Source organism: Aedes aegypti, chromosome 3 (assembly GCF_002204515.2).
Source record: "Aedes aegypti strain LVP_AGWG chromosome 3, AaegL5.0 Primary Assembly, whole genome shotgun sequence".
Classification (NCBI taxonomy): Eukaryota; Metazoa; Arthropoda; class Insecta; order Diptera; family Culicidae; genus Aedes; species Aedes aegypti.
In genome coordinates, this window is record NC_035109.1 from 178359124 (window position 1) to 178481019 (window position 121896).

Consider the following 121896-nt stretch of genomic DNA (forward strand, 5'->3'; position numbering starts at 1 on the left):
CGAAATACTATCCATTTTTTGCCAAATTTACTGTACCACAAACAGTTGTAGAATTGTTAACCTATTATGCCTTAATTAATCTGATAATGTTTGTTTAATCATTCATTTACGGTGTGTAATGGGTTTTTCACCCTATATTGTATTGTGCTGTTGTGTTTGTACATAATGAGATGAGTATTTTAAAACATATGTCTTCATGGAAAAATAATAAAACGCAATTTTACAATTGTATGTTTATTATTTTCATTTCACAGTCTTATGCAATTGTCAAATCCAAAATATTACTTTTTCTTCAACGGCCACGTCGTTTTACCCCAGACATCCTTTTCCTTTGAATCTTTGGAAGATTCATCTACTTTCGGGAAAGGGGTCATGCACAAATTACGTCACGCTCCAAGGGGGGGGAGGGGTCAAGCCAAACGTGACAAACCTTACAAAATTTTCGGAGGACTCATATAAAAAGTGTGACAAAGGGGGGGAGGGGGTCGAAAAAGTTGAAATTTAGCGTGACATAATTTGTGTACCATCCCAAAGGTGATAGGTTCTGCAGAAGAAAAAGAAACACAATTAGAGTACGTGAATATCGTATACCTAGTAAAAACACTTACAAATCTGGTCACGGCCACATCAGCGGTAATCCACTTGGTCATCTCATGTGGGTTTGATATTGGAACCGGACACAGCTGCTTCGGGAGCCAATCGGTGGAGTTGGGTTGTTGTTGCTTGCTGCCGTGCACACCGACGGAACCTTTATTTTTCTCGTTTACTCACCGTCGGTGATTTTCCATCAGCTCGATCAGATTTCACTGATATCTGAATATCTTCCGGCGAATCCCAGCGGACAGATTCAAGGAACACTACCGGAATAACTACTGGAATGGACTACGCTTGGTTTCTGTCCAACGTGTCCATCGAATACAGAACGGGAACGAGAAATTTTCGGACTGTTTTTTTTTTACTTTTTTTCGCTAACAAAAACACAACGCTTGAAAAATTCAACACACCGTGAGGTCAATTATTGCAATTTAAAATTAGAAATTGCAATGATTGTAATTTTATAAAACTTATAACAAATGCTTGTGATTTTTTATGTTTGCAATTCAAAAGGTAATGGAAGCTATAAACTGTTAAAGCCTACACGGAGAAAATGAAGTACTCAAAAGTGAGTTCATTCCACTCAATTCCGGGGGTTTGTGCGTTAACCTAATTTTGAGTAGATGGGGTAGAAGTTGTTTTCATTTGCAGCCATGCGAAAAAATACCTACTGGCTAAGTTCTTTTCACTCAATCGGCAGATCAAATAACTCAACTTCCAGTACTGTGCCACTTACTCAAATTTGAGGTAACGCACTAAGGTTCAGTTTTTGGGTTGTTTTGCTCTTCGCTCTCTGACAACAATAGAAGGAGCGAATGAAATAGGGAGAAAAAAATAACTCAAAAATGAGTTAAAAAATACTTAAATATGGGTTTTCCGTTTTCTCCGTGTAGTATCCACATCCTAAGTAGAGCGGTCAAGTACAATTTGTTGCTAATTACCAAAGTAATTTTGACAGCTGATCCAGAATGAGCGAAGTGTCACTTTTACTTGCGGAATAATTGAGCGGCACATTTTTCCGTACGGAATAGTGACAGCTCCATTTGATTTGTACGGCAGGCGTTACCAATGTTACAAAATCAGCTCTACTTGTCAACTGGATACAGCTCAAGTAATTTGGACAACTGAAGTATTTCTTGGCCATTACTTGTCCTATCCTTCTGCACAGTACTTACGAAGTGGATACTACCCATAAAAAATAACGAACCTTCAATCGCGTTGCGCGACTTCCACAGGCTCTGTATTGTATATTTTGTGCGTGTTCAATTAGTTACCTACTATTTATTGAATGGTAGCTTTATGTTTTAACTATTTATCAGAAATCTCTATCTTTAAAACGTTTCACTATGTCCGCACGGTTTAATATTTTGTAACTGCTTGATGTAGATTACTCATACAATTTTTTATTGTCTTAATCTGTTGACCTCATATTGTTCTACGTTTAGAAAACTGTTTGTGGAACGTTAACCCTACCCGCTGTGGGAAATATACTGTTTGAAATGTATGACAAAGTATAGATTTCTATGCGGGATGTTGCTTGAGGCAAAAAATTACAAAAAATCCCCAAAGAGTGAACACCGCATCGTAACCTGATGATTGTTAAACCGCGCATAACACATGTACCGACGAATGAATTAATTGAACAAGTTAGCATTGCTTTTTCTTTCCGAATGATGATTGTTTTGATCGCATTTCATTGACGATTCAGAACGATTTGAAAACAATCATCATCATCGACTGAGAAAAAGCAGTGCTAACGTGTTCGTTTTTTACATTCTTCAAAGCTCGCGGTGGTTCTCTTGGCTCACCCACAGTAGATTTACAAATGTGCTACCCAATTTCTCATGTTACAAATTATTATCAGAAGATAAATTGTAAATTTTGACGGGATTGAGTTTTAGATATGTATAATAAACATGTTCTGGAAATTGAAAATCCCAAATTTTCATACACGTATGTTTTTCTGAAAGAATACTCTTAAAATATGATGATTTTCAAGAACCTCGAAGCACAAACCACAGCCAAATTATGTTAAAACTTGCTCCAATCATAAAACTGTGTTCGACAAAAGTTCGTAGAACTGAAACAACTACTATGTAGAGGTATTTTCGATAATTTTTGTTGTTCCGTTAGGTAGTTATAAATTTTTAAATCTTAAAATTAGCCCAAAAACACATGATTGATTTGAATCAAATCTAAGTTTTCTCCAAATTGACTGAAATTTTGACCAGAAGATCATTTTGGCATGAAATATCAAAATTTGGTTGACTGGGAAATTTACAGATACTTTTTTAAATATGAATAGGTCTAATCTACAGTCTTCACCTCCCATACTACCATCCTAGAAACGCTTTTGCCATTAAGATCGCCATCCCAAAACGCACAAACCTAAGTAGTAACAACAAACGCCATAGCTACACCACCACCACCAGTTTTAAGACCGGCGCAACCACCCTCAAAGTCTCAACAACGACGATGGATGTGACGTGAGGAAGCGAGGATACTTCTTCCTTTCCCATCATCATCATTGCCATTCCATCAGGAACACGCGGACGGAGGGCAAATATGTGTGGGTGGGTGGCCAGAAGGTGCCGCATATATGCTCGACCATCCTTGCATGCACATATGTGAGCACTGAGCATCACCGTTTATGTACAGTACCATACCTCCACACGGCGCTCCGTGACAGTGACCTGCCGACGAAAGTGAGAGTAAAGTGGATTGAAATTTTCGGAAAACCGAAAAAAATTGAAAGTGAATCATGTACTCGCAGCTCATTGCTCGCCCACCCTTTCTTCGGCTTCCGATCCGACAATTACTCATCGGGAGCAACCACCCGACGACGAAACCGTGCTCGACACGAGTGATTCCAACGAGGCGGGAGAGCAGTTCCCTTTTAATGCTCGCACCGAGGTTCGCCTGTCGAAAATCTATAGACTTAGTTATAACTACACTGAGGAAAGCAAACGTAAGACTGTCATAAGATTTGCTTATGGAATTACGACACAAGAATTATCTTTGAAATTCATAAGACCATCGTATGGTTTTCGGCAGATGTTGTTTCCATAATACACCTCGAAGGAATTTCGTAAGATGATCTTATGAACCAGCATTGACTTGATAACAAAATCCATAGATAGTCTTATGAATTACGTTCTGATCCATTCTTGGTTCCATAAGACTGTCTTGTGTAATTTGAGCTTTAGATTATAAATTTCAATGAATGAATAATACTAATCCGCGTTGAAAAATAGGTTGACCAACTAGGGAAAATCAAATTTTCATCCATTTTGTCATGTCGCAATTCGATTAAAGCACTTTACTGTAAGCATTAGAATCGATTTGCGATACGACAAAATGGATGAAAATTCGATTTTCTCTAGTTGGCTAACCTATTTTGAACGCGAAGAAGTATATTATAGCAGCGAAACATTATTGAGAAAAGTTGTGAAGAACGCCTGAATTGGTGCAGGTTTACGTCAGGGGCGGAATGATGGATGAGGGGGTTTGTGATTTCTTACGCGTCATGCAAATTGTTTTGAATTTTCATTCACAAATCTTATTCTTTGGATCCAATTCCTTAATCTGATCGAAAGAAAGTGTTATTTACAGCGGAATTGATGATAAATAGAAAATATTTACCCTTTGATGCAACAGAAACGGAGTCAGCCAGCGACAAATCAGCAAAAACGTCCATTTCGGAAGCCATATTGAATTTCTGATAGTGAAATGGCTGTACCGAGAAAATTTGCCTCACGTGGTTCTTCACAATGATGAGCAATGGGGTTCATAAGCGTTCTTATGACATTGACAATTGGTTGTTATGAAAAAATCACACTTGTCTTATGAATCTCAATCTCGTCGAATGAAATACGCAAGTGTCTTATGAACCAACAAAAAAATAATGAAAAACGCGTTCATTAGTGTGATCTTATGAAAATCATGCGAGATTTTTGCCTCAGTGTATGGCACCAGTGCAGGGGGCTGGATTTTTTTTAGTTTAGAAGGAACTTTAGGAACACCTAACAGGGCCAGCTGGATTGCTCGTTCTTTGAGTGGTAAAGATTTCTAACAGCTTATAACATACATATAGCAGTTATTACTGAAATTTATTTGAAACTAGGATCCAAACTATTTTGTTTATCGTAATGATCGACTTGATGGGGCATGTCGGGGAGTTGCAATCATCATTCATAGGCGTATAAAACATCAACTGTTTTCGTCATTTGAAACTAAAGTTTTTGAAACTTTAGGCACAGACAAACAGACGTAACACTGAAGAAATTTCCATCGACCACTCATTTAACGATCATTTCAAATTCGCTATGTTACAAACCTCACAACCAGAGGCGCGCACATCGTTTTTCTTCGCGTTTGACGTTTCACACTACCGCCATCTGCCGGTCTTGTTGCACGAAACACCTTTCCGTGCAACATACTCACCAGATGATGATGGTGTAAACTGGGCGATGGATTTTGAAGAAATTTGTTCTAAGTGTTACGTCTGTTTGTCTGTGCTTTAGGTGTTTCTGTTGAAACGCAGCTTGGTAAATATACTTTCATAGCTGCATATTTGCCTTTCCAATGCTCTGGACAGCAAGTTAATTTGCTACAAACTGACTTGCGAAAATTGACTCGCAATAAGTCAAAATTTTTTGTCATTGGTGGCTTTAATGCCAAACACCGGCAGAATTTTATTTGATGAGTGCTCTTCAGGATAATTCTCAATTCAATACCCTACATGTTTTTCCTCTTCTAGAAATCCATCTACAGTAACCCCACGCAGTTGAATCACCCACAATTTATGAATCAGCTGATTTAAGAAGACAAAATTATTATCAAACTTATCACAAAAACTCACAGAATCATTTTTACTGATAAGCAACACATAGTGTTCAGTTATTTCAAGCCTTTTTATCTCAGTTTAAAAGCTCTTGATCGTGGTATGAACCAACAATGTTACTAAATTATTTTTGTAGCTATTTGGACTATATTTTTTGCCAGATTCAATAAACACAGTTTTGAGAGATAAATGCGTATTTAAACGCATTTGGCTAAGATTTTTGAGTAAAATACTTGATCCATAAATTGTGGGAAATATACACACCAGTCACAGTTTATAAATCAGTGTTCAAACTACTAGTGCTTAGTATTTTTAAAACTGATTCTTAGTTTCAAGTTATTTCCAATGTATAATTTTGTTACGGGAGAGAAAAGGTGGTTTGGGACCGTTCATAAACTACGGAAATTTTTTGTGGAAAAGGAATCTGAACATACAAAAGAATTTTCATGATTTTGGAAAAAAAACGAATTCTTATGGAAAAAGTTATTTTGGGGGTTAAAAGTCTTATATGGCTATAAAAATTGAAGATTATTATGTTGAATATATTTTGGATAAAAAAAAATCTCAAATTTGTGAGGAACAAAAACAAACAGTATAGATGCAAAAAATGTAAAGATTTTTTTTTAATTACCCCTGAAAGCTTCGGGAACTTATGTGGAAAAAATTTGGAATCCCTGTAATCGGTTGATGCATCAATCCATGAACCAAAACAAAGGAATTTAATGTGTAACACACACGATGTTTGCAAGAAAATCACAGCAATTCGATATGGACGTTCATGAATCGATCCATAATTTTAAATTAACAAATCGAACGTGTGAATTTTTATCCACTGCAGTAAAGGTAGTCAAAAGTTCAAGCATTTACGAGTTCTGCAATCTAGATCAAATGATTGTCTAATTACACTACCTGCCATCATCCTCCAAATAAACATGCCCCAGAAGCATATAAATCCACAAATTCAATGTTCAGTAGTTCAGCCCGCTCAGTAGCAACATTAAAAATCATGCATTGTCATGCAGATTCTTGAAATACTTGATTCCGGTTCACCTCCGGATATAATGAATGTTGTCCGAGGCAGTGTTCTAATAAACATATGAACTATATAGCATTTAATTGCAAAATAATTGAAAGTAAACAACTGATTCATAAATCGTGTTCACATTGATTCATATTTGTGGTCAACTTTTTTGCCGATTCATAAATTGTGGTTTAAAACAATGTTCAAATAAGTGAATATTTCAAATGTTTTCAACAAATTTAATTACAACATTGTGCATGAACTGCAGGTAGTGGGGTATAACTTTACCGTTTGGCATTGATTTCATAAAAAAAATTTTTTGTTTATTTTGCTTTCTATAATTAACCTTCCGTCAGTCGCTCAAAAAAAAGTTACACGAGCGGTCGCATCGTGTACTGAGTACACGCGGAGCAATTTTGATTGTACATCCAAAGCTAGGCAAGATAGAACATGGATGTCTTCGACAAATTTCTTCAGTCCAACGGTACCAATTGGTCAGTGGACAGAAAACACTTTGGAAACATCCTCATCTTCCTGTGGCCATGATTGTGCCCTGGGGGAACCGATGTAGTGGGCATTTCGCAATGCAACATCTCGTACACAAATATCTCAGGATCTAGATTTTTTAGCAAGATGGTGTCTTCGGCAAAGTTGTTCAGTAGGTCAAGGGCTAACATTTGATAGGCTGCTTGTTTTGAAATTCTGCCACCAGATGGAGCTAGTGAGCATTTAATTTTTCAAACACCGATATCTCAATATCCTGATTACCTAGAAAAACAAAGTTGTTTAGTAGGTCAAGGACTAACATATGATAAGCTACCTAACAAGAAAAACTGCCACAAGATGGCGCTAGTGAGCATGCAATATTTTAATCACGGTTATCTCAGGATCCCGATTTTTTAGAAAGATGGTGTTTTTAGCAAAGTTGTTCAGTAGTTCAAGGGCTACCATGTGATGATCTTCTTGATTTGGAATTCTTTCAATAGATGGCGCTAGTGAGCATGATATTTTGCGAACACAGATATCTCAGGATCCACGTTACCTATAAAGTTGACGCCTTCGACAAAAGTGTTGAATAGGTCAAGGTCTAGTTTGTAATAAGCCACCCAACTTGAAATTCTACCACCATATGGCACTAGTGATCATGCTGTATTTTGATCGCCAATATCTTAAGATAATGATATTTTAGCAAGATGGTGTTTTCAGCAAAGTTTTTTAGTAGATCAAGGACTAAACATGTGATATGCAGTTTGATTCGGAATTCTTCCACAAAACGAAATTTTCGAATTGAATTATTTCAGGATCCTGATTAGGAAAATAAAATTAGATTACAAAGATGGTGTCTTTGATGAAGTTGTTCTGTATGTCATGGACCAACGTGTTAAGTGTAAAATATACCTACTCAAAATTCTTCCACATTCAATTCAAAATGCAATGGGCTGCTAGATTTCAAATACTTCCATCAGGCTAGAGATAGAGCTCCTGGTATAATTTTTTTCAAATACTGAATCTCAAGTTCCCGATTATTTTAAAACTTGACGTCTTCATCAAATTTATTAGGTAAGGAAAGTGCTCACATGTTATTGGAAATTATATTTTGAATTATATAACCCTGCACCAGTGAGCATTTAATTTTCTGAACATCTGATCGTTTGGGCTCATCAATACACGTTTTGTCATATGTTAAAACATTTCGCTACAAGTAAATTAATAGATAAGCACAAAATAAAATTAAACATATAGGGTTCATTCTACTTCAAACTCTAGATTCAAGTTGAACAATATTATTTTTATATTTAGTAGAAAAGTAGGACGCAAACTTCTCGTTGCTGGTGATAATCTAAATTCGTTGCTGCACATCTCGTGAGAGCACACTCTCGCAGTACTGGCCGGGTTTGATATTATGGCACGTCTTTTTCCTCCGAAAAATTAGCTTGAGAGATAGGCTTATGATTATTGCCGTGACCGATAATTTCACTTACTGGTTGTTTACAAATAAATTCAAAGTGCTCTTTGTGCTAGTATAATCATAATATGGTAATACTACCACAAAGAGCACTTTGAATGGATTTGTAAACAACACAGGCAATGACCATCACATTCGAGGTGATTCGAACAATGTTGTAGTGTACGTGCCATCTCGTGAGTCGCCATGAGAAACCGAGTTTCTCATATCACTTTGCACTAACACACATCCATCTTTGTTTTTGTGTAACAGCTTTCTGACACTCATGAGCCTCTGTACGTGCCATAAGTTCTTTTGTTCTTTTAACTTTTACTGTGCGCCGTATATTGGAGCTGTCTCGCTCTCTCTCACGGGCAACTCGAAAACAGCGCGCACAGAAAGAGTCAAACGTTTTATAGCATGCATAAGCTCATTAGATATTTGATAGGCCTTTTCATTTTTTTTTTCAAATGGAAGTAGAAATGAAAAGCCACGTGTACTAAGTCTAGCACCAGTTTTAAGACTTTTATTCGCTTTATTTAAACCAATCAATGTGCTTTAAATATACTGTTTTAAAGCAGAAAAATACTACGTTTACTGCAGTATGCTATTGACAACTGTATCAGAAAATTCAGTTGAATTCACAGAATAGATGTTTTCTAGAAAACCTTTTACGCCTTCATAATATTTGATCATTATTTTGTATAATTGTTTACCTTTTAGAACCACCGACACGTTCGGCATTTGCATAGAAGCAGAGGCGCGTCCACATTCTAATGCATGGGTAGGACAAACGTTGACAAATATTTTGTGCACAGTGATGCAAAAAAAAAACCTGTGGAATCCTAGGCTAGAAATTGAAAGCTATTACAGTCATCTCTCCCTTACTCGATATTGAAGGGACCATCGAGTTAGGGAGATATCGAGTTACAGAACACAAAACCAATGCAACTGCGATCCAAGGGACCATCGAGTTAGCCATGAAAACCAACTTTTACTATGGTTCTCTAACTCGATATCGAGATACGGAATATCGAGTAAGGGAGAGTTAACTGTATATTTAAGTGGCTCAAATCCAAAAAAGTGCTAGTTTCTACGTGGTTGGTAGCGACTGAGGACTTTAAAAAGAGGAAAAGAACTCTTGCCTAAAAAACTAAAAGTAATCAAAAAAAAAACCAAACAAAAACCAAGAAAACAAAACAAAAACTAATAACAGTCAGGAGATAAGCGTTTGATTCTTCATACCACAGTACATCAGATATTTCTCTAAGATCTAAGACTTTTTTTTTTTAATTCCTCGTTACATTACGACAAGTATTACTGCTCGTATTGAGTATGTGTTTTTTTATGATCTACTTTAGGAATTTAATCAGGAATTATTTCAGTCATGTTCAGATATTACTCCGGAAATTTCTAAATGAGTACACTTAGTAATTATTTCCAAAGGAATTTCTCCACAAATCTTCATAGGAAATTTCGTATTAAAGAACTCAACCTGGATATTTCCAAGGAGAACTACAGAAAAGGATTTTTCTCAAGATTATTTCAGAAATCATCGAAATTCTGCCAAATATTTAAGAATTAAAAAAAGTCCTAACTCCTGTAAGATTTTATCCAGTGATTCGTCCATCGATTTCCCTGGGACATTCTCCAAGATTCCTGGGCAAAACATCTCTTGAAATTCAATCAATAACTTCTCCAGAAATGCCTCTTTAGATTTCTAGGGATTTCTCATAATTTTAGCTAAAAATTTGTTTTGGAGATACTTTCAACAATTGCTCTAGAGATTTCTACGGAAATTGCTCCATTAAGTTGTTTGTCTCCAGGAATTCATCCAGAAATGTCTCCAGGGAAATGCAAAGGGAATGTAGGGAATTTCTAAGGAAAATGCTAAAGTAACCTCTGATAAAACCTGTGTAAGTTTTGAAATTACCCATAATGAACAAGAATCTCTGAAAGAACTCTTGGACTTTCGAAGAAGTATTAGAAGGTTTCATATATACAATCCGTCAATCTTTCATAAATAAAATAAATCGAATCTATGGATAGTACCGCAGGATTTTCTAAAAAAAAATCTGGAAAAACATTGTGTAGAAAAAAAAACTATGCAGGAATGATCGGAGGATTTATTGGAAAAATTTCTGTAGTGTTAACTGCAGTATAAGAACTTAAATAAACTTTTGAATATTGTATGGACATTTTTTGAGAAACTTTTGAAGAAATGTTTGGAAGAACTGGTATACTTGGATAAAATGCTGGAAAAATTCCCAGACAAAAATAGATTTGTTCGAAGAATTCCTCAAGAACTTTTCGATTTCTGGGAAGAAACGTTGAAAAACCTTGAGTATTTTTTTTTTCAAAAACTCGGTAATAAACCTTTGTGGATTTTCTGGGGTGAAATTCAGTACAAATCGTTGGAAGATCTCTTAAAATAACAACTGGAGAATTCGGTTGAAGAAGAGGTAGTAGATTTGGACTTTTTATGGATTTCCTGGAGAAACTTCTGGATAAATTCCATTAAGCATCCTTTGAAAAATCGCTGGAAGTATTTCTGGGAGAATTGGTAGAGGAATCTCTAGAAGAATTTCTAGGGAAGAATTTCTCTAGGAGACTTAAGAGTATTCTGAATAAAATAACTATGATAATTCAAAAGCTTCGGGGAATCTGAGACGAAATTCTTGAAGAGGCTGTTGAATCTATAATAGTCTTTGGAGCCTGTACAATTTTGCATCAGGATTAAATCCAAGCATAATAAGGAACAAGAAGACTTAAAAAATAGCCCCTTTCCAAACAATTTATTATACAAATTCGACAAAAAAATACCAAACTACTAGGCTTTAAAACCAGTTGGATTCTTCTAATTTCCTCATATATTTTTAGATAACAAACGAATCAGCCAAGAACTTCTTGATACTCTGGGAGTACTAAAAGAGTTGCTCTAAAAATCGTCAAGAGATTCAGCAATTTTTTGATAGATTATATCAAGAGTGATAGCACGTTCAGAAGACGCTTGCAGCATCACACTCGTACTGTGTATAAAATTATGCAATTGGGTCCTAAAATTTTTAATGAAATCTTGTTTTTATTCAATAACACGAAAGAGCATTTTACTGCAACTACTTTAGCAATATTTCATCCATTGGTTGATTTAAAAATGCCACAGAGGATTGCTCCATTTGTTTTTTTTTAACGTTTAAACTAGTTTCTTGTAACAATTCTTACAGTTAGTTTCCTAACATTTTCACTATATTCTCAAACGTTATTCACACGAGTCAGAACTTTTTGGGGACATAGACAAATTATGTCACGCTTCACAAGGCATAAGACAACAATGGAAAACTATATCGTGTCTTCCATTCTTCATACATTGGATTCTGGAACAGATGATTAATCAGCTTTCTGCTGATCTTGTTTTTTTTTTTTCGTTGAATCATGGGTAGGACAATCTATTGACTGTCCTACCCAGGTGTTTTTGTGCGTAGTACATGTCCTACCTGTCCTACCCACTTCCCGCGCCACTGCATAGAAGTATTGTCACAGACCTTCCGAACCAGCTGATTTGAGACGTCTCGTGAAAAAGCCTATTGCTCAATAGGGCGATATTCAAAACTTAAAAGGCAATAGATGGCTCTTTTTCAATGGTAGTAAAAACGAAATCCTGAAGCAAAGAAAGCACCACGGAAGATGAACTAAACACAAAAAGTTATGTATTCACTTTACACTTGATTTCTAATCACAATTTTTTTGATGAAGTTTGCTAATTGCAAGTAATTTACGATTTTCATTATTTTTCATACGTTTTGACAGTTCTCCGACTACCATTCTTCCGTGCGCTTGTGTTGAAAGTTTGAGAAATTTGAGAATCCAGCGTAGCGCGATTCGTGATCAAACGTCAACATCCCACCGCAAAATCGCTAGTGTTTAGAGGTGATGTTAACCTCCAAAATGCGAAATCATCACCTCCAACTTAGTTCTAATACCCACCATTATATGAATTATGGTGGCGCGTCGATCGTCGCAAGTTTATCGTTAAACAGTCAATCAGTGGGTGACATACAAACAACAGTGTCGTCGTTCGGCGGCCGGTAAGAGAAACTGAATGTTCGAAAGGTTGTTGTCTGTAATTTTTGCTGCTGGCGCCAACTGTTAGCGTTTGAGAACAAAATAAACAGTCATTACCCTATTGTAAACACCATGGACAGTTCTTTGATTTCAGCACAGAAAAAAAAGCGTCACATTCTCATAGGTGTTCATCGATCATTTTTTTAACGGCCGATTCGTATATTTGCGACCAACTGCAGGCTGCAATGATTTTGATCGTCATATTTTTAAATATAGTCAAACCTGTATTAGTCAATGTTCCATAGTTCGATATCGACTCATGAAACCATACTTAAAACAAAAAAATAATAATTACTATAATGCTCCCTTTTATCAGCTTTCTAAAGAATATCTGTTCCATGAGTCGATGATCTTTTGAGTATCGACTGGAAATTTGACTGTCCTTGAAATTCTGAAGTATATTCTGATGGGATTTTCATGCTGAAGAGCACCATTTTCGAATCAACGGTTTATTACATGTTAAACATGCTTCAGTCTTGGACAGAATAAACTACTTAGTTGAAGACGTCATTTTCATGATTAGGCAATCACGATCCTAGATATTTGGGTTGAAAATTAAGCATACTCAGTGGCACCATCTAGTGGAAGAATTCTCAAACAAGTGTGGCCCATCACAAGTTTGTACTTGACTTAATTGAGATATTCACAATCAAAATACGCCATCTGTTGGTAGAATTTCAAGTTGGGTGGCTTATTATATGCTAGACCTTGACCTATCCAACACTTTTGTCGAAGACATCAACTTTATGGGTAACGTGGATACTGAGATATCTGTGTTCGCAAAATATCATGCTCACTAGCGCCATCTATTGAAATTCCGAATCAATTTATTTATTAATTTATTAAATTTATCAACAGGCTTCGTAGCCCCAATGATATTGTTAAAACTAAGGACAGCAATACAAATTAAAAAAAAAACTCAATCACGAACATAATCTTGGTCACAGTCTCAAACATAATCATAAACTTTGTCAGGCAATTAAAAAAAAAACATTTAACATATAATCGTTGTCGTTATCCGCTTCTACCAGCAAAAAACTCCGAAAATCTTCGACGAAGCGATTCACGGGCGAGGTGGAAGTCAAATAGTAGGGCAATCCTGTTGAAGACGCGCTGGATACCGATGATCGCCCCATGCATTCCGTAGTTAGTTCTTCGTAATGGCAAGCGTAGCATAACATTGTTCCGGAGTGATCGTGACTGGGCGTGTAAATCAATTTTTCCAGGATGAAGGCACAATCTATCCGTCCTTGTAGCGTGTCTGCAACCGTAAGAGCTCTGCAGACGTCCCTTCTGGTGCGAAGTAGCTCTAGATCAATCAGCTGGCATCGACTCTCGTAGCTTGGCAGTTGGAACGGGTTTCTCCATGGCAGTTTCCGAAGTGCAAACCGAAGAAAGCGGTGTTGTACGGACTCAATCCTTTCGGAGCCGTTGTCGTAAGCGGGGCTCCAGACCGCAGAACAGTATTCCAAAGTGGAACGCACGAGCGAGCAATATAGGGACTTTAAGCAGTAGACGTCTGTGAAGTTCTTTGCAATCCTGAAGATGAATCCCAATGTTCTGGATGCCTTGTCGACAATGTACGAAACATGCGGCTTGAATGTCAGCTTTGAATCCAGAATCACCCCGAGATCCTTTACTTGGTTCACACGATCGATTGTAGTTCCCAGCAGGCAGTAGTCAAATATTATCGGCTGTCTTTTCCTTGTAAACGTTATAATGGAACACTTCTTTGGGTTAACTACCATATGGTTCAGGAAACACCAATCGGCAAAGTGATCAAGCTGTTGTTGCAAAAACCCACAGTCGGCAATAGCGTGGATCCTAAGAAACATTTTGAGATCATCGGCATATGATAGCCGAGGACTTCTGATGGCCGAATGAACGTCATTAAAATAGATTAAGAAGATCAATGGCCCCAGGTGACTACCTTGGGGTATGCCAGACGTAGCATAAAAGCTGCCAGATCTGCAGTCTCCTATCGCCACTTTCAACAGGCGACCGGTTAAATAAGTTTTGAACCAACTAGAGAGACTGCCACAGACGCCGAGCCTTTCAAGCTTAGCGATCGCAATAGTATGGTTCAGCTTGTCAAATGCGGCGGACAGATCGGTGTAAATAACATCCGTTTGTGATCGTTCTACCATGCTGTCGGTTATAAACGATGTCAAACAGAGCAAATTGGTGGCGGTGGAACGACCGGCAGCAAACCCGTGTTGATCAGGACAAAGATGTTGCTTGCAGTGCGACAGAAGAGGTTTCATGATAACGAGTTCGAAAAGCTTCGACACGGCACATAGCGACGTAATCCCTCTGTAATTGTCAACGTTGCGCTTGCTTCCTTTTTTGTGCACCGGAAACATGTGTGCAATCTTCCAGTTGGAAGGAAATATGCCGCTCGAAAGTGACGAACGAAATAAAAAAAGAAGGGGGCTCAGCAAGCCGCCGATGTGTTTCTTCAAGAAGATCATCACATGGAAGCCCTTGAACTACTGAACAACTTTGCCGAAAACACCATCTTTCTAAAAAATCGGGATCCTGAGATATCCGTGATTAAAATATTGCATGCTCACTGGTGCCATCTTGTGGCAGTTTTTTTTGCTAGGTAGCTTATCATATGATAGTCCTTGACCTACTGAACAACTTTGTCCAAGATATCATCTTTCTAGATAATCAGGATATTGAGATATCGGTGTTTGAAAAATTAAATGCTCACTAGCTCCATCTGGTGGCAGAATTTCGAAACAAGCAGCCTATCACATGTAAGCCCTTGACCTACTGAACAACTTTGCCGAAGACACCATCTTGCTTAAAAAATCTAGATCCTGAGATATTTGTGTTCGAGATGTTGCATTGCGAAATGCCAACTACATCGGTTCCCCCAGGGCACAATCCGATGGCCACAGGAACATGAGGATGTTTCCAAAGTGTTTTCTGTCCACTGACCAATTGGTACCGTTGGACTGAAGAAATTTGTCGAAGACATCCATATTCTATCTTGCCTAGCTTTGGATGTACAATCAAAATTGCTCCGCGTGTACTCAGTACACGATGCGACCGCTCGTGTGACGGGCCCGGTAAAAAAAGTTACACGAGCGGTCGCACTGGTGTACTGAGTACACGCCTAAAAACTTAGGTTAAAAACACGATGTTTTCGAATACTTTTCTTCGATTTTTTCGAAAAATTTCTTCTCTACAAGCAAGAAGAAGAGTAGATCTTGGAATAGGACCAACACCCGGATCAATTTGAAGGGATTTTCAACGTGTTTTTCGACTTTTCGCAAAGTGCGTGTACTCAGTACACTAGGGCGACCGACGGTGGGTTAATCAAATTTAAGCTGAGGTCCCATAACCCCATGATTCATAACTGTGGGCCCAGTGTACGATTGATTTGGTCTTAACCGACTTTAGTCATCTTTGAGCCAATTAGTTACTCATGCTGATTTTGATTCTGATCATGTCCCTGTTACATTTCAAATATCCCATGAAGCGATTCTCAATCCTATCAGCTCAACTTTTAATTGGGTCCTAAAGACCTGTCCCAATTTTAGTGCCAAACGCTTAAGTTTAGGCCAAAACACATGTTTACTCAATTTTCTAATGTTTTCCGTTGGTTTGAGCCCAACAATTTTTTTATTAGATTTTGTCACATCCTTTGGCTTAAACTCAAATTTTGGGTGTATTTTATTTTCCGTGTCCCTTACGAAATGTCAGATAGAAACAACCCCAGTGGTCGAACTAAACTCCCTGTGGTGTTTTTGTCGACTAAGCGAACGTCAAACATGATCAAAAGTGTCAAGGTTCATTTATGGACCAAATTTTTAAATTAAAGTTTAAACATGATATAACCATTATTTGAGCGGGAAAAAATGCTAAAGTAATTACAGTAACATGCTTTTTCGTGTTATTAAATAAGAACAAGATTTCATTACAAATTTTAGGACCCAATTATTTTCGAGCCAACTGGAATATATATGAAACATATATTGACTCTAATCTTGATGTTAACATTTCTTTACAAACAAAACTTGATAATGATAATGCTCTTGAAACTTTAACAAATTCCATTGTTGAAGGCAGGAGCATTGCAATTCCAAAATGAGAAGTAAAATTTGAATCCGTGATTATAGACGATGATCTTAAACTCTTGATGCGCCTTAAAAACATGAGAAGGCTATTTCAACGCACTCGCGATCCTTTGCAGAAAGAATTCAAGAAACGTTTTGCACAATTAAGAAACACAAATTTTGAAAATAAGATTTCTCAATTGGACCCTGGCTCTAAGCCCTTTTGGAAATTATCTAAAATGTTGAAAAAAAACTTAAAAAGACAATAACGGCATTGAAAGAGGAACACGAATTATTACTAAGTAATTGCGAAAAAGCCCAAAAACTTGCTATGCAGTATGAAAACGCGCACAATTTTAATTTAGGACTTAATCAAGTTAATCAGGACTTCGAAAATATTCTCAATCAAGAGAACGTTTTCGAAAATGCCTGGGAGACTGATTTGGAAGAAGTGGGAACTATTATTAAAAAAATCAAAAATATGAAAGCTCCTGGCGATGATGGAATTTTCTACATCCTCATCAAGAAACTTCCAGAAAGTAGCTTATCATTTTTAGTTGATATATTTAACAAATGTTTTCAATTAGCATATTTTCCTGATAAATGGAAAAATGCTAACGTTGTACCAATTTTAAAACCAGACAAAAATCCTGCAGAAGCTTCTAGCTATCCTCCATCAGTAAACTTTTTGAAAAGGTCATTTTGAACAGAATGATGGCCCACATCAACGAAAATTCAATTTTTGCCAATGAACAGTTCGGACTCCGCCATGGACATTAGCCTGGGACACGGTTATATAAAAAATTTAGATTCTCGCTCCAGTCCACTTTTTAGATTGCATTCAGGTCCCATAAAACTCTGCAAAATTTCAGCTCGATTGATGATACTATATTTATGCGCCCGGCGTTCGAAGTTTGTATGGGATTTACTATGGGAAAACATATTTTTACAAAGAAAAATCGCTAGAGGTCGCCCATTGATCTCCATAAAAACACTGAATACAGACGTCGATAGGTATTTCTACAATGAACAACATTGTCAAAGACCGCAAAGCAATCCGATGCTTGTGAAAAAAGTTTTTAAGCAAATACTATTCGGAAGTTTTGCCCAATTTTGTTATTATTGTTATTCCTTTACGTGTTAATCAACGTCGCCTTGCCAACAGGTTTTCATTGAATAACTTTTTTCACAAGTGTCGAATTGTTTCGCGGTCTTCAGCAATATTCTTCATCGTAGAAATACCTATCGACGTCTGTGTTCATAGATTTTATAGAGGTCAATGAGCGACCTCTGGCGATTTTTCTTTGCAAAAGTAAGTTTCTCCATAGTAAATCCCATGCAAACTTTGGACGGCTGGCGCGTAAATATAGTTTCGATCGAGCTGAAATTTTGCATAGTTGTTATGGGACCTAAATGCAATCCGAAAAGTGGACTGGAGCGAGAATCTAAATTGTGGCCCACACTAATGGACATTCGACCACTCATCAACTTTTACGTGTAACAAATTTGATCCGTTCCAACAAATCTGAAAGCTATTCTACTGGTCTTGCTCTTCTAGACATAGAAAAAGCATTCGACAGTGTTTGGCATGAAGGTTTGATCGTAAAATTAAAAAAAAAAAACTTTAATTTCCCAACATATATTGTTAGAATAATTCAAAGTTATCTGTCAAATCGTACAGTTCAGGTTAATTATCAGAACTCCAGGTCTGAAAGACTTCCTGTAAGAGCTGGTGTTCCCCAAGGCAGCATTTTGGGACCAATATTATACAATATTTTCACATCTGGCTTACCTGAGTTACCTCAGCGATGTCAAAAATCCTTGTTTGCGGATGACACAGACCTCTCCGCCAAAGGACGAAGTCTGCGTGTCATCTGTAGTCGATTGCAAAAAAATTTGGATATTTTTTCTTCATACTTGCAGAAATGGAAGATTTCTCCTAATGCTTCCAAAACTCAACTAATAATATTCCCACATAAACCAAAAGCTCTTTATTCGAAACCTTCACGTAGACATCTTGTCACGATGAGAGGGGTTCCAATAAATTGGTCAGAAAAAGTTAAGTATTTAGGGCTCATGTTAGATAAGAATTTAACTTTCAAAAATCACATTGAGGGCATTCAAGCCAAATGTTACAAATATGTAAAATGTCTCTATTTCCTTATTAATAGAAAATCAAAACTTTGTCTTAAGAACAAGCTTTTGATATTCAAACAAATTTTCAGGCCAGCCATGTTGTATGCTGTACCAATATGGACTAGCTGTTGTAATACCAGGAAGAAAGCTCTGCAGAGAATTCAAAATAAAATTTTGAAAATGATTCTGAGGCTTCCTCCTTGGTATACTACCAATGAGTTTCGTCAATGAACAGAACTTTTACGTGTAACAAATTTTATTCGTTCCAACAAATCACACCTAGTTAATGATAAAAAAATTTTATGTATTAATGATATCGAAATCGATTTTCTGAACATCCTTCAAACACTTTCATACGATGTTATGAAAATATAAAATCCAAAACAAGGCTTCTGGTTGAAAAAATACAAAAGTTTTCTTCATAGACCACCAAAAAAAGCTTTTATACAAAGTTGTACAGATTCTACCCCATTACCCCGAATGCCATTAACCTGAACGCCATTACCCCGAATTCCAAAACCCCGAACGTCCCATCACCCCGAATGACATTACCCCGAATGCCATTAACCTGAACGCCATTACCCCGAATTCCAAAACCCCGAACGTCCCATCACCCCGAATGACATTACCCCGAATTCCAATATCGCGGGGAAATGTCATCAATATCATCATGTCATGATAATTGTAAATTCGGGGAAATTGCATTCGGGGTGATGGAATTCGGGGTAATGGTACATTCGGGGTAATGGAATTCGGGGTGATGGCAATCGGGGAAATGGCATTCGGGGTAATGGGGTAGAATCGTTGTACACTATTTGGAATATCCATTTTTGAAGCAATGAAGCAAATGTGTAATGAAATTATCAATAATTGCAAACAAAAATCGTTGCAATTTTCATTTGACACAATACGTGATTCATATCTATTCAATTCACATATATTAATATTAATTTGATTGAGTTTTATCAAATTATGATGATATTGATGCTTAACACAGAATAGCTAGATAAAAAAATTAAAAGCTATGTTTGAAATGATACTAAGATTCCAATAATATTCTTCAGTGGAAAACGTTTTTTTTTTTGCTCTATCTTGAACTTGTTCCTGTGTTCCACTACACCCAGGGTGGTGGATGGATGGCCCGAAAAATACATTTCAATTTTTCCCGTTGAATTTGGAGAAAGTCGGGGGCACACATATCCTCCATGATAAACGTCTTACTTCGTGTGAATCTGTGGATGTGTGCGATTTTTTTTTCGCTCGCTCTCTTTCCTAATGCTCACCGATTTTGAACCCGCCGTGGACTTGCGCATATATTCTCCCTGGAGCGGAGCAGGAGAAGCACTTGCATAAACCCCTTATCATTACGATTCTGGGAGTTCTGGTGAAAGGAACGTGCTACTGAGAATCCTTAGCTCCACTGTGGAAAGAATATATAAACATAAAAATGTTTGCATCCATACAGAACATTTAACACGATTGGTGTGGTTTCTGATGATTTTAAATTTCATCGTTGGAGTGAAAATATTTTGTAAACCTCATGTTTTCAAATTTGGTAGTTTAATAGCTTTTGTAATTTAACTTGAAACAATCTTCCAAGTTTGAGTTTGTTTTGCTGAAACTCAATGAACCACTAAAATCCCGGGACGAATTTTTAACAACAACGTCTTATCAATTATAATTTCACTATTACCAACAAATAGGAGAATATGTTTTGTATACCACTACTTTTATACAGTTATTAGTGGATTCAAAGGAGTTTCACCTTAAATAGCCAAAATTCGCCTTGAATTAAACTGAAACAAACTTTGAAGTAAATGCAGAAAACATTTCGCATACGGACGTTTAGCATAATGGACATTTGGCATAATGAGAATTATAAGTCTTCTTTATGCGTCGGATTGAATAGCTCTTTCAAGCAAATTTCATCATAGTTTTCACATCGGGATGATAAGTTTGTATTTACATTCCAATAATAATGTGTTTGAAACATTTTTCAAAATTTCTCCACATTAATTCCACCGAAGCGAACATCATCTTTACAGGACCATTGTCTGGCATTCTAGCAACATGCCCTGCCCAGCGTATCCTTCCAGCTTCACCCATCTTCAGGATATTGCGTTCGCCGTGGAGTTGGGCGAGCTCATGGTTCATCCTTCGCCGTCACACACCGTTTTCCTGCACACCGTCAAAGCTCGTCTTTACCACCCGGCGTTCGAAAACCCCAAGAGCATAGTCCACGTTACATGCCCGTTGAGGGCTATGGACCCGTCTTATGCACGTTTTGTACATCGTGTATTTGGTGCGGGGAGGATCTAAGCCATAAAATTCAACATGGTAAAAAATACTCTTTCTACTACTTAAAATCAAGATGGTGTCAAAATCCAGGATGGCCACCAGCTTTTCTCACTTAAAGTAATGCTCTTATTTTTCACTCGACTCGAAGAAAACACCAACGATTAAAAACTTGTTTCTTTGTTATACAAAAAATGATGTTTTCATTGATTGCACTCGCCATTTACGTAAAAATCGTACAGCATGATTTAGAAAATTGTTCATTTTATAGGGTGGGTAAATACCATTGCTCACCTAGTTTTTGTAGCCTATCTTACACAGTTTTTCCTCAACTTTCTGATGGTGACCTCAGAATTATAAACGAGCGGTACGCTAATGGTGAAAAACGGTTTTTCTAACAAAATTCAAGATGGCGGCAGTGAATCAAATTGTCATCAAAATAGACAAAAAACAAACAACAAAGCAAGCTCGCTCACAACCGTTTGTCGCAACTGTTGCGGATAAGGACACAATAAAAAGCAAAATTGTCATGACAATCACAGAGCGCAACATTGTTGCAACCTTTTCAACTCGCGATTAATCAGTTATTTTAAACACAAAACCAAATTTGTTTTATGGATGCTGTTTGATAATGTGTCAATGTTTACCAACACGGAGAAAGTTCTTGAAAATTGCAATGCGAAGCCCAGAAAATCACTGCGCACGTGGTGATCGATCTTTGTCATATTCTGTTCAAGTGATGATAAACTCATGTTGTGGAATAAAATTTTCTTGTTCAAATTGTTGCAACAAGAATAGGAGGTGACAATGTATTTGTTGCTGCATGTTGGGTGACAATTGATTCACTGGATGGCGATCAAATTCAAAATGGTCGCCATTTTAGTCTCAGATGAAAGCTATATCCTTCCTCTATCTATACGATGCCACTAAATTTGCTATGTGTTCCAAGGGAAATATTAGACAGAGATAGAGATATTAGACGTTTTTCAAAAGCCTACACACTCAATCACGATTTGCTTGTTCGGTAATTTTTTATACTGGGTACGAATTGTAAATCATAAGAAATACCTAACTTTCAGCTTTTTGACTGAAAACTTCTGAGGTTCAGTAATAATTTGTACTTTTTACTGAACTACGGTAGCTGTCAGACCCAATTTTGCAACATTACCGAACAGGCTGAAAAGTCAGTAAAAACAATTACCGACTATTCAGTAGCTGATATTTTTTTACTGACTTGTCGTCAAAATCAAATCAAAACTAATTGATGCGCATGCGGGAAAGTGTCAAATGAGAATCTCCTGCTGTAGAATCGTCCGGCGCCGGGAGACACGGCTATTGCAACCAAACTTTTCCTGCACCTATTTTGCGCTTTCTCGTGGTAAGTAGTCGAAATTTAGTGAGAAAATCAACCATTTTAAGCAGCCAAAAAGGCTCAGCACGATTTTAACTGCTTACGTTGGAAAATTCGGTTGGTTTCCCTACAGGAGGTAAATTCATCTGCATCATTGAGTTTGCCTCTTGTATGCAAACCAACCAAATAATGATTTTGTCACACGTTTTTCGATTACTTCCACTGAGATATAAGCATACCGTAGATGTTTATTCGTACGAAAAATGCATGTCGATGTTCATGTTCATGTCGATTGGATTTTAATTTGTATTGATTTCTGAAAAAAAAAAACAGTATCCGGAGAAGCAAAGCATGAAGCATGGGAAACTGGAAAGCCAGTAAAAACGCTCAACAATTTTACTGACTAAGTCAGTTATTTCCATCAATCAAAACATATTTTGGATTACTGGTTTTTTTTCGGTAATCGTAAAAATTACCGAAAAACCGTAGTTCCAAAACCCAGTAAAATTTTACTGGGATCGGTAATCTGAATTGGCTGTGTACTTGATGGCAAGACAAAGTTTGCAGGGACCTGGGAGGGAGGCACCGATATTACACACGAAATATGACACAAAGTTATTTCAATTTGCAAGAAAACTCCAGCTTACCAATGACAAGGCAGACTTGATGAAAATCGCTAGTTTTCTTTTGTTGTGTTCCTTCGATCGTTCTGGACAAACATGGAAAAAGGTCCAAAGTTTTCTGTGCATTTAATTTTCGTTTTTATTGGAAAAAGTAAAATAATGCGTTTTTAAACACTTTATATTCAATCAGGATAAAAGGTGTTATTGTGACATTACTTTTGAATAAGCATGAATAGCTTTTCAATCGATTTTTTGTCACATTTGATAAAATGCAAAAATACGTTTTAATCAATTACGCGCTTTTATCATGTTTGTCCATTGTTTTAGATCTGGGCTCACAGTGACAGTTCGTGACAGCATAATCTCGGCTCACCTTGACGTACCGTAAAACGGGGTAACTTTGATAGTTTTTTCGAAGAAAACTTGAATATTTAGGCATGCTGTTTCAAATAATTATAATTTATATTTTTAAAACAAGTACTGGTATCCTAATCATCGATTGCAGTTGATAGATTTCCAAAAGATTTATTCTGAATGGATATATCATTTTTCATATAATCGAAAGTCGGTTTTCTGTTTCGGGGTAACTTTGATAGTCGAACAAAATTGAATCAATTACGGAACATTTGTAGGGCGTTGCATACCTCTAGGCGTTTAACGCTATATGGAAATTTCTGACTTAGATTACAAAAATGGTCCCAGTTTGTAAAAATGATTTTCGCTAAGAGATTTGAGACCGAATTCTTGTTCTGCTACAACTAGGCTGTCAAGGATAAGCGTCGAACTCATTATGACTTCATCAGATAGTGATCGTAGAACAGATTGTTTGTGAGCGTTTCAAAAATGCTAAAATCTTGTAAATTTTCAATATTTGCATATAAATCCTCAAATGTACTTGATTCAAATGAAAATAGCTTTGTCATGAAGTATCATACTAATACTCCCCACTTTTGCATTCGTTTTGCTTAACTGATTCACAGAAACTTCGTTATTTCGTTAAGTGTGTCGTGTGTCTCGTACTATCAAAGTTACCCGCATTATCAAAGTTACCCCGTTTTACGGTACATAAATTTCGTATTTGTTTCTTCCTCCCAGGCCGGGACCACTAGCTCGAAAATAAATTTCATCCTGAATTTTTGAAATTAATTGATTTAATTAATTGTAACCAGTGCCGGATTTGGGCTTCGGGGAGCCCGGGTCAGATCTCATAAAGGCGGCCCCTTAATACAAAATTCAGCACGTTTTGAGATTCCACAATTTAAAGTATTGAATTTGAGTTTTGAATGAGATGTTCGGTCCTAGCCCCAAATGCAAAGGGGCGTACGTGACATTTTGATCGGTTATTAGCAATATACATTGCCAAAATTTCGACTTTTTTCAAGCCTCCCAAAGTTTTTAAATTATTTTTCCGTCCAATGGGAAACATTTGATAATTTGAACAAGATTGGTCAGTTTTTTTTTGGCCTCTATATAATTTGTATGGAGTGAAAAATTGCTAAGTAACTTCAAGGTCGTTTTTCAAAGTTTCCAACCCCTTTATGCAGAAAATTGCATCATGTCACTATTCTATTTTTTGTTTAGTTTAGCCAAAAGGAACAAAATAACTAGTTGATATAATGACAAACACGTTTTTCTAAATTGTATATGTAATGATCCTTTGTTCATTGAAATTTTAAAACACGAGCAAAAGTAGTATCAAGAATTCAACAATTTTAACTCAGACAGAGTAATGCTACTTTGCCACTCTCAAAAAACGCCCTTCTCTTCTCCAGGCACTACATATCCAGGAGAGCCTCTGGCATTCATCATTATCGCAACATCGAAAGTTTCAAGATGCTTAAAGAACCGATTATCTGTTATGATACCTTCAAGTAGGTTGTTGTGTACATTTTATATGGAATTTATAGATGGACCAGTACAACTTCATCAACTACGGCATACAAAATAGAAAATAACTTAAAAACTAACTATCGCGTCACAAAATAATTTCCCTTACACTTGAAGTTTCTTAAAGCATTGCAAATAAGTTTAAATTGTAGAGTTCGAATAGGAAACCAATAAACTCTTTGAATTAACGTTCAACGCTCCGTCATCGTAATCATCGCCATAATCGAAACTTCAAAAGCAGTTTTTCTGTTCAATTCTAAAAATTATTTGATAAAAAGGTGTTAACTGTGTTTCGGTTGGAGAAACGAATGAAGTGAACACGTTTTCCTGTAAATTTTCTTCATTTTAAACGAAAAAACTGCTTTTGGAAATTTCGAAATCAATGACGGCTGTATTCTTAAGATCCTGTAATCACGTTAAGCGTAAAAATGCGCTTAACGTTTTTGCAGGCACTAAAAAATAAATCATGATATTTTGTAAAATATTAAAGAATAATATATGACTGAACGATACTGAGAGATTCATATATCAGGAAAAGAAAAAAAATCTACTCAAATATTCTAATATTGACTTCACCGTTAGAATTATGTGTCAAAAGAGAAAATATTGAAAAGTATTTCAAAACATTTTTTGTTTTGTTTTTTCAGTTCCTCGGGGGGCCCCTCTAATCGGGGGGCCCGGGGCATTTTCCCCTTCGGCAATATTGGAGAGACAACTTTCGTGCCATCCCTATGCTGTGTACGACGCTCGTGCACATCTCTACACTTGCAGCAGCGGTGGCAACCCCAAAGCTGCAGCAGCAAAGCGTAACGCAAGAACCGCCATCTTATTTCCTTCAAAGTAAAATGTGCTCTCGCTGTGTAAACATCGTTTCGTTTAATACAATCGTTTATTTCGTTTATTAATTAAATACTGTGTTTTAATTCCACTGGAACATACGTCCCAATAGGTCATGGGCCCAGTTGCGTGAAAGTGCGGTAATTTAATTGAGTGGTTCGTTGCGATTCGTGAATTCCGATTTAATCGAGGACAGTAAAGTGTACAGTGCCGGGAACAAAATGGCCGACACCAAAGTTTCGATTGAGAAGCTGAACGACCAGAATTATGCCATCTGGAAGTTCAAGATGCGGCTTCTGTTGACGCGGGAGAAGGTGCTAAGTGTTGTGACCGATCCGAAGCCTGAAAATGCTGATGCGACCTGGATCTCAAACGATGAGAAGGCGCAGGCATTGGTGGGATTGGCCTTGGAAGACACACAGCTGATCCACGTGGTGCAGAAGACGACGGCGAAGGAAATGTGGGATGCTCTGCGGAACTACCATGAGCGAGCGTCTCTTTCCAGCAAGATTCACGTCGTGCGGAAGCTGGTGTCCAGATGCTGTCCAGTCTTCCATCGTCGTATGATGGCCTGATCACTGCCCTCGAAAGCCGGCCGGATGACGATCTCACGGTCGATTTCGTCAAGGGTAAGCTCTTGGATGAAGGTCGTCGTCGTATGGAGAAGAGTCCCGAACGTGAGAAAGTGTTTGTGACTGAGCCGGCTAGGAAGAATAAGCCGAATAGTGTGAAGCAGAAGGTGGCAAAAGACAAAGTGTGCCACTACTGCAAGAAAGAAGGACACTTCCGTTGTGATTGCCGGAAGCTTGCCCAAGATCGGCAAGAAAAAGAGAAAGTTTCTGTGGCTGCCGAGTGTAAAAAGGAATTCGAAATGTGTTTGGCTGCTGGGAGTGTTGGTGAAAAAGGTGTTTGGTATCTTGATTCTGGTGCCACCTCCCACATGACGAACGACGCCTCTTTCCTTGGGAAACTTGAGTCTAGGGAAGCGTCTATTTGCTTGGCCGATGGAAACATCGTGAAATCGACTGGTGCTGGTTCCGGACAGATTTCTTGCGTGAACAGTGAAGGTGCTCGAGTGAAGGTGAATCTCGGAAACGTTTTCCATGTGCCGTCGCTCGCTGGCAATTTGCTCTCGGTGGGCAAGATTGCAGACCTTGGACTCACTGTGTTGTTCGAGAAGTCCGGATGCAAGGTGCTTAAAGGGAGTGAAGTTGTGTTGGTTGGCCAACGGAATGGTGGCCTTTACCATTTGAAGCAATTTCCTGACAAGGCGCTTCATACCGAAGTGAAGCACAGTGATAAGTGCGAACACCTGTGGCATCGTCGTCTGGGGCACCGCGATTCGAAGGCTGTAATGAGAATAGCGCGTGAGAAACTTGGACATGGTTTAGAAATAAATCAGTGTAACGTCTCGTCGGTATGTGGTCCCTGTTTCGAAGGGAAGATGAGCCGAGCCAGTGAAGTTGGTGAACTTGTCCATTGTGACTTGGGAGGTCCGATGGAAGTTGCTACGCCGCGGGGAAATCGGTATTACATTGTGCTAGTGGACGATTACAGTCGGTATTCGGTAGTGTATTTGCTGCAGCACAAGTCCGACGCGGAATCGAAAATTCATGAGTACTGCAACATGATGAAGAATCAGTTTGGCCGTTTTCCCAAGTGTATCCGTTCCGATGAGGGCGGCGAGTTTTCCGGAAGTGCGTTGAGGAAGTTTTTCGCGGACAATGGTATCGTTCAGCAGATGTCAGCCCCGTATTCGCCGCAACAGAACGGCGTGGCTGAAAGGAAAAATCGTTACCTCAAGGAGATGATGCGTTGCATGTTGGTTGAATCTGGCTTGGAGAAATGCGGTTGAATCTGGCTGGGGTGAGGCGATCAATACTGCAAATTATTTGCAGAATCGCTGCCCGTCGTCGTCGATCGTGAGTACGCCGTACGAGTTTTGGAGCAAGAAGAAGCCATCGTATAGCCATCTGAAAATCTTCGGTAGTGAGGCATACGTGCATGTTCCGAAAAAGAAAAGGAAGACTCTTGATGCGAAATCCGTGAAGTTAGTGTTTGTTGGCTATGAGGAGGGTCGAAAGGCATATCGCTTCTTGAATGTGCAACGGGCCATATTACCATCAGCAGAGATGCAAAATTTCTTGAACTGTGTTGTGTAAAAGAAGCCGTCCGCGCGGAACCTGCAGCGACAGGAGGAGTGTTTGAAGTGTCTCTGTCGTCGCCTCCCACTGAGCCTGATTGTGAGTCGGATCTGGAAGAAGAAAATGATGATTTTTCGGACGTTAATAGTGTGGGGTCTGAAGTCGATTTGAATTCGTCGTTGTATGGTAGTGCCGATGACAATCTTTCGGCCGATGAGTTTCCTCGTCGTTCGCAGCGTTCAACGAAAGGAATTCCTCCGAGCAGGCTGATTGAAGAAATATTCGTCGCTGGAACTGTGGCCGGTGAAGTAGAACCGAAAAACCTTAAGGAAGCGCTGGCCTGTAAGCAGAAACAAGAGTGGAAATCAGCCATGCTGGATGAGCTGAAATCCCATTCGCAAAATGGAACATGGGATCTCGTCGACCTACCTGAAGGACGGAAGCCTGTTGGTTGCCGCTGGGTGTTCAAGCTCAAACGGAATGCAGCTGGACAGGTGGTGAAGCACAAGGCGCGTTTGGTAGCGCAGGGTTTCTCTCAGAAATTCGGCGAAGATTACGACGAGGTATTTGCTCCGGTTACCACACACTCGACTTTTCGGCTTCTGTTGGCGATGGCAAGTAGAAAGCGAATGACACTCAAACATTTTGATGTGAAAACCGCCTACTTGCACGGCCAACTTGATGAGGAGTTGTACATGGCGCAGCCACCCGGTCACGTGGTGAAAGGTAAGGAGCACATGGTGTGTCGTTTGAGGAGGAGTATTTACGGACTCAAGCAGTCTGCAAGATGCTGGAACAAGCGACTTGATACAGTGTTGAAAAGCATGGGCTTCAAGCAAAGCTCAACGGATTCCTGTTTGTACACGAAGAAAGTGAATGGGAAGATTGTGTACCTGCTGGTCTATGTGGATGATATTCTCGTCGGTTGTGTGGACAATTCCGAAATAGAAGTGGTGTACAAACAGTTGAAGAAGTACTTTGACATGACAGATCTCGGTGATTTGAGTTACTTTCTTGGCATGGAAGTACAGAAGGAACCAAATGGATATAGTTTGTCCTTGAAAGGATACATTAACAGTGTTGTCGAAAAATTCGGACTTCGTGATGCCAAAGGTGCGAAGACTCCGATGGACGCCGGATACGTGAAAGAAGAGGACAAAAGCAGTGCTTTAAGTGATGGGAAAAAGTATCGCAGCCTCGTTGGCGCCTTGCTGTACATAGCGGTTTGTGCTCGGCCAGATATAGCTGTTAGTGCGTCGATACTCGGACGTAAAGTTAGTGCACCTAACGAGGCGGACTGGGAAGCAGCGAAGCGTGTCGTTCGCTATTTAAAAGCGACAAGTGATTGGCGTTTGCAGTACAGTAATTCTGGTGGCGATCTGGTCGGATTTTCTGATGCAGATTGGGCTGGTGATATCCGTTCCAGGAAGTCGACCACTGGTTTTGTGTACCTGTATGCTGGTGGTGCGATATCTTGGTGCAGTCGAAAGCAATCGAGTATCACGTTCAAGGAAAACCACATGATTTGAGTGTGGTAGCCATAACGATACTCGGACGTAAAGTTAGTGCACCTACCGAGGCGGACTGGGTAGCAGCGAAGCGTGTCGTTCGCTATTTAAAAGCGACAAGTGATTGGCGTTTGCAGTACAGTAATTCTGGTGGCGATCTGGTCGGATTTTCTCATGCGGATTGGGCTGGTGATATCCGTTCCAGGAAGTCGACCACTGGTTTTGTGTACCTGTATGCTGGTGGTGCGATATCTTGGTGCAGTCGAAAGCAATCGAGTATCACGTTGTCTTCGATGGAATCGGAGTACGTGGCGTTGAGTGAAGCGAGCCAGGAACTAGTATGGCTTCTGAAGTTGTTAGACGATCTTGGTGAACCATACGACGTACCTGTGAAAGTGATGGAGGATAACCAAAGCTGCATCACATTTGCTAGCTCGGAGCGAACCACTCGGCGCTTAAAGCATATTGAGACGCGTGAGAACTACGTGCGGGAATTGTGCCATGACGGGATTCTCAAGCTGCAGTATTGTCCAACGGAAGATATGGCAGCGGATGTTCTGACGAAGCCCCTTGGTACGATCAAGCAAAGGAAGTTTTCGGAGATGATGGGTTTGTCTGCAAGCGGTGGCAACAAAGGTTGAGGAGGAGTATTGGAGAGACAACTTTCGTGCCACCCCTATGCTGTGTACGACGCTCGTGCACATCTCTACACTTGCAGCAGCGGTGGCAACCCCAAAGCTGCAGCAGCAAAGCGTAACGCAAGAACCGCCATCTTATTTCCTTCAAAGTAAAATGTGCTCTCGCTGTGTAAACATCGTTTCGTTTAATACAATCGTTTATTTCGTTTATTAATTAAATACTGTGTTTTAATTCCACTGGAACATACGTCCCAATAGGCAATACAAATTTTGATGACTTTAATTTAGAGACTTAACAAAAACTAAAAAAATAATAATGATAAAATATGAAGGCATGAGAAATTCCCAAAGAGATCAAGAAAAAAAAACTACTTGGAAGAAATTTGAGGGACAATTGAAGGATAAAATCTATACGAGAAATTTTTGAAGTAATTACATAAAAAACAGAGGATTCCGCTTTTGTGAATAAAGGTAACAAGATGTGGGTTTGTCAGAATTTTTCCATCTCAGGACGCAAGATTGCATCGCTGTCAAGCGGTCTGAAGTGAAAAATGCTAACAATCCCGCATCTTGTCACCATTATTCACAGATTAGAGGATCGATGAAGAGATATCGACCATGCGACTTACGCCCTTATTCTAGCACACGCTTGAATTTCACCCTCCTCACGACACACTGCTTTTTCTATGGGCCTCGAAAACGATCGAGAACCATACACTGAGAAAAATCTACACGTCAAGGTCGTGTGTTTTACTTATAGATTTGCGCAATGAGGAAAACCACATGATTTGAGTGTGGTAGCCATAAGGATTTCATCATTGATTTCACGGTATAATAACATGTGTATCAACATTAGGTTGTCATGTGAAACAAACATGAATTTCCAAATATTAAATCATGAAAACCAACTGATTTGCTTATTGAATCCGAAATGTAGTAGCTTTAGATAGTCATGTGTGATAGAACATAAATGTCATGGGACTGAAAGAAGAAATTTGGTAGAAGAACTTTTGCTCCCCAAAATATGGATCCGAGGCTCCTCTACTTGTCGCAAGCTCTCTTGATTTTTTTTTTTCAAACCCGTGAGCCAGCAATAAACGGGGCGCCGCAAATCCATAATTTGGGAAGCCAGGGATAAGCATATTTCATTTTTTTCGAAACTGAAAGCCAGGAAAATCTGTTAGTGGAATTCGATTTTTCTACTAAACTATACATAATAATCAATGTTTTCTAATAGAAAGTTAGAATTCTCGTATATCGGTCAACTTGACTAATAAAAGAAAAATCGAATCCACAAATTGTCATCTAACACTTTCAGCTTCAAAATTTGCTTCTTCTCTTTGGAAGCATGATGATGACTGTCGTTCGACACGAGGTCCAACCGTAATTCAGTTCACTATGCATCCCATGGGTTGATCACAAACAATTTAGAAGCTTTGAACATGGAAATCGATAGCATAGCTCATGGATTTCATCATAACAATCTCATTGCGCATATCAATGAATCGACCAACTTGAGCATAATGATTATGACACAAGATAACCATAAGCAAAACACACTGAATCCGTGTTGGAGTGATAATCTATGCGTCCATAGGTTGACACATACGAATCTGAAGAGAAAGCTTCGGGAACTTATGTGGAAAATATATGGAATCCCTGTTGTCGGTTGATGAATCAATCCATGAAGCAAAACAAAGGAATTTAATGTGTAACACACACGAAGTTTGCAATAAAATCATAGCAAATCGATATGGACGTTCATGAATCGATCCATAATTTTAAACACACAGATCGAGCGTGTGGATTTTTATCAGTGTATATGGAGTCAGGATGTGTCGATTCATACATTTTTTTAAAAGTTGCATATGAAAAGTGTGGCCTAGGGCGGATGGGCGGGGTTGTTGTAGAAAATGGTATGTTTTTCGCGTCACGTACATAATAGACACATGTTAATGTATACATTTTATAAAACCGATCATTTAACCAACACCTCGCCTTCTGACGTGATTTATTTAAGCTCCGTTGAAACATGTTCAACCCCTCTCCCCCTTGTCCACATATTTTTGTATGGAAAACTTGAAATTTTTGTATAAATCGTTGCTTTTTTTTAACCCCCCTCCCCCCAACTCCCTACAAACGTTACGTAATTTATTGATTGCCCTTTACATGTGATTACATAAAGCATTGGGTTATCCTGCAGACGAATTTTTTTAATGCAATCACCTTAAATATTTGTTTTTTTTTTTTTTAATATCGATCCAATATTGTGTGCAACAAAAAATAAGGAAAATTGTGAGCCTAACTTGACGCACAAGATTTTCATACAAACATATGTCTTAACCCTTATAAATACGAAAATTTCGACATCAATTCTTTGATAAAAGAATATTACTGACTGTTATTGATAATTACGTAGTAAAACAGCACAATATTTTCACAAAAAAAAAGATTAACAATATTTACCACATTCACTAAGGAACGAAAAATATGACGCACTTATCGGACGCATTTTTAAATAAATTTTAGTTTTTGCCTATTAATTTTTCCAAATTTAAGATGCAATACACTTAGTAAAATTATACCAGTTGAAAAAAGAGTGCATGAGAATGTTTGACCACGGTATAGTTTTTCTTTTCACATTACGAAAAATGTTTAGATGCACAAATAAAAAAAACTTGTTTATGACCATTTTCATATAAAGTCAACCCTCCATAACAATATATTGAAGGGACAATCGAGTTACCCATGGAAAACAACTTTTACTATGGTTCTCTATCGAGTAAGTGAGACTGTACTTGACCTTTCGGTCGTCGCGCTAATTTTTGTGACGCGAGTAGTCGCGCGTTGTACTTTGTACAACACCCTTGGTTTTGCGAATATCCCAAGAGCCTGACTATTTCGAAAGATGGCGTCTTCGGCAAATTTGTAAGTAGCTCAAGTGAGTTACATGCTAGTGAGCATGTAACATTTGTTCTGAAGATCTCAGGATCTTGACCAAGTAGAAAGATGGCATCTTCGGCAGAATTGTTCAGTAGCTCAAATTCTTTCTTTGTTTAATCTTTGAAGTTCAAGATTAGATAAAATAATGATAACCCTTGAGCTACGCATCAACTTTGTCGAAGATGCCATCTTTCGAAAAGGTCAGGATCCTGAAATATCTGCAAAACAAAAGTAAAAGCTCCATGCCCACTAGTGCCACCTAGCGGTCAAATTCCGAATTAAATGGGGTACCATCAGATAGCGCTCCTCCTCCACAACAATTTTACTGAAGACCCCATGTTTTGTATATTTGTTGATTTTGCCGCATAATGAAGGGCCATACTGTAAACAAAAACTGTCGAGTATTGTTCTTAAGAAGATTTTTGAGGAATACATTTTTGTTTGGTGTAGATAGATATCCGTGTTACAAAAACATAGTATATAAATCACAACTGTTGTACTAAGTACAATAGCGCGACAATCTGAAGGTTAAGTTTATAATTTCTATAAAAATAAATGATAGTCTTAATAATGAATAATCGAACCAATACTAATCAATATATATAGATATTTTCATTTTTTTATGTATACGCGGGGGATCACTTGTTCTACATTGGGGAACAGAGGGTTAAGTTTGTCTGATACCGACTACATTGATTATGCAAAAAAAAACATATATACGGTGGTTCACGAATAACTGGATACATTTATTATTCATTAATATATATTATTTACATCGTATTACACAAATCATTATGACATGCTTAATCCTAAATAGAGAGAAGACTGCATTCAATTCAACAGACAGCGGTTTAAATTTTATAACGATTTAAAGCGAGATCTACTTGCATCTGAATCAAAGCTTTGCTTTCTTCAAATATCTCTTTCGCTAGCATTTGTCGCTTCTGCTCTAGTAGAGCATTTTCCTTGGCATAATGAGTCACCAAACGTTCGTAATCGTCATTATCACTGACAGTGCAATCTAAACTGCTCGGACCGTGGGGCGCTACTCCGTTATCAGTGACCAACAATCGCTTCATGCGGACAATTTCTGCACGTTCTGCATTGATACGGGCCTGCAGCTGTGCCTTCCAGTTCAACAGTTCTTGGTTTTCCAGCTGTAAACGGATGAGTAGCAGATAGTCGGGATGGTTCTCTGGGAGCAGCATAAATCCATTGTCGGTAACGGCAACTTTGTCACTTATTTTAGCGGGTTCGGCGTTGGTGGAAGTAACGGTCGAAGTTTGCTCCGGTTTTGCGTGCTCAGGTGATTCAATTTCACTGATTTTTTGTTCAATTAATGCCGAGTCTTCGGGCGTCTCGTGAGGAGTATTTTTCGTCTCAGTGTTTGTGGCCGATTCCGTTGATATACCGGCCACCGTTTTGATGGACGATTCATCCTCCGAACAGGACAGCTTTGCTTTATTCAGATCAATCGAGATATCACCATCAACAGTATCGTCTAAACTTTTCTGAGCGCCATCAGATTTCTTCTCGAAAGATTTGAGTTTTCTCTGAAACGAATAAAGATAAACGATTGAAAATAGGTCATGGTCAGCCATCATCTGCATTGGCAGCTTCTTACGTTGAGTTGTGTAATGATTCGTTGCACTTCCCATAGTTGCTCCTCTCGTTTCTTCGATACAAATCCCGCATTCATTTCAGCGTGTATTTGTGCCAGTAGACTTTCCTGTTTTCTCAACTCTATTGAAATTTCGTCCGGTGTTTCCGGCAAATTGGGACTTGATGCAGTGATTGGAGGAACATATCTGAAATACAAAGCAGTAAGATAATAAATTATTTTACGTCTATCACCTATACGCAATACTTGGCGAACAATCTTGAAAAAAGCGATATTTTATGTTTTTTGAATCGCTTCATTGATCATCCGTCTGCAAACCAAAACGTAATGACTGAGAAGTACATAATAAACATTTCTTAACAAGTCATCAAGTCATTTTAGCGAGTAGGTACCTGAACAGCAGACGTAGGAAAACTTGACCATACATATAACCATTCATTGTTATCATTTTTAATTTGCTTATTAGAATTATCATTTTCAAGATTGATCAGTTATTGCAGAAAAAAAATCAGAGAATTGGATCACTTTTCAAGCTGCGTAATGAATATAATTATAAAGGACTAATTTATAGAAAGAATTTAACCCGTTAACGGCCAAGGTATCCCACAATTGTGCTTAAGTCCCAAATTTGTTATTAATAGTTAGGTTCCCATAAAATAAACAAAGTTTCAGCAAAAAAATGAAGTCTATGGTGAGGATCCAAAAAAAAAACTTAGAAGTGTCTCGTCGAATCTGATAGCTTCTTCTTCTTCTTCTTGGCATTAACGTCCTCACTGGGGCAGAGCCGGCTACTCAGCTTAGTGTTCTTATGAGCACTTCCACAGTTATTAACTGAGAGCTTTCTTTGCGAAAGTTCCTTTTTTGGCATTCTTATATCGTGTGACAGGTACGATTATACTTTATGCCCAGGGAAGTCAAGGAAATTTCCATTACGAAAAGATCCTGGATAGAGTGTTCATTTCCCGCCCATTTTGCTCGTCCCGGGATTCGGGACAAAAATCTTAGCTTGTCCCGGAAAATCAAAAAAACTAGTGTTTTGGTAGAAATCGAAGTACAAATTCAACAATACAATTTTTTTTAAATTAAATAAAAATAAAAAGGAAAAATTATAACAAATCATATTTCAGACATGATTTTCGTATTCTGTTGAAGTAACTTAACAAAAATCAAAACTTAGTTGGACTAATTATGGGTTTGCTATGGATTTTTTCGAATTCTCTATAACACTTATGAATGGAAGTATGGTAATACAATTAAGTCATAATATTAAACCAAGTTGCTTCAGGCATTTGAAATTGGTGAGTTTTAGAACAAAAGAAACAATCAAAGATAATTGAAGGTATTGTAGAATGTCATGCTAAAAGATAATAACTGAAAATTATTGTCTCAAGTACATCTACCTTCAAATTTACTTTCATAGAATTAGCTTATAAAAATGGCTAATGTTGGAAGAGAAAAGCATTCAGGCTAAGTAGCCCGTCATTCGTTTTGGCAGCCATGTTGGTTTTGCAGCTACAGTGTCGTGCACTAGACTCGACTGATAGAATGATAGTACACGACACTGAAGACGGCCTCACAGCTGAGGTCGAAATACGCGTATCTGTCGAAGGATACAAACTCTAGTGGAATTAAATGGTATAGTACTAAATTCGGGTTTTTTCATCTACTTATAGGTATTCTACTAAACAGCTCGAAGATTTATTATCATATGAATTTTGGTTTTTGATTTTTATTTTTGAACATCCCTATCCTTTTTAATTTTTTCTTGAAGCCTCTTCTGATTACTGTTTTTTGGCAATAATAAAAATTCAAGTTTTTACAACGCTTTTAAAAATATGTTTTATAATATTTTTCTGGAAGTATTTTTATTTTCCGTGTAACTAACGGAAAAAAACAGGTTTGAAATTATTTTAACCACCAAGCTCTTCTTCTGTTATAGGTTGATAGTAGAAAAATATAAAAGGTACGATTTTTTATATTACACGTTATATAAATCCCAGGCGTTTGTAGGTTACATAAGAAAACAATTTTCAAAAATACAAAAAAATGTCAAAAGTCGTAAAAAACTTTTCTTATATGCGTGTTATGACTCAAAGTTTAAGCCAAAAATAAAATCATTTTGATAACCGAGCTACGAAAAAATACACAAAATTCTTAAGTCTAAAGGGGTTGGGTATTAGAGGGTTAAATCATGGTTCTCAGAACTTCATTTTACAAACATTGACATTCAAATAACTTTAACCAGTTATAAAATTCTGGTATCGCTCAGAATCATACGGTGATGATATTGTAACGCAACTGCAAAAATGACATGTATTGGTTGGAGCCGTCCATAAATGACGTAGCATTTTTTCATCAATTTTTTACACCCCCTCCCCCTTCGTAGCATTTAGTCACAAATGCTGATACGCTCCTTGGAAAATACGTAGCATTTCAAAGACCCCTCCCCCCTTTTATTTTTTTATTTGTTTTTCTCAGCGATAGGGCTACAACAAAACATTAAATCCAGAAATTTTAAACAAAGATTGATATTAATCTATCGTCTACTGACTGAAACGTCAGGATAGTCTGACGAATAATAGTTTGATAAACCGTAGCGCTTGAAAATCATTTTAAAAACAGTTTAAACATTTTTTTTACTTGTTTATGTTATACAATTTTGGTATGCATTGTATACAGGATAAATTAAATTTATAGTACTTTTGATGATGTTACAATGAATATCTAAAACAAGTTCACAGCTGAAATTGTACAAAAAAGTGAAAAACTTTATTCGGATTGATGAGGCCAACAGTGGTGATGAGTAAGTGTTTAAAATATTTTATAATGTATATTGAATATGGCAGGCAAGTACGCATGCTTTTGTAGCAATTCTCTGCCTGATCAGCTCCAATATTCCAGTTCTCCTTCTGATCTTGTCGATCACAATAACATCGATACTGGAACCCAGTATTCCATCCAGCTAAACCCAAACTAGAAATCCTTTATAAGAGAGATTCGCGGAAGCTGACATTTCTGTCAAAGTGTGAGCCAATCGAGCAGCGAGACCTGTCAAAGTGTGAGCCAAACGAACATGCGTTATGTTTGTTTTGAACTTTTCTTGAAGAGTAATGTAATCCGCTTGAAATTATTTCGGTAAAAGTAATTTTGCATGAAGCAAAAAAATGAAATGTTTTACTTTTTGAATTTTTGTCAATGCGATTTTTAGTTTTTGATTTTTTCGGCTGTTTATTAGTTTTGATATGTAGCTCAAAGATCTATAATGAAACAAAATACACTTCATAGCAATGAGGAAGTCATGTCCGTGTTACAATATTATTCTCGACGCCGAGCAACATCACCACTGCTGGTCTGTTGCCAAATCATTTCATTTTACTTCCGCTTATCTCTCTATAAAGGATCACTAACCCAAACTATCAATCTACTCCGACGACAACAGAACATCGAGTGAAACGCAGTTTTACGTCAAGCTCACAACCAGGACGCAGTGCAGCCAGATTTTTGGAAGTCTCTGAATCCTCTAGCTCAGTCCGGTCTTTTCCAGCCAGCGTTCTTCACAGTCGTTCTGGCCCTGTAGCTAGATGTGGTTCAGAGATCTTCCAGTCTGTTCTGCTAGACAAGTACACTCAAGTTTCCGCTTTCCCGATGCCTGATGCGGTTCCATATTTCAGTATTTTGGACTCGACCGACGCTAGTGATGCTTCTTCAACACTTACTCACGGACACCCGGAACGCACCGTAGAAAGCCATATGGAAGCCCTCAATCCCTCCGACGCAGTCCAGCCCCTGCCGCTGTCGTCCTCCATAGTCGTTCCGGCCCTGCTTTCGGTAGTGGGTTGAGGGTCTTCCAACCACTTAATAATGGCGAGTACTCAACAGCAAACAGTTTCAACACTAAACAAATCGCTCTCACTCTGCCCGCGTGTGTAGTAACATGAGATGGATGGATATGGGTTATGAAAGGGGTCCGCGTGGTCTGTAGGGATTTGAATTCTAAACTTGTAACCAACTCAGTTATTGGGTCACCAAGTGGCTCGGTAGCTTAGTTGGTAAAGCGCTCGTCTAGCATACAAGAGTCCTGGGTTCAAATCCCAGCCGAGCACGTGGTTTTTTTCATAATTTCACCCATAATTTGTCCAACTTTACCACGCGTAATGATTTAATTAATTTACTCCACTTATGTTAGCTCTCAATCAATGTCTGATGCACACGTACCTTCCAGAAATATTACCGTCTCCTGGCGGAATAAAGACATCGTTATCTACTACCAGAATGTCGGCGGTATGCACTCGCGCGTAAACAAATACCGAATGGCCGTGTCGGATTCCTGCTTCGACATTAACAGAAACTTGGCTTGACTCACGAACGCTATCTAGTCAGGGAAGTTTGTCAGCATTTGTTTACCTCATGACGCAAGATTGCATCGCTGCCTAGCGTCCTGGAGTGAAAAAATGCTAACAAACCCGCATCTTGTCATCTTTATTCACAGAAGAGAGTATCGATGAAGAGAAATCGATCATGCGACTCACGCCCTTATTCTAGCACCCGCTTGAAATGTGCTATGAATAACGTTTGTCACATAATGAATTATTTATTCTTTCGGAAAAAAAATCATTCTTTCAAGAAATTTTCTTTCCTTGATTTTTTTCTTTTCGACATTTTGTCCGTTCGACGTTTTGTCCCTTCGACGTTTTGTCCCTTCGACGTTTTGTCTTTTCGACGTTTTGGCATTCGACGTTTTAGGATTCGACGTTTTGTCTTTCGACGTTTTGTCACCCAAGCACAACCACTAACCTACTGTGCTTCACCACTTTCATTGCCGACAGTATGATCGCTCGCGTGCAAACTGACGCTATATATACTGACCTGTCGGCCGCTTTTGACAAATAGACCATTTCCGTGAATTTTTTTCAATGGCTTGTATGCTTTCTGTCAATTTACTGAACAAACTTTCCCAAGGAACCCATATATTTTGAAGCCCCTAACTATTGAAAAACAATGAAAAACTGGCGGCACGACTGTACGCCCCACGGTCCCATACAATTTATTTCTCTCCGATATTTATCCGACCCCTTTTTCTCCTATGATTTTTTCTCCACGTTGTGGTGAATATTTGATCAGCTGATTCGAGTCAATCATGACAGATACCTTTATTTATGTTTTCATCCGCCACTTCCACCGTGGCTGAAATCAACAAACCCATTCCGGAAACCATCTCGGTGCTTCTGCTGGTCGTCAATTTTTTTTTTACTTTGGTTCCTCCACCGGAATTTGTAAGGTTATTATGTGCGCTCGAGCACTTTCCATCGAGAGAAGAGATCCAGCACAATGAAATCCTTCATGACAACGGTGGGTATCCTTTTCATCTCCATCGCCTGTGGCTGCTGTGGTGCTCCGCTTACTCATGCTCGGTTTTGTGGTTGGCTGAGGTTGCGAAGATTTTGCTGAAATCCGGAAGAAGAGGTCCTGTTTGGATTCCTGCAGCTTCCATTGGAATCTAGTAATTCAAACAGTATGCTGTCGCAAGGTGATATCTTCATCCCCAGATTGCCGCCGGGCACAGGGCCGAAGGGGAGCAGAACCCTTCTCGAGAACTTTCGCGGAACACGGCAGAGGCTTCCGGCGGGAAGATGAAGGGGATATATGTTGTGGTCGAGGATTTTTCGGGGAGACCTATGATAGTGGTAAAACGGGGAAGAATGTATGGTCTTATGGTTCCGGAACATAAGCGAACATGACGACATAAGCAACAGAATTGCTGGCCGTTGTGAATCTCAAATTTCTCCATTTTGTCGTGTCGTTTCGTGTGCTTGATTTGACATTGACATTTCGTCATATCTACAAACACTCAACGCAGGGGTATGATTGAAAGTTGTGGAAAAATCTCCACTTTGTTTACCCACAGGGTTGAAACAACTGTGCCGCACTACCCAAAATGTGGTAAATTCTCAATTTTTCAAAAATTTATAATAAAATCAGGAGTGCATATAAATTAGATCTGGAAGCGTCAATAATCATTAAAAATTATTGTCTTTCGTAGAAAAATATAAAAATAGGGGGTAAGGTCTGACGGAAATGGTCTATTGAATCACGATACACCCAATTCTGTTTTTCACGGATTTTTTTACACGGCCGTGCAAAAAAAAGTTTCCATACATTTTTTTCGGTCAAAACCTTATTTTTGCATGAAACGTCGAGAAATGGTGTTACTTTTTTTACACGGTTTTTGAAATTTTGAACTGAATACTTTTTTTGCACGGTACGCATCCCCCGTGCAAAAACAGAATCGGGTGTATTGCTATTGCCAAACTTTACAGATTTGGCGTCTGCGGTAATCTTCTGAGCTGGTACGGCTCTTACCTAACCAATCGACAGCTAAGAGTTGTGATAGGCGATTGCAGTTCTGACAGTTTTCACGCTACATCCGGTGTACCACAAGGAAGTCACCTGGGACCACTGATTTTACTTCAACGACGTTCATCTCGTTATCAAAGGCCCCCGCTTATCGTATGCAGACGACCTGAACATATTTTTACGGATATGCTCTGTTGCCGACTGTTTATACCTACACCAGCAACTCGATCGTTTCGCCAGTTGGTGCTCGCTGAATGGAATGATGGTTAAAGCGTCAACGACTTTGGGATTCATCTTTAGAATCACCAAGAATTTCTCCGATATTTACTGTCTAAAATCACTCTATTGTTCTCTCGTACGTTCCATCATTTTTTGACGAACGAAGAGTATAGTTTAAGCTTTATCTCTTGATTGTTTGTTACTTTTGTTAAGTTTTTGTCTTCTGATTGATCTATATATATTTTAGACATCATTGGGGTTACAATTTGCCTGTTGATGTGTTTCAAATAAATAAATAGAGGATTTTTATTTTCATGGAAACAGATTTCACTGAACATGCAAAACAAAATGGCATGGATCTTCGTCATTATTATTTGAATTCAAATCCATTTAGCAAACAGAGACCAGATAGAGAAATAATAACAATTTTAATATTTGGAAAGTTTCTTAACGATCTACATACAATCATCCTTATTAATATTTCAATTCTTTACCGTTCCCCACAATGGAAGTTATGTAATAAAACTCATACTAAAACAATGAAATAATAAAAATGCTGTTTCGTTGAATTACCGAGTGATTTGGAAAACTAAAACTGAACTTCGACAACACTCCAATTTGATGTCCTCACTATTATTAGCCAGACTGTTCCATCAAGAACATCTATATATATCGAAACATATCAATGAGTTGATTGAGTAGAGATCTCCTGCATCATTGAGCGCATAATTTACTGAATAAATATCTTATTTTACTATAATAACGTTGTTATTTGTCTAAATGAGCATATTGTATTATTTAAAGAATTAAAGCTCCATCAGAAAATATGAATAAACGATTGATTTCCTAACACATAAGAAAACAATGTGTACCAAGTCGATAAAGCATTGATTTTGAATTAACTAAGCTTTCAGTTTGTTTAATATTCACATCACTATTTAAAACAGATTTTATACTGTTTGATTGCATTTATTAGGAAAATTTTACATTTCTTAGAAAATTTTCAATCTTATGTTTTAAATCACCATTTAATAACTTTGTTTATTAAGTCGAACACAAAAGTTTGATAAGAAACTGTTTGTCATTTTTTCAGCGTTACTCTTTTTACCGACATGATTCACAATGCTACGTCCGCTAGTTGAGACCCCATCACTCCCCCTCGTCACAAAGCGTCACAAACCCCCCCTACGTCAATTATGGACGACACCTTTGTCTGTTTTCGTGATAAGGTAGCTTTGACCGGCTATGACCATACTGTTTCAGAATCTATACAAATTTGAGCACAATATGCTTCATTAATAATGGAAGAACGAACTGCCGAGAAAAAATCACAATAAAATAGACAAAACTTAATGCAAAGTTTATTTCTGTATTCAAAAACTTATAAGATTTTCGTAGTAAAATAAACTTTTATATTTTCGCGAATATTTGAAGCATAAAATCAATTTTTTGCGCGCTTTTTATAGTGGTGGCTAGTTAACGCTGCCTTTATAGAGTCCTAAGGTTATCGGGTTCAAAAGCTGTTTTTCATTTTCATTTTCATTTTGCAGCGTTTGGTGGGGCAATGAGAGCGCAAGTCAGTCCAAAGCCGGGGACAGGGATAGGTAATGGCCGTTATAGTCTATGCGGACCACTTGAACACCATCGGAAATGATAGGAAGGGTTGGGGTAGGGTATAGGAAATTGGAGAAGACTTGACACAGTAATGCAATTCATGCTGCAAAATGTAAATGTGCTGAGAGCAAGTTAATTTGAGTTTTGAAGTTTGGTTTGATTTATTAAAATTCCAAACAATTGTACAAGTAAGAAAGAATGAGCTGATTGCTTTATAGAAATTTAATGAACAACAAAGTAATAACAATATGAGAGTGATGCTAAGAACTGCTGATGGCACGATGCGACGCTTTAGGAGCTTTTGATAATGATTGAACCTTACTATAAAGAACGCAATTCAATCGATGGTGACAACTTTACAAACTTTATCTGTTTTTATTATGTACAGATATAAAATTATAATTCAGTTCACTGATTGGCGATGCTGATTTATATAAAAATATTTGATATTATTAAAATGAAATGTGTTACTTACTCATGATGTTAATACTTCCCTGACCAGAATTATTCTGTTTTGAGCACTCTTTTCTAAGCTATTCTATCCAGTTATCCATTGACTGCTTACAATTCTGAAATTATTCTTATTGTGCTTGCTCATGCATTATATTAGTAATGATCATAATCATGCAACAGATAAGAAGGTGAGAAAGAGAGAATATAGGAACAGTGATTAGTAATGAGTAATTATGTAGTTTTGTTAGAATAATAAACAATTAAACAGCATTAATTAATAGCTTAAAAATGACATTACAGCATAGCTGAGCCTTTCGGATCATAAGACCGATGTATAAAAATAATTTGTTTCGAAATTGTCCGCGTGGTCTTCTAGTGCCCCTATTAGATAAGAATCAGTCATAGACATACATACCGAATGCTCGCCATGACCCTATGACCAACATTTGTATATGTATAGCCTTAGCTGATGTGGCTTTTCTAATAGGTAGTTCTTTCATTCATTGATTGTCTTCAAAACCTTGTCAAGTATAGAAGATTGATTTTATTCCGTTTATTACTATAATGAAGCTACATTCTACTTATTAATTATTAGGTATTATTTTATGTTTTTATCGCTATGGATATTATCAAGGCCAGAATTCCCAGTGAGCGAAGAATTTTATAGTACTAGAACACCATAGAAGATCGCTTAACATTACCTAATCATGGAACGGCTTTTTGCTCTATTATTTTAAGTAGATGCTATTGATCGCCCTTTGCTCCTATCCGCAACCCGGTGCACGCGCCCTGTTGGATTTCAAAAACCTCGGAGATGATTACAAACCGTCAATGGCATTCCCAATTACTACCCCACATTGCACATTCAAGGGTCTGACTGTGCTCCTAACCCACCCTCAGTTTGTAACCTTCTCGCCAGTTTGAAATTATATTTTCCCGAAGTGAAAGTAATTTTGATGAGTGATAGCCGTACTATGCAGTAGCTTAACCAGAATCTTAAGGTCAGAAGACAAAATTTTGTAATAAAAAGGTTGCCATTGCTTTGAAATTCACTCAACATCTAATCAAAGCTACTAACAACAGCGATCAATTATCAAAACTCATCGCTCCCTGGAAAATATAATCCCAAGCCCAGGGGGATCAAAAGCTGTTTTTCAAGCTCAAATTGAATTGAAGCCCATATTGTCCCGTATAACCATATTGCCCCGCGTATTCCTTCTCAAACTTGTTCAGGAAAGACACGGAAATCCTTTTCGTTTATTTCAGGAATAATTCCAAGAGTGTGCTTTATTTTATTCCTTGTAAAACTAGTAAAGTTTGATTTTTCCTGAGATTTTTTTAAAAATGTAGATGGAGTACCGTGTACCTTTTAATTCCGCTCCTAAATGCTTATCTTTGACAGATACGCGTATTTCGACTACCACTTGCAGTCTTCTTCAGTGTCAGTTACTCGTATCCACTAGTGGATACGAGTAACTGACACTGAAGAAGACTGCAAGTGGTAGTCGAAATACGCGTATCTGTCAAAGATAAGCATTTAGGAGCGGAATTAAAAGGTACACGGTACTCCATCTACTTTAAAGTTTCTCTATTTGAGATTCTGCTCAGAGGATTCGAACATTCATTAAAGAGTTTAAAAATGTTTTTAGAAATTTTACCTGATAAACCTCTTGATATTTTGCCATGAAAAATTCAACGTTCTGGCTGGGATTCCTACAGGAAAGTAACAGATTATCTCAGAAAATTGGAATTTCTCAAGGGGTTCATTCCATACACCAGTCAATTTTTTAAAAAATCCGTAAGCGATTCATGCAAGAATATCTCAGGGTATTTTAGCAATTTTCCTATAAATTTATCCAATTGTCTTGGAATTCTCCCTAAAGATTTCTCAATTATTTCTTGCAAAGTTCCATAAAATATCGTACGGAGATAAAGTAATTTATTTTAAAGATTATTCCTCAAGTATTATTTCCTTCCGAAATAAAAACAAAGTTTTTCAAACACATTTCTGCAGGAATCCATCCTGCAGTGCTTCCTTCAGATGTTCAGATCAAGATATATCTATAAAGACACCACCAAGATTTTGTATACGGAATTCTGAGGAATTTTTCAAACAATAACTTATTTAAATGATAGTGTTGCTCAAAACAGAGCAGTCAGATATGAAGCGTAAATTTAATGTTTGAAATGATACTAATATTAAAATATCCAAATCATAAAATAGTAGCGTACTTACTTCAGTAGTTCCGTATCGGCAAACAAATTGTTACAATGGCAAAGCAGTGCCACAAACAAGCGATGGGACATCTGCAACGTCGGACTCAGCAGCATGGCAATGTTTTGTGCGTTCATCTTCGTGTGGGATTCATTCTGAGTGATGGCATCCAAGTGAAGAATCACCCACGCCAACAAAGTCCTGTTACAGCTGGGCAACTGGTCTACCAGGCTAACCAGCTCTTGTTCCTGTTGGGATACTTGTGAATGGGAGGCAGCTTCTTCGAATCGTGTCGATAGATCGGTGGTCAGGATCGGTTCAGGAAGTTCACGGAGGAACAATTTCAACAGTCCACAGGCCGTTGGAACGTCGAACTCGCTTACGAAACTTCCTTCGCGATTGTTGTATAGTTTTTTGAGTTGTTGAAGCTTCGATTTAACTGCATCTACTTTGTATAACTGGTCGCTTCGTAGACCGTGTTCCTGTAAATAATCAATGCAATCGCGAACCACCAATGGGAGATTGATGCCATCGTGACAACGACTCCGTTCGACGGCCAATCCAAGCGATACACCAAATATGGGTTGAGCATCTCCCAATTCCAAGACTTCTTCACTAACACTGCTCTGCTTCAACTTTTTATCTTTCTTATCTTTTGATTTATCCTTTTTGTCCTTCTCTTTCTTGTCCTTATCTTTCTTCTTTTCTTTTTCTGCCTTTTCTGGTTGTTTAGTTTCTTCTACTTTTGATGTTTCCGGTTTGTCCTTTTCTTTTTCGCGGGATTTCTCACGCTTTTCCTTGCTTTTGGAGGGAAACTTGAAAGCCTTGGATTTTTTAGATTTGGATGGACTTCTGAAATGAGAAACAATAAGGAACATTTGAAAAACCTGATTACACAAGTTATGGTAAGGCGGGACAAGGTAAACCGATTTTTGTTGAATGTGAACATCATTTTTTACTTCAAATGGCATCTTGTCCCGTCCTACTCTATATGAGATAAGTCTTACTTTGTTTCCAATTCCTCCTCTGGAGAGCTTTCCCCTTCCAGGGCAGCGTAGGCAGTTTTCTTCTCCTTTTTGTCCTTCCTGCGGCCAATCAGCAGTTCTTTTTTGCTCACTTTTTCTGGTTCCGCTTCAACGACTGTGAAAAGATTGAAATTAGAGAATAATATTCATCGCACTGCATTTTGCAACTTACAATCTTTTTCGTCCTTTTTGCTTTTGCCTCCAGTCTCCGATGCGTACAATCCGGGGAAATCCTTCTCCACGTCCGGGCTGTCGAAATCCATGTTGCTAACGAATTGGATTGGTCCTCAGGCAATCACTTGTCACGTCGTTATCAGGTACAAATAAATATTGAAGTTAAATATTACTAAATGATAAATTTTTCACCATTTTATCAAAAGTTTAGTTTGAAAAACGTAAAATCGATATCAGTGCACAAGCAGCTGTTGTTTTTATTTATAACAAATTTTGACATTAATCAGCTGATTTCGCATCAATGTGATGGATTTTACTAAGGTGGCGCAGATGATTGATGCGTGCCACTAGTCCTCTCTTTCATTCTCCCGCTGTTCTTATGCAGCGCAAATAGTGACGTCACTATTTGCGCTGCATAAGAACAGCGGGAGAATAAAAGAGAGGACTAGTGGCACGCATCAATCATCTGCGCCACCTTAGTAAAATCCATCACATTGATTTCGCATCACACGGGAAATCATTGCAATTATCAATCATTACCATGTCTATTCACGCTTAAACGAAGTTACACAATAGTTATTTATGCAACAAGTAGCAAAATGATTTTTTATTTTTCAGCACGAGTCGTACATTTTTCCAACGAGGCTCGACGAGTTGGATAAATATGATGAACACGCTGCGAACTGGACTATCGAAATTCATATTGTGCTCTGCAAGATAAATCCACGTAATGCGATTATCTGAAAATGTCGATATACCGTCGCAGTGATTATGAATATCACCAAATGTTTCAGATTTAGCAAATTTGAAAGATTTGTGTCCTTGAAGAACGAAAAAATCCAAGCCTACTTGAATTTTGACGTTGCGTTTGAATTGCGCGCATATCTTCTGCGCGTTACCGCCGCCGCTGGATGTGGTTTTAAAATGAGCGCCGCAATACATTTTGCCTTAGGGGTCATGCACAAATTACGTCACGCTCCGGGTTGGGGGGGTGGTGTCAAGCCAAGTGTGACAAACCTTACACAAATTTCGGAGGACTCATACAAAAAACGTGACAAAGGGGGGGGAGGGGGTCAAAAAAGTTGAAATTTAGCGTGACATAATTTGTGTACCATTCCTTATGAAAGATGGAACGATCATCGCAATACGAACGCTTTATGTGTCGTCACATCAAAGCGTCGATAGACGTTATCACGCTCAATGGTATGGGTGCCCTAGTGTAGATGTAGTTGTGAACCTTAGAGGAAAACAATATGCACTCTGTCACGAAAAACACCCAGTATCCGGGTATAAATTTATCAAATTGGGTAATATTTCTATATGCATTTTGATGAGTCTGGAAAGGGTGTGCAAGTTTCCCTGAGGAAAACAAAAACAAACTGCACTGAACGATAGCTCCAGCCTTACATTGAATGATTTGTAATACACAAGGCTGAAAATATTCGTATTCCTTATTTTGAATTATTATTAAGGAATATGATGCATCCTCATGCATCTGAACAAAAATCATCCAATTCTGAAATGACTTTTATTATATTTCCGTATGACAATAAGTAGACAGTTGAATTAAGACAACACAAATGAATACCATGCAATAACTGACAGATTTTATTTTCTACCATGCTCCTAATCAAAAATCATTCAACTATCGTGTGAAACATCATACGGAAAACTAACGATCCTAAACGTCAAATTGTTCTTGGAATGTTAACCTAAAAATGGTTGAAGCAGCGTGGTGTTCCTAGTTTTGCCTTTTGGATTCCACAGGTAATTTCATTTTATAAAAGATTTTTCTAGAATTATTTCTGTAGAAATTATGTTTACTACTTTCAAGCTCCCTTTCAAGTGTACAAAAACCACAAATCGTGCATGCCAAGGGCTTTAATTAGAATTCTGGAGTCACATCAGCAGCCGCTTCATGCAGGTGTCGACGCCTGCGGCTCATGCGGCCATGAGATCAATAATTCCTGGATTAATGTGAATTTGTAATATTGTTAATTTACAATAAAATATAATGTGTATGTAACTATATACGTTTGGTTATTGTTTAAAGTCGATTTGTATAATTTTTATTATTACCAAGCATGTAATGACGGTTGTTTAAATTGACGTATGAAAATCATTCAAACTCGAGCATCTTTTGAAAGGATGAAAATAATTTCAAGGTAGGATGATTTCCATACAGTGCGATTTGTAAACAGATGATTTCACCGGAGATGAAAATCATCTTGAATGTGTCTGAAAATAGGTATGGGGCTCGGATGAGGCAAAAATCATTCAATCTATGGCGGGAGATTTCGTTCAGTGTGTGTATGACGAGCGTATGCTAGTCTACGTGTGTTCAAATGTCACTAAGCTCTATACGCTCGGGCCTATCGATCGCAAGGTTCTTGGTTCAATTCCAGGTTGCCGCGAAAACGTTTTTTGTTTTCAAATTCTGATTTCGTAAGGCAAATTTATGAATTTCATTCCGATTTCATGTGGCGAATTTCCAATGTGTAGCACAGCTCTGTTTCTAACACGGAGACGGAATTCAACTCAATTTTGAGTTGTTTCAACGCAATTCCGTAGTTGAGCCCAATAACTCAATTTTGGCTAAATTTCTAAGGTCCCCACTGGGTAGTTTGACTTTATTCCATTAGAAAAATATACTCAATTTTGGATTGATTTAACGCAAAATTGAGTTCTTTCGACCCAAACATAAGAAAAGTTGCATTTACCCAAATTTGGCTTATTGGGCCAAAGTAACCCCATTGGGTAGATGCAGCTCTCTCTATTTTTGACAACATTCGTGTGGGAGAGAGAGAATACCGAGAGATTTTGAGTTGAAACTAGGGTAGAAGTACCAATTATGGCTATAGTACCAATTATGGCAATAGTGGGAACAAAAAGAGATTTTTCTTATTGTTTCACTAGACTATAATGGCTTATATTCACAGGAATGATTAAACTATTTGTTTTTGATGGTAACTAAACCTTGAAAAGAACATTCGTGCAATAAGCTTCGAAAAATGAACATTTGAAAATTTTGCCTCACATATATGTCACCTTATTAGCAGTTGGCTAAGGGACCTTCGTTACGAAATGTATGTTTTCATCCGGATAAACTGTTTCAACCGATGAATGTATGTTACCTAGTGAGAACAAATGAATAAATTTAGCTGGTATGCAATCAATTCTACTGTTTTAAGTTGGAAATCGTGTTATTTCCACTATGTCGATAACTGGTACAAATAGTGTATGAGAGCCCAATTATGGCAATACTCTGGAGGCGGTTTGTTTACATTTTTTGATCAGTAAAATAAAAGAATTAAAGCTATTTTACGGGTGACTTCCACGACGGGACGGTTCGGTAACGCATTATCTTCATGTTTTGTACTCAATTACTAAGATTTTTCAATCACACGTTCGAAAACGTTCGCGAGCGGAAGATGCTAATTTCATGATAGAGAGGGGTTTTCAGCGACACTCGATTTTTTTTAATTTTTCCTCTTTTTTCATTAAAAATTGGCACTGGAAAGGTAATGTGAGATCATTAATGCTGTTTTGTATCATAATTTGCATTTACACAACATTTTGACTTCTTTTTCGAAAACTAATTTTCTCCCATGAACCCATTGCAAAAAATTGATTTAACATCTATTTAACCCAAAATTTTTGGAAAATTTTATGAGCGATATCTTCATTACATATTAGCGTTGCATTATCATACGCTCTTCATGGCGTTTAAGTTCATTTCGTGCAAATATTCGATAGTCCATAATTGGTACACTTTTATGTCGAATGCTAGGAACGCTATTGCCAAAATTGGTACAAAGACAATGCTTTTTAAAATCCATTTTTAGAAGCTTAAAGTCAATTTAGTACAAAAACTGTTTAAATCAACAGATTCGCAAGGCTTTAAACTAGTAATTGACACCAAAAAGTCATGCTTGCGTTTTAGAAACGCGGTTACAACTTGATTTTTATTACTACTGTTGACATATTGCATCCATAATTGGTACACCTACCCTATAATCGATATACTTAATTTTGGGTAAAGTAAACTCAAAAATTAGGTAAAAATATTTCTCCGTGAATGATGATGATGATGATGACTGAACTGTCACTCGTCGACATCGAAAATGTTGTTTATCTTTCGTGTTGCAAAACATTGCAGTGTAGTTTGAAAAGTTTTTAAATTTTTCAAGTGATTTAATTTTTTTGGGCTAAAACTATGCCCCATATTGACTGCAGTGCCGTTGAATTTTAGTGAACATGTCCTGGCTCCAGGATTTGGCCGGAAAGGCCGAAAACATTCTTACCAAGATAGACCAAAACGCAGCCACAGTTTTGACCCGTCAATCGGCCGAAGAAAATGGTGATGTGGAACCACTACTGGAAGTCACCACTACCGTTCCTGCTGGGGAAACCCCTCTGGCATCCGTGAAACTTCCGGCCCCTAAAGCACTCTCGCTGAATGTTAAGGCCGGATCCCCGAGAGGGATGGTGCGATCTGCTTCTTCGGCTTCACACGAGAGGAACCACTTTTTCGAGACTGAAGGAGGAGGATCTGCGAAATCCGAAAGGCAAGCTTCATCCAGGAGGAGTTCGATTAGCTCTAAGAGAGACGGAACCGTGATTGAGTTTAATGCGAATCCTGTAGTTGTTAGTGGAAGTCAAGATTCTGGGTACTCGTTGGAGAAAGAATTAGCAGCAACGAAAATAATTTTGGCGGAAGTTAAATCTGAACGAGATGAACTGAAGATCGAATTGGACAGTGCCCAAAATCAGTTGAACAATGCTGAACAGGAAAATAAGGTCAAAGAACTGGAAGCTCTTTGCCAAGCTCTGATTGACGAGAAAAATGAGCTATATGTGAAACAAACCTCCACCCAGGAATCAAACGCCAAATATATCAAATCCATATCGGAGCTGGAATCGATAGTTTCAAAGCATATTCAGAACGAACAAGAACTTCAACAAAAACTAGAGATAGCTAAAACGGAAACACAAAATGTCACTACAGAATTACAGCAATATCGAGTTCGGGCTCACGCAACGCTCCAACTTAAAGAAAAAATGATCGAACAACTGAAAGAGAATGTAATTCCAAATGCTATGAACAAAAATCCCAACGCAAACTCCGAGCAAATAATGCTCATAGAGCTCGAACAGCTGAAAAACGAACGACAAAACCTCATCGATGAAATCTCAGCTCTCAGCGGAAAATTCGAGCGAAGCAAACTGCAATGGCAAACGACGGAGGACAGGTTCAACGGAACCGTCCGGGAACTTGAAGGAAAAGTAGAAGAACTGCAACAAAGACTCAACGTAGAAACTACGAAACTCCACCAGCTGGACGATGATTTGGGCATTAAACAGAAGGAGCTGCTCTCGGCGCGAGAAGAACTCGTTAAGCAGCGGACGGCCTTTTCCGTTAAAGTTCATGAAAAGTAAGTATTTTATCATCGAATAGCATTGAGTCGTTTGGCATAAGGCAGGGCTGGTAGCTATTTTGGAGACTTGACTTCTTCTTCTTCTTGGCATTACGTTCTCACTGGGACAGAGCCTGCTTCTCAGCTTAGTGTTCTTATGAGCACTTCCACAGTTATTAACTGAGAGCTTTCTATATGTCATGTTTCGTGTGGCAGGTGCGATGATACTTTATGCCCAGGGAAGTCCAGGAAATTTCCATTACGAAAAGATCCTGGACTGACCGGGAATCGAACCCAGACACCTTCAGCATGGCTTTGCCTTGTTGCCGCGGACTCAAATCACTCGGCTAAGGAAGGCCCCAAAAAATGCGGGTATAGTTCCTTGTAAATATCACAAAACTTATCCGAATAATAAACAAAAATATTTCTGTTTTTTTTTTCTGGCGAACATCAAATAAGAAATGTAAAACAGTACCAACGGATGTTGAAACATCAATGAAGAGTGCGTACATTCTATCTGCCCAACTAATACGTTGGATTCATGATCAGGAAATTAAAGATTTAAAAGAGCGAAAAACAATATGAATAACCACTGAATTGAGATATTATCTTACAAATAGAGTGAACAATAATGAGCTGAGCTTGAGCTTGAGCTTGATTGGCCGCCCGTGGATGCACTCCAGTATCGCCAGATCAGCTGCACTTACACAAGGAACCAACCGAATGACTGCTTGGGACTAACAGGCATCCTCAGTGTATAAGTGCTGGTGATCTTCTACACTGAGGCAAAAATCTCGCATGATTTTCATAAGATCACACTAATGAACGCGTTTTTCATTATTTTTTTGTTGGTTCATAAGACACTTGCGTATTTCATTCGACGAGATTGAGATTCATAAGACAAGTGTGATTTTTTCATAACAACCAATTGTCAATGTCATAAGAACGCTTATGAACCCCATTGCTCATCATTGTGAAGAACCACGTGAGGCAAATTTTCTCGGTACAGCCATTTCACTATCAGAAATTCAATATGGCTTCCGAAATGGACGTTTTTGCTGATTTGTCGCTGGCTGACTCCGTTTCTGTTGCATCAAAGGGTAAATATTTTCTATTTATCATCAATTCCGCTGTAAATAACACTTTCTTTCGATCAGATTAAGGAATTGGATCCAAAGAATAAGATTTGTGAATGAAAATTCAAAACAATTTGCATGACGCGTAAGAAATCACAAACCCCCTCATCCATCATTCCGCCCCTGACGTAAACCTGCACCAATTCAGGCGTTCTTCACAACTTTTCTCAATAATGTTTCGCTGCTATAATATACTTCTTCGCGTTCAAAATAGGTTAGCCAACTAGAGAAAATCGAATTTTCATCCATTTTGTCGTATCGCAAATCGATTCTAATGCTTACAGTAAAGTGCTTTAATCGAATTGCGACATGACAAAATGGATGAAAATTTGATTTTCCCTAGTTGGTCAACCTATTTTTCAACGCGGATTAGTATTATTCATTCATTGAAATTTATAATCTAAAGCTCAAATTACACAAGACAGTCTTATGGAACCAAGAATGGATCAGAACGTAATTCATAAGACTATCTATGGATTTTGTTATCAAGTCAATGCTGGTTCATAAGATCATCTTACGAAATTCCTTCGAGGTGTATTATGGAAACAACATCTGCCGAAAACCATACGATGGTCTTATGAATTTCAAAGATAATTCTTGTGTCGTAATTCCATAAGCAAATCTTATGACAGTCTTACGTTTGCTTTCCTCAGTGTATTTTTAGGCAACAATGGCACCTGCCACGTCAGAATGCAGACCAATGAGGGGAAGGGGGAGGAATTGATGATGCATTGAACTGACTCCCACGTAGACCGTATATTCCACTGCATCCACGTCAGTTCATGCGGGAGTGTATGGATTGGGAGAAAGGCATGGCAGAGAGGTTTGCTTTTGTGGTTAGCAGACTGCCTATGTATCAGGCGTAAGAAAGGCGTGCGCGTGGAAGTAGGAAGCGTTAGGGAAACGGTTTCTTGTCCGTCTCTGGTTCTAGCGTTTGCTATGAACGAATAGTTTGAGTGTGATATATTTAGAATGGAAGATAGAAGCAAGTGAGAGATATACAACTACAAAGTACGAGGAAAGGAAAGGGACGGGCCTGGGATTGAACCCAAGACCTTCTGCATACGAAGCAGAAGCGGTAGCCATCAGACCACCAACCCCGTCATACAAATAGAGTGAACAATAATGTATGACAAATGTATCATGTTTTTTTTTCTCATGTCGATTTAGTAGAAGAGCTTTGAAGGCCTGGCTAATCTTTTGCTTGATTAAACGATACTGATTAAACCGCTATACATAGACAAACAGACGTAACACTTAGAACAAATTGTGATCAAAATCATAGTCACGAGTACATGTCGCCCAATGCTAAAATCGGTGTGTTTGGCCGACAGGCCAACAGATGGCGGTAGTGTGTAAACGTCAACACGAACAAAAACGATGCGGGTGGCGGATTGGCCATCTAGCATATTTTTGAATCGACCGTTAAAAAGGTGATCCATGGACAACGATGAGAGTGTGACGTCTGTTTGTATGTGCTTTATAGTTCATAGTAAAAATCCTTTATAAAAGAGATTTGCGGAAGCTGACATTTCTATCGAAATGTGAGCCAAACGAACATGCGTTGTTTGTTTTGAACTTTTTTTGAAAAGTAATGTAATCCGCTTAAAATCATTTCGGTGTAAGTTGTTTTGTATAGAGCAAAAAATTTTGTATATTTTCCTTTTTCGAATTTTTGCCAATGCAATATTTAGTTGTTGATTTTTTCTTATGCTTATTTGTTTGGAAATGTAGTTCAAAGATGTATAACGAAACAAAATACACTTTTTAGCAATGAGGAAGTCATGTCCGTGTTACAATATTATTCTCGACGCCGAGAAAACTCTGCATTGCTGGTCTGTTGCCAAATCATTCCATATTACTTCCGCTTATCTCTCATAAAGGATCACTAGTTCATAGTTGTCATTTTAATATATATTTACATACTAGTGGTCCCGACAAACTTCGTCTTGCCATCAAGTAGGCTGTTGTAAAACGTCATGTAAACCCCCATTCAAAATGACACATTAGTCTTCTTTCTTTCTTTCTTCTCGCTTTGGCGCAGACCTATCGGTCCATTTCAGCCAAGTCTTGTTTTGCATTTTGACATCATCATATGTCATTTTTTAAACGAAAAGGCGAATAACATTAGTCTTCTCCGGTTTTCTCGATTATTCCGGAGACTATCCCAAACTTTTTTATCACACGAACACGTCGCATCCTTTGTCGTGTACAACTGTGAAAAACTGACGCCACTCCGTTCATCCATTTTCAATTTATTTCGTGACATACAAACACCACTCAATTTTTATGTATATAGATTTCTTAAATGTCTCAAGTTGGTAAACGGTCTACTATAGACACCTAAGTTTACTTATCATTACTAAGGAATATTGCGTTTAATAATTAAAAAAAGGCCTATGTCTATGAATATATTTTTCAACTGTGACATATTAGGCGCTATTATTACATTATGCCTCCTTCAAAATTAAACCAAACGATTCGTACATTTTGGTGACTGCTGAAGGCTACACGCTTAAACGAAGTTATACAAAATTTAGTAAAATTCGCACAAAACCGAACTCTTCTGGGCCAATAACACATCTGGTGTGTAATTCTAACACATGCTGAGAAAAACCACTCCTGGGAGAATTAATTCTCCTTTTTGCAAAGTATATGACACATAAAGAAGCTCCGCAATACTGAGGGTATTTGTGCGTCGTGAAGTTTGATAAAATAAGCAGATATCAGCACAAACCCGATTTCTCAGGATAATTAAAAATAAGACAATGATATGTGAGTAAATATTGCAATTTCAGAGAAATTCCGATAGTGGCACGAGCTTTTCGATCGTCCTTCGTCCACTGATCGATCACTACAGCCGGCCTTGCATCACCGACTACATACCACAGCTCCTCCCTGGTCAGGAGCATCTCCATCCTGAACTTCCATATTTGCCAATTGTGGTTGTTCAATCTGGCAAACGCAAACTTGTTCACATCCGCCATTTTGTCCTAGCAAAATCACTACCGCGGAGAAATAACTCACACAACGCGCGATCACATCCGCTCTCTCGCAACCTTTTTCCTACGCAATCCGGAACCTTCCCTTCGACACTGCTGGGCCAATAACCTGTTGGGCAGAGGTGGACACACCACAACGCAGAACAGGGTCACCGAAGCGGAACGCGGAACCAGGATTTCGGTAGGTATGGAAACAACACGTCTGAACGGATTGAACATCACATTACGGATGAATGCAATTCTTTCATTCTCCCTTTCTTCGTCCTATTTGACGCGCTCGCTGCCGCCGCTGCGACTGCCTTCAGCGCCGCCTCACTTATACAGCTACACTACACACATCCAGTGCTGCCGCTTTGCATACGAGGCACAATCATTGCATACTCCAACAGGATAAGTGGTTAGATTTTGACTGTTTATAACTTACTAACGCCCGTATAGTTTTTCAAGATTATTGCACCAATCGATTGGAAATCTTCCTACGAATCTACTACAATAATGAAAACTATCGATTTTCACGAATAAACTATTGGCAAATAGGTAAATGTCGAGCCATGCTTTATTTTTCAAAGAAAGGCACATTTCTCTTGCTGTTATAAGGTTTTGATATTATGAAGTTTACATGTACTGTAATTTCGGGTGAAATTAATCATTTTTCATGATTTTTCTTGTCTGTTTTCAATAATGATGAAAATGTCAAACAACTAAGTGCAGGAAAACAAGTATGATGGTTGTTAAATTCTTAATAATGCAATACGGAAATCGCTGATATCTAACAGAAATTTAATTATTTCAACTGTATGAGCTAATTGGTACGAGTTTAGGCATCCTTACAAACTTTACTAACTTTGAATAATGCCGTTGTGGTCGTCGCTACCTACATGTTAATGCATGCTAGAGCGATGAGAGTATCAACTTGTCAAACAAAGAGCTCAAACTTATCAGCAACAGTTTTGTTGATGTTTTGATTTAGTAAGAAATTGTCGATCGAATCCAAATACGCACACAGAGAAGACTGCAAAAATGCTACCGCCGCCCGACCCGAGCGACGGGAACCTAGGTATAACTTTGCCATTTATCTCCGTTGAAAACTAATCAACCAAAATTATAAATGATAAATAAATAGGGTAAGTGTACCAGTTTTGGCCACCCTAAGGAAAAATATTGTTTATTTATAAATCAAAAGACCTTTGGTTACTGTCTGGACATTAAACGAAAGCTTTCAATCCATGCTCAGCAGGGAAAATATAAAAACTAATCAGAAACTTTGTTTTTGTATTAAAAATGGTGGTGGCGAATACTGGACCACTTGCACCAGTATTCGCCACGATTTTAATTTCGGTTCCTGAATTCGCCACTTACGTTGATTTCTTATGGAGGGTGGCGAATTCAGGAACAGGTGGCGAAAAATAGGTGCAAAGGAGCAAAAAGTTTAAGGAAAATGATTTTTTTCTATTATTTTCTGAGAAAATTTTGCGGTTTCCAAGAATGTTTCCGTATCATCTCAAAGCAATTTAGCAAACACTAAACAATTGGCAACCATATATGAAGTAAAACGGTATAAAATCTGGGGTGGCGAATAACTGGTACATGGCGAATACCGGTACACCTTCCCTAAGTTAATTAATCAATTAATAGTAATAGATGAAATGTCTCTGGTTGTAACTCTTTTACGTCGAATGCATTGTTGTGACCCTGAAAAGGGCCGTTTTGTTTGAAATTATGCTGCAATTCAAGCGCGTCCTCAGCGGATACGACGAGTTAGCTGGATGTACTTCGGCATGATGCTGACACGCTTGGCGTGGATCGCGCACAGGCTGGTATCCTCAAACAAACCGATCAGTTAGGCCACTCGCTTCCTGCAGGACCATGAGGGCCGAGCTTTGGAATCGCAGATTTGCCTCTACATTTCCCCGGATACCACGACGAAGCAAAAGAAGTTCATGATGCGGAACTTCTTCGAGTATCAAAAGGAGATCATGCCAATCATCATGACTGGCAACTTTAACATCGATTTGAGCAAAGAGGAGAACATGGAGTTCACGGATTTCATGGAGAAGTACTTCAACCTCAAACTGGCTTCAAAACCCACTAAAGCAACCAATCTTAGTGGATCATGCGTGGACCTAACGTTCAACCGGAAAATTTGTTTGGGGAGCGGTAACTCTTGCTTCTTCTTCTATCGACCGATTCTATCGGTGTTGAAATGTTAACCGAACCAACCAAATAATAACACACAATGTCCATTAGCCTGAGACACGGTTATATGGAAAATTTAGATAGATAGAGAGCATAGACTATTTGGAAATTTTGCCTGATTTTGTTATTATTGTTATTCCTTTACGTGTTAATCAACGTCGCATTTCCAATAGGTTTTCATTGAATAACTTTTTTTCACAAGTGTCGGATTGTTTTGCGGTCTTCGGCAATATTCTGCATCGATAAAATACCTATCGAGATCTGCGTTCAGGATTTTTATAGAAGTTGGTTGGTTGGTTTGACTTTATTAACGAGATTTTTAGCCCTGGGCTAGTTCATCTCGGGACCAACGGCTTTACTTCCCTTCCGAAGGAAGTCGTCACTATAACTGTTTTACGTCATAAGTGACTATGTCGGGGATGGGATTCGATCCCAGGTCCTCGGCGTGAGAGGCGAGTGTTCTAACCACTACACCAGGTCCGTCCCCCTTATAGAAGTCATTGGGCGACCTCTGACGATTTTTTTTTGCGAAAGTAGGTTTTCCCATTGTAAATCCCATACAAATTTTGAACGGCTGGCGCTAAAATATAGTTTCACCGATCGAGCTGAAATTTTGCACAGATGTTATGGGACCTAAATGCAATTCAAAAAGTGGACTGGAGTGAGAATCTAATTTGTGTCCCACACTAATGTCCATAATAGGTCAGAATTGACATGCAACAAATAGTATGAAAATTGATTGGATTTATTTCATAAGTTCGTGACGGTCTCAAGCCAGGAAATAGAAGCATCTAACGTTATCCAACGTCAACTTGGCGGTTGTATCTCGGAAACAACCTCTTACTTTTTTTAGTTTTCCTCCGCTTTTTTCAGTTCTTGGATTGGTGAAACTTCCATCCGAGTCTATTTCAAGATGCTCGTCCTCTGGGCCATCTGAAGCATCGACCGAAAACTGCATGCCGCTCTTCGAGTGAAGTGAATCAAAACTGAGCGATGAAACCACATTGTCTACCGTTTTAGACAACACTTCGTGGTATTCTTCCCGAGGGGTAGGTTCTGCCTGAGGTGGAACAATGTTTATTTTTTTGTTTTTTACAAGGGGAAAATCTGCAAACAGATCCCCTGAGAAGGTAACTCAGGGAATGCGGGGATGACGCACAAACGACGACCCGCTAAAACCAGCCTATGCACTGTACTTGATCAATTCTTTTAGAATTACTCAAGTGATGTACAGTGCATCGACATTACCCTTGGCCTCAGACTTTTATCTCCCCGTATTTCTTCGGAGAGGGGTCTGTGCATATAGCACAACACGTGTAGCGGAAGTACAGTCGCCCCACAGTTATGGATCAGCTAAGGCTCATTTTTTAGAATAAAATATGATTACAAATCATGGTGACCTTGTACAGAACAATTTTACCCGCCTGGCAATGCCGAATATAATTGTTTTCGATAATACACATTAAAAATCGCGGTTATTTACGAAAAAGTGTCGATTTCGAAAGAAATTTCAAACGTTGTCCATCCCACAAATGTAGATCAATGGAACAGGATGGTCCTTATTATGGAACAAATCGACTCATATTATGGATCAGAGCACTATAAAAGCAATTTATCTGTGTGTTGTTATAGTGAAAGTATACGTTTCGGCGTTTCTTTCGGAATCGTCTTATTGTTGATTCATAACTGTGGTACGGGTTTCAATGCCCCACAGCTAAGAATCAACGATTCTATGAATACGGATAGCATTTTATTTTATATGGACGAATAGAATATGCTAGAAGATGTTATGATTGATTTCAATGCTGTAAAGATTTATGGTCCACGTAGATAAAATGTGCTCTGCGTACTCTGCAACTCTATTTGATGAGATATTCTCCGTTTAAGCCAACTTTGATCCATATCTGTGTGCTATCCATAACTGTGGGGTGACTGTACACAACAATGTGGAAATCTACATTTGCTTCAGGTACCTGGATTTCGTCTTCATTTTCACTATCACAAAAATAGCATTTCAACAACTCAAGCGACCTGTAACATTTGACAAATGTTCCAACAAGAGAAGTTTGTTTCGGTAATATTTTTGCACTTGTTTCTTATTGGAAAAAATATAATTGTAAATTACATGACATTCAATATTTATGATCATAATTAAAAATCAATTGAAGTACTAGCATACACGGTAAAAAATCAGCACGTTCGATTGAATAGATTGATCACTTGACTCAATTCAAAACATAAATCACCATGATTTGAAGAGTTTCTACTTTGGATTTGCTCTACTGTCTCTAGAACTAGACTTTGAAGTGAAAAGTCGTTGATTTTGAACATCATGTCTTTTGTATGAAAACAATCATTGACAGCTCGTTGTAGAAAATGATTGAGATCAATTCAATCCGTTTCAACAGATGCGAGTTAGTGTCGAGGTAAGACACTGGACTTGCACTCCGAAGGTTGGTGGTTCAAATCTGGGTCATGCGGAAATGTTTATTTTAACTTTTTTTTATTTCAAATCAAAACATGCAACGTTGAATTCAAGTGCTGTTACCTTGATTTTGTAAAGATTCAACAGTAGTGCAAATCCAAGTGCAGAACTATTGATAGCATGGTGCCTATTTTTTACCGTGTAGTAGATTCCCTTATAGGGCGTTTAGGAGCTTAGGATAACTCAGTGTTGCCACTGTTCGAATGTGCCTGAGCGGCGGAAATTCATTTACCGAGGCGAGCAAGCTTGGTGCCGATTCGAGTGAGACAATGGGATGAACTTCGCACAATGGAAACCCATCTACCTGCGGGGGTGTAAAAGGAGCTCGCACTAGAGTGTCCATTTCCCGGCCATTTTGCTCGTCCCGGGATTCGGGACAAAAATCTATGCTTGTCCCGGGAAATCCCGGGATCCCGGGATTTATCAATTTTTCAATAAAACTAGCATTTTGGTTGAATGGTTTGGTTTGGTTGGTTGAAAATGTAAGTTCAAATTTAAAAATACTATGTTTTTTCAATGAAATAAACAGATAATGTAAAATAGTATATAATAGAAATAATAGAAAATCACATTTCAGATATTTTGGTGAAGAAACCTAACAAAAATCAAAACCTAGTTTGACTAATTACGGGTTTGTTATGGATTTTTTTTTCAAATTCTCTATAACACTTATGAATGGAAGTATGATAAAAACTTAAGTCCTAATATAAAAGCAATTTGCTTCAAACATTTGAAAAGCCATAAAAACCTTAAGAACAAAAGAAACGATCAAAGATCATGCTAAAAATTAATGGCTGAAGTTTACAGCCGTGAATCGCAAGTAGATACCACATTTTGGACAAATTGAGTTGATATCAGTTTTCATTATATCTTCTAATGATCTTTCAGCTGCACTAACGAGAAATCACTTTTTGTTCAGTAAAATTAGGAAAGAACACCAAGTCGAATTGTCCCATAATTAAAAGTTAACGCATGTCAGTTCCACAGCAGATTTTCGCATCAGTGTTACACAAAAATGAATCGTTATTTGGTCATCTTTATATTTTTCATGGAAAGGTAACGGGGTGAAAAGCAAATTATGAAAGTTTCATTGAAATCGAAACATGTTCCAATCTCCTGGAATTTTTTGAATATTTGCATGGAAAACGGGATTGAAAACTTCTCAGTCAATTTTCTCAATGCCTACTTTTTACAGATGGTACCGATTTGCGATTTGCGACAGTTTAGGTGTACTTTCAAATTTGTTATCTCAGCATAGGCTTAGGGGAAAAGCACCAATTTACGACCCAGCTCTAATTTTCGACCCATCCATACAATTTTGGCCTACTTTGTATGAAAATCCGAAAATTGGCACAGAATTCTTGTTGGTCGAAAATTAGTGCTTTTCCCCTATATAAATGGATAATGTTGAAAAGAAAAGCATTAAAACGTTATAACTAGACAAATAAAAATATGTGTTTCTTACTTGGCAAATGGATCTTTTCATGAAACTAATTACTCGTTTATTTTTTTTTTTTTTCACTATGCTTTTATACTTAATCGAATAAGGTTGATAGTGAGGAATAATGACATTGTTTTTCATTGAAATTTAGTGGTTTTCATCAAATTCTACGTACATTTCGGGAATCCCGGGATTCCCGGGATATCAGAAATAAAATCCCGGGAAACGGAAAATCCCGAAATTTGTCAAATCCCGGGATTTTTTATCCCGGGATGGACACTCTAGCTCGCACCCTACACTGAACCAAGAAATATCATAGAAATTATTAAAAACGTCACTTACTTTGGTGATACTTGAAATCCCATTCATATTATGTGTATCCAATGATATTCATGTAGAAAGTACATAAAACTCATTATTATACCTCATTAGGCAACACTATATATATATTATATATGAACAAAAGTTATGTATACTGCTTCGCGACTAAAAATGGGTAAACCAACGTGCGAAGTTCGATTTTTGACCAACTTCGCCGCGTCGCGAGTCGCTTCGCTATAGAGCGCATCTATGCCCTCCGCCGTGTGCATTATGCGCACTATTGAGAATCGAGCTGCGACGCGGCGAAGTTGGTCAAAAATCGAACTTCGCACGTTGGTTCACCCATTTTTAGTCGCGAAGCAGTATATGTTATCCGATAACTACTATGGGATTGGCACATGTGCAAATTTCATCGTTCTACTGGAAGTGTTTTCATGATGACGAGTTCGGTTGACCTGATAAATGGAGTTAAAATGAAAAAAATTGTGCACCAAGGGGTATTTTACAAATATGTAAAACTAAAGGGTAAGTTGAATATTCATAAATAAAACCATCAAATATGAATTCATTGGTCTGTATTTCAACTTACAGAAAGCAACAGAAAATAAAATTTACAACACTATGGTACCGTAAAACAAGCAAATGATCAGGAAATATCATCGATTCAATTGCAGATGGGAGAAATGGTGAATGCATGACGATGGAAGAAATGGAAAAACTGAAAGTGGACAATCCGGAACACCCAGAATGGTATAGGAAGCGATATCCAAATTTAAGGATAGAAGACCTTTCAAACTTTGTTTATAAATCCTAATTTAAATTCGCTGAATCATATTTCATTTTGGAAGACAAAACATGCTGAATAAATATAGCTATAACTTTAAATAATATTTTTTATCAATTTCACTCAAAACCAGAAATATTCCCCATTTTAATGAATTGTGCTATCATATAAATATTATTAACAAAATAAATATATGCCATCTGAATTTCACATAACAGTCATTGACAAAATCCAATGGCTCAAAAAATATTTTCATTTTAAATTTATGTGATTTGTCAGATGAATCCAATCATAATCAAGTCGGAATAGTTTATGTGATAAACCGATGAGCGTTATGTGAAAAACTACATGAAAAAAAACTATAAGTGTTTTCAGATAATATTGATATGATTCCTTGGTTCAGTGTAGAGCAAACTCTCTTTTGGTGAACATCCTGGACAGTGAAAAAGACTGGTGCAAGTAGCCTAATCTAAAGTGTTCTGTAAGTGATAACCCTCAGTGAACGAGAAGTGCTACAATCCGGACAGTGGTTTTGTGGGTAACGATTATATCACCCATCCGGTCTGTTTTTCGAGAAAACTGGACCCCCTTATTGTTAAGTTGGGACCAGTCCTAGTGAAAATCCGGTATGTATGAATGGAATAAACGAACTGTTCGTGAAGGTAAAGTGCCAAGTTCGCGAACGAGAAGATACGACAGTGCACTGAACAGTCTCTCCCAGGTGCATTGAGCCGGTCGCAACGTTACAAAACGACCGTGGTCATTTGTTTTACACGGCCAAACACCTCGTTCCACGTTTTGCAACAAAACCCAGCCCTGGTTCCAGCACTCAACGACAAGGTAACTCGAGCAGTGAGCTAGGCCAAGAATACAGGAAATAAGATTGAATTGAACTCCAACTAGAGTTTTGATATAATATAAGTCGAGTCGAGAATGGTCACCGCTATACGAGACTGACAATTCTCACCTCATACCACTCTTAGAATAACCTTAAATTTCAAATATGTAAAATTCTCTCAGAATTTTGGGCATGAATTTCTAACAAACTACACAGAATCCACAAAATTCTGATTATGATAGAAAAATTCACGTTATGCTAGTGGGAGTTCTTTCAGAATTATGAATGTTCAGAACAGCTTTCGAATCGAAAGTTTTCACAAAATTAAGAGCAGCATTTTCACAGGACTATAGGCAGGATTTTCAAATAACACCATGTTGAATTTGGACAGAAAATGAATGCAGATTACTGAGTCTGATCACTGAGTAGGATTCTAACAAAATCATGGACATTATTCTCACAGCGCTCACATAAGTATTTTTTAAAAGGTTTTTATACCAGTAGTTGAATTCCAGCGCACATTTTCTTCGAAGAGAAGTAATTTTCTTCCATAACTCACCAGTAAGAATTTTTTTTTCTTCGAAGAAAATACGCGCCGCAATTCGTCAACAGATCTTGTAAATTCTGATTATTTCATCTTATTATTCTTAAACCCACGATTGAATTTTTCATAATCCTTAGCAGGAGCAATTATCTTTATCTTACTTTCACCATGAGAAACGTTCGATATTTAAAAAAATGTTGAAACTGCTTGCGATCAAAAAAGTTTGGCCCGCCGTACAATATTTCTTTAACAATTTGACCCGCGGTTCAAAAAGGTTGGACAGACCTGAACTGGATAGAACAAAAGTTATGCCAAACGTAATTATGCGAAATAACTTTATGCCATATCCGCTGCCTTTGTTATTTCGAACGAATTCTTTTGATATAACGTTTTATCGTCTTGCGTGCTAATGTATCATTTACAGAGAATCGGAAATAACGAAGCTGCGCAACAAGATGCACAATCGCCCCACCAGCCCTTCTTCCGATTTGGAGCTCAGATTGTCTTCACTCACGCAATCCCTGGTGCAGAAGCAGAACACTCTGGAATCGATAACCGCCGAGAGGAATGCACTTCGTCTTCAGCTTGAGAAATTAGATGTAATTGTGAAATTTTGACCTTTACGCGTTCATTTACTATTCAGGTTCTGTCTCCATTTTCAGACTCAATATCGAGGTGTAGTCTCGCAGGTCCGACAGCAACGCGCGCCATTCATGAGCTCCAACGAAACAGATGATGGTCAGTAACAATATATCCAATCGCTTCGAAACATAATCCGACTGTATAACACTTTGCCTTTCAGCCAAATCGCAAGTGCCGAACTTCATGGTCGAAAATCCCTTCGACAACAAAATGGCTAGACGCGTTAAACGGGCTTACTCGTCGTTGGATTCGATCGGCATTCGACTGGGAGTGTTTCTGCGTCGATACCCGTTGATTCGGATATTGGTGATTTTCTACGTGGCTCTGCTGCACATGTGGGTCATGTTTGTGCTGCTCTCATCTACACCGGCGTAAGCTGAAATGGTGGGGCAAACTATTTTACGGTAGGTAATTGTATGATTGTATATATTCATGACTGGCGATAACATAAGGTTCATAATATAGTCAATGGCAATTTATACATCTTCAAACGTCCACGACTAAGCATTCCACCATTTTCGGCCTTGTTGAAGACATCTTTTGACCCCTTCCTTACAGTTCTAATCGGCTATTCTCTACGAAAAATCCTTGTTATAAATAGCGTTGAACAAATAAGGTTACAAATAAGCTAAAATTGCTAAAATTTTCTAAATCTAAATTGTTTTTAAATAGTAATTTTTGTTTATCAACGGTGTTACTATTGATACAGTTAGCTCACTACTGGATTAATCTGACGAGTATAACAGAACATGATGTAGAATCATATTCTATCTATTGCATAATATTTATCTGATCCGGTTTGTCTCAGATTCGTCTATAAAAATTCTCTATTTTCAAGGTCTCTAACGTCTCTTTGTTCTTTATTTTGATTGCAGTGAATTCTGATGCAAAATTTTATAGCCTCCAGAGAAACCTTTAGAGAACATTATCCGACTATTCAACTGATTCTTCAAAAATTTCTTCTCAGATTGCACGAAGAAAAGCTGAAAGAATTATCCTAATGATATGTCCAGAAATTTCATTTAGAAAATATTTATACATGGATCTCTACAGAAATTCTTCTAGAGATTCATCTACCAATACTCTCAGGGAATCGTCCAGCGATTTTTCAAAGCATGCTTAGAGGAATTTCTCACTTCAACGCTACTACATCTGAATTACTGTGATTTGTTTTTTCAAAGACTATCCTAGGATCTCCTCCAAATATTTTTCCACTCATCCAACCGGATTCTCCAATTGTAAGTCTATCAAGGAGATTTTCCAAAACAAACCGCAAAGGTTTATTCTAGGGTATTCTCTAGAGACTTTTTTTGTCAAGTAACTCTACAAGAATTCCTACATCCTTTCATCCACGGTTACTACCAAGAATCGATTCAAAAATTATTCGAAGGGATACTCATAGGCAGCAAAATCTTTTTCAACAATTTCTCAATAAATTCGACCTGTGATTCATCATTGAGTTCCTCTAGTTTTTTTTTTTCTATGCGTTCCTCCAGCATTTTATCCAAGGATTACTCCTGCAGTTTTTCCAAACATTTCTAGATGAATTTCTAAGAAAAAAAAAAAACAGCTTGCAATCTGCAAACAATTATTTGAGGATTCACACCAGTTAACACTGCAGATTTTTTTTTTAGGAAATTACTGGAAGAATTCCTAAAAAAAATCTTAATAGGAATCAATGGAGTAATTCCTGAATAAAATTCAAGTTGAAATCTTTAAGAAATCCTGAAGGACAACTTTGTATGAAATCCTAAAAAATCTTTGGAGGTAGATATAACCTAAGGCGTGCGAACTCGAACATTTTGGCATTCAATTTGAACACAACTTTTTCCACTAGTGCTAACCGTTGCTTATTTGCTTGTCTCGCAGGAAACCATTTTCAAGGTGCACACTTATGGGAAGTATGCACTTCAACAGAAAAGTAATCGCCTATCTCGTTACGTGGGAAATTTCTTGCAAGAAATTCTCAAGAAAAGCATTTTTATTTAATCGCAGTACGCAGTTGAAAAGAAATGTCAAATCAAATGGAGCCCACTGTAGAAATTTTCTAGACCATTTCTTGGGCAGAAATTTTACTATACGCTACTGAAAAAAACCGATATTGAGCGGGACGAATGCTGTGGGGCAACGGTTCGTTTAAGACAATCAAATTTGAAGCTGTTAGAACTGAAAATGGGTAAATATTAAGACACTAGTTTGTTCTGTAAAACTGTAGAAAACATGTTAAAGGATCATTGTGCGGTACTTATTTTTTCTCCGTTATAGTGTTTTTTTTTCTGGAAATATTGATTATTCCACTAATGTCGAACTTTTTCCCACCTTACTTTATGAGTAGATATTATGGACTTTCGGATAATAGAAGTATAATTAGTGCAATCAAGGGTTGTTTATAAACGTGTATTGGACTACCCCATGGATAAAAGTGTGCAAATAAAGGTAACACATTTATGTACAAAACTATAAGTTTGATTTGTGTAAGCACATTTACTACAATCTATGTTTGATAAAACTATAAGAGATTGATCTTATAAGTAACGATTGAAAAATATATAAATTGATTAAATCGCTTGGCTCTACGATAAAAACATAATTGCAACTGAATGTTTTGATTTTGGTATGTCTATAGAACTCCATTCGCTTCATACTCTGTGTCTTAATAAGTAACACGTTGTTGTACACATTCACTTCCACGATGATTTGGCATACATGAGGACTATTAGTCTGTAAATTCTACTTGATTAGATTTGCACACAAAACGAATACCATGTACACCCAACTTTGTGCATTGCGCATTTTTTCAAAAATGTAGACGTCATGTAAATAATATACATTTTTCCTATTTATTTACTGGAAATCTTAAACATCTTCCTATCAAATTTGTTTTTAATTGTGAACAATCATTGATTACTCGGGATTTTTTTATAAAAGTTTTGCAAAATTGGCCTAAGGTACGCATAGTATTGTGCCGTACAGGGGACTGAATTTGCTGACCGATTTTCTTTACGATTTTTCGGCTCGATTCAACTTCAGGATAAGTCAAATTATCTCTAAACTGCATAAATACTTCCGATGATTTACACTTTACTTCGCTTTCTTTCCATTTGTATCGTATTACGGACGAATTAGGACACTTTATCGTATCTCTAAAAAAATATTATCATATTTATGTTGGTAGGTCACCCAGTCTACAAATGGATTTATCGAACATAACATGAACACCTATCAATCACATCACGTCAAAAACGTCATTCAAAACGTTAATTATTGTTAATTTGAAATAAATCTTGGTGTGGAATTTTCCGTGACATGCCCTTATTCCGTTTGGCACTTCATATCGTGCATTTGTAGTTTTATTTTTATTTGATATAAAACGTTGATATTCCGGTAGCTCTCTAATGGTACGAAGCGTACGAAGCATTGACATTAAAACAGTGTTGTGAAAAACTCAATTACTCACAACTCACGCTTGAGATTTTTCATGCGTGAGTTGTCAATCACGCAACTCAGCAGTCAAAAAATCATGAATGAGTTGGCTCACCTTTTTAACTCAGTGTCTCGTATTTCCACAGTTTACTCACACACGGCAATAATTTCTTGTTAGTCTGGTAAAATTACAGTAATCCTTTCTAACGTAAACAACAACATACGGATTTCACGAGTTTTTGCCGGGTTTTGGGACTGAATCACTTTTTACGGTTTGAGTTGATTGAGTTGATTTTGCATCAAGCGTGAGATTTGCGAAGCAGATCTCTAATGCGTTTGCAGCGGACAATACACGATGGGAAACTAGAAAAGGATATGTGGCGCATGCCTATGAATCACTAGTTATATCAAATGTATAAAGGAACAAACATTATAACGCGTATGAAATACGGCAGACGTCAGTGGGCTGGTCATTAGGTGCGAATGTCAGTAGAAATAATAGTGAAAATTATATTCAGCTTTCAGCCAGTATAGATCGACGACTTCGTGGAAGGCAACGAATAAGCTTTAAATTTTGGTTTAAGATGATTATAGAACGAAGCCACACCTCAAATTTTCAAGAGCACAAGTCTTGAGAACCAAACAGCGCTTCCTATTGAAAATGTATCCCATTGGTCACCACCAGCAAGCAAGCAAATTGATTTGATTTTCCATGCGATCTGTTGTCAGATTCTCCAGTCTTGTGCACTTGAAAATTCAAAGTTTGGATTTGCTTTATAATCACCTTAAATGTATTTTTATTTTATGAATGAATGAACAATGCGATACAACATGATTATAGAAATCGTTATCGTTCAATCGTTCTCTCTATAGAAGAAAATACTCATATGATTCAAGTAGGTATCGGTACTTTTGGTTCGATGTTTGGTTGATACTACTTCCATGTAAAAATATCGATATATTGATGGTATCGTAACATCCCCACACGCAAAAAAATTGTGCGGTAAAAACTACCATTCTAGGGGGTTAACTTAAGCGCTCGCACCGGCAATTTTCAGCAGACCAGAAATGCGTTTGATTTTACCATGTCTGTAGTTGAAATCAGATTGTTGTAAATTATTTCTGTCAAATGTACCAGTAATGCGGTGGGGTGTACCGTAAACATAGTATATTGGTCTGAATTTCCATGGTAGTTTTAAGAATGGGCGTAGTCAGCTAAAATAGTTATTTTTACCACAGTTTTTTCCCGTGCAGTTTTACGTACACGGAGAAAATGAAGTACTCAAAAGTAAGTTCATTCCACTCAATTCGAGGGGTTCGTGCGTTAACCTAATTTTGAGTTAATGGGGTAGAAGTTGTTTTGATTTACCGCCATGCGAAAAAATACCTACTGGCTATGTTCTTTTCACTCAACCGGCAGATCAGATAACTCAACTTCCAGTACTATGCCACTTACTCAAATTTGAGGTAACGCACAAAGGTCCGGTTTTTGGGTTGTTTTCTGACAACAATAGAAGGAGCGAATGAAATAGGGAGAGAAAAATAACTCAAAAGTAAGTTGAAAAATACTCAAATATGTGTTTTCCGTTTTCTCCGTGTAAGCATTAACCATCACGTCCCAGCATTTGGTTCTTATGATTTATGAATATGACAAATAAATGTTTAGAGATATTATTAGTTATTAGCTCAACGAAGATATAAATCACAGCTAATTATTTTTTTCTCAAGGTTTCAATCAAGGGTAACAGTAATAGAGCATGTCACGGTTAAAATAAATTTAAAGAAATTGACTCTCATATGCAAATAAAAACGGCGCGGAGATGTTCTAGAACAAATACTGAAAATAATATTGCGAATAAAGTTCAAAACCTATCTTATGGTCGATTTACTAATAGTAATGACATGCCTGCCGTTTGCACTTATAAAATATAGATTCAACATGCATCTCTCTTAGCCGTAAGTTTTTGTACATGAAACAGTAAATTTTTCATCTTGTTTGCCCTATTGTCAGTCCGATTCTCAAACCTGTTCCAAATGGCGGGACGCTAAGTCAGGTCAACTATTTCAATGGGCGGCTCGATGATCGTCACGTCGGGAACGGGGTTCAAGGGCATCAGCAGCTCGTCTAGATCCATTCTTTCCAGCAGCAGATCTAGATCGAGAGGTTCCAGCTCAACACGACACGGCCGGACGGCAATGTGTTGGCCAAGCGTATCCCGATCATCGAAGCTTTGATCACAATAGTCGCACTTGTACCTGGCGATCTCGTCGTAATACGAGTTATCGTAGGGATTATAGTCATCTGCCGAAGCGTTGCGGGAATCCTTTCGACAGGAATTTCCGCCAGATGGATATTCGCTTCCATAATCGGAATTGACCGAATTTCGGCGGGCAGGACTAGTGTAACCATAACTCACACAAGAGTTTCGCCTCCTGGGATAAACTGCTTCTCCAGTTGCTGCCCGGTGGACAATAGATCGATAGTGTTGGTGAAGACCTGATGGACTGGTGAAGAAACGTTGGCATAACTTGCATTCAATCACCTTCGCTGCATGCTTCTCTTCATTATGCTTTCGCAGAGCGGCGGTTGTAAGGTAAATCTTGGAGCAGAATCTACACGACAGTTCATGCTTTCTGTCCGAGTGGTATAAGTCCATGTGTTGCTGGATTTGTATTTGGTATGGAAAGGAATTGTTACAAAACTCACATTTAAAGAGATCATCGTTCTTCAGTGGTTCTAATATGGATGCGCAAGAACTTCGACTAATCGAGCTCTCGGTAGACCCACTCATCCGGGTATTTCCTCCATTTAACCGTGCCCGAGGTATCACTAGAGAAGGAACTCGATTTTCTTTGGGCGAACTCATCCTACGCCTTTTAGGAGACTCTTCCAGGGGAGTATCGGTTTCGTATGCCAGCTGTCGAATCGGGAGGACCTCGTCCTCATCATCTTCGCCATCGTCATCCTTTTCTTCATCGCTATCACTCCAGGAAATTTCACTCGCACTTGTGGACTCTTCCAATCTACTCTGAGTAGATTTTCGTCGCGAATTGCTTCGCTTACGAGAAACTGGAGAGATTTGACTGGTGCTTTTGGTTCGTATCACAATCTTTAGCTGCCCACCGGTAGATGTGGAACTTTGCGCAGGAGGCTTTTCTTGACTGGCCAATAAATTTTGGATTATTTTATTATTTCGTTGGCACAGCTCCAGAAACTGATAGCTTTTGTACACGGATGTCTTGCAATTCATGCAAATTGAAGTAGGACCAACAGTAACATTCTCGCTTATCTAAAAATAAACAGAATTTTGTAAAGAACAATTAGATAATTTTACAGTGAACTTGATTTGAATTATCGCGATATGTCTTGAGTCGATAAAGTTAGGTCAGCAGCGCTTGTAGCGAGCAAGTGTCTAAAAAGGGAACTTTAAAGACGTCATACCCGAGAAGAAAATACTCTCATAAGTTTAATATAAGGATTCCGTACAGAATCCGACCGGAGGCCCAGATAGCCGTAGCGGTAAACGCGCAGCTATTCAGCAAGACCAAGCTGAGGGTCGTGGGTTCGAATCCCACCGGTCGAGGATCTTTTCGGGTTGGAAATGTTCTCGACTTCCCAGGGCATAGAGTATCATCGTACCTGCCACACGATATACGTATGCAAAAAATGAGCATTGGCAAAGTAAGCTCTCAGTTAATAACTGTGGAAGTGCTCATAAGAACACTAAGCTGAGAAGCAGGCTCTGTCCCAGTGGGGACGTAACGCCAGAAAGAAGAAGAAGAAGAATTGCACTAATAAAACGGATCCTATTCTTGGCACGACAGGGGATTAATTGGAATGCTACTAAAACCATATTTATCAACAAGATGTCCCTTAAAGTGATTTTAAAACGAAGACAAACTTCGAATTTTTAAGTTCAAGTTCTAAGATCTAGAGAACCTGACAACCGTTCGCGTTGAAATTCGAAAGATTGGTTACATTCTGATGATAATCAAACGATCAAAATTTCAGCTCAGAGCGCTGTTTGGTTCTCTAGACTCGTGCTCTAGAGAATTCGAGGTTTGGCTTTGGTTTATAATCATCTTAAGTGCATCTTACTGCTGAGTTTCAGATAATTTGGCAAACAAAAGCCCCAGATGCCTAAGTAAATCATCAAGATGCCCAAGTATTTCTTTACCGTAATTTAAAGTATTTCATTTCTTAATCCTTTGAATTTGTTTTACTAGAAAGGAAGAGTTCTCTAAAGTAAATAGGTTCAGTGGGGATTAAACAAGGCCACACATGTAGAAGCACTTACTTAGGGCTCATTCACAATTTTAATAACACCGAAAATTATCATTTTTGGCACCCACCCACCCACATTCTTGTAAATTTTTTTGTATGGATATTCTACACATTTTATATGAGCTATAACAGCTGAGCGTTATGAAAATCGTAAATGAGCCCTTATTCAAAACTTTGTTTTTTTAAACAACTAGTGACAAATTGAAACCTTTTAAAAATAAGTATGTTTTCAAAATTCGTTGTGGTACATATATTTAGCAACTACAGAAGAGTGCTAAACCAATCTGCGATAAGGAATTGGACATTATTTCGAAACTCGAATAAAAAAGTTAGAGAAAAGATCAAAAATATCATTAAACATAACTACTTTCTGCAACTTATTTTATAGAGATAACAGCTGAATATGTTCGTTTAAAACGATTTTCCCGATGATCTTCTCAGATTCCCGGTTTTTTCCCGTCTTTTTCCCGGTGGATTCAAATTCCCGACATTTTCCCGCTTTTCCCGTTTTTCCCGTTTTGGTGGCCACCCTGATTATTATAATATTGGTCCCAAAATACTGCCTTGAGGAACACCAGCTCTTACAGGAAGTCTTTCAGATCTGGAGTTCTGATAATTAACCTGAAGTGTACGATTTGACAGATAACTTTGAATTATTCTAACAATGTATGTTGGAAAATTAATGTTTTTTTTTATTTTAACAATCAAGTCTTCATGCCAAATAGTGTCGAATGCTTTTCCTATGTCTAGAAGAGCAAGACCAGTAGAATAGCCTTCAGATTTGTTGGAACGGATGAAATTTGTTACACGTAAAAGTTGATGAGTGGTCGAATGTCCATGGCGGAGTCCGAACTGTTCATTGGCAAAAATTGAATTTTCGTTTATGTGGACCATCATTCTGTTCAAAATGACCTTTCAAAAAGTCTACTGATGGAGGAAAGCAATCTGATTGGACGATAGCTAGAAGCTTCTGCAGGATTTTTGTCTGGTTTTAAAATTGGTACAACCTTAGCATTTTTCCATTTGTCAGGAAAATATGCTAATCGAAAACATTTGTTAAATATATCAAGTAAAAATGATAAGCTACTTTCTGGAAGTTTCTTGATGAGGATGCAGAAAATTCCATCGTGGCGATGATAGCTTTCATATTTTTGAATTTTTCAATAATAGTTCTCACTTCTTCCAAATCAGTCTCCCAGGAATTTTCGAAAATGTTCTCTGCCACACGATATACACATGCAAAAATGGTCAATTGGCATAGAAAGCTCTCAGTTAATAACTGTGGAAGTGCTCATAACTCATAACACTAAGCTGAGAAGCAGGCTCTGTCCCAGTTGGGACGTAACGCCAGAAAGAAGAAGAACTTCTCGATTACTTTTTCAAATCGACGTACGTAACCTTCATACGGTTTTGGGAAAATTAGGGTGAAAATGAAAAGAAGCCAAACCTCAAATTTTCAAGAGCACAAATCTAGAGAACCAATCACCCGTTTAAGCTGAAAACTTAATCGATTGGTCACTAGCTGGTGGTAACCAATCGATTAAGTTTTCAGCTCAAACTGGTGTTCGGTTGTCCAGGTTTGTGCTCTTGAAAATTTGAAGTTTGGCTTCGATTCACCTTCACCTTAATTAAGAAGATACACAATCTGTTTTCTAAAACAGTTTTAAAATGAATCCTTTTCCCTTTGAATCCGCTTAAATTTTTCACGCGCTCAAAAACTAGGGAGTTTTAATTATGTTTCACATATATTGACATGACATGACGAAATGATACACCGTTTTATACAATTACTTACGACATGTTTGTACCAGTGTAAAATCGACTCAAGTAGTATTTTGCTTTGATTCGTAGTTAACTTGTCACTTTGTCTCTTCATATAACAAAAATATATATGTTGAAAGTAGTGGTTAGGTTGCGCAAGTTAGAAATCTGACTTAAGTCGTTAAGTAAATCCGGAAATTAAACGTTCTAAAAGTAGCAACCGAGTGAAGACAGCGTAAAACGTGTACAATTTTGCCTGCGGAGTACGATGAATCGATAATGTTAGTTCGTTTACTATTCGGAGATGAGGCTATTTAAAAAAAAAACGAGATTTAAACATATGAACATATTTGGAAATTAACCCACTCTTTCCCATGGTAGCTCCAGAGCTCCACTAAAACTAAATCAGATAAATACAATGCAATATGATTCTATGCACATCAGATTGACCCAACACTCAATTAATTGTTTTAATAGTAAAATTATTGATGACCAATCATTTTTCTATTGAAAAACAAGTAATTTGTATTGGATTGGTTTTGAATAATTTAGCCTATTTGCAACCATATTTACTCAAGGCATGCTTTAATAAAAATGCTTTTTTCGTAAAGAAATAGTCGATTGAAGTCGTCGGAAAGAGAGGGTTAATCATAATTGTTACGAAATTTTTAACTTAAAATTGTTTAAATTCCAGATTACTGTAACAAAATCGTTTTCTCTGAAATCAAATATTTTCCAATATTCCAACAGGAATTCCTTCATATATTATTTCTGATATTTTTTCAAGAAATCTCTTAGTCCTCCAAAATTTATACTGGTGATTCTTCCATCGGTTTTTCTAGAACACCCTCAAAGACTCCCTTTAAAACATGTTGGAATATTCAACTAGCAACTACTCCAGATGTCTCGAAGGATTTTTCAGGATTTACTACAAAATTGTCCTTCGGAATTTATTTGGGATTTTAATTAAAAATTTATCTAGGAATACCATCAAGAACCCTCTCCTTGGTTGTGCGACCTTGTCGCGATGGGAGGGCATAATCCATTAGCCCATATGATGGAAACCAAAGGCGTAACCTGTAGTGGTGGTATAACATTTTGGCATTTTTTGCTTAAAGCCGATCCAACGGACATTCTGCGTCATTGATAGAATTGATGTCCATTTCAAATAATTAATCTATTCGAAGTGGACATTAATACTATTGGTGACGATCAGTTTGCCTTTTGCTAACCAGAATGATCCGTAGCCACTCTTACTATTAGCTAGCTAGACACATCGTTATCATATACGACGTAGGGAATATTGGAAAAGGAAAAAGAAAATGTCTAGTAGATTCACTGAGTAGAAATAAGTGGCGACAATCTTATTTTAATATGATTTTTACATTGCCATAATAAGAAATACCTCTTTTGTAACAATGGTATAAATAATGTAATTCCAGCTTCATTTTCGCAAAATTTACAAGTTGAAAGTAGGCGTTGTGAAGCATTGCATTTGTCACCGAAAAGTGAATCTTGTAGGAGACTGTAATAAAAGCCTAAGGTAACTTTACTCTTAAATATTCACTATAATAACGACTATGGAGAGTATGCGCTGAGATCGATCATTAGGATACATTTGCTAGTTTCGAGAAATTGTTGAACAGACAAGGAAAGTAACTTTTTTTCTTTAAGGATATATGAACGTAATGACCAATAAATACTTTTAACAACAAAAAACGAAATTAACTAGAACTACCATGCCCACACAGTTACGGATCACCCACAGTGACGGATCACTTTGGCGTTCATCATCGGATAACTCGCTCAAAACATAAACGTTGACGTAAAACATATTTTCCCATGTTATACTATTTGTCTTCTATCATTTTTAATGTTAAGCACAACATTCAACCGCTAAATAACGGTGTATTTGACAAATATTTAGTTGGTACCACACAACTATCATTATATGGTCGTTTTCTATAAGAAGTGCCGTCAGCATTCATAAGCTCCCACAGGAGCTAAAAGTCAAATATTATAGCAGAAAAAATGCTCGTTCGCTTCGATTTAGTATGAATTCATCTTTGGAAAACATTTTCCTTAATTGTTTATTGTAAATACTGAATATTAGCAGTTCTAACTAGTGATCCATAATATGGGCCAGGAAATGATTGTTTACTGCGGTTATGGATCACTTCCAAAGAATGTGAATTTCTGCCATTTTAAGCATTGGATTCGACATTTTCAGGCAATAGCACTAAGGATAAAACTAATAGAACATCAAGGTTTGTAAATTGTATTTTTAGCAGACAAAAATGGGTTGAAAACTTGGCGTGGAGCGAAAACAGTTCTTATATCAGTTACTACAATGCAGTATCACAAAAAAAGGGCATTTAAACCTTGTTTCCAGCTCTACACTGCTATTTTTTGCAGTAATATGTGACACATTGTTAACTTTCGCCAAATCATGCAATACAGATGCATTGAGTTGAAAATCTCTTAATTTTGCGCACTGATCCGTAATATGTCACTATTTGATCCATAATATGAAAATTGATCCATAATATGGTTTTCAGAAACCGATACAATCTTTAACTTTAATAAATATTACACTCAAAACAGTTTACTAACCGAACCGATTCAATTCGTGCTTTTAAATTACAATTTCACATTTTCCATGTCGTTTTATTGAATTTTATAGGTTGGACTCCCCACTATTTGATCCATAACTGTGGGTTCATGGTACTACTAAATAGCCTAATTTTGTTAAGACTTGACGACAATTGACATTTAAGACTCTAATCTTACGTAAAAGACAGGAGTAATCAGAATAGCACTTAAATGACAAATTATTCAAAACCATTTCGACTAGACAGTATTAGTAATGACACTACTACACTACTTGTTTCGGCCAGGACGTCTTTCCCTACGTTGTGTCCTGATATGGGCGGACAAAGAATCAAACGATCGACTTTCACACGCTACTGATTTATTGCCACCGAGAGGCAGCGTTCCTACTCGGCGAACTGAAGAAGCTGCACGCTGACTGGCAGTGGAATATTCCACTGCGTCGATGAATGGCACAATAGGTAGCGTCTCTCTCAACACGCTTCTTGAGCGGCAACCAGCAATGCCGCGTCTGAGATGAGCGCGAACACTACTATTTCAAACAAATTCTGATGGAGCTACTGATTTTTACAATGCTTCCTTTTCTCAGAAGCAAGGGAATAATGGGTATTTAAAAAAAACTACTACGTCACAATACTAATAAAAAATTAGTGTTCATGTGGGCACCATAGCCTATTCCGTCTGAGTATTGGTCCTGGTAGATGGGAAACTTGGCAAAAGCCAGACCGAGGGTTCAGCCTTGACAAATTAAGCTTGTCAGGCAGCTCCAACTGAAGACCATAAAAAAAAACAAAAAAAAAAAAATTATAGGAATACCTTCATGAATTACTCCAGAGATTACTCTTGAGATTTTTTTAGGAAGTGTTTCAATAGGTAATTCCAAAAGATTTCTAAGAAAATTAAAAGAAAAAATCAGCACTTCTTTTGGAGTTTTTTATGTCATATTTTCATTTCTCCAAGAAAATGTGAATGAAATTTTACAGAAAGCTGAAAAATGGTGGAAAACAAAAAACCTTGACGTATTCCTAAAGCAAATTTTAGGCTAACTTCTGTTAAAACTTGTATAAGTTCTTAAGTTACCCTTGATGTATAAGGATTTCTAAAAGAACTAATTCTTGAGGAATTTAACAAGATTTTCTAGATTATTGCTAACAAAATTGAAAACAAAAAAATCAATCAATTCAGTCTCTGGATAATATCCCGCAAGATTTTGTGAAAACATAGGACGAAATCCTTAAAAATGTGTAGAAATGATTACTTGAAAAAAAAAATAAAAAATGTTGTGGTGTTAACTGGTGTGGAACCTTGCGCGAACTTTTGAATATTCAATGGAGATTATTTGAGTAATTCATTGAAAAATGTTTGTAAGAACTCCATCAATCTAGGGAAACTCAATAACGAAACACACGTCGAATTCTTGGAATTATTTCAAATGTTCTTAATAGATTCACTCCAATAACCACTCGAGCAATTTGGAGCAATTCTTTGGAATACCGTAGATGAAATGGCGTATAAATTCTTATAGGGTTTCTTAAAAACAAAAATCTTGAACGAACCTTTGCGGTTTTTTTAAAAAAATCTGTGGAAGAAGTCGGTTGAAAAGTTAGTGAAAAAAAGCTGGAGGAAGTCCTAGGATAGTCATTGAAAAATTGTTCAAAGTAATCCCTGAGAAAATTATTGGAGGTAGTAACATTGAAGTGCTCGAGGATTTCCATTAAGCAAATTCTGGTGTAATTTCTTTAATTATCATTTGAAAAATTATTGAAAGAATTGGTCGAGGAATTTCTTGAAAAATTTATGGAGAGAACCCTGTGTTAGTTCCTGATAGTATTTTAAATGAAATCCCTGAAAAAAACACTAGGATAATTCCTGGAGCTGTTCTTGAGAAATAGAAGAAGAAATTTAGCATCATAATTATCTGCATGCAACATAAGGAAAAAAGAGCCTTAAGAGACCATTTTGGTTAAAATAGAGACTTCATAGACCATTTATCAATATGAGATACTTTTCACAGACTTGCATAAAAATAAAGACCAATTATCTTAAAAGAAACCTGCATATCAACACGTTTCATTTGCATATCAACAGGTTTCTTTCAAGAGAATTGGTCTTTATTTTTATGCAAGTCTGTGAAAAGTATCTCATTTTGATAAATGGTCTATGAAGTCTCTATTTTAACCAAAATGGTCTCTTAAGGCTCTTTTTTCCTTATCTTGCATGCAGATAATTATGATGCTAAATTTCTTCTTCTATTTCTCAAGAACAGCTCCAGGAATTATCCTAGTGTTTTTTTTCAGGGATTTCATTTAAAATACTATCAGGAACTAATACAGGGTTCTCTCCATAAATTTTTCAAGAAATTCCTCGGCTCTTTTTCTTATGTTGCATGCAGATAATTATGATGCTAAATTTCTTCCCCTATTTGTAATTGTAATTGTATTTATTAATCTTACGATAACCAGCTTTAACATTTTTATCGGGTCAAGGAAGTCACAGAATGAAAATTACTTATTGGAGAACTATTTATCAAGAACAGCTGCAGGAATTATCCTAGTGTTTTTTTTTTTCAGGGATTTCATTTAAAATACTATCAAGAAATATTACAGGGTTCTCTCCATAAATTCTTCAAGAAATTCCTCGACGAATTCTTTCAATAATTTTTCAAATGATACTTAAATGAATATATACCTGCATATCAACACATTTAATTGCTAATACGAACCTGAACACCGGTGCAAGCAAATATCTTCTCGGCCAAAGAGCTGTCCCCGGGGTGGATGAAAATCGGTTCCGTGTCTTCCGCCCGCATCAAGCAAAGGCGGCAAATGTAGCGAAAAGATGCTGATCTAAACAAAATTCAACACACACGCAAATGAGCAACAATTTCACGTTTGTATTTTACCGGCATAAACTTACTCTTGGTTGTGTTTATGGGGTTCCTTTGGTAAATTACACCGGCAGCATACCTCACTCATGTTTAATCGCGGGATTTTGTATTAATTTCGGACTATAATCATGCAAAACTACAATTTTTTTTTTGAAACGTAAACTATGTTGCCAGCGCCATGTTTTTATGCTTTTATGATAACTTGCGGATGACAGCAACTTGGCCCTGTGGATTTGCTACCCACCGAATGAATTTTGGTGACTTGCTCATATAGCTGCCGTAAAATGGGGTAACTTTGAAAGGTTTTTAAATGAAAAACTTCATGTTTTCTGTTTTGAGATTTTAATTTAGGCTCTGAACCGTTTCACCAATTCGTTTAACTATTAGTTAAAATTTGACATTTCGATAGTTATTTTCCCCTCAAATGGTTAAATTGAATTTCGCGGTCGACCCATTTGAGCATTGGCAGTCGAGTAGTTATTTCAGAACAAAGTTGACAGATGGTTAGTTATTCTCAAATTCACGGGAGCAGAAAATAACTTTCGAACTGTCAAGTTTAACCATGCTCCAGAACAGGGTTATTTCTAAACGGAGGGGAAATAACTATCGAGCTGTCAAATTTTAACTAAAAGTTAAACGAATCGGTGAAATGGTTTACAGTCTTATAGGCACTTAGAGGCTTCATTCACAAATTTCATAACACTGAAAATAGCCATTTCTGATACCCACCCGAATAAAAACGTACCGTTCAGTGAATGGAATAAACCAATAATGTACAATTAAACGTATTGGATACAATACAGTGTATTTTAATTGAATGTAGAAGCAACATTATTCTTGATTCGCTCCGGTCGATTGTTGCACCGACGTTTATGGGAGTTTAACACAGGGATGAACCGAATATTATCCGATTTAATAGGGTGTGCCGACGTAATCCTACTAAATAGGTAGATCAGTCGATTGTTTCTGTAAAATTCAACAACGTTGACCTTCTGAATACCAGATTTCATCGGTCACCCGATTCAATCTGGTGATTAGTCAGATGATCGCTGTGTTAAACTTCCATAAGCGTCAGTGCAACATTTGACCGATTTTTCAACCTATTTAGTCTGGGCCCAGATAGCCGTAGCGGTAAACGCGCAGCTGTTCAGCATGACCAAGCTGAGGGTCGTGGGTTCGAATCCCACCGGTCGAGGATCTTTTCGGGTTGGAAATTTTCTCGAATTCCCAGGGCATAGAGTATCTTCGTACCTGCCACACGATATACACATGCAAAAATGGTCATTGGCATAGTAAGCTCTCAGTTAAAAACTGTGGAAGTGCTCATAAGAACACTAAGCTGAGAAGCAGGCTCTGTCCCAGTGGGGACGTAACGCCAGAAAGAAGAAGAAGAAGTCTGCTGTTGAACTGTCAAATGTTTAATGGGGATGTGCGAAGCCATAAATTCAATCGGCATTATAAAATTTCAACTGCCGCACATAAAATCCAGTTTGAAGCGACTGATGTGGTTTTATCTGTTTGGTGCACATAAAATATAATGGAACTTTGGTGTCAGTGTTGACGTTGTTACGGCTCATACAAATATTGTAGAGTATCAAAACAAAAAGTGTCACGAGGGGGTGGGTGGGTGTCCAAAATGGCCAATTTAAGCGTTATGATATATATATATATATATATATATATATATATATATATATATATATATATATATATATATATATATATATATATATATATATATATATATATATATATATATATATATATATATATATGGACCAGCCCTAAGGGGTCATCCATTAATTACGTAAGGGTTTATGGCCTCCTCCCCCCAGATTTGAGATTTCTTACGCGTTATACAATATGTTTTGTATTTTCATATAAAAAATCTTATCATGGGGGGAGGGTGGATATGAAAAATCCCAAAAATTGTCTTACGTAATTAATGGACAGCCCCTAAAGAAATGTGAACAAAATTGAAGAAATGGTTTATCGGGTCTTTACCAATGTCGATGTGCCCTTTTCTAATGTTTGTCGAGAGTTTGGCTTATTTGATTCCTTAAAGCGGCCAAATTCAAATAACCGTGCATTTACCCGTTTTGACGTTTTTGCATAAACTGTTTTGTAGCTGTGTGCGTGTGAACTCCCGGGCGGTTTTTAAATGCAGCAGTGTCAGTCAGTAGAAGAAACTTTTCACTTTTGCTTGGCATTTTGGAGCTAAAATTTGTTTCTCATTTTCATTGAAATTGCGGCGAATAGAACTGATCTCCCTATTTTGGTGTTGAGTTTATCGTTCATTTGAAGAGTTTAATATTCGGAGAAAGACGCCCCGAAGTGCGCCAGGAATCGCAATGGCAAAACGCGGTCGCAGACGCGGGGGTTTTAAAAAGGCGAAAACAAACTTGCCCTCGGTGGGAAAGACGCAGCCTTCTAATGCCACATCGTTTGGCAATTTCGGTACACCGAAGATTCATCCGGCGAGCAACGATTGCTATCCGTAAGATCGATTTTGTCCAGAGTAAGTCTAAGATGACTAATAATGTCCATTTTTAGGCTAAACAAGTTGTGCCGTTTGTGTTTGTTGTCCAACAACAATATGGAACCGATTTTTCCTTACCCTGGAGATAAGCGACTTGCGGAGAAAATCTTACAGTGCACTAACCTGGAGGTAAGTGCCTTTCATTTGAGTCCATTCTTCCCCTTGCTTCATACGCCACCGGTAGAATTTATTAGCTGTTACAACATTAGAGCTACACGTATACGACCGGTTTCGTGCCTAAAAAGTTTATAGGGTAAAATGATCAACAGTGAACCCATTAAGGTTAAGTAGCTCGTCATTTGTTTTGGCAGCCATGTTGACTGATTGGAATGCTTATACAGGGTTATTATGGTCCTTTTAGAGCATCGGAATGACTACCGGAAAACCCGTATTATGGGACCACTAAGTTTCAGCACCGAAACTAGGCATGCGACGATTGTTCAAATATAGATGAATGACCACTTTGGTTCTTTTTAAAACGCGAAATAACCCCGAAATGACCACCGGAGATATCCGTATTCTGGGACGTTTTAGTTGGTGTACCAAAACTAAGAATGCGACGGTTCATTCTTCATGATTTTGAATAACTGTGACTCTTCTGGTTCACTTTGGTTCTTTTTTATCTTTCATCAACTACGAAATTACTTAGATTTTACGATAACAAACATTGAACAATTTCTTGAAAAAACAAAAAATATTAAGCGATTAAACTATTGAAAATAATATCGTAGTAAATTTAAGTTGTAGATGCCCTCAATGGGATGGACAATTGGCAACTATGAAGGAACTTTTAACAAAGGCGGATTTTTCTAGTGTTTCCACGTATGATTTGTAATTTGTTTATTTATTCTTACGGTAACTTGTTAGTTTACACTTTTTATCAAGTCAAGGAAATCGCGAACTTCTTTTCAAACATCTTGCAGAAAAGAAGCACACATATTTTTACTAATGACGACAAAACTGAACGTTTGTTCAAGGTCGTCTTAAAAGGTCTCAAGTCCCTAAAAGAGATCAAAAATGGAATAAATGATTTACTTGGATTTTCCCCAGTCCAAGTAATCAATATAAAAAAGAGAATCCAATGTGGCATTCGTCGGAAAGGGCTTTCTCAAGAATATTATGTTCAATATCCGTGTGACATAGGAACAATTCCAGAAACCTGGAGGAAATTTTCAGAACCCCAAACAGTGCCGTCGGTGCCAAAAGTGGGGTCATGGCACAAAACAATGCCGCACGGATGCAGATGCGTGAATGCATGATTTACGGAGGTTCTTCTCACGCTAAGGGCGTCTGTCCTGTGAAGGAAAATACCATAAAGTTTGTATGCGCAAATTGCGGGAGCAATCATAAGTCTAACTTATGAAATTATAACTTATAAATTATAAATTATAAGCATGCTCATTCACAAGGTAATTTACTTCCGTCGGGTACTATTCGTATCTTTTAATTTAGAGCTTGAGCTTGAGCTTGAGCTTGATTGGCCGCCCGTGGATGCTACTCCAGTATCGCCAGATCAGCTGCACTTACACAAGGAAACAACCGAATGACTGCTTGGGACTAACAGACACCCTCAGTGTATAAGTGCTGGTGATCTTCTATTTTTAGGCTATAATGCCGCCTGCCACGTCAGAATGCAGACCAATGTGGGGAAATGATGTTGCACTTATACTAGCCCACTGTAGACCGTGGAGTCCGACTGCATCTACGCCAGTTCATGCGGAGTGTATGGATTGGGGGGAAAGGCATGGCAGAGAGGTTTGCTTTTGTGGTTAGCAGACTGCCTATGTATCAGGCGTAAGGAAAGGCATGCGCGTGGAAGAATGGAAGCGTTAGGGAAACGGTTTCTTGTCCGTCTCTGGTTCTAGCGTTTGCTATGAACGAATAGTTTGATTGTGATAGATTTAGAATGGAAGACAGAAGCATTGTGTGAGAGATATATAACTACAAAGTACGAGGGAAGGGACGGGCCTGGGATTGAACCCATGACCTTCTGCTTATGAAGCAGAAGCGGTAGTCATCAGACCACCAACCCCGTCTCGTATCTTTTAATTTAGAATGGATTTACCCAGAGAATTTCTATGCCAATATTGTAGCAAGCAGTTTCAGTTTCTTTCTTTGAAATTGTCTTCCTACGGATAACCGTTCTAATTGTTTTTAAATCATATGAAAAAAAAACTCATATTCCGTCTCTCCATTAACGGATAATCCCACCAAAAATCATCAGAAAATGCATCTTGGGTTTCGTTCTACTTCGTCGTAAGCGCTAACATTCGTCGTATCAAACATAAAATGTTTCACTACGGTGGACATTCAAACTTACCTGCAACACAGATTCATTTACCAAGTATATTTTTGTGAAAGCTGTCATGGTTTGCACACTTGTACACCAAAAATTGAATAAAACTACTGTATTTTGTTAAACACCTTCAGTTCAATTATCCAATTAGCACTTTTTCACCGAAATCGCATGGACGAACACGATTTGAGAGTAACGTCTAACGATCGACACCAGTCACACCACTTTATGATACAAGTTTCTTCCCGCCCCCCTGTGTGACTTATTTCGCCAGGCACTTATTTTCACTATGAAAAACCTTCGTACTTCTTCACTGAAGGATTTTATTCAAATCACACGCCATAAAAGTTCTATAATTCACGAAATTTTGTGAAATTTCCTCACCGACCTCATAAAATTGAGAATGTGAACAAAGTTCAATCCGTCGTACGGAGAAAAAAAAGCATGTGCGCATCAATGTGTGCACGATGCTCGACGTAAAAATTGATTGTGTTGTTTTCGCTGCACTGTGAGCAAATGCCGTGATTGTACGGTCAAAAGAAATTGTGTTCATATGTTTGGGCTGAATTTTGATGACGAGCAATGAATTTTGAAGGAAATTAGTATATTCCATCATGCTGAAAGGATTGAGGGAGATGCCCGTAGATCTATATATTTTAGTAAAACATTTTATTATAGCGTTGATATGTTATGTTTTGACCACTCAATATATCACGGTGAGCCGTAAGTTGTGAGACGAATTTGGAAAACTGATTGCGATAGAAATGAAATCGATACGACGGATTGAGAATACGGCAAGATGCCTTTTCTTTGCATTATTTCCAAAACTAGATCAAGATTTATCGAAATCTTATTGTACAATGCTAAAGCCGTTTTGAGAAAGAATTGTTCAACATCGGTTTGTATCAGCATCATTCAATACAATACTGGGAAAATTGCAGTTCTCACTGATCAATGCTCGATCAATGATCAATGATGTGTTAGTATACACCGGTGGATACTAACACATCACCCTATAGTGATAAATTGTTCACATCGATATATGGAGTAGTATTTGAGATTTACTTTTTCAAATGGATGGGGTGATTATACTGACGTCCCGTGCGGCCTTAATTTCCACCAAGAAGCGGTAGAAACCGAATGACAAGGTGTTCACCCATTTGATGGAGGATGATCGTGAAGCAAGTAGTACAAAACTTGTCCAACAGAGTAACAAAGTACAGGCGCAAACATCTGCAAGAAAGGATATTGGCTGCTCTATTTGTGAAGAATTTGGACATTTTAATCGAGACTGTCAAGAGTTCCGTGATGCTAGCGTAGAACAAAGATGGAGGATGGTGAAGCATCTAAATTTATGCGCGCTTTGCATTTATAATCACGGAACATGGTCGAAGATTCATTGTGAGGTCAAAAATTGCAAAGATCCATATCATCCATTGCTGCACCCCCCAACCTACGCACAAGGTGTCCACAAGGAGGCACGTTGCAACAGCCATTGCTTACTGAATAAAACGGTGCTATTTCGCATAATTCCCGTTACGTTATATAGTGAGGCCAACAAGTTCAGTACACTTGCATTAGTGGATGAAGGATCTTCAACATCACTTATCGACATTGAAATAGCCGAGTTCCTGCAGTTAAATGGTCCACGAGAAACGTTTAAAATACGCTGGACGAATTGAATTAGTCGGACCGAGACACATTCAAGAAGTGTAGAAATGAAGATTTCGGGGAGAAATAGTAAAAATTAAGACACGTGCGTTGCGAGAACGGTTAAAAATTGGCATCACGAGTTGGGAAGAAAGGAGAACCAACTGCTGTTAGGTGCAAACTGGGCTGGAAGGTATACGGATCGCGACCGATCATGATAGCAGATGTACATTTCCTAGGGCATCACAGATGTGTTTGCCAGGAATTTAGTAAGGCTGACCAGGAATTAAGCCGGATGTTGCGGGATAATTTTCAGCTTGAAGCAGTTGGAGTTTCGCCAGTACGACTCGAATCGAAACAAGACTGTAAGGCTCGAAGTATTCTTGAAAGAACAGCAAAACGTATTGGCAATCGTTTCGAGATAGGCCTACTGTGGAAAGACAACATTCCAAAATTTCCTGATAGTTATTCGATGGCGTACAAACGGTTAAAGAATCTGGAAGTTCGATTAAACCGAAATCCAGGTATTCGAGAAAACCTGCAAAAACAAATTGAAGATTACGTGACTAAGGGCTTCGCCCACAAGATTACAGAACGAGAACTCATATAAACACCACCTGACCGATGCTGGTACTTGCCCTTGAGTTATGTGGTTAACCCAAAGAAACCGGGACAAATTAGAATGGTATGGGATGCTGCTGCAAAAGCAAATGGAGTTTCGTTCAATGATAGTCTACTTAAAGTGAAGATGAATCGAAGCCAAATTTTCAAGAGCACGGATCCGGAGAACCAAACATCGGTTTAAGCTGAAAACTTAATCGATTGGTCACCAGCTGGTGGTGACCAATCGATTAAGTTTTCAGCTTAAACGGGTGTTTGGTTCTCCAGATCCGTGCTCTTGAAAAATTGAACTTTGGCTTCGATTCATCTTCACCTTAAGGAACCTGATTTAGTTACATCGCTGGCATTTGGTGGTGACATACGAGAAATTTAACAACTACCGAAAAGCTAAACATTACATATACTTTGCAATTGGATTAAATTGGCAAATTGATGTGAAATTTTGCGAATAAGTTACACGTCTTGTCAGTGCGAATCGAACTCACGACTCCCTGATCTCTAGTTAGGGCGCGTTACCCCTACGCCATAAGAGGACTCATGGACGCAGAAGTTAACCTGAATTCGATTTCAGCTCAATAATCACGTGGTCCATTTTCGCAAAGTGCACCTCTTTCGGAAGAATTAGATGCCCATCCAAACACAACGCTTTCTATATATATCCAATGCCTAGCCCGAGAGCGCATTATTTTTTAGGATCACTCTCCACCGACGTGGTGGCTGAGATTTCTATTGTGTAGGCTTCCAATGGGTCGCGACCGGTCGTTTGAGAACGTCGCGTATTAGAGCTTGATGTATTAGAATTAGAACTTCATTGATAATGTAAGATACATTCATCAGCTATAACTTTGCCAAATTCAAATCGAACGTCTCAGTAATTAGTTATTGAATTATATCTAATCGCAAATTCTTCTACAGTGCTCATGTAACTTCTGAACAGGCAACATTGCTGCATCTGGCGCGAAATATAGCACACATAAACCATGATTACTATGTTTTACTGCATATATCCAGTGATGCCTGTAGATCAGCCCAAATATTATAGCCAAAGTTTTACAACTCACATAAAAATCAATAACTAATTACTGAGGCGTCCGATTTGAAAACGGTCTTCGGCAAAGTTATAACTGATGAATGTATCTTATATTATCAATTTTGCTCTAATCCCCAAGAGCACATGGGCAAACACTATGACCGATTGAACGATTTTCTTGCCTTCCCATATAAACTTTGAAGTGCTTGTGCGGACTCAATTTTCATCCGAATGAGCTCAAATTTTGGGAGGACACTCAAAATTTGATCATGAATCGAATGAGCGGCGTGGAGCGAAAACGATTTTTTGAACCACGGATAGTCGAGATGGTGGTTATCGAAATGATACAACGTTTCTACATTCCACATTTGAAATCCTTGGTTAAAATTACTGCAAAGCAATGTGTTTGGTGCAAGATACAGAAAGCGAAGCCGGCTGTTTCTAGAGTGGCCCACTTCCAAGCTAGCAGTAAGCGAACATCCATTTGCTGTTAGAAACGACAGCCCGGCAGGGCGGCCTGGAGCAGGGTACTTCAACCAACCTTCGAATTTCGGATGGAAATCAATTTAAAAAGGAAGAAATATTGCATTTAAAAACTCTATTATCTACGTCTAACCTTTCTACCGTCTCCTCCCTTACTACGGCACTGATGATCTCGTTGGTCGACTCGGTGGGGCCCTTGCAGCAACAGTGGCGGTGGTCGCTTGCTTCTATCGCTCCGCACGGACTGTGCGAAGCTCCTTCTTCTTCACTCACTTCACTGTTAGGGCAAATACACCGCAGAAGCGGCGGTCCTTGGCTATTAGCTAGGGGGAGGAGATAGACTCTTTTGTTGGACCCCCTCTAGCGCCGCTGGTGTCGAGACACCGAACTGCCTACTCGCCGTAGACAGTCCCGGCAGATTCCGCAGCATTCTGCCACAGGTGGTACGCCCCTTTGCACGCACCTGTCTTCGTCTTCCTTGGTGATTAGCTACACGGGCGAGATTTTGCTCTATTGACTGAGCCCGTGTAGCGAAGACGGCGGGTTTTGGGAACCTTTGGCTTGACCACCGGGAGGCGAATAATTCCTTTATAATTAGCACTCCCAAAATGGTGGCGGTTCCAACCCTTTTGCACTGCACTAAACTTTTGTTCCCGAACCGCGGGCCGGCACTACTCCGTTGGGAAACCCCTGACGGATCACTCGCGACTATGCTGGGAAAAATCTTCCAGCCCTTTGCGACGCGGAAAAACACTTTTTCCGGACACTTTTCTCCGGGAAAACTATTCGCAATCCAAAAACCCTTATATTTTTCCTTGAAACGTCATCGTTCCGACCAAACACACACCACATCGTCTCCTGCCACCGTGCTCGACTGTTATGTTGCTTATGCTATGTCGCGTTTTGTGCAACGGGTGGAGAACGAGAACTAATTTTATCACACTTACCGGAACAATCAGAACGATAATTTTTTCCCTACATTTTAGCTACACTATCTACACATTTCAAATAAAATAAATAACGAAAATGAACGAATTAAACTATTTACAATACATGGTGGTGGATTATGTTGCCAACCAATACTAATACTTTAGACCAAAACAACACAACACGGTGACATTAAACACGCCACGTGAAAAACACTCAAATGTGGGTAACACACGGAAAATAAAGTGGGTGTAAAATACACTCCACATAAAAATTACACAAAATAAGATAATTGTAACCACAGGTTTTATTGCATATGTTGGATTAGATTATTATGGACCACTGGAAGTAATTGTTGGACGAAGACGGGTAGCGTTATTCACCACATGCATGACGATTCGCGCCATTCACCTAGAATCACTTTTCACAACAGAGGGTTCGCGGACCTCCGATCATGCAAATAGCACGCTGAAACGAACACATCACAGCGAGCCGTTTTTTAGCCGTTACCAAGGTTGAGAAACAGTGACCTAGAAGAAGTCTACAGTTTGACAACAAAGTCTTGTGAAATGACGATTCGTAAATTTGTAAAGCGGTGGGGTAGCCCGATTGAGTTTTTGTTTTCCGACAACGGAACCAATTTTGTTGGGGCAAGCAGAGATCTAGCTAAACAGATACGAACCATCAACATCAAATCTCGCATACTCTGAGATAACGCCCTAAAAGCCATTGGTAGCCACGTGTGTAGCTCGTTGTTTCTGAGCAAATGAAAGAATAAGCATCCAAACCAACATCACGGGCAGGTAGATAATGATCCTTTCTTCCACATAGTGTTGTTAAATAACATGAAAATCCATTCAAATGCTCAGAAACAACGAGCTACACACATGGTTACCAATGGCTTTTAGGGCGAGATCAGAAGTTATGCGAGAAATGTGCTGATACTTTTACGGGTGCCAGAACCAAATGAACATTTATTCCCCCATCAGCACCAAAAATGTCAGCATTAATGAATGGAGAAAGATTAACAGACGAGATACTGCAAACAGCTCTCGTGGAAGCTGAAAATCTGATTAACTCGCGGCCGTTAATGTATGTGTCCACCAATGTGAAGGAAGACAAAGAAGCTTTAACACCGAATCATTTTCTACGAGGTTGTCCATTGGTCGAGAGTACAGAGACACAATGCTCAGTAGATTTAGCGGATAGATTACGTAACAGCTGCAATCAAGCACAATATCTAACAGAAGAATTATGGAGTCGTTGGCAACGAGAATATTTGCCTACAATGTCGCAGAGGACTAAGTGGTTCGAAGAAATGAAACCAATGGCTTTAGGAGATTTGGTGTACGTAGCAGATACGGAGAAACGAAGAACGTGGGAACGCGGAATCATCGAAGAAGTTTTCCCAGGAAGTGATGGACGAGTACGATGCGAACCAATACGGGAGTCAAGCGAGTTGTGGCAAAACTAGCCGTTGTAATGATGGGAGGATGAAGGAGGGTGAGGGTTTTTTTTGAGTGAACGCTACCTGTGGTGCATGACTATGTCTAAACGCATGGCTAGGCCAATATAAACACAGGGCGCTGACATATTGGAATGTTTTCGGCATTGTATGATGAAAATTTAGATGATTGAGATTCGCTAGAGAATTAAATTGAAATTAACTGAAATGAATATAGAAATAGTTGTATACCTTGATCGATAATAGTAAATAGTATGTCTGTTATTCAAAGCATATTGTTATTACTGTGAAATACTTACCGTAGGAATTAATACCGTACAGTAGAGAGGTATGTCTGAATCGGATTGGATTATTAGATTTGAAGAATTACTTACCGTAAGTTGTCGTAAATTGAATTCATGAATTTATCATCAACAGAGCTAATTATAGGGTTGAACATAGGAAGCTAGTCACAGATTCGTGGGGTCTGAACTGTGGATAGAAAACAAAATCTGTAAGTTATATCATTTATGTACCATAAAATCAATGTAATTTACACAGCTATCAGATTACAGTTTTGAGTTTGCGAGCAACATACTCCATACACAGGGTTTGACGGTGCGAAAGTAGAAGGTGCACCATAATAATACCCGTCTGTGAAACATATCACCTTACCAATACTCTGGCACACCTCTAACGGTTCGCGATTTATCATGAAACGGCTCCATTCAAGCGGAGGATCTGTTAATATGTTTCGGCATATTATCAGGTCCTCTTCGAACGGAGGGACCGCCAGGGCTCAGTAATTACTTATAAACCAGTGCTTACACGAGCTTTACACTGCCCATAAATGCATGTCAGTCCCATGTTTGCTGGAATTCCTATTACATAGGACAATTATGCGTTTATGGGCAGTACAATCCTTTGTACTAATCAGTAATGGTGGTTAAGTTTCGAAGCCAACGTGTGTTCATCCGTTTTATAATGCAACATAAGAATGTGTGTTTGGTGAAACTCTGCGACTAGTGATCCTTTATAAAAGAGATACGCGGAAGCTGACATTTCTGTCAAAATGTGAGCCAATCGAGCAGCGAGAGCTGTCAAAATGTGAGCCAAACGAACATCTATTTTGAACTTTTCGTGAGGAGTAATGTAATCCGATTGAAATTATTTTGGTGTTAGTTTGCTTAGAGCAGAACATATGAAATATTTTCTTTTTTGATTTTTTGTCAATGCAATATTTAGTTGTTGATTTTTTCTGCCGTTTATTTGTTTGGTAATGTAGCGCAAAGATCTATAAAACGAAACAAAATACACTTTTTAGCAATGAGGAAGTCATGTCCGTGTTACAATATTATTCTCGACGCCGAGCAAACTCAACACTGCTCGTCTGTTGCCAAACCATTCCATTTTACTTCCGCTTATCTCTTAGGTAATGGATTACTAGTTCCCATATTAGTGCTAATGAGGTAAGCTCACCCATCGCGTCGAGATTAGACGTCCTAGTGGAGGGAATTCCTAGGGAGATACACTAAAGAATTACTGGCCATCTTGGACCCTGATTATATTTGGTAATAATGTGCATTTTTTTCTTGTTGTTACGTTACAGATAAAAGAGAATCCAGAACAGGGGATTCCGAACTCAATATGCGGACAATGCAAGAAGCAGCTGGATCAGTGTTACGAGTTTCGTTTGCTGTGCTGGAAGAATGATGAAATCCTTCATAATCTGCATGCCATTCTAAGCCCTCAAAGAAAGACGCCTTACCAGCAGCAGCAGCAACCTCAGCTACCAATTCAGTCGCCGTCACGTTCCAATCCCGTTGTGCAGGTACAGAAAATGAATCTGAGCTCTATTGTAACGCCTAGACGAGGCCGCATGGCCAGAAAAAGCTTTGGAGAGGTTCCCCTCAGCCAGCTATACACGCCATCTCGTTTTGGTCACATGAGAAACAAGCCGCAATTTACCAGGGAGTTGGTTGTCCGTTTGACACCGATTTCGTCGTCCCTTATCAACAAGTACAAAAAGGCAGCTGCCGCGAAGAAGGTCACTCAAACAAAAGCCGCAATGAAGTCCTTCCCTCAACCGGTAAAGGCAAGAGGCAGGCCTGCAAAGGTTATTCCGAAAGCAGCCAAGGCCAGAGCTCCGATTGTTAAGGCTAAGATTAGAATTGCGAAACCGAAAGCTGAGAAAAAGCAAACAAAGGCAAAGGCGTCCAAGGCACCCAAGGCGTCCAAGACACCCAAGGTGTCCAAGGCGGCCACTGCAGCAGCACTGAAAAAGCACAAAGCTAAACGTGCTGATTCCTCCGTTCCACCGAAAAAGCGAAAGCAAAATTTCGAAACGGCTCCGCCAACGGTTGCAACAGCCACGTGTGTCCTTTGCACACAGACCTTTACCTCTGTGAAGAGCCTGGGTCGCCACATGGCTACGCATGAGAATGTAAGTAGTACAGTTGATATCTAACATTTTACAAATGAATCGAAATGCTAAGTTTCAACACCAAAGGTAATATATTTTTTGTTTATTTTGCGAAGAATGGTTCAACCTTTTTTCTAAAATACCTAGTATTCTTTTCCAATACAAACAGGTACCTACACTAAGCTAGGTATCTAGGGCCTAGTCATTCTGAAATACACTAATCCTAAATTTATCCTGTTTTCCGAGCGTCTCTACTTCTCGCGAACGGCATTCTCGTAATAACTAGGAACGATATTGTTAATCTTTCAGTCATTCAGATTGATATCGGTAGGAATTGATATTTTACAATTCGCAATTGCCTCGCTCTCTTTGGATGTTTATTTATTTATTTATTTATTTATTTATTTATTTAGGTTTACATCAACAGACTATGTATAGTCCCAATGATATTAAAAATAAAAACAAAAATACATATTATATAACAAAACAAGCATGACAAAACATTGAATATAAAAAAGCCAAGATCGTAAAACATTTCAAACTTAAAATATGTCTTCAGTCCCTCCGGCCAGCGAAAAAAGTAGAAAATTTACGACGAAGATGTGAAATGCAACACTTTACTGTTGAACATTTACTTTTTTTCTTGGCGTTAACGTCCCCACTGGGACAAAGCCGGCTACTCATCGTAGTGTTCTAAGAGCACTTCCCCAGTTATAAACTGAGAGCTTTCTTTGCCTAAGTTGCCATTTTCGTATATCGTGTGGCAGGTACGACGATACTCTATGCCCAGTGAAGTCATGGAAATTTCCATTACGAAAAGATCCTGGACCGACCGGGAATTGAATCCAGACACCTTCAGCATGGCTTTGCTTTGTTAGCCACGGACTCTAACCAATCGGCAAAGGAAGGAACATTTACTCATGATTAACAAATTACAGATTAGGAACCCAATTAATTCTGTATTTCTTATATCGTTTTTCGTTCCATTTTTTTGGGGGTTATGAAAACTCTAAAATAATAATAATAAAAATTGTCAACTACAAAAAGCATGAAGAAAAAATGAATGGTGAAGGTAAAAATCAATTGCAATTGTAATTGCTCGATCCATACCCTGGCAGTCCTCCGTCCGCCAATCAAGACACGAGCTAGGTGAAGACCCACCTTAAAGAAACGGTAAAAATCAAGTTGTCTAAAATTAAAAATTAGAAAAATCGACTAACAAAGCCCATTAAATAGTGATTGTTTTTGTTTCGTTGTTGTTTGTCAACTATCGCAAAAATGTTTGATAGATATTATTTTTCTCAGGACTTGCTTATCAATTCACTGGTGAGTGCATAAAAGTTTTAAATATTTGTCCTTAAAATACGGTTTTAATTTTCTTTTGGGTATGGTATATTCTATTTGTTTTCTGTCGATTTTTTCACATACAGTTCCAAAACTCTTGTTTTTTCTTGAATATCTAAAAATTTAGTAAATTTTGTAATCTGAATTTAAAAAAAGGAATGCCATCATGTGTTGTTTTGAAGTAAATTGTAAGTAATTGTAATGTAAAGTAATTAGTAACGTGATATCTGTGAAAATCTTCAATGCCACTCAAATAAAGATAAATAATAATAATGAAGTAAATTGGATTGCAAAAAAAGAATATACATTTATTATTATAATACATTGGTATTATTTTCAAAGATGTTGCATGAATCGCATTACTACTACGCACACATCGTTAGATTTCCAATTTTCTGTCACTAATCGCTAGTATATGCTAAAACTAGAAGGTGGTTGTTCCAGTTTTCTCAAATTTATGGAACCCTCGTACGCTAGATAGATAAAAAGTTTGCGAAAAAGCCCTTTTTAATAAATCATAGGTATTTCTTCACGTTATTGTCTCATATCTCCATCGGAACATATAGCAAACCTAGTGACATAGAGGAAGTATATAGCTTTCATTTGAAGCTAAAAGAAATGGCGGCTATTTCGAATATAACCGTCATCTTGAATTTATTCAGAAATTATTTTCACCATTAGCGCACCGCACCGTTTTGAATTTTGAGATCATTATTAGAAAGCTGAGTAAGATAGGCTACACAAACTTAAAAAACGATATTCTTAATCATTTTCTAAGATTTTGACTAATATGGCGAGTTCAATCAATGCAAACATATTGAAAAATAGTAAAACAAAGAAACAAGTTTTCAATTGTTGGAATATTGCAGCACCCTTCCCAAAAACTATTATATTTATGATGCAGTATCGCGGAATTCTTACTTTCTTCAAAATTGCGATTTTCAGCAAAGCTGTTTAGCAGCCTTATGGCGAAATTTTAAATGCGCAATTTTGCCTCTACGTGGCGCTAGCGTCAGGGCTGGAAAGCGTCAATGTAAATAGAGAGTATCGTGCGACTTTTACATAGATGCTTTCCTCACTGTCATCGGATGGCGAGACAATGACAGAGATTTTTCTCAAATTCTCTTTCACTTTTCCGCCGTTACGGCTTGTGACGGAATCGTAAACTTAATCATATTTGGTTCATTATCTGGTATAATTGTTATTTATATCGCTGGAATCATTGAATGATTTCCACTTTACTTATCAAACACATTTACTTCCCGAAATTTTCCAAAATGAGATAGACATTTTAATAACAAAACATTAAAATTGCTCTCGTGAGCGCTCTGTCATTGCGAATTGACGAAGTGAGCACAAGAAATATAGCTTCGTCTAGTGACAATGAGATGACTTGTTTCGTCAGTGTCGCAAGTCGAACATGATACTTAACAGCCCTGGCTAGCGTGCATGTTATTGGTGATATTCTAGCAGGCTCTAGCTCATGATCCCGACCACCTAGAAACTTCGTGTCTTCAACATAGTTGTTTAGATTCTTGAAAGCAATTTGAGGCAGCACTGTTTGGTTGGCAGTTTTGCCGCTACGTGGCGCTAGTGTGCATGTCATTTTGCCGTGTTCTAGCTCATCATCCCGACCACTTAGACAGTTCGTGTCTTCAGCAAAGTTGTTCAAAAGCTGGTAAGCAATTTGAGGCAGCATTGTATGGTTAGCAGTTTTGCCGCAACGTGGCACTAATATGCATGTAAATTCAGTTATATTCAGTGCTGGAAAAGATCGCATCACGAAGCAGCTTACGAGTGTATACCAACGCATAACAAACATCACAGACTCGCGAGCTGGCTAGGTGTGAGTAAGTCCGCACCCGCCTGCTCGGGAGAACATGTCAAAAGAAGTAGCAACAAGCTCGGGAACGTTTACTCGCGAGTAACCGAGCAAGTTGTGATTTATTATGGTTCTGACAGACAAATTAATTGCATAACCATGAAGTCGACAGTAAACTACTGAATTGTAGTCAAAAACCCTTGGAAACCATAAATCTTGGAGGGGAAGTAGCTTTTTTTTTCCAAAAACACAATTTGACTCTGAACAGCTCCGAACACGTTCGCGAATCACTTTTAGCTTCGGTTACTCGGGAGCACGACGGATGCGAGTAAACCAGCGCTCTGACGCTCGGGAGCGTTTGGTTTTGTATTTGTTCCAGTTCAGCAGAAATGTTCGCCACTTTCCATCACTGGTTATATTCCAGTAGACTCTTGCTCATGATCCCAACCCATTCTTTGTATAATTTTATCGCTTTTTATATTATGATCGTTACCACCTAGGTCTAGAAGAATATTGTTTTCATCATAGTTGCTCAGAATATCGAAAGCAAACCAAAGTTGCGCGATTGGTTTAAAAATTACAGTACTGGCAACAATAAAGACAACTATAGCTGATCTCCATACAGGATAAGCTGTGATACAGGTTTGGAGACCTGTATCACAGCTTCCTGCTTTACCAGAAATTTGAGCTGAATGTCAGGAATAACGCAAGGTTTAATCTATGAGAAACTGATGAAATCTTATTTATCAGTTCTGAAGTTGTTGAAAAGTATAATTTTGAAAGTAATATGGGAGGTGTGTCAGTTTTCGCTCTCATAAGGGCAAATTCATTTCATTTATTTAGTTAACATCTGAACAGATAACAATTGAATCCAAATCGATACGTACTTGATTCGCCCACCTAGCTCGCTGCGCTCCACGCCTTCTTGTACCAACCGGATCCGAAGCGAACACCATCTTTGCAGGGTTGCTTTCCGGCATTCTTGCAACATGCCCTGCCCATCGTATCCTTCCAGCTTTGGCCACCTTCTGGATACTGGGTTCGCCGTAGAGTTGGGCGAGCTCGTAATTCATCCTTCGCCGCCACATACCATTTTCCTGCACACCGCCAAAGATCGTCCTAAGTACCCGACGTTCGAAGACTCCAAGTGCTTGCAAGTCCTCCTCGAGCATCGTCCACGTTTCATGCCCGTAGAGGACTACCGGCCTTATGAGCGTTTTGTACATGATACATTTGGTGCGGGTGTGAATCTTTTATTGACCGCAGCTCCTTGTGGAGGCCAAAGTAGACTCGACTTCCATTGATGATGCGCCTCCGTATTTCACGGCTAACGTTATTATCAGCCGTCAGCAAGGATCCAAGGTAGACGAAGTCGTCGACCACCTCGAACGTATCCCCGTAACACTGCTACCTAGGCGAGACCTGTCGCGCTCGGCCCCACCAGCTAACACAGTGATTCCCAAAGTGGGCGAATTCGCCCCCCAGGGGGCGATTTTCTGGTGCAAGGGGGCGAAAATTTATAAAACTGAATTTGGGGGGCGAAAATGTTAGAAAGGGGGCGAAAATCATGGTATGACAGCAATTGAAAAACAATAATTAATTCAAAGTTTGTAAGAGACACTCATATTTCAATGAAAGCATCTACATCTTAAAAAAAAAAATATTTAACTCCTAACTATTTCATCTGTTCTTGTGTGTACCTCTAAACGCGCTTGATTTTTAATTATGATAGACAAATTTGACGATTTTAATTGAGATCTGAATGGTTTTTGACTAATATAACATTTAATGTTTTTGAAAGAAGAAAATATGTGAGAACTTCTAGCGATATTTTAAATTTATTTCCAAGTTTAATGTAATGTTTGGTAGCCTTTTGGCGATCTTTGGAATAGGGCAGATTAAGTTTTTATTGCTTCTCACGCATTTGGTTCACTACTCATTTTGATATTTTGTTTTTAAAAATAGGCCTTGGTGTCATAAAAGTGCAGGGATCAAAGCCTGAAAAATAAAATTTGCGCTGAACGTTATATTTCGGTAAATGGAAAGTTGAAGAATAGTCTGAGTTTACATATATTTTTTTATAATTTGTACAAATATTTTCGAAATTCATGAATTTTAAATCAGAACAGACTTTAGATTGGGCTGTTTCCAGAACTGCCGAAAATGTATTAAAAAAATTCTTAAATGTATTTCTACAACTTAATAAACTTTTAAAAGAAGACAAAAAAGCAAAGTGTACTACAATTGTTTCATTGATCGAACAGAAGCCAGAATAATAGATTTCTTGATACGAAAACAATTGATGCATAATATAGATATTGCACAACTCTTTTATGGATATACAAGTAGAAGACATTCTCTTTGGGATATTTTAAATGAAGTATTATGATTGACTACTACACCCTTTAAATTTGACCAATTTTCGGTACACTTATGATGAGATTTTGATCAATACTCCAACGTAGGTTTACTACTAGACGGGGTTGGTGGTCTGATGGCTACCGCTTCTGCTTCATATGCAGAAGGTCATGGGTTCAATCCCAGGCCCGTCCCTTTCCTCGTACTTTGTAGTTGTATATCTCTCACTTGCTTCTATCTTCCATTCTAAATATATCACACTCAAACTATTCGTTCATAGCATACGCTAGAACCAGAGACGGACAAGAAACCGTTTCCCTAACGCTTCCTACTTCCACGCGCACGCCTTTCTTACGCCTGATACATAGGCAGTCTGCTAACCACAAAAGCAAACCTCTCTGCCGTGCTTTTCCCCCAATCCATACACTCCCGCATGAACTGGCGTGGATGCAGTGGAATATACGGTCTACGTGGGAGCCAGTTCAATGCATCATCAATTCCTCCCCCTTCCCCTCATTGGTCTGCATTCTGACGTGGCAGGTGCCATTGTTGCCTAAAAATAGAAGATCACCAGCACTTATACACTGAGGATGCCTGTTAGTCCCAAGCAGTCATTCGGTTGGTTCCTTGTGTAAGTGCAGCTGATCTTGGCGATACTGGAGTGCATCCACGGGCGGCCAACCAAGCTCAAGCTCAAGCTCAATACTCCAACGTAGGTTTACTACTTAATACAAATGATTAAATTTCGTATCAGGGGGGCGATTCCAAAAAATATTGGTCTAAAGGGGGCGAAAGTCAAAAAAGTTTGGGAAACACTGAGCTAACATGTACTTTGTCTTGGCCGCATTCACCAGCAGTCCAACTTTCGCTGCCTCGCGTTTCAGGCGGGTGTAGAGGTCTGGCACCGTTTTAAATGTTCGGCCGACAATGTCCATATCATCCGCGAAGCAAACAAATTGACTGGATTTCATAGAAATCGGCTGTTGAGCCCGCATAACACCTTCTAGCGCAATATGGAACAACAGGTACGAAAATCCATTATCTCGTAGTCCTCGGCGGGATCTAAACGAACTGGAATGTTCGCCTGAAACCTTCACACAATGTTGCACCTTCCATCGTCGCTCTTATCAGTCTCCTGAGCCTGCCGGGAAAGCCGGTGAAAGCTTAGGAAAAAAATTGTTCATCAATAAATCAAAAGGCCTTTGGTCACTATCAATACGTTGAACGAAAGCTTTCAATCCATGTTCAGGAGGAAACAAATAAAAGTTAATCAGAAACTTTGTTTTTGTATTGGAAATTGAGGTGGCGATTACTGGAACACTTGCACGTTTTAAATTTCGGTTCCTGAATTCGCCACCTACGTTGATTTCTTATGGAGGGTGGCGAATCAGGAGCACCATGGCGAAAAAAGGAGCAAAGGAGCAAACATTTTAAGAAAAATGTTTTTACTATTATTTTTTTTAACAAATTTTATAGTTTCTAAGAATGTTTTCGCATCATTTTAAAGCAATTTAACGACCACTAAACTATTGGTGACCATATGTGTCGTAAAAAGGTATATAATTCGGATGGCGAATACTGGTACATGGCGAGTACCGATACAACTTCCCTAACAATATATTTGAATAGAACTATCTTTGAAGTACGAATATTTAGAAGTAGGTATGTTTCTACAAACTTGTTCACTTAGACAGAGTTCAAAACTTGAAGGAATGTAATATAATACAATATTAAAAAATATTTGTTTTGTTTCAAAATATCCAAATATCAAAATTGTTCACCAAACAGTGCTGCCTCAAATTGCTTCTGAACAATTTTACTGAAGACACGACCATTCTAGGTGGCCAGGATGATGAGCTAGAGCCTGCTAGAATATCACCAGTTACATGCACGCTAGCAAAAAAAAATGCAAAACTTCTTTGCTTATGGTGGGTAATGTACATGTGAAAAATAGCGAAATTGAACTGCTGAGAGGTAGGCTTTGTCTCAATGTGGACGTAATGCCTATACTCAGGAGTTTCATTTTAAGGTTGAAAAATCTAGTATCCATCTTGGTTTTAAGCAGTTGAATCGGGTCTACCCCGTTTGGCATAATGCCATTAGGCATAATGCCGTTTGGCATACAGTTGTTTGGCATAAAGAAGTTTGGCATAATAGTCGTTTGGCATAACAGTTGTTTGGCATAATAGTCGTTTAGCATAATGGTCATTTGGCATAGTTTGAAAAAGGATGATACTGCAGTGGTACAGTAATATGCGTAACCATAAGATGCGTCATAAAATGCCATGTTCCTTTTTTTCAAATGACAGGGAATAACTTAGGCGTTGAATACATTTTTGTTAAAAAATGCGCTGTAATATCCGGGACATAATGACCCCGGAAGTCATGTATGCTGCAATTCAAAAAGAGCTTTATTGGATATTGGTTTCCTTGAAAAATGAAGATTAGAAGTATGTCCTATCAATAACTAAAAACGGAATGAATCATCGTGAGCAGTTTATCCACACCACTTTGCTTAATGGAAGAAATTTGATCAAATTCAATGTTTTTCATAATTATGCCAAATGGCGATTATGCCAAACGACTGTTATGCCAAATGGTATTATGCCAAACAGCTTTTATGCCAAACGACTGTATGCCAAACGGGGTAGACCCGTTGAGTCAATTGTTTGCCATCTTAGCGCACCATGTTGCACTATGAAGCCTGTTGAAAACCCAATCATTTTTTTCATTTTTATCTTATCTCCTGTTCAATTGATTGTTCATTTCAATCAATGGTTTTAGACCAAATAAATAAAATAAGGAATGCCGATATGCCGAAGAATTATTTTGGCACTAAAAATCATTATAGAAGAAACTTCCTATTTGATAACCTATTTTTATAAATAATAGAAAAATCGAACTGTACCATTTAATCCCACTATAGTTTGTATCCTTTGACAAATACGCGTATTTCGAAATGAACTGTAAGGCCGTCGTCAGTGTCGTGTACTAGACTCGACTAACTTATAAGGCCGAGAAGAAGGCGCGGTTCCAGTAGGGACGTAACGTCAGGAAATAGAAGATGAGTGTGCGTAGCCTGCTAATGCACGGTAAATAAATAACCACGATGGTATCCCAGACAACCAGAAGTCGCATAAAAGTTTACGTAATAACTCCTTTATTCATACAAATTACATCAAACCTACAAAACACGGTGGATAAAATCGTCAGTTTGATGAGTTTCCTCGCATAAAACACTTTTTTCTGAGTTTATTTGTACATTTTGTTTCATCCCGAAAGAAAGTCGAATCAATCCGTAGCAACTGTCAAATCAACACTGTATGTTAAGTCGCATAAGATCACATCTTAGTTCGGTACAAAATTTCTATACTCGCATTGTATGCCATTATTCATCAAATAATATATGCACGTATATCGCCTCCACTTTTGTACGTAGAAGGCATTTTCGCGTCATTTTATACGTGAAATGTTGCACATGTAAGCCTCGCATAACGCAAAAGCTAATTTCGTTATACATACATTTTGGTTGTCTGGGATCAATAGTTCTGCCCTTAGATTTGTACTATTGTTTAATCTTGACAATATCAAAGACGGGCCCAGATAGCCGTAGCGGTAAACGCGCAGCTATTCAGCATGACCATGCTGAGGGTCGTGGGTTCGAATCCCGCAGGTCGAGGATCTTTTCGTGAAGGAAATTTTCTCGATTCCCAGGGCATAGAGTATCTTCGTACCTGCCACACGATATACATATGCAAAAATGGTCAATCGGCAAAGAAAGCTCTCAGTTAATAACTGTGGGAGTGCTCATAAGAACACTAATCTGAGAAGCAGGCTTTGTCCCAGTGGGGACGTAACGCCAGAAAGAAGAAGAATATCAAAGACACAATTTTTCGCTTTATTATGCTAAATGATTGAAAAAAAAATGAAATTTCTTGCCTTTCGTAACGTTCTGAATGGCCTAGACTAGAAGTTGACATGAACCTGAAAAGCAAATTTACTATTTACCTACTTGCCCCGCGGTACCTTACTTGATACCCACGTTGAGCAGCATTTGAACTCTAAGGTGTGGCCCATTTAGAATTCGAACATACACAAATTGGAATAATTTGGATATAATTCAACAAAAATGAATTCTGTTTCAACTCAAATGTTGCATTGCTTGTAAGTTTCAAAGGGAAAATAATAAAAAAAATCATCCACTCTTATAAGAAATTGTCGGACTTTTCCCGGAACACGGGTAATTATTTTGCGCACACTTTTTTCATCCATATTTTTGACAAGTTCATCCCATTTAGTTTATAGTTCGTTGATGTTTTGCGATACTTTGATTCGCTCTTAACTTCCGCTTCATAATAGCCCAAAATCTCTTAAGGCGAAGTAGCCCGTCATTCGTTTTGGCCGCAATAATGATTTTGCAGCGTTCAATTTCATAACTCATTTTTGATAGTTTAGATCTGGCGTTCAGTATCATAAGGGCGTAACTGCAGTGATCGATTTCTCTTCATCGATTTTCTCTTTAGCTAATTACAAGGGCGCGCAACTGTTTTCGAGTGCTGTTTTTGACGCAGTAGAAAGTACTCATTATCCTTCATCGTACTGCACCGTAAAATGTGGTAAAATGTTACGAAAATCTATCGATTTTCGTGTAATAATGCAAAGAGAAAATCGACGAAGAGAAATCGATCAATGCAGATACGCCTGTATGATACTCAACGCGAGATATTGACTTGAAAAAAGTATCACTGTACGCGCCAACATACATAAAGTATGCTGATACTTTTTTAGCTGTGTCAGTGCAAAACCAACTGATTAACTTTGATTTGAAATCGAACGGCGCTTACAAATTTCAATGACGGCTTATAGGCCTTGTTGACTACGCCCCGTCGACATCTAACGCAGTGCAGACTCTACCTGAAACAATGCACGCCACACCCAGCGCTGGACAAGGGATTGAGTAGGCATCTAAAGTAAACAACAACATACGTATTGGATTGTCCTAGAGCTTGAATTCGCTGCATTTGAGGCAATTATCCTAATTAAGTTTCCAAAAAAATACGTTTTCCTATTTCATCATATCTATTAAATATTCCTCCTAAATTCACGTAGTAAGGTGAGAGAAGATTGAATTACATATATGTACGTAGAAGTAATATCATGTATAAATTGTTGCATAGGTTAGTTGTTCGTGGCTCACTCAGGGTTGCTCTATCTACGAGACAGTCAGTAAGCTAAAACTACATAAATAGCGAGTAGTAAGGGTAAGAATTATTACACCAACATACCCAACATAAAATAGCTATAATCTGTATGTACTGTTCACACCAGGGGTGCTCAAACGAAAACGAATCGAAGCTAGTTGCGCGAGAAGAGAACTACCGAATTGATCACTAACAGTAAGTAATATTGAGTCCACTGAATTTCCTTTGTTAATGCTTCCATTTCGCCAGGAATTTTGTAATTTACTGAAATAAATTTACGGAATTACGATCACAGTTCTTCGACTGCGCAACAGTTTACAAAATTCTGTTAATATGTCGAAGAAGTCGACAAATCGTGGAGCATCTGCGTCCGGGACCTTTGAACCAAGGGAAAACACGGACAACATCGTCACTAATAACGCGGCGAACAACGTAAGTAACGTCTACTTGAACCCTTCCTGCAGTGGAAACCAGGGAAACGCAGGTATCACCGGAATCCGTAGAAATCCGTTGCGTGAAGTCCGAAGGTTCGTTGACTATCAATGTCACCTGTGCGAAAAGCGGGACAATGAAGAGATGGTACAATGCGACGGTTGCGATAGGTGGTTCCACTTCGTATGTGTTCAAGTTACTGAGGAAATTGCCAACGTTAGCTGGATCTGTCCGACCTGCAAAACTCAATCCTTCATTGCCCCACCCAATAATACGCAACACCCGATAACCGAACAACACAATCCACTTCCACCCGTAAGCAAGTCCGTGTCGAATCGATCGGGTAGCAGAACAAGCTCTCGGAGTGAAGCAAGAAGACTTAAAGAGCTGGAGTTGAAAAAACTTGAGGAAGAACTTGAGCTGGAGAAGCGTTTTCTTGAACGAAAATATAAGCTTCTGAGAGAGTGCGGTAGCGAGGCGTCGTCCATAAACGAGGAATACGAAGACGACCAGTTGTCGAAGATCGAAGAGTGGTTAGCCGAAACGGAACGCCATGGTGAAGCTGAAGATTCCGGATTAGCAGAAGCAGCAAATGAGCAAACATCGAACAGATCGAGCAAGCTCGAGGAGCACAAGGCTCCGGCTGTCCAGCGAACGTCTCATCCATCAATTCTTCGAACAAACCAAACGACTCACCGTTCTCAGTGCGCTGAACCCCTGTTCCCCGCACATCAACGCCATCAATCAGGTTTTCCCAGTACGGTTCCAGACATGGAAAACAACCGTCTCTCACAAAATGTTCGGTACTGTAGCAGTATGAGGCCGCAGTTCGTCGAAGAACATATTCGGAGCGAGCCGCCTCTAACAGAAGACTTAACGGAGCGGTTTGCTCGCCTAAAGCCCTCCGTCCATCCAAGAACGATTCCATCCTCACTACCGGGAACTAGCCGACATCTAACTAGAGAAGTCCAAACACATCATCAATACCCACAAGGTGCTGCCAGGCCAGTGTTAGCACCTACTTTGAATCCGAATATGCACAACGAGTTCGTTCCGGGTCAGCGTTCAACGCCGATATTACCAGCTCAGGCCGAGCCTTGTGTGTCAACCATCAACGACGAAACAGTTTGCATTCTCAATCGGAGTCAAATTGCAGCTCGACAGGCAGTGTCTAGAGATCTACCAGATTTCGATGGATCGTTGGAGGACTGGCCGCTATTCTTCGCCACATTCAACTCGTCTACGCAGATGTGTGGATTTACGAACGAAGAAAACATGCTTCAATTACGTAAATGTCTGAAAGGTAAGGCACTGGAGGCGGTCAAATGTGAGTTGCTCCATCCATCAAATGTTGGCGACATTATTTCAACTTTGAAGATGCTTTTCGGTCGTCCAGATGCCATCATACAGTCAATCATTAAAAAGATCAGACATCTTCCCCCACCGAATACGGAGAAGCTCGAGACTTTAGTGAACTTCGCCGTGAACGTTAAAAATATGGTTGCGACAATTCAAGCTTGTAACGTTGGGGACTATCTTTTTAACACGTCTCTCCGTTTAGAGTTGGTAGAACGTTTACCTCCGTCTCTGAAGCTAGATTGGGCGAGGTTCACTAGAAGCTATCCAAACCCGAATCTAACGGATCTGAGTGCCTGGCTGTATACCATAGCAGAAGATGCCAGTACGGTAATGGCTACGACATGCTTCGAGTCTCGGGGCCGATGTACCAAGAAAGATGGATTCCTAAATTTGCACTCGGAATCGGACTTATGCTACGAGAAATCAATCGAACCTGTGAGTGCATTGAAGTCGTCCATAGCTGTAGACTATCCCAAAGCTAAGTGCATGGTGTGTAAGGGAAGCTGCTTATCTGTTGCAAAGTGTAGCGGGTTCGAGGAACTCATCTACGATTCGAGATGGGCAATAGTGAAGGAATGTAAGCTTTGCCGTAAATGCCTTCGCAAGCACAACGGTTCATGCAAGCTGATGTCAAAGTGTGGTACAAATGGATGCGCTTTTCAACACCATCCTCTACTCCATAAAGCCGATAACTACAACGCCACGCCATCAACGTCAACGCAGACTGAAAATCCGAGATCCGCAGAAACCGATCCAAGCTGTAACGTGCATCAGGGGCAATCTACAGTACTGTTTCGCATCGTTCCAGTCATCTTATACGGACCTTCTAAAACCGTACGTACGTATGCGTTCATTGATGATGGATCCGAGCTCACACTTATAGAGCAAAGTCTTGCCGATGAACTGGAAGTCCAAGGGCCGAAAAAGTCGTTGTGTCTGAAATGGACTGGCGGAACTCGCAAACTAGAGAGCGACTCACAGCAGATAAACCTTCAAATATCCGGAGTCCGAAGTTCAGCGAAGTTTGACCTGTCGGGAATCAATACACTGTCGTCGTTACAAATCCGCCCACAAACATTTTTCCTCTCAGAGATGCGGAAAAGGTTTCCCTATCTCGATGGACTACCACTCGAAGAATACCACGATGTGAGTCCACGACTCCTTATCGGTTTAAATTATGCCAACCTTGGACATGCAGTGAAAAGACGAGAAGGACGCAGGAATGAACTAATAGCTGTAAAAACCCGCTTGGGGTGGATGGTCTACGGCAACTGCGCCGGTGAAGAGGCTACAGTCGGATACATGAATTACCACAGTGTTCAAAAATGTGGCTGCAATCAGGAAGACGACAACAGTCTACACAAAGCGATGAAATCCTACTTTGCATTGGATAGTATGGGGATTGCAAAGCCAAGTCAACTTCTCATGTCTCGAGATGATCAGCGGGCACAAATGTTGTTAGAAGCTCTCACCCGTCCTACGAACAACCGCTACGAGTCCGGTCTACTGTGGAAATATGACCATGTCCGACTCCCTGATAGTAGGCAAATGGCATTAAGGCGATGGAAATGCTTAGAAAATCGAATGAATAAAGATACAATACTGGCCGAAGCTCTCCAGGAGAAGCTCAAGGATCACGTGAACAGAGGCTACGTCAGAAAACTGACGACAGACGAACTCCGCGAGTCACACGAAAGAGTTTGGTATCTTCCCATATTCGTGGTGGTTAACGCTAACAAACCAGGCAAAATACGGTTAGTGTGGGATGCAGCTGCAACTGTCCATGGTGTGTCCTTAAATTCAGTTCTGTTGAAAGGTCCGGATCAACTGACATCTCTTCTATCTGTTCTGATTCGTTTCCGCGAGTTTCGGGTGGCAATATGCGGTGATATTAAAGAAATGTTTCACCAGGTACGAATACGGAAAGAAGACCAACAATGTCAACGCTTCTTCTGGAAAGATGAAGAAGAAGCCGAACCCAGCGTATATGTCGTTCAGGTCATGACTTTTGGCGCCTGTTGCTCGCCAAGCACTGCACAGCACGTTAAGAACAGTAACGCCAAACTGTTCGAGCAAGATCATCCAGAAGCTGTTAATGCGATCATCAAGGGACACTACGTCGATGACATGCTCGTAAGCACGGAGACAGAAGGAGAGACAGTGAAACTGGCAAACGAAGTGAAAGAGATTCACAGACATGCCGGGTTCGACATCAGAAACTGGATATCCAATTCGACCGTAGTACAAGCGACGCTGAAGCATGCTTCCACGGAGGGGAAGAACATGAACATCGGTGAAGATGCAGCCATTGAAAAAGTGCTCGGAATGTGGTGGAATACGTCGACCGATCATTTCACCTACAAGATGTCTTCTCGATACGACAGAGATCTGTTGTCCGGTGAACATCGACCAACGAAACGAGAAGTTCTTCGGACGCTGATGATGATATTCGACCCTTTAGGTTTTATTGCGCATTTACTGATGTACCTCAAAGTCCTTCTACAAGAGATTTGGCGGACACCGGTCGGATGGGACGATCCTATAGAAGAGGCACAGTTCGATAAGTGGTTAACTTGGTTGAAAGTCTTCCCTATGATGTGTACAATCGAAGTTCCTCGATGCTATCGATCGTTGACATCAGTAAACGCTGTAGCAGAAATTCACACATTTGTCGACGCTAGTGAAAGCGGATTTGCAGCGGTAGCCTATCTGCGATACGAGGAAACAGATACGATCGAATGCGCTCTAGTTGCAGCAAAAACTAGAGTTGCTCCACTCAAATTCCTGTCTATCCCGCGGTCAGAACTACAAGCTGCTCTACTCGGAGTTCGTTTAGCAGATACTATATCAGCATCCCTTTCGATAAAGATTGACAAGCGATATTTTTGGACAGATTCCAAGGACGTACTCTGTTGGCTGAAATCCGATCACCGCCGATACAGCCAATTTGTAGCGTTCCGTGTCAGTGAAATTTTGGAATCTACAGACATCAGCGAGTGGCGATGGGTTCCGACAAAGCAAAATGTTGCTGATGAAGGAACAAAGTGGACGAAAATCCCTGATATGTCCGCTAGCAGTCGTTGGTTCCTTGGACCAGACTTTCTATGGCAAGATAAACACAACTGGCCCGCTGCTGTTTGCATGGACAAACCTACGAACGAAGAACTTCGTCCTCACTTGCTCATTCATGCAACCATCAACGAATCAGTGATTAACTCTGAACAGTGGCGCGGGAAGTGGGTAGGACAGGTAGGACATGTCCTACGCACAAAAATACCTGGGTAGGACAGTCAAAGGATTGTCCTACCCATGATTCAACACGAAGTAACATAATTTTTACAGCCAGCCGTAGATGTTCTTGGTAAAATTGCCATCAGCATTTATGGAAGTATTTCTTGACGAATGACTGGATTGCAGGAAGAACTATCAAGCAATTTTTAAAGAATCGTTAGAGCAATTTATGGATTAACCCAAGACCGGTAGCATCGTGTACTGAGTATACGTATCTTAACCCTCTAATACCCAACCCCGCCTTTAGACGGGGTACACTTTGGAATTTTGTGTATTTTTTCGTAGCTCGGAAATCAAAATGATTTTATTTTTGGCTTAAACCTTGACTCATAACACGCATATTAGAAATGTTTTTTATGACTTTTGAAACTTTTTTGTATTTTTGGAAATTGTTTGAAAAATTGTATTCTTATATAACCTACAAATGCCTGGGGTTTATTTAACGTGTAATGTAAAAAATCGTACCTTTTATATTTTTCTACTATTAACCTATAACAGAAGAAGGGCTTGGTGGTATTAAAATAATTCCAAACCTGTGTTTCCGTTATTTACACGGAAAATAAAAATATTTTCAGAAAAATATTTGAAATTTATTATTTTTAAAAGTACCGTGAAAACTTGAATTTTTATTGTTGCCTAAAATCAGTAACTAGAAGAGGCTTCAAGAAAAAATGAAAAAGGATAGGGATGTTCAAAAATAAAAATTATAAAAATCCAAAACCAAAATTCATAGATTTGCGAATAAAAATAAATCATTGCCCAAAACGTGTTTAGAACGATTTTAGATAACTAGACATGATATTTAGATCGAAAATAAAAATTTGGGTATTAGAGGGTTAAACAAAGCTCGCTTGTTGTACACAGCACTAGTGTAGTACTGCTGGCTATGGCTGATGATGCTCTTGATTTCTCAAGTCATTCTTAAGGAAGAAGCTGTTGACGATCTGTTGAGCAATTCCTACAGAACTCCCGAAGCACATTTCATAGAAATTCTCTGCATTACCGCAAGACATTCTTGATGAATTCTTAGAAAATGATAAGATTTTTCATTTTCCATGATTCATGAAAAATAGAGTATTTTTTCATCTATTCTTCTTTCTGACGTTACATCCCAAATATGACAAATCCTTGTTCTCATCTGTTCTTAAACGCACTTCGACAGTTATTAATCGAGAGCTTGTTTTGCCAATAAACCAGTTTTGCATGTATCTATCGCATGAAAGGTACGAAGACTCTATGCCCAAGGAAGTCGAGAAAATGTCCTTTACGAAAAGATCCTCAACCGGCGGCATTCAAACCCACGAAACTCAGCTTGGTCTTTCTGAGTAGCCGCTTCGGCTACCTAGGTTCATAAGAAGAGAGAATATTGTGGAAACATTAGAAATGCTTGCAGAATTGTTGGAGAAATTCCAACGAAATATTAGATGGAGTTCCTGCACGCTGAACCATTTACCAATAAAATTTAGATTGTAAAGTAGAGTTGCAATTATTGCCTGAAAGTTTCTAGATTCGGTGATATCCAATTTATACCATTGCTATGAATCGCAAATCAAATTGAGTGGATATCATTATTCATCATATCTTCCAATTAAGACTAAGAATATAAATAGAGAATAGAAACTTTAGAGACAACTTTCCTGAAAAAAAGAGACCAAACATGAATCAAAAAGAGATCAGAAAGCGACTAATAAGAATCCAAGATAACAAAACAGAAACCTAATAGGAACCTGGAGATAAAATTATTTCTTATCAGATATTTCTCTGATAATATTTGAAACATACTTTTTCGGGAATTTCTCATGACATTACGACAAATGGTCGGTGTTCAGACAGACCGGACTAGAGGATATCTTGGCGTTCTAAAGATACGCTCAGAACTCCAACAGTTCTGATTTTTTCGATGCTATTCTGATGCAGATGTATCATCAAACAGTTAAGTTCCATTATCACAACACATAATGCAACTAGTTTTAGGTTTTGTATGCTTGGGGTAGGTATTCGTAAAACCATTAAAAAACACTTGGTCCAGTCTGTCTGAACACCGACCAAATATTACTACTACTATTTGCTCCAGGAATGGATTCAAGTTGAAATATTTGCTCGAAGATTTCTCCAAGAGTTCATTTCGTGATTTTTATGGAATTTCTAAGGATCCTTAAATTTCGGTTTAGGAAATGAGGAAATCTACTAAAGATAGCTACAGTAATTACCTCAGATGTTTCATCAAGACTTCCTCCAAAGATTCTTAAGATTTTTTTTTTCAAGAAAGTAATCCAAGAATTTATTCAATGATTCAACCATCCAACTCCAAGATTATCGTTAAGACCATTTGCAAGAATTCAAACAGTATTTTATCCAGGCATTTTCCACAAAGTTGTCGTTCAAATTTGCTTTAAGATTCTTTCAGGAATTCTTCCATGAAACTTTTGAGAATTTTCTAAAATCTTAAAAAAAAATCGGCTTTTTTTCAGGGGCGCCTCCAAGAATGTGTCATGATTTTTTTCAGATATTAATAGATTTTTTCATATATCTTGGGATGAGTTTCAAATATAAAACCCTAAATAATGTCTGATGAATCCTGATTGAGTTCTAGAGTAACCCTTGAATAACTCCCACAAGGTTGGGTGTAAGAACTTCTAGACTATCGAGGAAATCTTTGAGGAATTCCTAAGCAAATTGCTAGTTGCTATCCTACAGGAATTCCTTGAAAACTATTGGATAAGTTTCCCAAAAAAATTGTATAGGACAGAGCGGAAGAATTATTAAAATGATTACAGAAGTATTATCTGGTGTGAAATCCTAAATAAAGAAATTTTACGAAATATTCAGTAAGATTTTACATAACAAAATGTTTGGAAGATATGTAGGATAAAACTTTGAATTACTACAGCAATTCCTGTGTGAATCTAGATGAGTTATTGTAGGAAATAAAACGAAAATGCCAGGAAATTTTATTGGATTTTCTTGGAAAAACTCTTGTAAACTCTCTCCTAAGGAAACAAGTAGGACAACCCATAAAGGTGATAGTCGACAAATATCTGGAGCTATTACTTAAGACACGGACACGTTAATGCTTCCAGTGGACGGTTATGTCCTTTGAAGGAAGCATCACACTAGACAACGGACTAGCATGCAACGCCCAGTGGCACAGTCGAAATACTTTCCTGACGAAAAGATTTTCAGACTGCAGTGGGAATCGAACCCACACTTCTTGACTCGATGCGGCTAAATGCTTGGTTACACTAACCGCACGGCCACGAAGCCCACAAAGCTCAGCTATTACTGAGAATTACTTTCACCATAATCCATAAATTACTGAAGCATCAAGGTGTTTGAGGATTCCATGCAGTAAATTATTAAATAATTCCTCTAAGCATCTCTTGAAACACCGATGGATGATTTCCTTGTAGAATAAGGGAGGGAATCTGAAGAGGGATTTCTGGAGGAATCTCTGAAGAAGCCGTTTAAAATATGCAAGGAGGGAGCTCTTTCTCAAATAAAAGAAAAAAATTCTAAAAAAATGTGAAATAGATGCGTAATAGTCTCTGATTTTTTCTAGAGCTGTTAAATTTAGCAGCAGGATTCACTGCAAGCAAAATAAGGAAGAAAGTGACTTAAGCTACCATTTTGATTAAAATACGAACTTTAGAGACCTACCGTCAAAATGCATTAATAGGTCTCTTACAAGAGATCCGCTTACAGTTGCAAGCTCTGTTAAGAAACCTTTCGAATCTTTATTGCAAAACTCTGCGAATAGTACAAAGAATAAAAAACAAATTCACACACAATTATAGAACAATATCAGCTGTTGAGTCTCGCAGTTAGTTCTAGTTTATGTCAAGTCCGTCAAAAGTAAACAGGTTCGAAAAGGATATAAATTTTTATAATATATTAAATCACTTATGGAGTTGATCATATCAATAATCTTGAAGTTTTCTCAGTCTTGTGGTAATAATTGATATGAAAACAGTCACGTCATATTTTATGTCAAGGATTCCATAAATTTGAAAATTTTCTGAACTTCCTTGGACATGAATATTTTGCTTACGTATGTCCTACCCATGGTTTTGAATGTGGACGCGCCTCTGACTCTGAACATTTTTCTAAGTGGACACCTCTACTTCGTCGAACCGCATACATCTTTCGTTATATCGACAACCTAAGGCGGTGCCTGAAAAGAGAACAACGCGCTATTGGACCACTAACACAACAAGAATTATCTAAAGCAGAGAATTATCTATTTCGCGTTGCACAATCAGAAATATACGCCGATGAAGTCGCAACGTTAGCCGCAAACCGTACGTCGAAGTGCCCATCAAATCGGATAATACGAAACGATCCTCTTTTCCGCAGTGCGTTTGTTGATGAATCTGGAGTTGCACGTGTCAAAGGTCGAACAAACGCATGTGCGTTCATCGATCGCGATGCTGCCGAACCCATTATACTTCCTCGTCAACATTATATAACGCACCTGATCATAGCGAACGCCCACGAACGTTTCAACCATCAAAACCATACGACGATTATCAACGAGCTACTACAGCGTTACCGCATTCCTCGACTTAAAGCAACGTATAACGCTGTGCGGCGTGATTGCCAGTATTGCAAAAATCAACTCGCCAAGCCGCAACCACCAGTGATGGCCGATCTACCTAAAGCACGATTATCAGCGTTTAGTCCACCATTCACCTATATGGGGGTAGATTACTTCGGCCCAATCCTAGTGGCAGTAGGCCGACACTCTGAAAAACGGTGGGGTGTCCTCGCTACATGTTTAACCACACGCGCTATCCACTTGCAAATCGCTCATAGCCTAACAACCGACTCTTGTGTCATGGCAATCCGCAACATCATGGCTAGGAGGGGTGTACCGGCGGTTATATACAGCGATCGAGGAACTAACTTTAGAGCTGCCAGTAAAGAATTGAAGGCAGCTATTGAGCAACTCGATCACGACAAGCTGAAGAAGGAGTTCACTTCAACTCGCTCCCAGTGGACTTTCATTCCACCGTTAACACCGCACATGGGCGGAGCGTGGGAGCGCCTAATCCAAACTGTTAAGAAGAACCTTAATGTACTTCAACCCAATAGGCTGCCTACCGACGAGGTGCTGCAGAATGCGATGGCAGAGGTCGAAAACATTGTTAACTCTCGACCGCTGACCGACATTCCAGTCGACAATGATGAATCTGAAGTACTTACACCCAATCATTTTCTGCTGGGATCTGCTAACGGATTGAGATCGTGGATTCCATTTGATGACAGCCCGTTACACTTGAAGAACTGCTATCAACAATCCCAGCGCATGGCGAATATGTTCTGGAAGCAATGGATTCGAGACTATCTGCCCACCATAACCCGGAAAACCAAATGGTATACATCATCTGCTTCAATCGTCGTTGGAGACATCGTGGTAATCGTCGATCCGAAATTTCCTCGAAATTGTTGGCCCAAAGGAAGAGTGATTGCTACACATTTGTCTTCCGATGGGCAAGTACGTCGTGCAACTGTCCAGACTGCATCTGGAATCTACGAGCGATCTGCTGTGTCCATAGCTGTACTCGACGTAGGCGTAAGGACGAATACGCTCCAGGAGGTGTCCTCGCGCATTCCGGGGGGGAGTGTTGACTACGCCCCGTCGACATCTAACGCAGTGCAGACTCTACCTGAAACAATGCACGCCACACCCAGCGCTGGACAAGGGATTGAGTAGGCATCTAAAGTAAACAACAACATACGTATTGGATTGTCCTAGAGCTTGAATTCGCTGCATTTGAGGCAATTATCCTAATTAAGTTTCCAAAAAAATACGTTTTCCTCTTTCATCATATCTATTAAATATTCCTCCTAAATTCACGTAGTAAGGTGAGAGAAGATTGAATTACATATATGTACGTAGAAGTAATATCATGTATAAATTGTTGCATAGGTTAGTTGTTCGTGGCTCACTCAGGGTTGCTCTATCTACGAGACAGTCAGTAAGCTAAAACTACATAAATAGCGAGTAGTAAGGGTAAGAATTATTACACCAACATACCCAACATAAAATAGCTATAATCTGTATGTACTGTTCACACCAGGGGTGCTCAAACGAAAACGAATCGAAGCTAGTTGCGCGAGAAGAGAACTACCGAATTGATCACTAACAGTAAGTAATATTGAGTCCACTGAATTTCCTTTGTTAATGCTTCCATTTCGCCAGGAATTTTGTAATTTACTGAAATAAATTTACGGAATTACGATCACAGTTCTTCGACTGCGCAACAGGCCTATAGTATACTTCGCCTTAAATGGGCTGAGTTGGGGTCAATTAAGTGGGTATCACCTATCATGAAACAATCCTTAAATTTCGTCAACACTTAATCAAACAACTTCATGGTACGGACTTCGGCCACATTTCTTCAATTTTGTTCCCTATTTGGTTGTGCACAGTAACTGCCCGACGCTTCCTTTGTGGCTTGCGATCTTTCAAAATAGTTACTTCGTACTTATTCAGTACGAGCCACACACTTTTGCAATTTCTATTCCTGATCAAGACGGTTTTTTACAATTTTTTATGCGCAATTATTTCTTTTCTCTTTTGTTCCATGTTGAATTTCTCAGAATCGCGTTCGATCACACATGGGCAGTTCAGTTTTTAAATTGGACCACTAGAGTCGTTGTAAGGACCAAAGATGTTTGTTCCAATTCTAAGTGGGCCACACCTTATACGTTTTGAGGATCACGCAAACCGCGCTTTTGCTGAAAATCGTCAAAGTTCTCGACAAGAGTCCACTAATAATTCAGCCAGAAATACGTCAGAATAGCAACCTGTTAAAAGGCACATATCACATAATTCTACTGGTCGTTTTCCGCAAGCTAAAGAGAAGAAGCACCGAAATTTGATGACACTATGAAACACGTTTTTGTCTCAAGCACCAAAATACCGCTATTTACTCGAATAAGGGTTGCTGAATCCATTGGCGTCTTAAAAAAATATCATAGCAAGTCTAGTTTTTGAGATATTGACTGTTGAAAATGCAAAATTTTACTATTTCAGCCAACTTGCATGCAAGTTTGCTAGCTTATATGGCAATTTATTTGCTTAATTTGTCACAGAACTCAAACTTCATAGTAAAACAATACTTATGAATAAATTTCATAATACTTTCGATAACAAAAAGTTATTTTTTGGTGGTTCAGAGAAGTATTGTATTTTGCCATACAAGAGAAACGAAGAATTTTGTATAGAGTCTGCAAGCATGTTGAAAAAAAAAACGATTTAATCTCAATTTTATCGTGAAATTTCAACCAAATTATATCTAAAATGAAAGTTTAAGTCCTATTTTGCATGCTTGGTGTATTAGAGTTCTGTTAGATCCTTCGACCTTGACGCTTGCTCCTGGACAGTGCGTCAAGAAAGCCCGAGCAGTCGTCAGTTTTTTTTCCTTTTCGGGTCGCGCGCCTATTATTTTTCTGAGTGCTTTTATATTGCCGAGCAAACGAGTGAAGCTAAAAGTGGATTGTGGCTGCTCAGTCAAGGATAACGGATCAATTGGTGAGCTCGTTTCATGCTACTATTTCTAATCTATAAAATATGTATGACTGCACATTTAATCGTTACAATGGTGGGACGTAAATATGATTTTTCAACAAACTATGGATAGTTCGTCACTGTGAGTGTCGACACAAACTCTTATTCATGATTTATTTATGCTTAACATTTATTTTCAGAACACCTCTTATTTACCTATATTTTTGTAATAAAAAAAAACTTTGAATGGTTCGACACTACAAGTGTAGACTTGCGAAAGGTTCACTTTATTCAACAAACTTTGGATGGTTCGCCACTGTAAGTGTCGGCATAAGAATAAGAGTGTTCTATGATGTTCCAACCAATCGAGTTTTTTTTTCTTCTTTTCAAATGAGTAATAATATAATAACACATGCTTTTGTCCTGACAGCTGTAGGAATGTTACATTTAGGTATTTGTTCAACAAACTTTGAATGGTTCGTCACCTCAAGTGTCGGCATAATTTTCCTCTACATAGAAATTGTTCATATCAATGAAAATATTATATTTACATATAAGCATGTATATATCTCACAAATTATTGTTTATCATGGTCTATTCGCTTATCAAAGTGAATCATGTGACCCAACGATCCTTCCCATTAACAAACATCCCTCCCAGTAACCTTTGTGGAGATGCAGAGGCAAACACGGTCTCCAAATAGCAAAGGTCACACACTAACATTCCTTCCCCAATCCCACCTAACTGCAAGGACGTGGCCGGCGCCGTTATTGACCATGTATGAATAGAGGCACTGAATTATGCACATTGAAGAAGATTATGGCCAATCCCAGCCGAACTTCTAGTTGATTCTTTGTGCATTTTCACTGACTTCGGTCAATCACGGAATAGCCACCATTGATATGTGTAGTCAGTCTAAGCTAAGCTAAGCTAAGCTATTTTGCATGCTTGGTGTATTAGAACTCAAAAAAGATTGATGAATCATACCTTAAATTTTATCTAAACATCAATGAAACCAATTTTTTAAACAACTTTGACGACCCGTAGCTAAAAATTGTGACGTGACGTGACGTTTTTGTTACGCTGTGTGATCAATCAAAAAAATATAAACATTTTTGCAATAGTTCCACGCGGACTACCGGCTGGGAACCACTGCTGCTGTTTGAATGACTCGAATGATGACTTGAGTAAATTATTCAGTACTGAATCCCTTCACACTTCTGACTCTAGCGTAATTCGTATGACCCGTTCCGGGTTTAAGAAACAATGATATTTCATTGACTAGCCATATTATTAAGCATCAGAAAATGAATTCTATAGTGCTTCCACATAGGCGAGATTAAGTGTTTCTTAAAAATCTAAAAATAAATTTTATCACGTGAGGTTCGAAGTTTCTTATTTGAGTAGAGATGCTTATATAATTTCAGTATCATGATAATTATTATGTGGGAGTCTTGTTTATCATTCAATTTATCAATAATTTATTATTTTTGTAATCGGAGTCGTTACAATACTGTGTACTGAAAATATTTAATTTTCTTTCAGAGCCGTAAAAATAACCGCGTATTTAACTGCGACATCTGCAAGAAAGAATATCTCAAAGGATCGCATTTCGCCGAACATCTGGACAGCGCAGAGCACTTAAGCAATGCTGCACGCAATGATGCAGATGAGAGTGGACTATCAATTCTCCCTGATGGAGTGGAACCGGAGGTTTCCATTTTGCCGGATGACGATGGTGAACGTATCGTTCCAGACGAGCCATCAGTAACTGAGGTGAATGTATCTCTTGATTCCTCCGTAAACCAAGAGCCAGAACCAGAACCGGAAGAGATCACAGATGAATTACCACCAGCTATGGAGGAAAGACAGCAACCTTCACCGGATGAAACTAATGATAATACTCAACAAGATGAGCCATCCCAGTTGGATGAGTCAGTCGAGCCGGAAGATGTCGTCACCAACGATAAAACGGTAAATGAGGATGAACCTACGGCTGAGGTAGTAAATGTAGACCGCGATCCCAGTCCGATACCGGTCGAGAGTGAATCGTCCAGGTCCAGAGAGGGTGCCGCACAGTTTGATGAACCTGGTTCAACAAACGAAAATCTGTTCAATGGAAACGGATCAGCAGACGCTTCGAACGCATCACGGCGCGTCACCTTTTCGGACATCACTGAAATAGTTGAATAACTATTGCGTTGAATGTAAGATGATTGAGATGAGATATATTTTATTTTAAATTCATGTTAGGTCACCGATACCATGGAAACATCATGAGTATTTTTGAGTTTCTAGATTTTCTTCCACACGTAAGTAGATTATTAAGTGAAAGTTTTCAGCAAATCTCTGACTACATAAACATTGTGAAAGCGATACATATTGAGCAACATCAATAACATCATGTATTGTACAAAAGACAAAAATACAAAATTCTTTTAACATATAATGATTACCACTGTAATTTACGCACTAATTGGTGTTGAATAAATGACTTGAAATGCATTTTGTAAGTAAAGTTTGCCTGATTTATTAAGAGAAAAATGTCCACATTATTCTACTTACATATATTTCCGCAACTACAAACTACATAGTAAAAAAAACTTTTTCATTCAGGTCAATATTTACAAATTTGCTTAAAATATTCAAATAAGTCTAGTAAAACTATGCATACAGAAAACCCAATGAGGATTTTTGTATTTAAGTGAAAATTAATAAACACCATATCTTAAAGAGTACAAATCTGATGAATGAAATTATCATTTGTTTTGAAAAAAAGATCGATTGGATGTTGGTGGCGATCAATCGATCAATTTTTCCAGATCTGAACACTGTCAAGTTTTCTAAATTTGTGCCCTTAACTTGATGGTGGTACATTTTTTTCTAAATTTGTGCCCTTAACTTGATGGTGGTACATTTTTTTCGGTTGATGTTTTGGACAGTTTTTCTCTTTTTATGTTTGATGTAAAATTGTCAAAAACAAGAAAAAATCAATTAAAAATCTGAAATTTTGTCGAAAATACGTATGTTTCAGGTATGAGGGTATGGACAGGGTAAAATCTGAATATTTTTTTCAGATTGTTTCTGAAAACAGTCAGATAATACCGCCTTTCTTCAGGATTTTTATCAGGAGCCTTATAAGGGGAACACGGGGCAGTATGGACACCCTTTGCCAATTTTGACTGACAAGACATAAATATTTTCAGTTTTTTATATGCCGTATGATTTTTAGAACATTTAACCTTTGGTTAAACATTGTTACATAATTATAAACAATTTAATTTGTTTCCAGGAAAAGGTTTTAAAAAAACCTAATATTTGGTAGTCACCATTTAGCTAGCGGGGCAAAGTGGACACCCCTGTGGGGCAGTACGAACACCTTAACTTTTATGAGGAATTTTTCCCACGAAAATTTACGGAACCTCGGAAAAAGGAATACACACTAAGGTTAGGTCATCGTGCCACACAAAAACGATTAAATCCGTTCGAAGCCTTTTTTCGTTGTGATGCTTTCAGTGTTGTCTCCATGATAGTTATAATCCACAATTGACGATTTTTAACCGATTTGTGGTTCCGCTTCATAATCATTGCATAAAACATTGAAAATTTTAGATTTTATGTGTATGTTTAGTTATGTTTCTTTCATTTCAAAGTGTTAACACTACTCTGTCACTCGGTGTCCGTTTTGCCCCAACAGGAGACGATATGCCCCAAGATTTTTTTTTTAATTTTTTAAAGTTGCAGAAAAAATCAATTGTATTTTTGAATACAACATAAATAGAGAAGTTAGGGGTCGTCCATATACATGATCATTCATGGGGGGAGGGGGGTTCTGGCCAAAGACCACGGTTCATACAAATTTTAAAATTTTTGTATGGACACCACGATGGGGGAGGGGGTGGTCTGGAATCTCAAAAAACTGTCCACGTGGATATTGGACAGCCCCTTACATTATCGGAAAATTTGTGGTCATCCGACTCTCAAACCTTATTTTGTTAGGCGAAACTCAGTGCCGCGGGAAGTGGGTAGGACATGTACTGTGCATAAAAACACCTGGGTAGAAGTCAAAGGATTGTCCTACCCACGATTCCACAAAAAAGGTTGAAAAATAAATTAAGCTATCAGTTCAATATACATACAAACTCGATCAAAGTACATATTTTTTATGAAGGATGAAAGACACGACAATTTTCAAGGGAATCTCTAGAGAACTCCATAAGCACACTCTCTAAAAGTTCTTGGCTGATTCAGAATTGCCGTAGAAAGTTCTGGAAGTAGCTTTTAGTAAGTAATATTTGTATAGGTACCGTAAGGGAACGGCGAGAGAAATTGGATTAGATGTTGAAGCGGGCATACCATATGAAGTATTACTTGAAACGTCCTTCCTTGTGGCTAACGTCCCCTATGGGAACGGCTTGGGTGTGTTTTGAGAATGACACTACCAAATGCCGATAAAAAAATTCAAAATAAAAAAATAACTCCCGACTTGTTTTCCGGTTTGATATTAGTACGACGTTTATGGTAATAAAAAATATATCATATGCCAGAGAAGTGAGATAAAAATTAGGTCCAAAACAAGGCTGGTAAAAAGTTAAAATGAACACTCTAGAATGAAATTTAATGGTTCCAAACTATTTAATGTCTGCCAGTCGTTCCGATGTGTAAAAGAGTTCTCCATCTATCATAATTAAGAGCTAAAAATAACCTTTCTGTGTTCATTCATTTGCTCAAAAATTAGTTTCTCCCACCACCTTGCTTATGTG

The 121896-nt window shown here is 38.4% G+C and overlaps 4 protein-coding genes and 1 long non-coding RNA gene across 6 annotated transcripts; 3 read left to right on the plus strand and 2 right to left on the minus strand.

The window, feature by feature from the left end:
• Positions 1-33671: 33671 nt before the first annotated feature.
• LOC5573578 (ralA-binding protein 1) lies at positions 33672-46902 on the minus strand. Its single transcript, XM_001654662.2, has 5 exons — positions 46628-46902; positions 46438-46570; positions 45452-46282; positions 34579-34762; positions 33672-34507 (listed from the first exon to the last, which is right to left on the minus strand). The coding sequence occupies exons 1-5, from the start codon at positions 46716-46718 to the stop codon at positions 33806-33808; spliced, it is 1941 nt and encodes a 646-aa protein (XP_001654712.2). The 5' UTR covers positions 46719-46902; the 3' UTR covers positions 33672-33805.
• Positions 46903-50742: 3840 nt separating this feature from the next.
• LOC5573577 (golgin-84) lies at positions 50743-65930 on the plus strand. The gene is made up of 4 exons (XM_021850428.1): positions 50743-52064; positions 65218-65392; positions 65456-65531; positions 65596-65930. Exons 1-4 carry the CDS (start codon positions 50887-50889, stop codon positions 65808-65810), a joined length of 1644 nt encoding a protein of 547 aa, XP_021706120.1. The 5' UTR covers positions 50743-50886; the 3' UTR covers positions 65811-65930.
• A 4457-nt stretch (positions 65931-70387) lies between these two features.
• LOC5573576 (zinc finger protein 652-A) lies at positions 70388-80621 on the minus strand. Its single transcript, XM_001654659.2, has 3 exons — positions 80431-80621; positions 80237-80360; positions 70388-72148 (listed from the first exon to the last, which is right to left on the minus strand). The coding sequence occupies exons 1-3, from the start codon at positions 80487-80489 to the stop codon at positions 70904-70906; spliced, it is 1428 nt and encodes a 475-aa protein (XP_001654709.2). The 5' UTR covers positions 80490-80621; the 3' UTR covers positions 70388-70903.
• Positions 80622-82535: 1914 nt separating this feature from the next.
• LOC5573575 (zinc finger E-box-binding homeobox 1) lies at positions 82536-119651 on the plus strand. Of its 2 annotated transcripts, XM_021849473.1 has the most exons (5): positions 82536-82898; positions 82955-83069; positions 93001-93834; positions 95119-95139; positions 118679-119651. In XM_021849473.1, exons 1-5 carry the CDS (start codon positions 82753-82755, stop codon positions 119324-119326), a joined length of 1764 nt encoding a protein of 587 aa, XP_021705165.1. In that variant the 5' UTR covers positions 82536-82752; the 3' UTR covers positions 119327-119651. The 2 variants fall into 2 exon arrangements, with proteins under 2 accessions (XP_021705165.1, XP_021705166.1); XM_021849474.1 differs by lacking the exon at positions 95119-95139 and having other exon boundaries at positions 82537-82898.
• On the plus strand, positions 115190-115968 carry LOC110677837. The gene is made up of 3 exons (XR_002501228.1): positions 115190-115633; positions 115701-115768; positions 115823-115968. It is a non-coding gene; the product is annotated as an uncharacterized LOC110677837 (long non-coding RNA).
• Positions 119652-121896: the final 2245 nt, after the last annotated feature.

Excerpts from the sequence above, each read along its gene's own strand:
- LOC5573575 (XM_021849473.1), top strand. The coding sequence starts at position 82,753 with ATGGCAAAACGCGGTCGCAGACGCGGGGGTTTTAAAAAGGCGAAAACA. Across the intron at positions 83,070-93,000 it reads TACAGTGCACTAACCTGGAG|ATAAAAGAGAATCCAGAACA; the intron begins GTAAGTGCCTTT and ends GTTACGTTACAG. Across the intron at positions 93,835-95,118 it reads ACATGGCTACGCATGAGAAT|GACTTGCTTATCAATTCACT; the intron begins GTAAGTAGTACA and ends TATTTTTCTCAG.
- LOC5573578 (XM_001654662.2), bottom strand. The coding sequence starts at position 46,718 with ATGGATTTCGACAGCCCGGACGTGGAGAAGGATTTCCCCGGATTGTAC. Across the intron at positions 46,571-46,627 it reads CAAAAAGGACGAAAAAGATT|TCGTTGAAGCGGAACCAGAA; the intron begins GTAAGTTGCAAA and ends ATCTTTTCACAG. Across the intron at positions 34,763-45,451 it reads GCCGATACGGAACTACTGAA|ATATGTTCCTCCAATCACTG; the intron begins GTAAGTACGCTA and ends TTTGTATTTCAG.
- LOC5573576 (XM_001654659.2), bottom strand. The coding sequence starts at position 80,489 with ATGAGTGAGGTATGCTGCCGGTGTAATTTACCAAAGGAACCCCATAAA. Across the intron at positions 80,361-80,430 it reads CCCCATAAACACAACCAAGA|ATCAGCATCTTTTCGCTACA; the intron begins GTAAGTTTATGC and ends AATTTTGTTTAG. Across the intron at positions 72,149-80,236 it reads TTGCTTGCACCGGTGTTCAG|ATAAGCGAGAATGTTACTGT; the intron begins GTTCGTATTAGC and ends GTTTATTTTTAG.
- LOC5573577 (XM_021850428.1), top strand. The coding sequence starts at position 50,887 with ATGTCCTGGCTCCAGGATTTGGCCGGAAAGGCCGAAAACATTCTTACC. Across the intron at positions 65,393-65,455 it reads TTCAGCTTGAGAAATTAGAT|ACTCAATATCGAGGTGTAGT; the intron begins GTAATTGTGAAA and ends CTCCATTTTCAG. Across the intron at positions 65,532-65,595 it reads CTCCAACGAAACAGATGATG|CCAAATCGCAAGTGCCGAAC; the intron begins GTCAGTAACAAT and ends TTTGCCTTTCAG.